Genomic DNA, 119,484 nt, shown 5'->3' on the forward strand with positions numbered 1-119,484 from the left:
TGATGCTGCCGCCAACTCCAGACTCTGTCATTGTGCCACTCTGTAGCCTCCTGATGCTGCCGCCAACTCCAGACTCTGTCATTGTGCCACTCTGTGGTCTCCGTCTGATGCTGCTGCTGACGCCAACTCCACACTCTGTCATTGTGCCACTCTGTTGCCTCCTGATGCTGCTGCCACCTCCACACTCTGTCATTGTGCCATTCTGTGGCCTCCTGATGCTGCCGCCACCTTCAGACTCTGTCATTGGGCCACTCTGTGGTTTCCTCATGCTGCTTCCACCTCACCACTATGTCATTGTGCCACTCTGCTGACTTCTCAAGCTGTTCTCCCACCCTCCCCACTCCATGACTGGGCCACTATTTTGCCTTTTTGGCCTGGATGACATCACTATTTATTTGACCCTTCTTCTGATCTGTCAGAAGAAAGGAAAAAATAGACGCACAACAGATCCTGTCTGTGTAGCAGCTGTAAGGCCTGTATTGTCCCATCAAAATTGGCTTATGATTTGGTAGCCAAAAGCAGGAGTGGGTACAAAACACAGAAGACATGCAAATATTCCATTCACGTGTCATCTCCGTTTTGGATCCACTCCTGTTTTTTTTTTTTGGTGTTAGCAATACTGATGGATTGTTGAGCAAATGCTGACCGAGTGAAGGCAGATGGACCTGTAAGGCTGAGTTCATACTAGAGTTATTTGGTCAGTTTTGGCCCCGTGACTGCCCAAAAAAGTGAAGTGTGCAGTGATTCTAATAGTGACGCCTGTCATCTGCATGTCATACTGACTCACAGTATTATTTCAATACCACAGCAGACTCCCTATGCATGTTACTGCACGGCACAGTGTTCTACACCACTATCAAGGTTCTCTGCAGGCAGGTTCGCCGCAAATAAATTCAGAAGCAAATCTTTTTGGAAAATTCGACAAACGGGCCGAATCGAATTTTTGAGAAAATCGCTCATTTCTAATTATCACTACCAGATCGCCATTTTAATGATTCATTATGCTCAGTCAGTAATTAAGTTTTTACCACTTTGTTGAGATAAAATATAATGGTTTGTTAAACAGCATTTAAAAAGAAGATAATGCCTAGCCTTCTCCTATTCTAGTAATTGAAGTAAACTCTCAGCTTCATAATCTTACAATTTATGGGATATGACTCACCTTTTATGGTTGCAGAGGCTGAAAGTATTTTGTATTGTTATGTACAATTGTTTCTAGGACAACTAGTGTTATGTTGCCGGAAATATATTTGGCAGATTGAATACAAACTCTGCGGTGCCTCTTAAATGTAGGCCAATGTTAAATGTTTAATGTGCTAAATGGGCATGACAAGGCACCAAGTATTTGTTCTGAGAATGTAATGGGAAAATTAATGATCACAGACTTGTCTGTATTATGTAATATTCCTGCTTAATTGTAATAACAAGCATGTACATGATAACCACAGGGTGAGATATTACATGAGTCCTATGGAATCTTACGGTGTATTATCCAACTTTTAGTTGTCACGTGACAGCTTTAGACGTATTAACCCTATTGTATAAACCTATCATGTCTGACAGGTAATAAAGATGACATACAAAGTTAAATATGGGCATAAGAAGTGCCTACACTTATCTGTCTTTATCTCCTTATATCCAGAGCACAAATATACTAATACCAGCTTCCATATCTGCCATTACAGGCATGTGTTACCTGCTTTCTACAAAAGAAAACAGTGGTAACAGCTAACCATGGAGTGCAACTGGAAAACAGGGACAAGGACTCTTACAATATAAGTAGAAGTGAACAAGGACCTTTTGCTGTGCGTCTTGGACCTGCAAGCTGCACCACGGAAACCAGATTGCATGAGACTATGGTGCAAATTTTTAAACAAAATCATGCAGGCAAAATAATTGGTCACTTTTGGGAAACATGCCGTGATCTGCTGCAGGTCTGATATGATCTGAAAAATGTTAAAAAAGACTTCTGAAATTATATTAACCAAGTTTATACAAAATTTTATTTGTTGGGTTTTCATACGCTTTAAATAAATGTTTTGTGATCCAAACTAATGGTATCTAATATACGATGGGGGTGGACTTTTCCTTTAAAGAGCATTGGACTAAAGGTGTCCACACACTGGTCAATGGGTACACAAGCAAGTAAATCTCCCTAATATTTGTTATTTATCCATCATAACAGCCGGAAACCCATCCAGCAGCCCATTTGAGCCCCTTTGGTCAAACCCTTTTCTGATTGTTAAGTAGTGTTTGTCATAGATTTTAATTAAGCACTTGGAGAAGGTGGCATGGTTTGTAACACTAAAACAAAGCAGGGAATCCCCAATTAATGTTCAATATATTGTTCAAACATCAATAAGGACTACCCTAAGTTTACATTAGATAGTTTTTATCAAATCTAATATCTTAACTACCTTTGTAAAAGATATGAAATTGTTGCATAGGTTATGATTGCCATTATTTGATAATCCTGTACAATACAAAGAAGAGAAGTGATAGAAAAAATACAGGGAACCAAAGAAACCAATTAGAAAGTTTAATTTACTGGTATTGCTATAATGGGCTGATTCTGATTTATAGACATCAAGCTTCTAGGAATCTGCAATCGTGCTGTAAATATTTTCTTTCTCTGGCCCCAGAAATGGTAACAGTTATCAGCTTTATGATTCTTAGGCTGCTAATATTAACCACAATAATAATTTTTTATAAATATATTTTTAGCCACAAAGACCAGACACTTCTAGACTAGTACACGGCTTACACTAATAGTCTACTTCAGTCTGAAAATTTGTATCCTGTGCATGGAAGAGATGTCTGATTCCCACCTCGTCCTAGTCTGGAAGCCTGTATACAGAGCCGCCCTCCAGATAAATGTTTGCCTGCTTTGTTAGTTTTGGCTCATGTGCAGCTACTTGCTATAGTTGGCAGCAGCTGAGTCCAGTACTTATGACCATGAGTAAAGATATGTACAGATGCTTGATTTTCATCTCCCAAGACAAACTTTTGTGGTCAGCTCAGGTGAAACCTGGCGTCTGTACAGCTCTCCCCGGTTGTCATTTAGTAATCTGTCCTGCTGGATCACTAAATGACCAACAAGAACAGCTGTTGTATTTTTATAATGGGTAGGATACAGGGGGAGCCCTTTTTCTTCCTCCCCCTTCCCTCTTTGCAGAACAGCACTGTCAATGGATCTAATCACTTACATAAAAAAAATTTGTACTTGGCTTATGGCAAATCATGCAAACTCAGAATGTGTACATGATTTAGGGTAACAGATTTTCTTGGTCATTTTTTAGTTTATAGTGATTAAGCATTTATCAATAGGTTCTCTTTATTTATTTAGTTTTTAAGTAAACCTATCATGAGAGAAGTATGGGAGCGGCCATTGCAGAACCTCTTTTGGATGTAGTGGAGAAAAGGTAGGTCACCAGCCTGGCTCAGCTGTCTGGTAGGGCTCTGTATATCATGAAGAGAAAAAGAACCCTTTTTGGTAGTTAAAACTGATCACATATATATAGTATAAGAGTGAATTTAGATTTTTGCGTGTAAAAACTATTTTAGGTCTCTAAACGAATGAAAGGGCCAACACAATGCCTGCTACTTTCAGGCTTCATCAGTATCAGCAGCATTTATCTGACATTACTAGGAGTGTTGGGTCTCTATGTACTGGTTCCTCTTTTTCGACCTATATGTCACTACAGGGTATATTCATGTAGGAGGTACTGAGATCATAAGGTAGTTTGCTTTTTACTTTGCAGTGACTTTTGATTTTTGCTAAATGGTCACTTTAATATCTTGCATTTTAAGGTGAAGTTTATGATCCTTACACATTTTAGGCTCTAAGTATATGAATCTCAATAACTCATGCAGGAATTTACAAATACAAGTATATAGGTTAGATTATCAATTTCTATTATTATATTGCTGATTTTCCACTTGTCTGACTGACCCAGGACGGCATGTCATAGCAGCAAAGGAAACAACTTCATTTGATTTCACTGCACATTATGAGCTTCTGTGCATTAGAAGCTGTAGCAAGTTTTATAGCACCTGCCTTAGGTGGGGAGCACTCTGCATCATCCTTACTTTTCTTCCCCAGGTTGAGAGTCCACGGCTTACCCCTTTTGGATCTTTCAATCATGAAGGCATCACGTGTGTTACCCAGAGCTGTCTTAAGTACCTCCGCTCTACTATGAACCCACCAAGGAATTTTGATACTTGCATAACTATTCCTGCCACTCTTTGTTTGCATCAGGATTGTGGATTCTTGGGAGAACTGCATTCTGTCAGCCCCTCCCAATAGTCATGATCAGTCTGCACAGCATAAAGAAGCACAGAGAACCTGTGATGACATTGCTGAATCTAAAACAAAGTATATTAGTAGGAAAGTCAAAATATGACCAGTTTTGACCATGTGCTGTCCTCCATAGTCGTGAACAGCAGTCATTGCCTTGTCTGATTGATGAACAAGGTCAGGGAACCACACAAGACAGATTTTTGAGACACAACTGACAGTTTGTCTTGGGCGATGGTTATCTGACATTTGTACAAAGCATAGAAGTAGTTTACCAGTCCATTCAAATATAAATTAAGTCATACTTTATTTAGCTGGTGATGATTTAGGGGGAGTGTTCTTTTTTAATTGTCCAGATCGCCAGGTCTGGAAACTTGATTTTCACCGTCTAACCTGATCAATCAAAAGTCTGGTAAAAAAATACACACAATGTATATGATTCCACCAATCAAATCTTTGGATATAAATATTGGAAATTCTATTATGAACTAAAAATGGATGTACCCAATCATTCATACACACAGTACAACCTGAATGCTTTAACTCAGTATGTTTCAACATATTCAGTCTATTTAAAACTGAGCAGAATCCAAAAAACTGATCCCCTATGATTGCTGAATTATCTTCAGATTCCCTTTAGATCCATTCGGAAAATCTGCTCATGTATTCTAGTCCTAAACAGGGATTTTTCCTACAATGTAAAGATATTCTGCACAAATATTGCATACACTGACCTATTGATGTATTATTTTGCAACAGTGCTATATCATCAGTGGGGTTTATAAACTGTGATCTTATATTTTAGTCTGTTTTATCCTAAGTATTCTGTATTTTACCATGTTTATGTAATACTTGTACCCCACTTACAGAGAGAGAAAAAGGGGAGTGCTAACTTCTTCTAAAATTCCTATTCAGCTGGCTATCATGCTTATTCATTTCATTATTTTCTGAGTTGCTGATCAGCAGTTTTGACTCTCTCATTCAAACCCAAATTCTTGCACACTAACCGGTAATCCAGAGACAGCAGGGCAATGATCATTGTGATCTGCAGTTTATAATAATAAAATTAATAATAATAATAGGCAATATGAACGCACACAAATTACAGTTTCCCATAGAAAAAGCCTCCACAAAATCTGTATTGGTGTATCACCTGCCTATTAAACCTCCTCAGTTACCTAATCCAATAAACATTCATTTGGAAGCTTCCAGATAGTGGGAAAAGTTTTACCCAGGTTCCATGTAACGTGCAATCTGTGAACTGGTCATGTAAAAGAATCTCTGCCACCATACTAAAGAAGAATTGGAGCTTGGATATTTCAGGTAGATGTATAATGAAAGAAGTGAATCATCTGACAATGTTTTATTATTAGGACACTTAGAAAATAAAGGATGCATAACTGTTGTGAAGAAATTGGGGTTTAATTAAAAAATGCTTGTTATTCTGTACACAACTTCTATAGAGAACGTCAGCAGGGTTTAATTAGCGCAGCCCATGAAATGTGCAGAAAGACAAATAGATTCCTCCTAGCTGGGAGTCTCATTTTCCCTGTGTCAGGTTACCTGGCCGTCCCACCCCCTCTGACTCACTTCCCCCTCCACCCAGGTGAGTCTCCTGGACTGTTCCCGGCAGCTGTTATCTACACAGGTGAGATCTTCTTTTCTGGGGACCCCCTAACTGTCCACCAATAGCAGCCGTGTGTGCAGTGGTCAGTACTTACCCACCACAGGGGAGACTGGGAAGCCTCTGCACTTGCCTTTGTTATATGTATAAAGGTAACAGCTCAGGTGTCACTGGAGCCATGACTGTTTACTGAACAGCCCAGGGCTGAGCTCTGCTCTTATTTCCCTATTGTTTCTGTAGCCTTAACCCCCATAGGGGGGTTGCTGCCGGACGTGCTGCGACTTGTAGTCCCATGGCATATAAAGAGATGAATAAATTATTATTATCTATTTTTACCTATTGGGAGTGCCTAATTGTGAGGATTTCGTTTTGTAGTGTTCAGACACTATACTTTTTATTTCTAAATACAAGTTATGATTTATTATTTTATACATATTTTCATATGGATAATTTACATATTAGTATTTTGGAGGACTTTTTAGGGAAATATTTTGCTAGGCTAATATTGCTGTGTAAATGCTACACTGTTTTTTTGTTTTTTACATTTTGCATCATTTTGTATCAGAGTTTGTCATTGCTGATTTCTGTGGATGCTAGCTGTCTGCTTGTCTACTAGCTTCATTCAGTATTTTGACTTGGTTTTGCAACACAAGTATGTATTTAATGAATTTTGACTTCAGTCTCCAACTGGATCATAACAGCCAGGCACCTAGTTTTCCCAAAGGGGCTGGTAATTGTGGCATGTCTGTGTGTTTAGTGGGTTTTTCATATTATGAGTTTTTCGAATGCAGTGCTATTGTTTTTGTGCTGTAATGTTTACAAACCTGGACATTTTTTTATAATATACAAGTTTGTGCATTATCTGGTAATGCCACCACCACCCATTTCTACCCATCCCCAGAGATGGGGGGGGGGGGCTAGAGTGAATAGTGAGACATAAGGATCAACTGGGAAAATGCAAATCAGCTCATCTGTTCTCATCCAAACAAAAGCTCCTTTTATAGAATGTATAGTGTCTGGAAATAGGTGCTAACTAAAAGTGGAAGGCTCAAGGAAACTTATTAGACCGTCATCAATTTCTTACCAGCCTGTCCTCCAGCTTTGTTTCTTTGGGAGGTCAACCATGAACAAGCTAGATGAAGACAGAAGTCTGATCAGCACTTTCAGATGGCATCAGTAATGGCAGACATATTTCACACACAGGCTCCTTAAATAGTAATAGTGCTGATTGCCCTAATTATTGTCAACATTTTAGCAAGTTCTTAAGTATCTAATTCCTACAAATGATTACTGTATGGGAAGTAAGTATAAGGTAAGGCATAGTTCATGAATGCAGAAAACCAGTGTAGGTTCACCTTTATTCTTCATCCTTTTGTCAGCAGTTGCTTTTCACATTGTGACTTGGGACCACTGACCTGGAATGAGCATGTAGTTAGTGAAGCCAGACATACTGATCATCCTACATGTTTGGAGTCAAAGAAAATGTATTAAAGCCAGAAATAGCCAGGCATAAAGCATTTTGAGAAGGTTGACATTGGCAGCATATGTATTGTTTTCTCCATCTGTTCCATTAAAAAATGTTCCTCTATTTCTTGTCTTGGATCATAACAAATACATTTATCTAAAGCCAAGGAGGAATATCTTTCCAGGTAAACAATGGTGCACATTTTGGCTTTCCCATCACTTTATACCAGTTGACAATGGTCACCATACCATAGATAAAGAAGGCAAATTTACATAGGACACAGACACCAATGAAAACACCACAGTTTCCAACTGTTCCCTACTCTAAAACAAAATTTAAAAAGGTTGGGTACCCATTCAGCTCTGTGAGATCTGCCACTCATCTATGGATTGCACTTCCATGTGCTGTATAAGCAACCTACAGTGTATGGCCAGTTTCAGTCTGTCCATTGGTTTATATTGGTGTACATGTACCATTATGTCTAAATGTTTGAGCAGTCATGGCATTGGTAATCTGTACATCAGATTCCTGATGAGAAGGTGCATGTATGTTACGGTTTTCTACAGAACTGTTATTAGAAATGTAGTGTACATCTCTGCAATATATTCATTTTAAAATCCCAAGCAGTGTTGATAGCCATGTCTAAATTCACCTTTTTGAATTACAAAATATATTCTCCTGATAAGATTATGGGAGTGAAAGGTGATCTATAGTCATGCATATGGCAACTTGGTAGGACAGATATTTCCTAAAGTGGAACTAAATCAAAAAATACCAAAAGAGGTTTTTGCCCAAAGAGACATGCAAAGTGTCTTTTGTAAAAAAAAAATTATAAATAAAAAATCCCTGGATTCTAGTTTTATTTTTTTGTTTGTTTTTTTTTTTTTGTCTGCACTGAAAAGCCCTATATGCAGCACTACAATTAAAAGACCCAGATGCCAGAGACGACGTAACACCTGCAGATTCCATGCTTGAAACAGATTGCCATTAACCCAGAAGAAATGGCAGCTTCGGGGCTTGCAGCAATGATAGGCTCTTAGTCCTGTCCTCCCTGCAGGCCACCTACAAAAATTAATTGCTTTACCAATTCTAGATTATACCCAAGTCATTCAAAAACAATCATTCTTTGCTACTAAAAATGTAGTGTCTCTGTGCAACTAAAGTAAGGAATGGCAGATCAGATATTTTTCTGTGTATGCAGTATTTTAGGTCAGGGCCCCGCTCCAGCAACATACTACCATTCCATTCACTCCCCTTCTGCTCTGTTCAGCCAATGGCAACAAAAACAAGAGGCCCTGTGTAAATTCCAAGTCAGTGAAGTTTTCAGTGAGCTTCTATAAGGGTGAAGACTTTCTTCCACCGGTGTGTGACAGCTGGCCAATAACAAGTACTGTAACATATGAAAAAGAGGAGCAAGTCACATACTTTGCTATACCCAGAAGAACACAGTAGGATTCCTGAACGTGAACACGGAACCAACCTTTTAAAAAATGTTTTTTGTTGCAATAAATATACCTGTACTGTTGCAGTTTTTTTTATTAATACTAGTCTGTCCCCACATTGTAGCGGGCGCTGGCATCTTCACCCAATCTTTTTCCGGGGTGTGAGATCTTTGACCATCTTGATTGGGAAGGAGAGAATGACAAAACTCCTGGACTTAGGAGTTTACTTGTCCCCAGCATCTGACAGTGAGCTGCGTATGTACAGCACAGTGTATTTCAGGAAAAGGACTATGAACAGACTGATAAGTATGGTTTATTGCAGAAAGGATATCATCTGTCCAGTCTGCAAAAAGTATCCTGCATGCTTGTAATTTAAAGTGTGGAACAATAGTTACACTTTGTGTTAGTATGCAACTTGTGGCAGGGAGCCTGGCATTAAAGCTTACCTGTTGCTTTGCCCTGCAAAAGGAAATGTTGGCATATTTAGGCATATTATTGACTTGTTTATTGGTGTTAAATATTCAGGTATTCTCATGCTTCTAAGATGAACATTTTATTGTTTTATGAAAAGTTTTTCCTGGTACCACATACTGCTGTAAAACAGACGCTAGTCTAGCATGGGTCCACTCGCATTTTTCTATGCCTAATGATTAAATCAGTAAATAAATGAAAAGGGTTTGTAGAAGATTTCTGTCCACATGTTCAGTACTCAGTTCTCCATCACACATTAATTTATTCCTTATGTCTTTAAACACTACAGTGTGTGTGCTTATTACCTGGAGTGGGTGTGCCATCCTGATCTATTTTTAATTCTCATTCTGTCCAAGAATGAATGTGTTTGGTGTGTTCAACTACCTGACCATCCCAAGGGAAAACAAATTGTTCTAACTTGCTTTTATCATAAATCAGTCATCTAGTTCTGGGGATTGTTTGGAGCATGATTTTCTAAGAAGCGCTAATACTTAATACTGGGTATAGTAGTATGTGATCATAGGGAAGGGGCTTGCTGTTAGCCTTGCAGACTACACCTGTACTGTACACATAATGCTTAGCTTAATACCAAGAAAATGTAGCTACACAACAGTACATGTCTTATGATTCGTATTTTTGGTCTACAGAGTCATTGATGAACTGATGATCGATTTATATTTATACAGAATAGATTGATGGTTTTATTCATTAACCTGATCCCCACCAATAAGCATTTGTTGTTATAACACTACAGTGAGGGTAACCATACTCATTTTAGGGTTCTAAGAACAGTAATAACTCAATACATATGTTTTGCAGACTTTTTTGTGAAGTGTAAATATATCAGTTCAGGGAATATTTACAGCTAAACTCATAGCAAACAGCTAAATATGCAACTGTAATCCATACATTGGATCTGATTCACCTAACAGATGATGCAATCATTTTGTCTAGCCAGTCTTGCAATTTATCCCAACCCTGCCAGACAATAAAGCCAGGCTGGTGTGTGATTTTTCTCTATTATGATACAACTAATGCCAAGCATGTAGACTAGACAGTAAAGGAGCAGCAGCACACTAATGAGCTTATCTATCTTCTTATTGAGATCTCTTCTCCTTGCATTACCTGTACACTACAGCTCACCTGATTGATTGAATGAATAACAGAACTGCATTACTTCATCACATTAACAAATATTAATGTATAGTGTTAAACAATAACTCTTTGCCCTGTAGTCCTGCAGAGGAAAGATTTTTGCCTAGCATTTCAGTAAGCTGTATGTGAAGTACCCAGTTTTTCTTCAATTTCCTCTTGCCTATAAACACCAAGGTCGATTATTTGTACCAGCCAAGCCATGCAAATAATGCCAGATGGTATCCCAAAACCTGTATAGCAAAGCTATGTTCTATTCATGTTTCAGATTCCTATTTAAAAACTGCATTCCTATAAAACACAAAGGTCATTGTGCTTAAAAACCAATTACCTTTCCAGTGCTATCTTTAGATTTGAGGGTACCCTATGTAAACCTGGTGGGTAATGCCCTGTAACAGCTCAGGCCCTTATGCCATGTTAATTAAAATGCTTGCACTTTCTATTGGAAGCAGCATATAATGTGTTTCATATGAAGATCTAGATTTCAGCTATACAGATCACCAAAACAAGGAAAAAGATTATTATTTTATGCTTTCAGAACAATATAGAGGCTTTGACATACTTGTGCAGCCCTTCCCCTACTGTTGCGTTGAATTTAGGCACCAACATGGTCAGAAGGGCTTCCTGTTGGCCTCTTTAAACCTTGCTATGTATCTTATGGTAAATACAGCCCTGAAGCGACCAATAGAATGCCAGTACATCCCTTCATTTTAATGCTCATTAGAGTACTCTTGAATTTGTTGGCCCATGATGTCTTCTATATCTATAGGTTTGAAATATTAACTCTTGAAATATGAGCTGTCATCAGAGGCTAGAAACAATAGATCAGATCTCCATTTTTTAAACCACTATTTGCATTATTGAGTATTTATTATTTGATTTTAAAGTGCATGTGCAACTCAAAGTACTTACATACACCCACACTTGAAGTTTAGTTCTTTTTCGTCTACAAGCTTATTGTTTACTAGAAGTTTGATTTAAGACCATATAAAATAAGGTTTTGTAGTATATTAAAGTGTATAAAAAAATAAAAAATATAGAAATGGTGCATGGGTATTTAAAAATGTAAAACTTGCCAAGTACACTAAGGCCACACAAGCAGCAGGCTGACAGTGGTAGTTATAGTGTTTGTGTTATTTCATTTGTGAACATCCGCCCAGTATCAACAAAAGATACAAAAGACAAAACATTCTGGCCCATGCTTGAAAACCAGTCATTGTACCACGTGCAGGAAGATTGACTGCATGTAAATTATATGTCTAAAAACCCTCCCTCCAAACCATTGGTCATTGGTCAGAAAACACATATTATGAATGTAACCCTTGATTGGTATTTGTGGGAAAAATTCAGCATGCTGTTATAAATCATATTTCATTTATTTAGGTGTTTAATTTGCAAAGTATTGTCAGTTTTAAGCAGGTATATGGTAGGCAGAAATGAAATAATTTTGAGAAATGCAATACAAGCGGACAAGCTGGTACAGGATAGCAATTGGAAATTGATTGCAGTTCTATGTAGAAAACAAAACCGGAAGTTAAAAGGAGGAAAAAATAAAGCCATTTATCACGTTTTCCATCTTCCTGGTAGTAAAGAAGCAGTTTATTTGCAGACCTAGACACCAATATTGGTACAATCTTTGTGTCTGTATCCAGACATTAGTGACTATAGCACAATGTTCTGGAACTAACATTGACATAGGGGTAGAATAATTAAAACTAGAAAAAAAAATGAGCTGGGTTGTTGGCCATACCAAAAAATCAGAATTCTGTTTCTTCAGTTAATAAAAGGACCCTGACTGTAGTTTTGAGCTCATCTTTTTCCCAGGTAAAGAGCTAATTGGGGCAGAATGTAGAGTAGACTGCCCTCTTTACTTATTGAGTACAAATGAATGTGACACATATATTCTAATTTGCTTTGCTTTTTTTCCAGCAACATCAACTGCAATGTGATATCTATGGCTGAGCAATTACCACTGTCCTCCTAGGAAAGGTATGTAATTCATGCCTTTGAATGAGAACATCTTTTCAGTTGTTAGTATTCAAAGCTGCAAGCATTCTCTTTTTTTAAACTCTGAATTATTATTTTGAATGTGTATAATAATGGAGTAAATATGTTTTTTTTACCATGTGTATGCCCCTTGCCCATCTTATCCAGTGTATATTCTGATCAGCCAAGTATATTTAAAAACAAATTCAGTTTATTTTTAATAACTTAAAAAATCATAGAGAGTCTCCCTACATCCTTTCTGATTTAGGGGTCTAAATAGAAATCCACCCCATCCACCTCCAATTGAGGGAGATAAAACATAGAAAAAAGCTTTTGGGCCTTTGTTGAAAAAAAAAATGATTTTACAACCCGTTAAAACTTGGAGGGAAAATCCCTAATGGGACACATTTAACCCTAATGTCTACAATGGTGCATTAAAGACGTTAGGCTGTTTTCACTTGTGCCTTGCAGTACTAGGATCTTAAATTTCATTGTCCACCAGCACATATATACAAATGCTTTTTCCTATGTTTTTGTAAGGTAGATTAATCAATTTCTCACCTAACTTGTCAAACAGATTGACAACATTTTATGAATGTGAAAGAATGTTGGCTTGTAAGTTCCTCTGCAGCAGTGACAGAGAACAGTGGTTATATTCACTCTCTAAAATTTTGTATTATATAAATGAAGAAAATGAATTGAACCTTTTAAAGCTGATCAAGCTCCTTGAACATATGCCACAATAGTGAGTAAATGTTTTTTTCTGTTCTTTATCGGCCCTTAAATACTTTCTGTATTATGTATTGTCTTTTTTTACTTCAATTTGGAGGCATGGAAAATAAAAGTTTGGTTCATGTGACTGATAAAGCAAGCACTAGAAATATCTATAGGAGGTTGGATTCTTGCAAACATAAAAACTTTGCTGCTGTCCCTTTTCCTGGAAGTGTTTTGGTTTGGGTCATTCCGTACACGTAGCTGGGTAGTGAATAGGAGGCTTTGTGCTGCAGTTTATCCTCCCTCCAGGTTTACATTTCTCTTCAAACTGTGAACTTTGGCTTTTTGTAAGTTTGAATTTCATATGGTTGGAATCCTTGCTGGTACTTTGTTGGTGTCAGCATTTATAATACAAGGAACCCTTTATAAGTGTAACAGCAGCACCACCTTTCATTTAACAAACTGTTTTTGATTAGGTAACCGTTATTTTTCATATTGCACACACAGAGCTGGAACAGAATTTTATGATTTCCTTGCTGTGTACATACTTGTATGTTGCTGCTCACTTGTTTATTTAAAAACTGAGTTCCAGAATCTGCATCTTAGGCATTATTCCAACATAGACCTTATAGGAGTGATGGTATGTTCAATCAATCTGACCACCTAAGGCAATGGTGTTTTACTAGATTTACTGAACAGAACAGTTTTATCGAAAAGTCATTATGTAAACAAATGTGGGGGATAAATTGCTTTGGTGCTGGATTATTGTGGGGAAAACATGAGAATAAAAAATCCGCATGGGGGAAAATTTTATCCAGCAGTGTGTGGAAGAAGCTCATAGACATTTGTTTAGGTTTGGGAGATCCTGGTTTAATGTCCACCAGCTTTCCTGGCTCTGATAGTTTAGTGTTTTGTTGTTTTTTGACAACCTACTACAGATGAACAAGTTGGGGAAGACGCTATCTATGTAATGTATAGGTTTGATGCGATTTAAAAAGCAACTGCACGTAACAATTAAATTAGTCAGTGAATAGCTAAAGCTATCATGAGAACATTGCAACAGAGCTAAAGTTAAGAAGTCTATCCAACTACCTATTACATCATTTTTACAATTATGTTTCTTAAGCTTTTTTCACAGTGCTTCTCATTGATCCTGCAACACTTTATTTTGAAATAAGTGTGACATTAATATTTAAACCATAAAAAGATCTGCAGAAACCCACTGGAAATCTTGTAAAATGGTGACAACACTTCCTTCTTCTACTTTCTAAAGCACCCACCCTACTACACCTTTTATATTCAATAGAAGTGCATAATAATAGTTTGAAAAAATATATATTTGAAAGTCATGAAGGTAAGCATGATTTATACCATCTTATTGAATTACTACGAACAATCCTAAGTTGATGCATATTAGATCTTAAAAAAAAAATCTTTGTTAGGCACTATAAAGAATGAAGCATGGAAGCGAGGAATTTATTTAGGTGCATTTTTACAGGATTACATTCCAGAGTTCTGACAAATCTACCTATCCTGTTGAGATGTCCTACCTTCAGTGCTAAAATCCTGTCCTTCTGCCAAACCTTAACCTTTCTGACCTAGTGCCCAAACTTAACCACCCTTCAAAGTGTGAGACCTTAATCTCTTCCCTTCTAATTACCCCACATGCATATAATTCCTGACTGGTACTTAGGCTTACCCTCCCCCTTTCATGGTGCTAACTCTAACACCCTCCATCCTGGTGCCCAACTTCCTAACTTTACCTTAGGCACATGATAACCTACATAAATCCTAACCTGAAACACTAACCCTAAAAAGAAAATTTTAAGACATCTCACTGGGTAGGCTATTTTGACTTGACTTATTTATATATTATGATACCCGCTACAATTTAAATTTCTCTGATAGAAGTAAATGCCGACGTACGTGACTGTCCAGCCAATGTCATGACTCCCTGCCGATGATGTTTTACCAACCTTTGTACCAAGGAAAGCCATAAAATATACCAGGAGTTTTAATCTTTCCCTACTGTATTCCAAACTAGAAAAATATTTTGCATACACTTTGCCAAGTTCCAAAATAAAAATTAGGCAGTTTAAACGGGAAGCCAATGTCTGTGGTTAGTTTATATGATGATCTTGCTATAACTATGTATTTTTAGTGAAAAGGATAACAAACTTAACAGCAACAATTACCTGCACAGCAAGTTGTAGAAATCTAAAAAACATTCTGGAAAATATATTCAAGCTAGAATAGAGTGGAATAATTGTTTCCATGGAGCATATTCTTTGTTACCACTGCTGCCTGTTGATTGTAGAAAAAATAGCCAGTTCTGATAAGGCTTTCTATGTAAAAAGAAAAAAGGCTGATCTGTCTATTGATTTCATAAAGTATCTTGATCCAGAACACTGAGTGCATTCACTGATCAACCAGTCCTTTAGAGATTGTAATATTTATGCACTGTGCTCCTTGTCAAACATTGACATTGCATAAGAGTAAACTTTGTGCAGAAAAGCTTTTAACATTTTATAGGTGAATGTGTAAGGCATTCCAATGGTAGACTGTACGTGGGTAGTTTAGTCTATAAAATACACAGAATTATCTGTAGGATGATCCTAAATTATAGTTATAATAACACAAGATGACAATTGCAGGTATTGTATACAAGTGGAGCTGTGTCTACATCAGTGCCAATTAGCTCTGGTCAGCAAAGGTTGACTTTTTCACCTCGAATAGACAGAAATCAGCAGCATGAATTGGTGACCTTTTGCAAAGCCCATAATATAATACGGAGGGTCTATAATACGGATGGTCTAAATGGCAGCAACTCACCAGCTGTTGACCACCAAAGTAAAAAGTTGAGGGGATTTCAGTCTGGCAGACCCAGCCATGGGTATCATGGGAATCATTTTATGGTTGCAGATCGTGTCCAATGCGGACCATTTTCTAATGTCCATGATGAACATACTCTCTTTTTACAACTCAGCAGTGCAAATTCCACAGGCTTTAATATCCATGGACATATCAACTAGTACTCATGATGAAAAAATCGGCACAGTTTCAGAAGGCGACAAATCACTTTTGGCCACAGAGTTGCTCTTCCTTCTCTGGAGGAAGAACTGCACAACAGCTGCAACCACATGGGCAATGCTTGCAAACGTGTTAACCTGTAGTGTGGTTTGCAGCTGCTGGGCACATACCAGCACTTTGCTATGTACCTGTGAGCAGCTAACCACATGGTTTTCTACCACATCTGTGAAAGGACTTTGGTGCACAAAACATTGCACATTCCTATTTGCCAGTGAAGGAACAGCAACAAAGTCACAACTCCCTGGTTTGGCTAGAAAAGGTAGGCCAGTGTTCTCTTAATGATCATGTCACTGGGAATTTGATTCCTTCTTCATGAGTACTAGTTGACATGTCCTTGAAAAGAGCAAGTTGCATGAGAGCTCATGTTTGGGACCATGCATTTGAGACAGGACATAATATGCAGACTAGTGGTGGATGTAGCCAATAGTGGGCACCCGTGCAGAACTTTGCAGCTCTCTATGTCCACCAGTGATCCAGACAGTTTGCATGCTGGTAATGTTGTAGGTTGATAACACAAATATATAGCTGTACTATGTCTATAAATGCTAGGGAGTGTTTATCGGAACCAAGGAAACTCGGTTGAATGTAACCAACTACTTCTACTACAGCTTTGACCTAAAATAAAAAAGAACCTTTACATGAAATCACATGTGAACAAATTAATGTTACTTTCATCAAATTTTAAATTTTCTAACTACACCCGAGAAGATGAATTTTCATTTATGGCCAGGACTGCATACTGAACATTTATAAACATAAATGACAATAAAAGAATTTATTCTGACTGAAAAGTAGTCTGATGGTGATTCAACACAGCTGTTCCAGTGGGTGCTTGCCCTTTTCGCTCCTATCCAGCAGACAACTCCAGGTGATGATAAAAGTGGGGATTCCCTATTGTCTGGATTTAGATGCTAGACAGTTCTTGCCGCTGGCAAAACAGCTCATGTTAATTATCCCTTGCACATTCAGCACATTCTGTGGTGTGCCTTCTTAATTTCATCTTTTTTATCTATGTATCCCGTGGTCTTTTAAAAACAACTTGTTAAAACCAACTTTTTAGAACAATGCCAAGAGGTATAAAATCTGTATTAATGGTAAAATAGCATCTCCACAATGATTTTTTGGTGTTTGTGTAAGAACAATAAAATTTATATAAATTGTATTGATGTGTTACATATACACAAAGATATTGGTGAAAAGGTTTATATCTAATTCACCATTGCTGCCATGTTTTAAATGTGTATACTGCAACAAGGGACTGTAATCCTTTACCTGTCTTTCCCGGGATAGTTTAGCCCACCCAAACATGATATTTTAGTTGTTTCTTTCTGTCTTGCAGTAACCTTTCTTTGCCATATTTCTTGCTCCTAATCTCCTGCATTCTTCATCGATTTCTGAGTTCTAGATAATATACGCTGCTCATTTTTACATTTATTCAAGATTCATTCAGAAAAGATTGAAATATAAAATGTATTAGTTTTGTGTTTTTTGTTTTTTTTTGCCAATTGCCAAGTACAGCTCTCTACAACTAGTATCCAAGACTGACCATTGTCATGTTTGCAATGCTAGACCAAGTTGTTTAATCATTATCTTTCCATGCTACATTCCTTGCTGCAGCTGAGATGAAGAGTTGGGTGCTGTGGGTGTTCATGTGCTAGTTTTGAAGAGTTTCTTCTCATGAAACTGAAGAAGACTAGGAGTCTTTCACTCCTTACTCCCCCCTACACAGCTCCTCCCTGCTGGAGGTGCTGGTTAATAAGATGGAAATTCCTGGCATGTCACAGTAGAGAGTTTTTGGCAAGCAAGAGTTTTCTCAGCTGCTTGCTCACCTATTCACAGTGCAATCTAATACACTTCTCCGAGGCTGGAAGCATTGCCTATTGCCATACAGCTGTGTTAGGACAGTCCCTTTCTCCATGGTCTTCTAAAAATTTGTGTAAATACAATTACACCGGACTCTTTACAATCACATTGGACTAAGGAGCAAAGCTTGGGGTATGTGACCTTTGATTGCTGATCCTTTTATTGAGGCATTTTGAGTTGTCATGTATTGTAATCGCAACAAGACCATTTTATATTCTGTTTTACAGCTTTGTGGGTAGGAAATGCATTAATATGATGGGTAAATCCCTAAAAAGTAATGGATCAAATACAACATACCCCTGGTTTTTCTGATATTTTTTTTTACACGTGTGTTGTGTGGTTTAGAAGCTTTTTATTTTGAAGAAATTAAATTTATTAATAGTGTCTATGCCTCCTTTGTTCATTTACACTCTTACTCTAAAAAATGTATGTTTGCAATGTGTGTATAAATACTTATACTGTTCCTGATAAAAGATACTGCACTTAAAAACTAGGAGTTTTCAGCAATGACCATTGTCCAGGTCACCTTTCTGAATAGACCTGACCAGACATTTGTCCATATAACCCAGTTTTGTAGCTTGCGTGCAGAATAGTTTAGCAGCTTGTGATGAAATTGCTTTAGGGCAATATCATTCTCTCTAACTAGTATCTATCAGAAGAACATGAAAAATGTGTTACCTTTATTATAGGTTATTTTTCAGCCAGGGATAATTCTGGCTATACTGGTGCCCCAAGCATAATCCTCGGCACACCTGAGACCCCCCCCTATTTACTTATTTGCAGAATTTATTAAAATTACCCCAGTTGTAATCACCAAAACTACCCCACTACTCGTCTTCTTCATTGTAGATGTTCCTGACCAAACCCTTTGTAATTTATAACAACCCCCCCCATTACCTCTCCACCACTCTAAATATAAATCTCATTTCTGGTGTTTCTAAGAGAATTAAGAAAAACAGCATGTGATTTCAGAAATTGTTACATTAGATGTGTTCTGTTTAGATAAAGTTGACACTTTACATCAGTTAACCTATGCAGTTTTTAAAACAGACCAGTAAATCAATTTCATTCGGTTTGCTTACTTGGAAGCACTGTTTTTCTGCTAAACCAGATTTGTTTATGTGAACTGGTAAAGGGCTTTTCACCAGATAACGCAGCCACTGCAGAGCGAGCAGCATACTAATAACCAAGGAGGAGACATGATGCATCACTCTTACCAGACCCAAACTTTTAATCCTTCCACCCTGAAGCATTTAGAGAGGTCAGGTTACCCTGAACTGAAGTTGCTCTTTGTCTCTTCAGATCAAGACATCCATAAAGTGACATAATGCTGTACCTACTATTCACTTTTAAATGGCTTAGCACCAGATAGGACAGTTGTAGAAAATTCCGCATTCCTATTAACAGCCCTATCCATTTCTCCATCAATACTGTAAAGCTTTCATCCTTAGTTTGCGGATTTCCAGTGTGAAAACGTTTTCTATGATTTATATATATATATATATATATATATATATATATATATATATATATATATATTAGTGGGCTTTTATGTATTAATATTATGAGCCAATAATTATATAGCTCTGACATATTACGCAGCGCTTTACAAGGTCCATAGTCATGTCATTAGCTGTCCCTCAAAGGGATTCACAATCTAATGTCCCTACCATAGTCATATGTCATTAACGTGGTCTAAGGACAATTTCCACTGTCACTACCAGGTAACCAGAGAAATGCCATGCAGCTATTGCTAGAAAATACATTAGCCAATAGCCATTGCTATAACATATAGGCAGGAAGTGACTGCAGGGAATCGGATGCATTAGGATGCTACAAAGTATGAAAGGTAGTGTAGGATTCTATTAAATAATATTAATTTGTGATACACACTGCTGTAGAAAGCAAATTTTGTGATAGCTATTGTACAGGAAACAAACATTTGTCAGACCGGATAGAAAATAGTCAAAGGCCTGCTTTAGCGGTTGCAGATGTAAAATTAACGTTTGTGTATAATGTGTTTGACCACAACTTTTTGGTTGGATTGGGGGTGGGTACATCATTTCTGTAGCTGATTATTTTCAACCACATAAGATCTCTGCCATCTGCTGGGTATAAGGTGATTGCCTAATTTAAAAGGTTATGGAACAACTTTGCTCGCTTAGCCAGATGGTCAAAGGGCCACCTAGTTGCTTTTGATACCTAAATATAAAAGTGTTGAGAGCCATCTGACAGCCCATACTTTGGATGGATTTGTAAACTGTTCCTATAATCAAGGGAGATGGCAGAATGATGTAATCGGCATCTAAAGCAATGATGTTGCCAACACTGGGGAGGAAGAACATGCACGTGTATGGTAATATGCACATCCTATAATTCAACAATTTTTAGGTGCTTTTATAGGGCTAACACTTAAAGCAGTCATTAGTTCCACACTTACCTGAACCTAATCTCCATTCATGTGTAATAGCCTTGCCTCCAGGTAAAGGTAATAGCTTTCTTTTTTTAATTCAGCATAATCGCTCTCCAGCAGTATTGTCCTGTCAGATGACATCAGATGTCAGTCTTTAATTGCAGTAGCTGTACCTATGTTCCTGTACAATGCCAGCTCAGTCTTGTTCACTTTGCTAGTAGTTATACATACACTTTAAATGTTAGGAAGGGTAAATTATGGAGATTATTATGTTTTACAATAACATGTCTTGAATATCTTAACCACTGTGACATATTGAATATTTGTGCATCCAAAGTGTTTATTTCTTGGCAACATCAAGATAAAATACCCCTTACTTATGAGTCCCATTCATAACTATTGCAGGCAAGAAATAGAATTATCAGTATTAAGGCTCCTGCTTGTTAATGTTTTCGACATGCCAATTAATTTTAAAGCTGAACTCCAGCCTCACCTTCAATTCTGCAAATTTGTAACGGCTCCTCCCCTATTGAAATTGCTTACTCTGATTTCACTACACACTGTGAGATTAAATGATGCAGCAAATGAGACAGAACCCACTTTATTTTCTGGCTAGATGAGGTCAAGCATCATCTAGTCCTTTCATCTCCAGCATTATCCTCCCTGGTCCACCATACTTTTTCATTGTATTTTCAATCCTGAAGATTTTATATCACTCTGCATAGGACTCACTCAAAAAAAGGAACCAGTTATCTCAGTATCTGTGTGAGAATATGTAGTGATTAGTCATACAGGCTTGTGTTTTTCTATTTTGTACACAAACCATGGATTGCCTTGTACAGACCACAATATAATGTAGTTAGGTGAGTCACTGTAAAGTCATGGAAATTATGGGGTATCCTAGTCTGCGGTTTAATTTTTCTTCCCTTTTAATCATAGCATAATTACTTTTATTTACCAGGCCAGTGCAAAGAGCAATGATCTCTTGTACACGCTACCATCTACACAGCAGCCAAGTTCAGAACAAAACAAGCATGTTTTTGGTTTGTCTGCAGGTTTGGAAAAACGGACCTTGCATTTTAAGTGCGGTCTTCACAATGATCTGTAATCCTTATGGTCACCCCTGTTCGGGATGAAGATACACATGTTCACTAGGCTGCGGAGAGGAGCTAGCAAAGTATGCATTCAGTGCTCATTAGGATGGACATGTTGCCTTGTCTCTTGTGTTTTGTAATGTAGAGGCACAATTTAGTCTATATATAAAAGTTTTCAAAAGTTGGGGTGATATAACACTTGAAGATTGTACTATAATTTTAGTATTTACATTATTGTGTAAATCTGCAACTAGAACTCAATATTCTGAATTGATAATGATCTGTCTCATGTCTCCCAATTTTCCTCCTACGTGATCACCTTTCCATATGGGTTCTAATTCACGTGACCCCCCCCCCCCCATTTTTTTTTTTAAGCATTAGGAGACCTTGCTGTTGAAAAGCTACACAGCTATTGCATATATGTTAGATAGAATATGGCTTCAAAAAGCCACTGGAAATTTGCAGTGTTAAAATGCAAAAACTGATTTAAAAGGTGTCTTAAAAACTTTAACAAAATCTCTGTAAAGTTTACATCTACTTTATTACAAAGAAGTAATAATGCTCATGTTTCATGTTTACTATAACACATGGGTTCTGGACATCAGGAAACCACTTCTGGTATTCATTGCATAGATGCTATACAAGTTCCCTAACTGAAGAAAAGGCTATGTCATATGCTAAATTTTATGGAGCATTTTTATTCCCATTACCCACTTGCTGGCAGTCACAACACTGGGGTTGAGATGCACAGAAGACTCCTAGTCGCCTAGTTCTGACACAAATCACTAGGCATAGCAAATGATCACTAAAAAAAAATGGAACAAATGACCCCCTATGGAGTATGGTACAGGTAGCATTTTATAGTGTTCTATATCAATGGTGAACTGTGCAATCGCTTAAGAAAGATTCCTACTATAACGGTAAAAAATGTTATGGGGTTTTATACCTTCCACCCTCTATACAAAATAGGAAGTTATATGTAAAATATTTTGTCTTATGTGATGCAGTAAGTAAGTGCTAGGCTGGCCAAAAATTTCGATTCGACACAAATAAAATAGTACCGTATAAAGTCTGATAATTGAAAAATCAAACCAAAAGGTCACTCTGGATTCTTGAACTTTGCACATCCTGTCTTTCTTGAGTGAGCCTGGAAACAATGGAGCTAAACTGAATGGGCTGTAAAGTATTTGGATACACCATGTGCATTTTGTTCCTGCCTTGTATGGAGAATTCACATATGTGTCACAAGTGTTATACATAGTGTAGTCCTTTCTGCTGCTTGCAAGCTGTAATATTGTCAAAAGCCACAGTGTGTGAATTTGTGTTGTTTGCATTACCTTTATTTGTGGGAATGTAAAATATGGCACCTGACTCCCCTGGCAGCCTGTGTACTGTGCTATAAAAAGACATGGTGCTTGTAATAGTAAAGAGAAACCCATGGCTCAGCAATAGGTAATGAGACTGACAGTGTTTTCTAGTAATATTTATATTCAAGTAGCCTGTGATTCTGCACCACCCAGACACCCAGTTCTTCAGATGCAGTGGATTTGTTGTACTTTGTTTTAGGGCTTTTTTTCAGTAAAAAATAAAGGTTTAAGGGTCATCTGTTGTGGGAGAAGTATGGTGAGGCTATTGGTGACAACCTTTCTTAAAAGACTAGTTGCTTGCAGGTTATATTACATCCAGCAACCTCGAACAAGCATACAATGGTATCGGAAGCAATTGTGGGGCCAGGTAACAGTGGGCTCATGTGTAGAACTGACTTTAGGCCTTCCCCTGGACTCCTCCAACTCTACCACCATACCGCGTTTCCCCGAAAATAAGACCTACCCCTAAAGTAAGACCTAGCACTATTTTCTAAACCTGCCCTAATATAAGACCTACCCCGAAAATAAGACCTAGTGTAAATCTGTCCAGTTCAGAAAAAAACCCACCCAAAACTGTAATTCAGCCTAAAAAATCTAAAGCTTAATACCCCCATCTAAGAAGCCAGAACTCGGGCTCGCGTCTTCCGAAAGGTAAGTTTTTATTTTTATTTTTAAGACCTACCCCGAAAATAAGACCTAGTGTGTTTTTGGGAGCCAAAAAAAATATAAGACAGTGTCTTATTTTCGGGGAAACACGATAGTAGAGAGATGAGAATGAGATCCATGCTTGTTTCTTCAGTGGCAACCTGCTTGCAAATAAATGGCTGTTCATTGTTTATATATGGCTATATACATTCAATACTTAAGGGTAAAATGGCTGTGAAAGATTGATCCAAATGATCCAGTGTGCCAGCTCCGTTCCAGATGTTGTTGGTAGAATAAAAGGGTAGGTTTTTATTGTACGGCCAGATTTCAATGTGTCTGTTGTACTTTAGAGGATTTTCTAAAGACTAAAAAATAATGTTCCTAGAGAAATGTACCCGTCTTTATTACAAAGTATGTTGTATTTTTTGTGATTATGTTTTCGCCTTGATGAAGTTGTGAAGAATGTGAAGTTTATAGTGTTCATTTAAATTCTAGCAATTCCAGAAATCTTATAATATACAGTATATACCTTTCACCAGTGAATCATTGCACAGCAACCTTTTTTTTACCAGGTAGTGTGATTTCTATCTCCCTGTGAGCTGTGGGTGAGTCACAGTCTTGTCACATGGATCTGGTTTGCAGGCCTTGCCAGCTTGCAGTGAAAGGGTTCTAGGTGAAGGCACACCCACTGCTGTTTCCGCTGTTCCTACTTAATAAAAAAATCCTACCGCCTTACATTTCTGCAGGAACAAGAAGTACAATACAATGCCGACCTATCTGTTCATCCTGTGATCAGTGTCTTACCCTGAATATCTGGGCCTATTTGCCTATGTGTCACCACATGCCCTGTGCAGGTTCCCAGGAGGAGCAGCATGCTGGGAGGCATAATGTGAGCTCCTGGTAATGTGCAGGTATCTAGCATAATGCAGCTTCTCTGTGATTTACAGTTTGTTACCTCCCACAAAGTGTTGTTGCAGAAATAACAGAGTAATGCAGCAAAAGGTGTAGAGGAGCAGCAAAGTGAGATCTGGTGTGTTAGAGTTTTGCTTTCAATGTTGGAGGAGCATGTGAATTAGTTTTCAGTACCTGGAATATTGATTGACTTTCTGCCAGGGAGGTAGTGACTGAGTGACAGGTAAAACGTGGCATTGCTGAGAATTGTGATCTCCTGTGGTTAAATGATTGTGTACATTTTCTTTATTTGTCATAATGTTTTCATGTATGTTCATACTACTAGAATATGTTCATTTCTTCACCTGACACTGCAAAGAAAAAAATCCTGTTTATTTAAGGATTCATATCAGTTGTTTTTGTTAACAATTTTGTTAGTTGGTAATATTGCAGGATGGCAAAAATTTTGAGTGTTTGCATTTAGGTTGTCTGCAGAGATCTTTTATTTTGCAATTGCTATTTAAATCTGACATTTGATCTGAACTTTGTACAGCCACACCTCTGTTCTTCTTTTAATTGTAATTATACCATGCTGCTATTCCCTGATGTCCTGAAAATAAATGCTGACCCTGTAACAACCCTCTTCATTTGATGAACAGTTGTGTAATAATAATGATGCAACTTTAATAGCAGACAAGACAGTGACCAGAGACAAAAATGGTTCTTGGTGTGGCAGTAAAGTTTTTCTTTCTTTCTTTTTGCATTTAGATCATCATGCTGTGGCCATCCCATCTGTAACCCTGCAAATCATAACTTGGGGAAAATATAAGAAGACAATGGCAGACTTGGCATCGACAGAAGGAACCTCCACAATGCTCGAGTTGTGTCCAGACTGTGGACAGCTTCACCCGATAACCGAAAATCACATCTACAACTTCCAGGATGAGGTGGATGATGAGCTGGTCTGCCACATCTGTCTCCAGCCTCTGCTGCAACCCATGGACACACCTTGTGGTCACACATACTGCTACAGGTGCCTTAAGAACTTTCTGCATGAGAAAGACTTTTGTCCTATGGACCGCAAGAAGTTATGTTTTCAAGACTGTCACAAGTCTAGCCTCCTGGTGAGAAACCTGTTGGATAAGTTGAGTGTCATCTGTCCATTCCTAGCAGAATGCAAACAGGTCATGCAGCGCTGTGAACTGGAGCCCCACCTACGTAACAGGTAAACATTTCATAGCAAAGCGTTGGAAAATGTTAGTACATGGAAAAACTTTCTTCACTATCAAAAAAAAAAAAAACTTCACTATCTGTATGGTACACTGCACACTTCTTTCTCTGCCGCACAAACATGAAATCATTACCCATTGAAGTGCAATGCACTGTGCTTCCCATTGTGTGGTATGCACAAGGACATCATACATTGCCTAGAGAACAATGTCTGATGGTCATACTTATGCACTGAGATGCAGTAAATTTAGTCAATGAACTGCAGCATACATTTCTGTCTGTTTTTTTGCAATGGACAGCTATGCAGGTGGCTGTGCACTGCAGTATAACACCCAGCAATTCACTTTCTTTTAGTGGGAATAAAGCCTTACTTTTCCTGTATTAAGGATTCCATTTCAGGTCAAACGTGCTACAACCAAGTCGCTGGCATAAAATGCTGCACAAAAAGTTGCTACATGACTGAATGTTAGTAGTACAGAACACTTTCCCCAATAAATGGAGGGGAAGGTGCTTTGTTGTTCTAACACAAATTCTGTCCTTTGGTTCCAAGCCTTAGGCTGTTAAGCTGTTATATATTACATTTTCCCTGAAGAAAACCATTTGGGCTAGTAACTATACAATGAAAAGTCTAGCCCTTGCTAGAACCACATATCATACCTAATAGGTAATTTGCCCCTGAGAAAGTGTGGAGGTGGTAATCCTTAACATAGACTGAGCATTTTTTACATATTTTCCCTGGCTAAACTAACTTTGGCTCAGGAGAGTATAGGGGCTGCAAAAAAAATAAAAAATAAAAAAAAATAATCCTTTAGTCTGCCAGAGACTGGAGTACTTTGACTACATGCTGTAAATGGGGTGTTCTGACAGATTTCTGATACTTATCTCCTTTACCTGTTCTGGTTCAGCAACTTGAACTGTTTAAATCTCCAAATATTTTGAATGATAGCTATGGAGTAGGAATTCTCATGCTAATATATCAAACCCTTCCAAATAAGTATTGTATATCTCTCAAAGATCACAGTTCTTCCCCTAAAAAAATAAAGACAACACTACCCTTGTTCCAGCATTACCCAGTGACCAAATATTTTTCAGGACCTAAGATGCCCCCAGATAGTACAGCATACACTGATCAGCCAAGGCATCAAAACCACCCTTGTGGAGGGCTACCTTGTATCACCATAAAAGCTCTGATACACTGAGGCATGCGCTCCACACACTGCACTCTGTCAGGCTCTCCTGCATGGGAGTGCACAACAGTCTTTCTCGATCACCAGCTACTGCAGATTTGTAAACAACTGTACACATCATATTTTTGTGTTCTCATCTCTTTTTGTCTTGGGCAACAATAATCTTATGTGTGTCTTATGCTTGTGTCTCTGGGTCTCTAAAAATATGGAATTAGTTTTGTGTAAGAAAAGAATTTGCATGCTTTTAGCATGAGGAGTTGTGAAAATACTACTAAATATCTTCACCCTAAATTTAATTTCTATCTGTCCTGGGTATACTCTGCTTTGTGCATATGAAATCCTTATATCCTTGACATCCAGGCATTTTATCATTCACTGGTATGTATGGCTGCCTACACCTAGGTGGGTGTATAAAGTCTCTCCCTAATCTGTGCTCTCAAACACTACCAGTCTGATTTATTGGGATGTAGTAAATACTGTAGAAATTAATATTAGACATAACTAAACACATAAATGATACCTATACACTGTACTTATTGTAAATTTGTACAAATTATGTAATGGCAGATGGGCTTTAAACAAATAAGAAATCCTATCAACTAGTCTAATGTTGTGTTATTAAGTTCTTGAATCAAATAGTAGAATACATTACCATCTGCCGCACAACGCAATGGCACAAAAAATAAAAAAATAAAATGATACCGTATATACTCGAGTAAAAGCCGAGATACTTATTTTTTACCTTGGATAAAAGGAAAAATTGATTGACTCGAGTAAAAGCCGAGGGTGGGAAATGCTGCAGCTATTGGCGCTTCCTTGTAAAATGCCTTCTTATGTGATAGTGCAATGTTATAGGGTGAAGATGGGATTTCTCTAGAGTTCTAGATTGTAATGATGAGGGAGGGGAGTATGATTATAATAGACTATATATACATATATTCCATGATGATCTCTGATAATTGGGGTGTTAAGGACAATGATAAGTTTACTTTCATGTGGTCATTGTGGTGTCTTGAGATAATGATTTAGGGCAGTTATTCACATTCACTGCATTAAAACGAATAAAAACAGTGAATGTGGGTGAGCTTTTGTAATGCATGAAAAAGTTTCCGCAGCCTGTTTGCACTATGTGATACTTGCCAAGCACAGTGATCCTCTCTAGCTCTGTGATCCCCACTCTCTCCAGCATAGCAGCTTCAATAGGTCTTCTATCAGGTTTGGAGTCACTGGCCTCCTAACTTCCTTGTGCTGGAGATCGCTGTACACAGGAAAAGGGAGCAGTCACAGCACGCTAATAAAGAGTCAGATAGACAGGTAGAGGTCATGCTGTCAACCCTCATACTAACAGTCATCATCCCGAAAAACAGGGAAAGGTAACCCCCAATATACATTGTTAGCCTTGGCCTTAACACATCAGAGGTGTGTTATGATGTGGAGCCGTGCCCCATCCAGTAACGTTAGGGATTCCCTTTGCAGGCAGAGGGACACCAGTCTCGTTGGTGGTGCCTGCATCTCAATCGGGCTGATACCTGACTGGAGTATAAGTGACTTTTTCAGCACATTTTGAGTGGTGAAAAAGTCGGCTTATACTCGGGTATATAGAGTAACAGTATGACAGGGTTATTCTTGATTCTAAAAGTACATGAGCTGATTTACTACCAAGTTTGCACCTAACCATACAATTGGAAAATAATCAGGTAGAAGATATCAGATAGATTAATAAGATAGAAAGGGGTCAGAATTTCCTTACCAATTCGGTGGTTTGTACACATGATGTCACTTTGACCAATGTTTAGCTATATGTCTAATCCTTATTCATTCAGAAACTTAAAAAACTGTTACTTGCATTGAGTTTCCTGCTTACTTCCCTTTGCATTAGCCTTAGCATTATCATTATCTTTTAGATCTGTTCATTTTGTAAGAATAAAGCCAAGATTGTGCACTGAACTGCACATTCACAGTTTGATGCACATTGAAGAAATGATTGCAAACTACCTGTCCTTTCTGCAATAATGAACCTTGCTGCCCATATTTTTTTTCTTTTAGTTCCACTTTAAGTACACAGTAATATCTCCTTTTAGTTTTCAGCGTCATCAAAACTATAAAAAAAATGTATTTCAAATTCGTTGTCAATGGAGACCTGGCAGACCAATACAAAACTCCAACTACAGTTAAGCGTTTGTTACCTCCCATTTGCTAGTTTTACCTGGGCTGCTAACACTTTTTAAGTAAGCCAAAACTATACTGGTTTGTACCATGCTTTTAGTATAATACAGTGTTCACATGTAAAAAATACAAGAATGTTTCTATCAAGGAACTACCGCTTCATTGTCCAAATCAGAGTGTAGCTCAAGGATTAAGCTGTACTGTAAAAATCCAGTGGAGGTCAGATACCTGGGTTATGCTGTTTGATTAGATGGCAACCCAGGTATGAGTAAATTAATTTGTAGGCAGCTCAGTCTTTTTTTTAAATTTCAAATGTATAGCATCTATTGGTTTGCCTGAATTCCAGATTTAAAAGTAACTATGGATTTAGATGTGCAGTAGCAAGATTCTCCAACAAAACATGTACATCTCTGCTTTTTAATCCTCAAGCACTACCCTGCATCGTTGTTCCTACATAGTTATAGTCTTCTATTTAGTTTGGAGCATGGAGACCGGATAAAACTTATAAATTTTAAAAAAAAGTTTACACATTTGCTCGAAGTTATGTTTGGAAGAGGTATGTAGAGGTAATTGAAGGGCATGTTGTACATTTAACGTCCTTGATTAATGATTTCATAGGCCAGTCCTAGAGACTGCTCTGTAAATATTACACTGTTTCAAAGAATCTCATCGTACTCTTTGTGATGTTTGTGGTTGAACTCAGAACCATTGACCTGGAAACTAAAACAGTCTGTTTTACATGTATACTGTATAAAAGAAATAAAGCAGATCAACTAAATGTGCATTATTTAATACCTGAGATCAAAAATTTCTTACAATTCCAAAATATACTTTAATAATAATTTCTAGCAGATTTAGGGGAACATTGCAAGTGTATACAAATTACTGTATGTAAAAGAAAACTTGTTTTATCTCTGCTTTTATCTGGAATTTTTTTAGTTTGTGATTGGATCCTATAATAAGATCAGGGGGGTTAAAAAGACCCTATTGCACATTGTTACAAATTAAATACAATTTTACAGTGCAAACCCACACATTTTAAGCTTTTTCCTGTATCACAGCTAAAAATTCTTTTCCTTCTACTTAAAAGCAATATTCTTTTTTGTTCAATCCAGATAATCGCCTGTTATTGGTGCTTTGGTTAAATAATTTGCCCCTCACTCTCTTTTAAAGACAAATTTTAGGACAGAAGTTTTCCTGTAATACAGTTCAGAATAATTTTGTATTGTGCAATTCTATAAACTGTGATGGTAATGTGGTAGATTTATCATTTCTGACATCTGTAATTTCTGTAATTGCCAGTTTCATAGTTGCAACACAATCTAATGGCATTTTTGAGACACCAGTTTGTAGATCAGGAGGTTGAACTAAAATTTTGCACTTTTGCTATATATTCTTCAGTGCATGTCATTTTTAGCCTCAGATGGTGGGGAACAATCAGTTATGCTTGTCTCTAGTGGCATATTCTTAAAATCCTAAAATGTCGCCTTTCGGTATTTATACAATCTATTTTAGATGTAGCAACCACTATTCCATTTTTATTTCCATTCGGCTTTGGATAATAATCAACATACTTTATATGCGGCTTGTATTTTTTAAGTTCACAATAAATTGTGTTGACATTAGATTATTTAGTCAACTTCAACTAACCAGAAAAAATTTGTCTCTTATTCACTAGGTGTGCGGGTTTTAGAAAATACAGAGCAGACAAAGAGAAAACCAGTTTCCCAGGAGGGGTGGGCAAGAGTCCCCGTGAGAATGAACGCCCCCAAGCAAGTGGTATTTCCAGTGTTCTGGCAGAGTCCTCCTTGGCTGCAGTGGTGGCTCTGGGCACATCTGAGCCAGGTCTAGTTAATCCGGCATTTGATGAACATGATGATGGTAAGTTGTTTTATTTAGGATTTATGGCATTTTCTTTAACTTTCTACCAATATTATGTGCCAATTTATATCTACTGTAACCTGGTTCCTGTTCTCTCAGATCAACCTCACAGGACAAGTCTTGTAGCAGAGACAAGCACCATAGAGATACATCGTGATGACCCTGAGGAGGAGCTTGGTATGCGTATTGTGGGGGGCAGAAACACTCCTTTGGGCAATATTGTAGTGCAGGATGTGCTAAAAGACTCCTTGATTGCTACTGATGGCAAAATTATGCCGGGAGACCATATCCTTGAGGTAAGTGAGCTGAACAAATACAAAGAGTATTTTAAACAATGTGGTAAGATGCATCCTGAAGTGTATGTAAACCCTAACATTTTACTTCCCTTAGCTGCTTCCTTTTGTTCTGTTAATGAGAGAATTCAAAAAGTTTTGGTATATATGTTAATACAGTATTTGCAAAAAACAAAGTTGATTCAGAAATCCAGTGAGCCCTTCGCTTTATGCAGTGTGCTGACAATGCAGAACTGAACTCTTGCACAATTTGAGCCCTGTCCATTTCATAGTGAACTAAAGAATACTGCGCTAAGTAATGGATTTTAGTAAGGGAGGGGGTTCTGTAGTCTAAATCATAATTGAGCATCTGTATCACCTGTGTTATTTCTGCTCCTCCACAGGTACGGTATAGCAGGTAAATGTTGTCACCCCCACAGGAGGTGCATTTAGAAACTAAACTCCAGAAAAGAAAACAAAATAAGTTGCCATATCTATTATGGCAGGGAGTATTAAATTGCCTTAAAGGGTTAAGATTTTTTTTTTACTTCTTGGATCAACTTGGATTGTGCTGCATAAGTTAACATTATTATGGCTGCCTTAATGTGAGCCAGGTCTGACACACTAGAAGTAACAAAGCTTTTTAGCATAAAACTATAGATTCACTATTTCTTCTAATCCCCCACAAAATATATATCAGTTTTCCTGAGGTTTTAGAACTATATTAGAAATGTGTTTTTACAGCACAACGCCATTGTTACCCCGCCCAAATCTGGATTAAAATTTCCCATTTAAAAATGTACAAACTGAAAAATTGCAAAATCATGCACACTGAGTTTCAATGGTTACATACTTGTGAAAGACTAATTCCAGTCCCAGGCCAGTCTGTCTAGTAGATGTAATGGTCAATTAAAAAATACCAGTCAAGAGCCTTCCTGATTACATTAAACCTCATTTCTCAATCGCTACATAGATATATATTTCACCTACTGCAATACATTTAAAGGCTATATAAAGTCAAACATTCTGTGTCCTTTCCTGCAAAATGTACTAATTAATTTACTAAGCGACACTATGAGAAATAAGAGGAGATTGCTCCAAAAATGAGGGAATTGTTTATTCATTGATTTTACCTCCTGCCTTCCTTTTTGCAACAGTGCAAACATTTTGGATTTTCTGTCACTTTTTTTTCCCCAATAGGGACAATGGCAGCACTAAAAATTTGATGGGTTTGTTTTCCTATGTTCAAAAAAAAATAAAAATATATTAATAATTTTGGCCTTGCTAATCATACTTATTTTTGTTAAAATAGTTATACTTGTTTTAAAAGGTTGTTAAAATCATGATTAGGACCTTCCTGTGGGCAACTAATACTCATTTATGTATTTATAGCAATAGCATTTTGGGCAATGTAGTAATAATTATATTATTGAGATTCAGATCCGCAAAAAAATATACTTGTATATATCCCAAGTAATGTAAAACAATATAAACCAATTGGAACTATGTACAAATACCTTTATCATTTTTCATCACAATATTAATGAGCTAGTGCCTTGGGCATGAAGATGAATTGATGTTTGTGAATGAGAAGACCACTGTTTGTAATAGAACCAATGTCATTTTAAATGTCACATGTTCATTAAACACTGTCGTAGAAAGCATGTGTTTTAATTGTGACAAAGAATAAGTCATTGAAATACCCTCACTAACAGGAGGTAATAAGAAATAAAGGTGACCATAAAAGAACATGTGAAAGGTTATAAGACATCTGCCTGTGTTTATATGGTTTGTAATCCTCTGGAACTAGTTGATGTTGTTTTTTTTTCTTTCAGAATAATTTTCACCATATTTAATAATGTCTTTTTGCAATAGCAATGAAATTAAGCAGGTAAAAGTGAACCTCTACATGGTCCATACAGTTAGGTCCATTAATATTTGGACAGAGACAACTTTTTTCTAATTTTGGTTCTGTACATTACCACAATTAATTTTAAATGAAACAACTCAGATGCAGTTGAACTGCAGACTTGAGGCATTTCATAATACAGATGGACAACGACCCACAACATACAGCCAAAGCAACCCAGGAGTTTATTAAAGAAAAGAAGTGGAATATTCTTGAAAGGCCAAGTCAGTCACCTGATCTGAACCCAATTGAGCATGTATTTCACTTGTTGAAGACTAAACTTTGGACAGAAAGGCCCACAATCAAAAAGCAACCAAAACTTTTCCCCATCTGGGGATGTCCATGAGTTCAAGACTACAGGCTGTCATTGCCAGCAAAGGGTTTTCAACCAAGTATTAGAAATGAACATTTTATTTTCAGCTTTTTAATTTGTCCAGTTACTTTTGAGCCCCTGAAATGAAGTGATTGTGTGAAAAAAAGGCTTTAGTTCCTCCCATTTTTATGCATTCTTTTTGTTCAACCCACTGAATTAAAGCTGAAAGTTCAGCTGCATCTGAGTGGTTTTATTTAAAATAATTGTGGTAATGTACAGTATCAAAATTAGAAAAAAGTTGTCTCTGTCCAAATATTTATGGACCTAACTGTATATTGCAAGCAAAAGTCAATTAGGTACCTTATCTTGCTTTTGCTGGGACAACTCAAAATTCAATTTAAAAACATGTATATGCATTTTTCAAGTTTTATTTTGTGTTCGTAGCCAGATGTTTATTTTTATTGTGATATTTCTAAAATGTTTTCCCATATTTGTTACCTGGATTTCAGGTTAATGGAATGAACATTAGCAGCATATCCCACAGTCAAGCTATTGCCTTGCTTCGCCAGCCTTCTTCTGTCCTGTATCTCACAGTGTTGCAAGAGAAAGGCTTCTCTCAAAGGTCTCAGTGCACAGAAAGCACCAACACATCCAATCTTGGCAAGGAGGTCATTCAAGTTGCATTGATGAAACGGGATCGATCTGAACCTCTAGGAATTAAACTGGTCAGAAAGACCGAAGAACCTGGCGTTTTTGTTCTCGATTTGTTGGATGGAGGACTGGCATCAAAGGATGGGAGGCTGAAATGTAATGATAAGGTGCTGTCTATAAATGGCATTGATCTCAGACAGGGAACCCCTGAGACAGCAGCACAGATTATTCAGGTAAGTTCTAAAAAAAAACAAAAAAACTTGGTTTCTGTTTTTCATGACTGCAAATTTTAGGAGACAACTTTTTGAATGATACTTCTGTTTTGCAAATATAAAAGTACTGGAAATTTAGAGTTTCATTATTCACTCCCTAGTGGAAAGTTGGATATTACTAAATGCAGTGCACATATTGACATTGATTTGAGTGGGTTACTTCAAATATGCCAAAAGACTTAAGTCATCTTGCCTACAGGTATACAGCAGCAGATTTATCAGATTTGACCTAAGCAAAACAATTTGTTTCTCACTACCCATGTTTGGCACACTACTGGTTTGCAACTGGAAGATAGAATGCTTATTAATTAGGCCTGATGCAAAACAGTTCTTGTTTTTCCAAACAGCAGCCTCCACTGGTGTTAAAGAACACACTGATCACAGCAAAGAGTACGTAAATGCAACTCTAAATAATGATTCATAGTTAAAGAGCACTTATTCCATAGGACCGTGATTTAGAGAATTTGTTGTAACCTCATTGGATTATATAAAGGATTGGGAACGACAACTTTAATCATTTGTATTTATTTTAGTTTTTTTTAAATAAAAGTATAAAATTAACATTAACAAAACAGGTTTTCATTTGTAAATTATGATTATTCCTGTTATACAGATGAGCGAGGCACGAGTAAACTTTGTGGTCCTCAGACAAAGCACACCACAGCCCATCGATATAAATGAAGAGGGTACTTCATCAGGAAGCAGCAGTAGCAGCAGCAGCAATGGAGGAAGCCCTGTCCATGCACGCAGGAGGCAAAGTCAGCAGTCAAGCCGAAGAAGATCCACAAACCAGAAGGTAAATAAATCAAACCAAAAATGAGCTTCCCGAGCTTACTGTCATGATGAAAGTGAAGGGTGTGTTAGAATTTCTCCTGCAGCTTGCAGAGGTCACCAGGAACCAGTTAAGATGGGGGTTATTTTTATTAAAGTATATTTTTATTGAGGTTAACAGTATAAAAATAAATTACAGACATTTCTTTTGAATTTTACAACTAGCAAAGATGGGGGTTATTTTTAATCTTTCATTGGAGAGCATGGCCTGTTCATAAAGAAGCTGACTTCTGTCAGAAACTATTTTCTAACCAGATCAACATTCAAATTGAATGTGAAACATTGTGTGGATGCCAATACTTAGTGTTGTTATTCCTTAGATATTCAGTGCAGAACATACACAGATAATGTTCTATATATGACCAATTCATTTCTAAACCCAGGTGACACTGGGTGCCTTTTTGTAAGTATCTTGTAAAAGCACCCAACACGTCATTCATTCTACATTCATCTGACAATAGAACAATGAATGTATTGTACATCTTCTCTGAAAGAGTGCCAGTACGTAATCTGTACTGTGGCCACAATTAGAGTAACTATCAAAGAGCACCCATGTATTATATAAGTGGAAAAGGCACCAGAATGATTTTTGTTTTGTGTAAATAAAAATATTATTAGTGAGTGAAATACTAAGGATGGCTAAGAAGGCTTAAAAAAAGATTTTCCAAAAAGGAAGAGGATACACTTCAGTGCTCAACCTAGAAATTATTTTAAGCCGGGTGGGAAGAAATTGTAGGTGGGTGGCAGCCCCTGTATTTTGACCAAACTCTTAAGTAACCACCCAAAAACAGCCAGGTGGGTGCTGAAAAGTGCCGGGTGGTGCACCCAGCTAAAAGGGCCTGGGGAGAACCCTGCACTTTCATCAGTGAAGCTGGGTGATCCAACAAACTTGGAATGGATCTGGTCCAGGATTCCAAATAATTACAAATGGCAATAAATCCATTACATGTTTGCTTGATCATCCCCTTCACTGATGAACGTGTATCCTCTGCTGGCTTGGAGAGCTTTAATAAATCTGGCTCAATGTGTCAGTTTTGTGGCCTTTACCCATGTTGGTCCAAACAGTTGATAGGTATAGGTGTATTTTCAGGGAGTAGGTTAAATAGACAAATGACTGCCAGTAGCTTCAGAGAATGTAGGATCTGCTGAGAATGGCTTTTACCACTACTGCTTATCATTTATCCACTATCATTTGTTTCATTGATAAGGATGAGTTTGCAGTAGATCTTTAATTGGCAATCTATGCAGCCACTCGTTCAAATGGATGGTTAGCAGGCAGTGACAAAGTCTTTAGGAAATGAAACCTTTTTATTTAGTGCAAAATGATGATAAAATAAAAAAATTTGGTTTGTGCTAAATTTTGGAGATTAAAACTTTCAATTTTGTTTAACCAATTTTGTCTGATAACCTTAGGCTCTAAATAACTTTTAACACTAAATGTTCTGTTCTGACATTCATTTTATAAAATGCGGGTTCTTTATTAAAAATTGACTAGCTGAGACTTATTTTGTTGTCTGCCATGTACAAAAATAAAGGATCAACTGTCATTACTTTCTGGATTGGAGAAGACTGTGACCTTGAAGAAAGAGCCAAGAGAATCTTTGGGAATTACCATTGGAGGAGGTCGTGACCATAAAAATAGACTCCCCATCTATGTCTCCAGTGTTCAACCAGTTGGCTGTCTGTTCAGGGATGGCAGAATAAGAAAAGGTAAAAAAAAAAAAGTTCTCACTTGGTGTTATGTATTAGTGAAAATAACTTTTAAGTACCAGGGTTCCACACAAGATTGCATAGACATGTTTTGCACCTTATTGAACAGTATAAATAGAACTATGACCTTTAAAAACAAAAAAGGGGTGCAGCACATAATTCTAGATGCATTTACACATTTTTTTTTCTTGGCCCCCTTACAATTTTTTTTTTAATACCACTAAGTCCACTTAATGCAGCTTTCTTGTGTTGATGTGGCCATAATGCTGCACTGCTCCTAAATTCTGAGCAGATTTGTCGGTGTCATGTGGGATGCGCCTGCGCGATTTTTTTTATTGAAAATGGGGATTATTTATCACTGACCGCTTTACACAAGTGCAAGTAATATTCATGTCTTTATGTTAGATCTTAGCATACGTAAGCATGTGAAATATCCTGATGGTTGAATATACGTTCTCTGTACAGGTGATGTGCTTCTTAGTATAAATGGGAATGACCTGACTTGTCTAAGCTATATGGATGCAGTTTCTGCTTTGAAGTCAAATGCTGCTTCACACACTGTAGTCCTAAAGGTCTTGGAGCTTGTACCTACAGAGCGACAAGGAGAGTCTGCAGAGGGAGTTGCTGAAGGCCTAAGAGACCCTGGGGGAATCTGGTCTCCACTATGGGTGCACTGGCTTGGCCTTCCCAGGTATGTTATTCATGCCTTTTTTGGCAGCAGAATTATATATTTGTACTTAATACAATGGTAATTGTTAGAAGAACAGATAAATATATTATTATTTTGGGGATGTTTACAGCTGACTTCACCCTACTATATACTTAGTGTAAAAATACAGAACGGAGCTGTGGAGTTTTGCACTGAATCTCTAGAGAATAAATAAAACGTACTGGGGTACATTAAAAGCTGCCATTGCTATTTGGGAAGCAGAGCAGCAGTTCTGACTTCAGATGCTTTCTAGATCAGGAGGAACAACTAGCTAGAGCTAGGCACCTTTTCAGAAAGTCAGCAATTACAACCAGCACTCTTCTCCCTGTACTATAATGTGCTGGTTTAAATTAACATATACTAATAAACCTGTATGGTCCACAAACCATTTTAAAACCACCAAGTGTGCATATTCGAAAATCTGTCAGGACAAAACAGCTCTACCAGAATATGTCAATCATCTGTTGCAGAAAGGAGTAACTCTTGCAAATTGGGATGATGTTGACAGGTAAAAAAATTTTTGCAGAAGCTTATACATTTAATGTAAATTGCTGAGAGTACCAAATGTAGGTATTTTAAATTGGGCATAGAAAGGAGAGAGAGGAAATGAGTTGAGAAGGAGAATCATGCATTCTTCCTAAAGCTTAATGTGTTCAGGGACCGTCCATACTGCTGTCTTAAGTTTATAATATGTAGGATGATGACATTTTTGAAGACTGTATGTGTGTAATCTGTATTTTAATGTGTAACTGGAACAATTTACTGTAAATCTAATAAATCCACAAATGTCTTTCTGACAGTTCCCTGCACTGGTGTCGACACATTTCTTTAAGGAAGAGTACCTTTGAAAGCTGGGGGTTCAGCATTGTTGGTGGTTACGAAGAAAACAAAGGAAATCAGCCATTCTTCATTAAAACCATAGTACCAGCTACTGCAGCATTTTTTGATGGACGTTTAAAGTAGGTGGAATTTTTCCTGCAAATTAGGTTACTATAATAAATATGTGATGAATAAATGTATGGTTAAGGTTACATTTAGAAGCAGTTTCACCCATCTCATTTGCACCTGCATCTCAGTCAATAGAAAGCAATACTTTGGTAGGGGCAGCAGCCTTAGAAATGTTTTTTTTAAAACCCACAAAAGCAATATGCTCTGGAATTGCATAAATAATGGCTACTTTAATTCTAATCCATATCACAGCCTTTTCGTCTTCTTATATCCCCATGGCCAGAACAAAAAAAAAAAAAAAAGACTCCTCCTATCTTTTACCTCTATGCAAGTCCGTGTCCAGCGTGCTCTGTGACTCCTTTGCCATCCATACCTACTCTAGTAAGAAAAAGCATGAACAGGCCACAGTAATCATAATTATTAGCCACACTGTCCAGAGAGGGTTTTCTGGTCCGTGTGCATAAATGTGTGTACCCAATAATGGATAATTTACCATCTACATGTACCCAAGCCATATAGATGTATATTTTTTCTTTCAAGGTTTCAACAAATAAGGCTCGCTAAAAATAATTACAAATTAAAATTTTATAATACAGATCAGGCCAGAAAAGCAAAGTTTCTGAAGGGAAGGGTTACCATTGCTACCATATCTGCTTTTGTAAGGAAATGCATAGAACAGAGAGCCATTTTAGTAGGAAAAAGTTGAATTGGTATGCATTTTGTTAAAAGTATATATATTGTAATTTTGTTTTGTTTGTCCACTAGGTGTGGAGATGAGATTGTTGAAGTCAATGGTGTATCCGCCGTGGGAATGAGTAATGCAGAGCTAATCCCAATGTTAAAAGAGCAGAAAAACAGGGTCACACTCACTGTGGTCTCCTGGCCTGGAAGTCTAGTATAAGTCTAGATCTGTGTAAAACTCTAAATTCTCCTGTACTAGACCTTCTAGAAACCTCAGTGTGCCCATGGTTCCCTATGAAGTTACAAAGTAGATCAATCTACTTTAATGGACAGAATTTAGAATATTTAGTGTAGATATCAGAATCATAGTTTCCCACTAGGTGTAAAAGTGAATAATGTAACTGTTCTTGAAAAATGACAAATAATATATTATAGGGAACTTTATGCACCTTAGATTTAAGGGTTATTACTATCATTCAGACTATCGACTGAACTTGCACTCTCCACCTTCAGTGATCTCCCTAATGATTATGTGTCATTGGTAAATGAAGTTTGCTGTTACACAGCATTATTTTACAATATGTAATGTTGCCTTAATTTTTTTAAATTGCCTGTTTACTATACATGTTATCTTTAATTTATATAAGGGATACTAGCTAGTACTATGAAAGGGGTTTGAGTGAATGACTAGTAATTTATGCTGTCTGCTGCAGCCTGTCATTGAAGAGTTCTTAAATCGTGAACCAGGCCGATGTAGGAGACAGAGGTCTCTGGCTTGGGTCTGGTATAGTCAACTTTCCATCTGATTTCATTTTACCAACCTATTGTAATTTTGGATGAAGCTATTTTATAAGTAGTAAATCTACCCTGTACTTTGTATGTATCTAAATGTGTGTGATACTAAATCTATTGACACCAGCATGTGAATTAGGGACCTTCTGTGAGGGCTATTTTCTAATAGCACTCAGTCTCAGGTGCAGAATATGAATGTGTCTGCAACCTAAGAGCCTTTTCTGAACATACAGTGAGAAGTGTGAATCTGATGGAGGTAAAAATTCGCTATGAATGTTAAAAAGTAGTAAAAAAAAAAATTGCCAGCAATTTTACTGTGCATGTAGTAGCTACAGAGTGGTCCTGATTCACAAGAGAACCATCTCAGGAACAATAAATTGAAACAGATTTTTGTAAATTGTGAAATAAAGTTTAAATTACAAAAAAAAAAAAATTGAGTGCTATAAATTACTATATTTAAAAACTTATTTGAATGGTATATATGGTATGATCTTAAATTTGGATAATGCTTACTATCCAATTTCCCCTAAAACTTGAATAAGGAATTTATCAGACATTTATCACATGGAAAACAAATTGGTGCTGCACCACAGGTTTATCCTTTGGAAACTCAGAACCCACTCATCCTGGAAGCAGAATTGTGGTACCACTGCAACTCTAACAGACTCCTACCCCAAGTTTTTTATTAAAAAAAAGCCAATATTTTACTATACAAAACAGATGTGTAATTAAAGTGCTGCCATCTCTGACTTTTTTAATTGTAAATTCTTCAACATGTCTTTTGCTTCTGTCATATGGATGCTGGGTTTGTTTTTGTGTTGGCTCTCCTCACTATGTGACATGTGTCAGTTCATCATTACGGCCTTCTCATCTCACTTTGATGTAGGAATAGTTTTGGTCTAAGCATAGTACACTAGCATATTCTACTGTCTATAGGCACATACAATCAACATGGATAGACATCTCGGACCACTGTATAAACAGAAAAGAAGTCCAGTGGCACATATATAAAACACCAAGGAGAATTATTGGGAAGAACAGATAACTGCAATATTTGAAAGATCCCCTTGATTTACAAAAAGTTCTTAAGAACTGGAGAAAATAGACAAGAGCTTTAGTTCTCCAGCATCACACACAGCACTTACTTACTCGTTCCAGATACTTACTAATTTTCTTGTCCATTAAATACTAAAACATATGCAGATCATTCAAATTCATTTTGTAAAAAAATAAAAATAAAACTGAGTATTTGACAATAGCAAAGTGTGAGCTGATAATATTGGAAATGCATGAAAGGTTTATTGAAATGGCAGTTGTATGCATATACCTACAGTGTGACCTGTGAAACATTTGCACTGTAGACTTATGCATTTATGTAGAATGGCACATTCTAATGATTTCATTGCCCTGTCAAAATGTGCTCTGAATTTTGCCCTGCCAATAGAAAGGTTGCAAAACTTTGCCAGAAGACTTTTAAATTGGTCAGTTTTTAAATTGACAAAATTTGCAGCCTCCTAGATATACTTACAAGCCTACAGTGCTGTATTTGTTGATTGCTTTTTTTTTTATTACCATGAGTACATTTACACAACTGCATTCCTATTTCACTAGTTTTCCTAACTTTCCATATTACCTGCTCAGTGTTTATCCAGGACTGTAAGCATTTGCCATGTAAGAGATATTTTTATTTTTACATCTATTCTAATTTTGATGATTTACTTACATAGTTCACCTTTGATGACCTATGTTCTTTGGGCTAAGATAAGTTAAGAACCATTTTCAGACAGAAAACTGATAAAATTACCCCTAATTTGTGTTGCTTGCATGCAAATAGTAAAAAAAAGCAAAATCTCAGTATTCGGTGAATGCAGTTTTATTATTCTACACAGTCAATGTTCACATTATAATGAAAATATAAAAGTGCTTAGATATAGTTTACCAATAAATATATATGCACAATTTTTACCCTTCATTAGATACAAAAATGCTCAAAATCGATATAAAAAGTAATTGTTAAATTTCAAAACAGGGCAGCAATTCACCTTTTTATGAGTGAAGTAGCCTACGGCACAGCTGTTCTTGGGTTGGTTAGCCCAAACATATCTGTTACCACAATGTACTTTCTAGACTAAATTGGTAAATACAGTAAATTAAGCGAATAAAGGCATGAAACTCACATACAGTAGTTTACCATTTCCTGTTTACAACAGGTAAATATTCCATGAAATGGTAAACTACTCACTAACAGTAACTGAGGATTTTTCCATATTCTGCAGGTTATTGGATAAAATGAAGTACAAGTTTGCAAGGGACCTTTTCTGGATCAATGCTATCCAGGTTTCAAATCCTGCCTTAAAAAAAAAATCCTAGCTTTACAAGTACAGGATACTGCACTTATATATTAATCACTCTATAAGTACAAAGTTGCCAGAAAAATTCTTTTTCAGGATGTATAGCTCCAAATCCTCATAGAGAATGAGGAAACTTTTCTAATCTCCGATCACAGAAAATGAATATTTACAAAGATTTGTGGCTCACATTTCTCACGTTTGTTTATGCTGTCACCCTGTGCTACTTGTTGGTCTAGCCTTAAATGCTAGATAGGAAATAGAAACCGTAAAATTTACTCCCGGGGATCATGCCGATTTCCACGTGTGGCAACCTCTTCATCTGAACTCTTCCCTTTGCCTCGTTTACTCTTCTTACGCCTATGGCGCCTGTGGGTTTCTTTTTCTTCACTGTCCTGCTTCCTAAGTTGCAGGAATTGACAGTACATTTTAAATATTGCTAGCCATACAGTGAATATGAATGGGCTGTATAGGCAAAACATGCTTTTGAATATGTGTGATAAAAAAAACAAAAATGTTGTAACACCTGTGACCTGAAATTATCTAGTTACCCCCACACCCCATATAAAACTGCTAAACCCTTAGCAGCAGCATATATATATATATATATATATATATATATGCTTTAGCCCATCTACTTTAAGGTTCAACATGTGCATTCAAAGATGCTCTTCTGCAAACCTAAGTTGTAACAAGTTGATTTTATAGTTAATGTTGCCTTTCTAACAGCTCAAAGCAGTCTGGTCATTCTCCTCTGACCTTTGGCATCAACAAGTCATTTTGCTTCTCACTTTAATACTTTGCCATTTTAACTGTTCTCTGAAAACCATAGAGATAGTTTTAGATAACCCCCCACTCCCCCACCCCCCCACAAATTATCAGTTTCTGAAATATTCAGACAAGCCCCCTGACACTATCACCAATGCCACTTTTAAAGTCACTTAACCCCCCTAGTGGTCTAAATATGTCAGTATTTCCATGTAAAAAGCAGTACAACTTTTTGCATTGAAATTTATTTAACATTGTAGGTCTATATTTCTTAGGCATAACTTACTGAAATATGTCCAATAGTTAATAAATTTATTAATAAACTTGAAAAAAAAACACAACAATAGTGAAACGTAATCTAACTGTACAGCAGCAGCATATATATATATATATATATATATATATATATATATATATATATATATATATATATTATATATAAAAGTTTTTTTGGGCCTATGGAATGATTTGCTTTTCCCATTTTCTTTTTAACCAGGTGCATTGCCATATTTTTTCTTGTCAAACTGCTACTGTCACTCTACTATCTAAGATGTAGTTGCATTATTGATGATAGTATCAATGAGGAATACTGGTCCATACCTTCTACCCACACTACCCACAAGGCATTGTATGGGGCAGTATTGGCAGGCAGTAACTTTCGCCCAGGATATACAGGTAACACTGCCAGAGAATGAAAAAGGGCCAACTATACCTGGGGGATTAAGTTCTTAAACTCCAGGAAATGCTACTACCTATGTTTGGGAAATAACCACTTAGGCTCTGAGCCTGAGAAGAGTTTGTGTTTGCTACATTGGCCTGGGTAAGTGTGCCATAAAAAGTGCATAGCCCATGTGAATTTGTAAATTTTAAATGTAAGGGACACCCTAACACTGGCAATCAATGTAAATAATGTTAACACAGTGATCACAAATGTGAGTAGGGATTCTGTACACCATGTAGTGTGGTAAATACTTACTCCAGTTCTGCTTCTACTTCCCCCCTGCAAAAAAAAAAAAAAACTGACTCCCCCATTACTGTTTATCATATTGTTTTTTTGGATCCCAGCAAGACTGGTGTGAGGTAAGCATTTCATACATTTTATACATAAGTTATCATAAATTTATCATGAGTTTTGGCCTTGGAGTTTAATTTTAAAATAGTAACAGAAAACTAAATTTGTCTAGTTGGAAAAATGAATAGTGCTTGAAAAAATAAATGCCAACATACAGAAAGATTGTTGTGCTCTCTGGCACATCTGCAAAGATTAAAAGTGCTCCTTCAATGCTTTGAATGTTTTTTTTTTAATTGGCTCGCAAAATTGCTTAAACATTTAAGGACAAAGTTTCAAGGACAAAGTTTCAAGAACTCAATGGGTCAGCCAAGGATAACAAAGACTAACTAAAACCACAGTCCCATGAATAAAACATTTCCATTATATAGGATAAATTTTAGGCATCCATGATATCAGCGTTTAAATTAACTTACCGCCGTGATGAGGATTTGTGCTTGGAGCTCTCTTCCCTTTGCTTCTGCTCAGCCCAGGTTTTGTCTTCTCTACTCCAGCTTCCCTCACGGCTGTGCCGATTCTTGCGTTCACATTCATAATCTCTTTCCCGATTGTAATTTACATATCGATCACTTTCACTTGGGGATAAATCGCACAAATAGCATAATAAAATTGAAAAATTTTCATAACAGATTAAATGGTGCTGAAGAGACATCATAGAAATGTTACCATATAGGACAAGGATATCAGAATATTTTTGACTTGGATTTGAGCGCTGGTAAAATTAAACTTTATTACACTCGTCTGTGTACTTCAGCACTAGCAACCTACACCAGATCCATGTGAAATAGGAAAGGGGATTCCATTGCACAACTATCAGTTTTCAACAGCATTGACAAAGTATATTAAATTTCTCCACCCTTATTTTTTGACTGGCATCTCAAAAGTAATGGTAATGGGCTGTAATTAATCTCTATGCATGACTACCTAACCCTACTTAGATTTGTTTTTGTAGAGAGGAATGCTACTACAAGGGTAGTCTTTCAAATTACTTCTCTATAACCCTCTTGCAATGGAGGTAAAGCTGCTAGTTAACCTGACACCTATTATAACATTGTGGTTTTGTAGAATGGTCTTTAAAAGGACATGGCCCCAACACTAACGAGTCTGTGGATAACATTTTCCCTCACACTCTTGCTTTCCCAGTGTTGTGACACCAACAGTAGAAGCCAAGCTCCTGGTGCACTTACTCTTGCATAGAACAAAACTGAAGCTAATTTTAAGGAATGGTCTTTGACTTGAGTCAAAATTGTGCCCATCCCTTGGTCAAGGGAACCTCAAGCTGTCCTAACACATTCTAAACATAGTTCTAAAAGCAAGCCCTAAATATAAAATAGTAGCATTTTACTCACCCCTTATATTGGATTGAATTTAGGTTACTTGATCGGTCATGTTCCCGCTCGTTTTGTCTGCGTGACCTCCAGTCATTTCCCCCTAGACTGCAAGTACCTTTGTCTACAGTTGTCACCCAGGAGGTCTGGTCAGTTGGAACAGAATGGTAATTTACCACTCCTTGTCCTGCAGTAATACAACAGCAACATAATATTCCACCAGGCTACAATTAAATGCTGAAAAACACATTGCTGAGATAATCTTTTATTATTGTTTAAGTTTCAATGAACAATCCTCAGTCATCAAAGTAGCCATAAAAACGTTAACATTGCATCTTAAACTTTTAGAGCAGTTCCAAAAAAAGCTGGCGAACTATAAGCAATTATTTAAAAAAAACACAGCACTTACCTGTAGTGTAATAGCCATTGCGAGAAGGTGGTCTGCTGTTGTAAGTATTAGGAGGGCTGTGGATATAAATCCCCAAAATTTTAATTATGTCATGAGAAGACGACATTAAAAAATTACATTTGAGGACTTACCCACTAGGTGGTGGAATATGGACGGACGGAGGGGGTATAAGAGGTGGAGGAAGCAGTGCTGCAATTACAGTAAAAAAAAAAAAGTTATATATTTTACACAAATATGTACTAGAACAATACAATCAAGTATGTATATTAAAACCATTCTATAGCTTCAAGCATCATATTACCTTGAAGTAACTATTTCTGAAAACATGACATGTCTAGAGTACCTAAAACCAAATATTCCCTTATAGATATGTGTTGTGTACAAATACAGAATGATGCTCATGAAACTTTGTAATTTGATTGCCAGATATAAAATTTGGGGTAAGCCACTAAAAAAATGCAGCGGGAATAAACAGATTTACAATGAAACATGGGAATAATTATCTGGAGTCTCAATCTGCTGAGCAGTCTTATAATATTATATAATATTATTCTACTAAAGTCAATGGAGGCCAAAAAACAACTGGTAATAGCTATTGGCTATGCAATTTAGTTCCAAAGTCAGGCTACCCGTCATTTGTAACCCTAGGTCTATTTAATAAAGGTGCTAAAGTATAAGTTGTGGATTATTGATGATGATAGATTTTCAGAGGACTAAATCCATGTGCTAGGGTGGAAAATCATGTTGTGTGACAATTATGCAACTAAAATATAAACAAAGATTTTGAATTTGTAAATAAAATAGAAGGAACCATTTTAAGGTAAGAGATATGAATGCATCCCTGTGAAATATGAATGTAATGCCAAATACTAACTTGTGTGGTGGCAACCAATCAAAATCATGCAGTCACCTTGAGGATGAAGCGATGCAGGAGCCTGGGAAGCAGTCATTGAGCGGTGGTAGAACAGAGGAGGTGGAGGAAGTTCATTGTACACTCGAGGATTTGGAGGAATGTTTGGTGGAGGTAAAAGAGGTGGAGGAGGTTGCCGATGCTGAATTATGTCATGAGACTTATACTCATGATTACCTACAACCTTAAAGAATAAAACAAAAATAGACATAAGATACCATTTAAAAAGCTCTATATTTTATACGCATCTTCATTAATGTCAATACTTTATATACATTTTTTATCACTACCTCAAATAGAGTTTCATCTGGTTCTTGAATGTCCCATCTCCTGCCTTCAACTCGAGATATATTACAGATCTCCCCAACACTTTCTGCGTTTCCAGCCCGATTTCTATAAAGCAATTAGATACTCATTTAAATAGTGAAAATATAGATAAAACAATACTTTCCAGTGGCTTTCTGTGACGGATGCATATAATGATCTTAGGATCACTACAACACCCAACCAACCAGTAAATTATTTTTTATTTCCTAGATAGATTTTAAATGTAAGAACAATAGTGGCAAAACTCAGCAGATTCAGGTATGACAACAGTGAACTCATTTTTGTAATCCTAAAAGAATATAGACAGCTAGCAACTTTTTTTCTAGACTAGCCCTTCAAAAATAAAATGAAGCCATACAAAATATTACATCCTACATTTGTTAAATATTTACCCATTCCGGGAAGCTTCAGGTAATATTTCTTTCTTGCAAGTATTAGGTGTATTAAACTGCATTTCAGGCACTTCAAAGCCATTTTCTCTTCCTCTATCTGCATTACCCATTCTGCCTTGTTGTACCTGTTTTAAAAAATGCAAAGTACAGTTTCAAAAGCAGGCATCAATGAACATCGCAAACTGAATGTGTCAAGTCACATGTATTCATCAAAAAGCCAAATTTGCTAATATTTGTTGATTCAAAGAACTATTTATAAGTACCCTAGCTCTGAGACAGGTTCTTTGGCAGATGGTTTTATATAAAATGTACCCTGAACTAGATCAATCCAGATTCAGTGAATTGTTATCCTTTACATTCACTATGTGATCCAATTGTAGATTTTCTTTAAAAGTATTACATGCATTTTTGTATTTAACAAGTATCAGAACATAAACTTCTGTTGAGTTCAACCTCTTTTCATACCTAGAACAGCAGCAATTAGAATTAGTCAGGAGCAGCACTAGATCGGAGAATGAATAGATGAGTGATCATGGTGTTACTGCTCCTTTAGTATCCAATCAATTAGGGGCAAAGAGGCGTCTGTTCTCTTAATGTCTAAAAATCACAAAATCAGCTGGAAAGAAATACTAAACCTTCCACAGCTAAAACTGTCTCTATAGGTGCATCTCAGCTGTGGATGTAGCCCATTGGCTCCTGAAATCCACGCACATTGTGCAAAAATTACATGTTGCTATTCATACATCAGGTAAAAATGCCATATTTTATTATACAATCTTTTATTGGTGTGCCATAGGTATTGTCTATATAGTGTAATCTGCCATTTATTTTATACTTGAACATTCTGGTTATTGTACCGTTATTTTATTCCCCTTGCTGTTTGTATGATAGGCACTGTCCAGTCCCAGCTGAAGTCTTCTCTGTTTTTCACAATACACTTTCCAGGTTGCTTCATTAAACCCATAGTTGAAGTAATCAGAAATGTCAGCACCTAATAAATACCACAATAGAGTAATTGCAAAACAATCAAGGATAAGATCTTAAGTAGACTTATGTTCACCTGCCATTGCTAAACTCATTCTGTTGAATGCTTGTTTCCTGGATGTCAGAGCACCAACCAGGCAAGCAGTATTATTTTTAGATTCAGGTCAATAATGGCTGCTCACATAGTCCCTCAGTATAGATCCACCTGATGTAAACCTAAAAAAAATAACATCCACTTACCCCAGTGGTATAAAATGTATATTAGTGAGTGAATAGCATTAAACCTCATGTAGAGTTCACACAGGTGTATTCAATACATCAACTAAAATTCAGTTTAATATTTTGGTATGGAAATACTTTGTGTTCTGTATTTCTGGAACAATCATCTTCAATTTGTAGAAAGGGGAGGCAATAATGGTTTTGTTATGAAGTACTGTGGAATTGAAATATAACCTGGAACCACAGACAATATTCCACAAGGTATGTATGCAATTATTACCCTAAATACTGGAGTGTATAAAGTCAGGTTTTTCTTTTCCAATACTGTCTTTTTGGGGAGAATTCCCTTCAATACCTGTCCAGAAGACATACTAGGAAGAGAAAGAAAAACACCCCAAAGTTACAAGAATTATTGCTTTGTTCTATTTGGAAGACATTTGTTCACTTTTTCTGGTTACAAAGCTAACATTTTGGATTTCCATTCACTTTCTTGTTCTGGTGACAATGATCAAGGTTTGTACTACCATACAGTTCATTCACATTTCAATAATAAATTGCTTTTATAGTCACCTTTTAGAGGTACATCTTTTAGACACAAGACAAATGTGTGTACGGTATCTTTTAAAAGTATTTATCCCCCTTGCATTTATCCTGTTTTGTCACATTACATTTTTTTTTTTTTGGGGGGGGGGGGGGGGGGGGGGAGGCTAGTTTACAAAACATGCCTACCAATTTGAAGGTGTAACATATTTACATCTTTCAATCCAGATCAGTTTTCTTTTTCTCAGTCCTTGAAAAACATCCGCAGAGCATAATGGTGCCACTACCTTGTGTCACGGTGGGAGTGGTGTTCTCAGAGTGATAGAACTGTTGGGTTTGCACCATAGATTTTTGATAACTAAAAAAAGCTTAAATTCTTATCTTTATCAAAATTCTTGTGACATGGTTTTAGGGAATCTGCCATAGATTGTTGGACGAACTCCAAAATATACCAAAGTCATTTTTTTTCTTTTTAAAGTAATTACTTTGTCTCGGCCCCCTTTCATAAAGCCCTACCCTTCCGAAAAGTAGTGTATGGCTTGAACAGGTCTTATGTACAAATACTCCTATATTCGCTGTGGATCTTTGCAGCCCCATCAATGTTGTACGTTGAATCTCCCTATTTTGATGAGTGGCCTTCTCTTGTTAGGTTTGTAGTGGTGCCAGAGATTCTTTCCATTTTGTTATAATGGATCTATTGATGCTTCATGGGATATTTAAAGTTTGAGATTAATCCATCTCTGATCTATTCTCCTCCACAGCCTTGTCTTTGGAATGCTCATGGTGTCTACTTTGTGGTGTGGCAGAGTCCACAGCTTTTCAGAACCAGCCTATTTACTGTATGCATACAGACATCACATGACACTAATTACACATGATTGGACCCAGTCAACAAATTAAATGACTTCTGAGGTTAATTGGCTGAACCAGATATTACCTGTGGGTTTAATAACAAAAAGGGTGAATACATATGCTCTCACAAGCTTTCAGTTTTTCAGCAAGGACAAACAGGTGAATGAATACTTTTGCAAGGCACTTCTAATATTTGGTAGAACCATATATCAGCTAAAAATTATTCAGGAAGCATGACACTTCATATATCAGGACAAGAATAATCAGAAATCTTGAGCAATATATTTCATTTACTGAATACCTGGCTTTCTCCAAGGCTTTTCTTCAAAGGAATCCAAATCCACCTCAAGAACAGGAACTCCATTGATAGAACCCGGAGCAGCAAAATCTATCCCCCTTGGTGGCAGTTTACCTACAGTAGAAATTTTTCCAAAACTGAATTTCCTCATTATGAAAAAATGTGTATTATGTGTACAATACATTTGTTCTGTGGTAAGAATGTATGTTCTTGTAGTTGCAGTAAATTACATCTTACCAGCCATCTTCTCCTTGCCCTAGGCATTGTTTGCACAGACTTCAGCTTGTAAAATAGTTTTTATTAGGCTTGTTTCATGCAGCTCTCTGAAGCTTCACTATAGTGCAGATGTGCGTTTCATGCTTTTGGCTAGTTGACAGTTTAATCATAACAAATAGGCTGCCATAACACAGCCTTCCATTAATGCATAAAAATACATCTGTAAATGTGCCCGTAGTATCATAGTTAGGATTTATGTGCAATGTCGCCATAGTGAAGCTGCAGGTTGATTTGAAGACTTTACATAAGCTTTAGGAGGCTCAAAGTTGTGCACATGTTTTGTAAACGCAGACCTCTTAAACAAGCTGTGTTTCAAGGCCTTAGAAAGATCTGGATAGATCAGAGGTCAGCAACCTTTACTATCAAAAGAGCCATTTTGCCTCCTCTTCCACTATAGAAAAATAGTCTGGAGCCGCAAAACATAACACAGTTTATAAACTTTTAAAAGTTTTAATATTTTTTTAATTTTACCTGTTACAACAAGTGTGAATGTGTAGGCTTACTTTGAAATAAATTAAACACTGAACTATGCCCCTAGAAGCCTCCAGCTTCTAACGTATCATCCTGTTACATTAGACCCCCATTGGAACCTACATTTTTGGTTTTGTAAATCTCCCCATTCCAGAGGAATTGGGGTTCAAAGGAGGGGGATGTCATTGTACACACCCATTTGTACACGCCCCGTGGTAGATTTTTTTCATTAGAACACCAGATAGGGAATCCCCCTCCTCCGCAGTGTCTTGGGAGGAAGGGGATCCCCCAGAGATCTCCCCGCGGCAGCCGAAGGGAGCCACAACAAGGAGGCTGAAGAGCCGCAGGTTGCAGACCCCTGGGATAGATCATCATTCTACTGGGGGTGGTCAGAGACTTTGGATATGCTACTGAGGTGTTTACAGTTCAAAGACATGCTGCAACAAATTGCCCGGGGAAAAAAAAAAAAACTACAATTCCCTAATGCCTTCATTTTTTTTTTTTTTTTAAAGAGAAAAAAAAAAACGTTTCAGACATTTTACAACTTCTCAAACTTCAAAATTAATAGTCAAAGGTTCTAAGGGTTTTAGGATTAGTTAATATCTTCCTTTACTCTTTAAAGTGGGATCTATATGTGATCTTGCAATTCAGGAAAAATCATTTCTGAGACTGCCTACTCTGACTGTGCTTGGCCAGGTGCTTGGGAAGGTGTATTCAAACATTTTTTGGGGAGTATAAATCTATATATGTTAATATAGTTTTTATAGTTTTTAATAAGTTAGTTTTCTTCTAAATTACCCTTCCAGCCATGCAGATATTCCCTGGTTGCCCTGAAACCTGCTGCTGACCGATGCTTGGTGGGCCAACCAAAGGATTCTCTCATTGAGAAGTCTCCAGTGAGATGTCCAACTCCTCCTCCCACTGGGAAATGAAAGGGTGGCAAGAAATCTTCAGGTGGGTCATTAAGGTAGAATTATATAACCAAAAGGGAATGTCATTCCAACCCCAATCCTGTGTATATGGATTCATACAGGGTGAGTGAGCCGGGAAAACTGCTACTAGGGGGTAGGGTATGTAGGAAATTAGGCAATTGTCCCGTTCTCCACAAGCCCAATGGCCTTGAAGATTCCAGGGCTGCCAACTCCTGTGTCAAGTCCAAGCAGTCTGTTTAGGAAAATGGGAGGCACCTACAAATCACCATTTGACTACGATGCCTAAAATAGGGCTCTTCCTCTACAAAAGCCAGATTGTTCAGTATTGGGTGGAGTGGGGACATATGTAGAGGTGGGTGAATACTTTCTGGCAAATTTTCCAAGAGGGACCTATGGTAGGATGGTTCTGAAGGGTGCTTACTTGGCAAAGATTCCAATTGCGGTGTCACCTGCAGCTTTGCTTTACATGCTAACTGCTCCAATCTGACCCATTGTTTGGATGTTGACTTACGTGCCCAATCCACTACTCTAACAAGGTGGGAGGTTGCTTAGTACTTGTACAGATCAAGGGACTCCCAGCCCACCCCTCAACAATAAACAATAGCTGCCGATTTAGTCTAAGACTCTGGTCCCCCCAGATGAACTGAAACATACTTGGACTTGGGGATCCAGATGGGTAAAGTCTGAAATAAGTACAGAAAGAAAGGCAGCACATTCATTTTAATCACATGGATCCACCCAAACCATGATAGGGTGGTGGATCTCCATATTTGTATAGCCCACTTGATAGGTAAAACAGTGGAGTGAAGTTCAACTGAAAAATATGGGAGAGGTCCCTCACTGGATAGATTCTTAAGTATTTCAGTCCCTCTGGGGACCATCTAAAGGAGTATGAGTTTGCCAATTGTATGTACTGCGACAGAGAGAGAGACATTCATTGCCTCTGAAGCAGACCATCGTGTTTTATTCCTTATGGGCAGACCTTCGGATTTCTCCAGCACAGGTCGTTCCCTCAACTCCCTTCTGGCCTACTGTTCTACATTTTTTTCTGCATTTGATCCAGTGCCCACATATCAGCAGTTTACACATCCAAGGAAAAATTTTATTGTTTCCCTCTGTGAAACCATCACATTGTTATATTGTGATTAATTTTTTTTAATTGCCTTTTGCAGGTTATTAAATATGAAACAGGAAAGCTATATAAAAATAAAATAAATTCATGTTATTTAAAGAATAACGTCCTGCCTGAACAAACTCATATCCTTAAGCTAAAAGGAAGCCTTAACGTTATACACGAAAGTGTAAAAAGATGTAATCAAATGTTGCCAAGTATGAAGCCATTTAAAAGAATATCCCAATCACAACATCTCTATAAAGCACTAATTTGCAAAGTGGAGACAAGTTTGAAGCAGCTCTATTACACCCAATGTTTCTCAGACTATTTCATGATCCTAGGATTCCATTCACAGCTGAACACATCAAGACTAGGGCCACAGCCAGGCTGCTGTTAAAGTGCCTTTCAAAGCCCCGTAACTTAGGGTATAACAGATTTTTTTAATGAAATGCATAAATAAGGTAAATCAGGCAAATATCTTACCAGCCGCTCCATATCCTCGATTTCCTATGATTCTTTGAAATCCTGCTGGTTCCCTGAAAAAAAAAAAAAAAAAAATAGTTATTTTATGATACAGTGATTCACTGTTTCCCATAATAATAAATGAAACATTTTAGGACTAGCAATTCATTAACCCCTAAAAGTAGAGACTCTGTGAAATAAAGCTGTCTGGCAAAAGTGACATCTACATGTCGCTGTGACTGCTTTAAATTGGTCCATGCTCCGAGAGATTTTAAAATCCGCCATTGTTGAAGTCATTGTAAAGAATACTAGTTGTCTGGATGTAAAGCTGAATTTTTGGCGTTTGTAGTGACAGTCACACTTGAAACAAGCATGCAGTTAACTGTGTGACGATCAGCTGAACATAGAGCAGTATACCCAGTATACTCATTCTGGGTCAATGACTCTGAATGTACTAAAGGACAGAACACAAACCAGGCAAATTTTACTTTTTAGAACCAGGTAAGAAATGACAGCTTATATAAACAGATATTGTAGCCAAATTATATATATATATATATATATATATATATATATATATATATATATATATGCCATGTATATATTACTTTTTATACATGTTGATTGTAACAATAGTACTATTAAGAAAACAAATTGTTGTTATTCCTCTGAGGATTCACATACATGCATGGATGAATGTTACCAATTGTAACCTCCACATCATCACTGTCAGTGTCGCTGTCCTCTTCATCATCACTGAAGCTCTGAGTAAACTGTAAAGAATATGGATTTTGTATGTCAGTATTTTAAGCAAAGCCAACATGGGCAAGCAAACTTTCTGTGCTCCGTTCACTCAACTTTTTTTTGTCTTAAACTGGAAAAACAAATGTAAAAAAAAAAGAAAATGAATTCAATATTTCATAAACTATTAAAAACAGCTAACAGTCTAAATTAATAAACTACCAAGGGAATTGGTTAACTTAAAGCAGACCTAAACTTAAGTTTTCACTTCATATTAAAGAGTAGACAACCCTTTTATATAAAGTAAAAATATTTTTTTACCTCTCCTTTCTGTCTGTCTTTTTGCCGTGGCGATCAAAACTGAACAGGAGCGCAGAGCCTCCCTGGAGGCCCTCAATGCTCCTTCTGCACATGCCCGATCTCAGGCATTCGCAGAAGGGGCATTTTCCTACACACATATGAAGTTCAGAGAAGCTCACCTGAGGCGATTCTTCCTTCTGGTCTAGGCTCCCAGTGGAGATATCCTGCAGAGGGTCAAATGATCGAGTATGTCTACAGGTTTAAAGAGGGACACAACATAGAGGCATAATAAATACATTTTCCTTCCCTTAAAAATGGACAATACATATTTTATATAGACACAAAATGTGCAAAAAGATGACAACAGGTGGGTTCATATACATTATCTGTTCCCAATTGGTGTCAGTGCAGCAAGAGGTCTACACAGACTTTATGCTTTAGGTAACTCAATAGAGGACTTGGACAGTGTTGGTTTTTAAAGGTTTATAAACTAAAAAGCAAAAGCAGGTTTAAAATCTCTATTTTGCACTCATGACTATAAATAAACATGTATTAGACTATTATGCATCATTACTGGTAAGAAACTTACCCAGAAGTTGATCCACTCTCATCTGGAGAACGAGTAGGAGAACCTGCAAAAACCACAAAGCATAATGTATTTTGGTAACAGTCTGCGTGGATAGGATCCAAGAAAATAAAGTGTTACAATATTAAAAAATGTAGTTGAAGAGGAGAATCAAAATATTATTAGCATGAAAACAAGATCTTACGTCATATGTTATGATATTATATAAAAAATTCAAATCAGTTACATATATCAGTAGCTCCAGTTCACCATAAACCCCAATGCATGCCAATGGTCTCAGGACTGTGGGCATATTTAGTTTTTATGTATTTCAGGTAAATGTATAATGAATAAAATTGTAAGACATTGTTCAGTTAAAGATTTAGAATAGCAGAGCTCAGCTGAAAAAAACACAAAACAAAATCTTTGCTCATTCACATCTAGGCCCTATTCTAGTAACAATACACTACAGACACAAACTGTACAGACAGCCCGAGCTATGAGCATGGCCAGTTGGTCACAAAGTTTTCCCATTTCCAAAGTAGGAATGGAGCAATTAGTTTTACATTCATTACAATACACATGACACTCAACTACTTCTGCTAATTTAAACCAGAACAATGGGGTTGTGGCCTGGCACATGAGGGAGTGGGACGCTTGAACCTGGGGCTCCCATCTCTGCTAAGTGGCTTTTTTTTCAGCCTGGAGGCTCTATTCCGGCCACACGCAGCCAGAGGGGACTCAGGATGGTGCTGGCTGCAGAACAGCCGGCTGCCACAGCACCCTCTCCACCTTGGGTGAGTCCAGCTCCACTTATAGCAGCCCTGGGAGCCCACTATCACAGCTCTCCTTACCTACCAGCCCTCTTCCCACCTCAACATCCCAGCAGCCTCATGTGACTTGGGACATAGAAAATTTATCTAAAAGCTCTCCCCACAAAAGATGACCTTGAAAACATTGCATGGAGAATGCAATCTAACTACAAAGCAGAAACTGCTGGGTTAGAGCATGACTTTGGAAGCAGAATGGAGGATATTGAAAGCACTACTGAGGAACTTAGGGGTCATCTGGTCAAGCATACAGAGGCGCCTAATGCACACTCCACCCTTCTACAACAGCTTTTGTACCAAAATGATGATCTGGAAAACAGGAACAGATGCAACAACATCAGATTAAGCAGGATCCCGGAGGCCATCGGCACTGACGAGCCACTACCCACAGTGATAGTCGTTTTGAAATTACCTTCTTTAAAAACCCAAAGATCACTTCATTGACGTGAACAAAATCTATTGGGCACTGGGCCCAAAAAGCCACAACCAGGCCAGACCACGTGATGTCATATGGAGGGTACACTAAAAGCCTTAGGGAGGATATCATGCATATTGCCTGTTTGGCAACTGGCCATCTTGTTCAATGGTCAACCGATCCAACTACTGCAAGATCTTTCCCCACCACACTTTCATGCTATGCAGAGCCCTGAAGCCTGTCCTAGATGTGCTCCATGCCAGCAACATTAGATACCGATGGGGATTCCCCTTTCAATTGATTGCCACCAACAATGGTAAGACCGCCTCCTTTCACCAATTTGAAGACCTACCGACCTTTCAAAGCACTCTAGGTCTACCTGATTTGTCAATACCCAATTGGCTGGTTCAGCTACTGCTCCTGGACCCACCACCACCTTCACCTCGGATCCAATAGAAGTGCAAGACTCCTCGCAAGCAAGCCTCTTCCGCCACGCATGATCGTTGAGTAGACTATTGTCACCAACCTGTTGGGGCATTACACAGATTAATCTTCTTCGTCCCCTCCAGCTGAGCATACCTTACCCCCATGGCTGCCTTAATGCCATTATAAATGTTATTGCTGCTGTTGCTACTTTGCTAGTACTGCAGCGAAGCCTTATCTGAAAATATTTACTGTAAATTTTTGCTGAATTGTTTTTTGAATGTTTATGCTGCATATTGCATAAGTGCTTTATGTTTGTTTGCGCGATCGGATTTTGAGTGCTGGGGTTAACAGAATCCCTTCCACCGCGTCACCCATGTTTCACTCAGGGACACTGATGCAGATTTTTGTGTCACACACTTTAGTTACTAACCCCCTGTTCCCTTTTTGCCCATGTGTATATCTTTTCCTCCCATCCGGTTCTATAACTTAACCACAGTCCTAACCATGCAGCCCAAATTTTCCTCCCCAATGATGGCTAACCCTTGCCTCAAAATGTTAGAGGTTTCAACATTCTAGAAAAGCGCAGACAAGTCCTTTAGCACTTAAAGAATTTTTTACCTACAGGAAATACACTTCTGAAGTGACTTAGTGACCTACCCTCAAAAGCCCTATTACATCAGGTGGTTCCATAGTACCAACCCTACAGCAAAAAAATCAAAGGGGGTCTCCATAGCATTCCACAAATCCATTAATCCCCAAATCTTACAAACCCATATTGACCCCCAAGGGTGTTTCATATTTTAAACCAGAAGAGCCACAAACCAGGTCTACACCATGCTCAACCTTTACACTCCCAACCATGACCATAATTGTTTTTTTCACGACTCTGATCAACACGCTGGAACACTATGGATGCCCAAATCTGATTATTGGGGGGACTTTAACATGCCTCTTGTACCAGGTTGTGACACGTCCTCAGGGAGAACTGGGATCCCCAGAGTTTGTCTTTCTAAGATCAAGTTGCTCTGTCGCAAACTTTGTGATGTTTATAGTTTCTTCTCTTACGCACACAATTCCTACAGCCGCATATACTAGTTCTTAATCACCAAGGCCCTCATTGATGTTCAACCACAGTCCCACATGGGGCTCAGGGTATGGTCTGACTGCACCCCAATACATTTGGAGCTGGCCTATTTTCCTACGCAAGGCTCCAGGAGGCCTAATGACTTCCTTTTTAGCTACATGGTATACACGGCAGAAGTAGAGGAAACTATCAACATTTTTTGTTTGGTCCACGAAAAGGACCCCACACATCCACTCACCCAGAGGGAAGCTCTAAAATGTGTAATAAGAGGCGCACTTATCAAACATGGTGTCTGTCTGAAAAAGGCTAGGTCCACATAAATCAAACATCTCCTCACTCAAATAGCAGACTTTGAATCACTACACAAGTTTGACATGTTTCCTTTGCACTTTGGTTGACCTTTCCAATGCCAGAAGAGAACTGCTACACATATTGGTCACTCAGTGCATCCTAGCTAGAGACAAAGCCAGATGGCATTACTATGAGTTTGCTAACAAATGTGGTAGACACCTGGCACAAAGGATCCATCCTATGCCTCCCAAATACTCCATCCCATACAATATTCCAAAGGGACCCAGGTCCACAGCAACAAAGGCCTCGCTAAAGAGTTTCAAAGGTTTTACTTTATCCTATTCTATTGCCGTTTCTTTTCTCAATGTAAACGTCAAGCTGTATGCCAAAATTCTGGCCAACAGGCTGACGCCCCTCCTCCCCTCCTTAGTACACTATGATCAGATACTATAACCATTTACCTTATTTTATATGCCCCAAAACACCAGATTGTTGTTTTATATCCATAAACACAGAGAAGGCTTTCAAAAGGGCAAGCTAGGTCTTTTGAGATCTCACTCTACAACAGATTGGCTTAGCCTCTGATTTTCACTCCAAATTTATGGCCTTATAAGCTGCTCCATCGGCAAAGGAGTTGCTCAATGGCACCCAATCTGAGGCCCTCTCCATCCACAAAAGCACCCAACAGGGTTGCCAGCACTCTCCACTCCTATTTGTGTTGGTAATGGAACACCTGGCCATTGCTATCTGCTCCAATCCATCCATACATGGCATAGAGACCCCCACTTACCATCATAAATTGGCCCCTATATGTCAATGAAGTGTCCCCTAGGCACACTTTTATCCCCACAAATTGTTCCGTAAATGCAGAGATTTGCCATGTACAGTACCTTTAAAGTTAATCTATCTAAAACCAAAGCAATCAATGTGTTTCTGCCAAACACACTGATCCTTCTGCTCTCCTGAAATGTCCCTTTCAAATGGTGCTCATCCTGCATAACCTACTTGGGTGTATCCATACCCTTTGACCTCACAAAACTTTACCAGCTCAATTACCTCCCTTTTATCCTAAAAATCTGCAAAGGTCTAGATCTTGGTAGGATGCATGTTTTAAAAATGGACTCCTTACCCAAACTGTTGTATGTTTTCTTGACCATTCTCATATCCCCACCTAAAGTGTTCTTCAATGCGCTCCGATCAATGTTCAACAAATTTGTCTGGCACGGCCATGGACCAAGAGTAAGGCACATTTCTTTCTGCAGACACAAACAGGTCAGAAGTATGGGACTACCTCATTTGAGCTTCATCATGGAACTACCACACTCATTGAATGGCAAGTTATACTCATGGACAAACCATGCATCCTGGTTGAGCAAGACTTGATTTCCTCTAGACCTGAAAGCTGCAGTCTGGGTTGCCCAGACTCCCACCCTCAGTGATTTGTTGGTTTACGTCTTACCACAGCTACCTTGAAAATCTGGAGATCAGCCCCTGAACACCTCTCCCTATCCTCAATGCCCTCCCCATTAACACTGCTTTTTGACAACCATTTATTCCCTGCAGGGATCCACACAAACACCATTGCAGGCCACACAAGGGAGTTTTGGCCCCAGATTAAGCATTTCATGGACCCAGTTGAAGGCACATTTATCCTAGCAGATTCCACGTTCAGGGACCCAAAGCGGTGGCTTGTCAACTTTTAGCTACACCTTTCACCCCAAACTCAGACTGCTGACAGGATGTGAACAGTTGTGCAATTTATCTAAACTTCCTAGACATTTAGTATTCATTTTATACAAAATACTTATAGGCTTCCATGACAAAACACACCCAGATATATCGCTGAATAGCACAAAGATCTGGGACGGGCGCTTACAGAAGCATATTGGCAAACTGCCTTTGAATTGACACAAGTCTTCCATGTGTGGTTATACACAGGTAAAAAAAAAAAATATATATATATATATATATATATATATATATATATATATATATATATATATATATATCCTATTCCTGTTGGTATAGAGACCTGGTCTCCTTCACCGTATGTTTCCCTTAGCACCCAACACTTGTTAAAGATGCGGTACAGAGGAAGGTTCCTACATACATATCTAAGTACAAAGTTAAGGATGGCTTGGCATGTGGGGTACACTATAGTACCTCCACCACTTTGAAAAATTGCCTCAGCCACCCCTCTTGCTAAGCCTTCATATGGTTCTTAATAAAAACAGATTGACTCATAAAACAGAACAATGTCCTTCAGTACATGAAAACAACTTGACCCGGGGAGCTCGGACCTTCTAGCCCATCCCTTATAAACGTTTTTAGTATTCTGGCATTTAGGTGCAAGTTCAATTACTGGTCTTCTATCCTATTAATTACATTGTCACCAGGTCAATATACCAAGTAAGGTATGACTTCTGATATGGTTGTGTAACTGATTACTATGTGGATTGTTAATTCTATATACCGATTAATATGTGTTTGTATAAATTGTAGGGTCTCACGTCCCCTGAGGAAGCCCATGAGGGCAAAACGCGTCAGGTGGGACCATTAAAAGGAAAATATCTATACTGACCCTTACTTTGTTTGGTTTGGTATACATTATAACTAGCCCAATGTAATACATCTGGATTCTCACTGCCAGAGTACTAAACTATATATTTGTGTATGTTAAGACATCTATTATATTTTATTGAATACAAATAAAAGATTTTAATTATTTTTATACAAACATTGCCTTAGAGACACTTTTTTCTTCATTCTTTCTTTATCTTAAAATGTTTAGGCTCGGCAATACTACTTAAGTAGTCACAATTTCTATCCCTTAGAACCTGATCACATATTAAACTTCCCAGCATGCTAGTAATAGTAGCCTCTAATTTTTTTTTTTTTATTAATAATATTAGGCATGGTACATTGGAATTTTGTTCCACAAATGGCTATTTTGCTTCTTTTCAACAGTCGATGGACAATGATGAATTAATTTTTTACAGTAAAAAATATATAGGCAAAGCTTTAGCAAGGTGATGCACAGTACAATTACAACAAACTGGTGATGTAACAATTTAAAATTAAAAGAAGCGAATTAGGTTTTACAAAATAAAGGAAAATGGAGTCATGGTATTCATTATGCTCAACCCTAAACACTTAAAAAAGCTGCATTTAAATAGATTTACAATTTTCAACTAGTTGGAAAAGCTCTAGGCTTCTGTGTATATGTGTTTACAAAGATCAGTAGCTTAAGTTTATATAAATATAACTGAGCGAGTCAGAGCAGTAACCCATATAATGTTGCATTCTCATCTGAGTTTTATTTACACAACAGATAACTTGACATTTAAAAAAAAAAAAATCCATAGCTGCAATATGCAACACTTTATTGCTATCTAGTATTTATATATAGTGCTGGCATATGACACAGCGCTTCACAAAGTCCATAGTCTTGTCACTAGCTGTCCCTCAAAAGGGCTCACAATCTATTGTCCCTACCTAAAGGTGCGTACACACTTCCAATTTTTATCGTTCCAATCGAACGACGAACGATCGATTGGGCATAAAATCGTTCGTAAAAAAGTAACCAACGACGCCGACGAACGAGGAAAGTCGCTGGAAACGAACGACCGGACCGACGGATCGGATTGGACGACGATCGTTGAACATCGTTCGTGTGTACGGTCGTTCGGTGATCGTCCATGTTCAGAGCATGCGTGATAAACGAACGTCCGTTCACTTTCCTGTCGTGCACATAGTTCCTCTATCGCTCAAACGATCGTATCTATTGTGTGTACAATATCTATGAACGATCGTGTCGTTACCTCTATGTGCAGGATCGGTGCTATACGATCGTTCGTATATATCGTGCATGAACGTTCGTCGTTCGTTTTCCAACGATAATAATTGGAAGTGTGTATGTAGCTATAGTCATAATCACAATCCAAGGCCAAATTTTTTTTGGGGAGGGAAAGCCAATCAACTAAACCACTTAAACCAGGGTATCAGATCGAAACCCATGCAGACACAGATAACCATACAAACTACATGCAGATAGCGCCCAGGCTGAGATTCGAACCTGGGACTTAGCTGAATTGGCCAGAGTGCTAACCTCTGAGCCAGTGTGGTTCCCAAAGCATGGGCTTTATTTTAGAATGTAATCAGCCATTTTAAACTAGACAAACCCACACTCTTCCTATTCTCTGCAACATGGAGTCCAATTTGTTTGTCCCAATACAACTATAAGGGCTCTTTGGACTTCTTAGAATAGCTCAGAATTTTTAACATGATCAAGAGGTATACTTTTAATAGATATAGCACATTCAGTAGCAGATATAAGAATTAAAAGGGTTGCAAAAAAAAAAAGGCTGTGGGAAGTGTATTGTTACTGTAAGTTTTATATACACTTCAGGTACTGCAGAGCAGTCACAGTTTTATTGCTTCCAAAATCTAAACCAACAATTACACAGCATATCATTTGTAGAAGAGGTGCAGTGTGACCCTGTCTATTGGGGAATCTATTATATTTAATCTGCTGTTCTCAAAAAGTATAGATTTCATATAGCATATTTTCAAATCTCTGATTTCTAGGTCAGCACTAGATAACAAAATATTTATTTTCAGTTTAAAAAAAAACAAAATCAATAGTTTAATAACTACCACAAATTGCTAAAAATATATATATTAATAAAATATAGATGCATTTAGACTACTGAATTCAAAACCTAATAAGGAATATGGGATTAATTATGTTCTGAATCTCATACTTCTAGAGGGAATTTGTGTTTATGTGGAAGCATACACTAAGGGACGTGTGATTATACAAGGCTCAGAATAACACATGGCAAAGAAATAGGTGTAAATTACACAGAAATACAAAACACATTGATATAGAGAATGAATAATGACTGCCCAGGAAGTCATATAGCCTCATTCTAAAAATTATGAGCGCCCCATCTAACCTAGTTAGTAAAAATGTGGATGGCTTTTAAGAAAGTTCAACTGATTAGTAAAAGTTAAATTGCTCTGCCTGTGTTGCAGCTCCAGCCTTGCAGATATACAGGCACCACCAGTGAGTTCATCTGACGCCAATCATTTGAACAAGCTGTCCGGAATTTGGTTTGGTCTATGTGATTTTCCCCTTATGTGACCTAAAACAAATACATGGGATCCAACACGTGCCGAGATCTGTATAGCAGTGCTGTCTTTTCAGAATAGACCTAAGTATTGGACCACCACTGCCAGGTGCAATATGGGGTTCCCACTTTACCCTTTCTTGGAATATTTCCCTAGTATGCAACTTCAATTTATAGTTTGGTCAGAAAACCTAAATATATATATATATATATATATATATATATATATATATATATATATATATATATATATATAAAGTAAACGTGCCTTTTGTCGGGAAAAGCTGGGTGTGCCCCTTCCATTGCTGCTGTGTGATGGGCTCTCCCTGAGCACCGACACTGCTCTGTACAGGGGCACTTACCTCCATACAGCCATAGTTCCTCCTCCAGAGTCTCAGTGCCCAGTGGTGATGTGCTGTCCTGGGTGTTGGGAAGGCTGCTCTCCCCTGCAGTGCTGATCGCTGGAGGCTCCTCCATGGACAGGTGTGCAGGAGACTGACAGGTAGCAGAAACAGATCTGTGCACCAGGTGCAACCATCTCAAGGGGCCCCTTAACTTGGTTCATCCTCCAAGTCCTAGTGCCGCCGGTTCGCACAAGACGATACAACTGCTGCTAATCAACTGAGATTGCATCAGGATTAGCTATACAAGGTCCACACTCGGCAGGCATAAAACCGACATATTACAAGGTGTAAAAAAAAAACAAAACAAAAAAAAATAAAAAAACATCCCTCTATATAAAATTTGGAGAATTGAAATTCTAAAAAAGAATCTAACTGAAAATGTGATTTATATAAATGAATGTAATTACAAACTTAGGGGTTTGTAAATGGTAATGATTGTTCTTTATTTATTTATTTATTTATTTATTTATTTTTGCTTTAAATCGTTTCTCCTTGGAAGATTTTCCCCATTTGCTACATTTCTAGGGAAAGAGTTGAAAAGTTGTCATTGCTCTAAGTGCTAAAGATGGCCATACACCCATAGATATATATCTTATATTCCTTCATAATGAAAATGAAAGAGATCAAATTGAATATTGCAAATCAAAGGTCCTCTATTTGATTGATGACCAGCTGTTGTGGAATGTTGTTGATTGCTTTGATGGATCAAATATCTGTGTGATAGTTTAGGACTACTGATAATTCAGACCATGTGATCATTTATTTTGTTCACATTTACAACTAATCAATCACATTTTCTATCAGTATTTTCAGATGATTTTAAAATGAAAAAAAAATTGTTTCTGAACTGGATAGATTTCCTTCTATGTCTACCCTTACAAAGAGCTAGAGGACATCTTCTCATTACTGACTAATGATTAAACAACCTAAAATAGGCTCTGCATACACATCAGATGATTAAACCTCTCAATTTTTTCAATATATTTAGTGTATTTCAGGTCTGCTGAATCCAGAAATGACATCAGTTTAATTGAATTGGCTCTAGTTCTTGTGATACAGGAATCGGAATAGACAATTTTACCAACTAAAATGTTAACACAGCATATTATCAATCTTTATTTACACTGATGTTTTGCATTTTATATATTAAATGTAGCATTATTTTCATTTGCCTTATTTTTATTCATTCATTTTATTTTATTTTATTACAGAAATATGAGTTCTGTAACGTTTTTTGAAGTTTTGAATTCTGTGTGTTTTTTTTTACAGAATATGAGTAAGAAGTTGTTTAAATGACACTAACGTATTTTGCTACAAGTGTGGTAAATATTCTCAGCAAAAACAGAGAAGAAACATTACATAATTTGTGTAACAAGCACATCTTGCATATTTTGGTATTAAACTGGGGGACCAAGATAAGTATTGGGCTCCCCATATGGTATGCAAAACTTGTGTAGTGTGTCTACGTCAGTGGAAAATGGAAAACTGAAAAGTTTGAAATTTGGTGTACTTATAGTATGGCGAGAGCTCAAAAATCCCCATAATGATTGTTATTTTTGTGCTGTGAATGTAAAAGGTTTCAATCGTTACAGGAAAAACAAGTGGGAGTACCCGGATTTGGAATCAGCAAGACGACCTGTGCCGCATGGTGCTGATGTTCCCATACCAGTGTTCAGTACACTCCCTGATATTCCTGTATCTGACATGGAGGATATACAGGGTTTGGAGTGTAATCCAGGAGTTAGCAGTGCAAGTGAATATTTAGGAAGTGTTTCATCAAACCAGCAGTTCTCCCAAGAAGAGCTCAATGATTAATTATGTGACCTAAGTCTGTCAAAACAAGCATCTGAACTTTTAGCATCCAGGCTAAAAGAAAAGTACTATATGAGAGGTGACCTTCCTACTATATTTCAGTGAAGATGGAGACTTTGTGTACTGTTGTAACATTCCTGGACTACTAGCCCATATGGGAGTAACAGAATACCGAGCAGAAGACCGGCAGCTTTTTATAGACAGTTCCACTCAAAGTTTGAAATGTTTTACTGCATGACTACTGCTATGCATCAATTCCAATTGGTCACTCAACAAAACCTAAGAATATGAAAATAGCAAAATGGTCCTACAAAAGCTTTGCTATCATGAACATCAATGGTCCATATGTGTTGATTTAAAAATGGTGAACTTCCTACTTGGACAGCAAAGTGGATACACAAAGTTCCCATGTTTCATCTGCTTGTGGGATAGTGGAGCAATGCTGGATCACTGGAAAAAAGTGACATGGCTTCCAAGGGAAAACATGAAAAAAGGTCCAGCGAACATCATTAACGAGCCAATGGTTGACAAAGAAAAATTCTCCCACCCCTACATATAAAGTTGGGGTTAATGAAGCAATTTGTTAGAGCTCTGAACAAGGACGGTGATTGCTTCAAATACATTTGTAGATTCTTCACTGGATTGAGTACTGAAAAATTAAAAGCAGGAACCTTTGATGGACCCCAGATTTGGAATGTGATAAATGATTCAAATTTCACAAATTACATGACTGATACTGAAGCTTCTGCCTGGCACAGTTATATCATGGTTGTCAAGAACTTCTTGGGTAACCATAAAGCACAAAATTATGAATAGGTACAAAAGCTCCTAAACTTTAAAAATTTGTGTGCTTCTATGAGCATAAAGGTACCATATTTCCATAACCATTTGCAAGGTATATCTAGTTTAATTTTTTCCTAATTTTCATGTTTCATTAGTTTTCTACGAGGGTATTATTGGGGTCATTGTTTCAAAAACTAGAGCCAATCTAGCAAAACCAATACCATATTTGAAATCTGTGCATCAAACATAACCTAAAATGACTTTAATCTGTTTGGCAAGAAAATGTTTGTTGACCAGTGTTATCATCCTAGACAAATGTGCTTGTCTCATGTAAAAATCTGACATGTATAATGTCCGTCCAATGTTTTTTATGAAACCATAATGAATGATGGATGGAAAATAACCACAAGGGAGAAGAGCACATCAGGGTGCCACTTGCTCACCCTCCTCTCTCCACCCATAAAATGGGTGCTGTATGTACAGAACTCATTTGTTCATCTGTCACTGGAAACTATCATGAAATATTGTTTCCAGCGATAAAAATTGTATGCGTGTACTCAACCTTATCTATGCAAAAACAACCAACGGTATCCAATCTATTACCAATTTTCTGACATTGCAGCAAATATATCTCATCTTAGGACTTACATACCTAAAGCAAACCTAAAAATGAAGTATAGGCAAGAGTTTTTTTTATTACTTTTGGAAAGAGTAGGAAAGGATAAGGACCAGTTTTCATTGCTGTATGTATCCCCACTAGGTAATTTTACCTTCTGTATTTATTTTGCTGACCATTTTCACTGAAAATGCAGATAAACCTTCCTGTGGGCACCTGTTCCTGTGACAGCTGTGTAAGTAGGAAGGATCCTCTTACCTTTTTAGAATGCTTATCATTGCCTGTTATGGATGATCTTAAGGACAGGAGGTGAAGAAAAGTCTCCCTAAAGGGGCATCTGTGGGCAAACACCAAGGGGGGGGGGTCTCAAACATGGGGGGAGCAGAACCACACTATGGCCTCACAGCTCATGTGAACTAGACCTTCCACGCACAGCCAGTAATGAGATCAAAAGCTGACATGTGAACCTTTACTTACCTTATGCAAAGCAAAACATTACCTTTAGCATCATGTCAAGTGTATGTATTATGATCACAATGTAATGAGCAGTAAACAACACATCAACGATTAACATTTTTATTTCATCAGTTGAAATGCGGATTATTTGACCAATGAATCCACAGTGACAATTTCCACATTGCGTTCTACTGGTTAGAACAGTCTGCTTTCTTTATATTTGGCACATTCTTGTTACTTCTTCTATTTGCTTATCTCATGGCTGACAAAGAAGCTCAGTTACCATCAACAAGTAACTTTCAGTAATAGTGGCAATTTCTTTTCCAGATGAGATTTACAGAGAGTTCTTATCTTCCTCCAGAAAGTTCAATATAAAATCTTTCATCTTCATCGTCTTCATTGCTAACACTGATACTTTGTAACAACTGCTGGGTTGTATAGTCCTTGCAATAGCAGTAGGTTCTGCTGGTGCACTATATACAATGCAGATGGAGAATTCTTGACAACAAAACAAAAAAATCCATTCGAAATTGGAAGAGTAATGCATATTCTAAAATTTCCTTACAAGATAAACTACACAGAAAAGTAAACAACTGGTAGTAGATAAATATTGTTTAGTGAATAAAATGTACCAGGCATTTTTATTTCACAACAAATCTTTGGGCCATTAAAAAAGGAGTTCCAGTACTGCATAAACACATTTACTTTAAATATATTCCTACCGTCTCTGTATGTTTCCCACTACAAATTGGAACGGTCTTTATATTGTATGATCTGTATCTAGGAAAGTAAAAACTTCTACCTGCATTTATTACCCTCTTTCTATAAAAGCTGTGAGAACACATCTGTTAACATAGATACAGGGCTACAGTTACTGCTGTGGTATAACTGAGGAGTTCCTAAAAAAAATCCTTGTCGCTATAGCCACATATGCCACACAGACCAGATTCAGGGCTAATTATATCAAGAATTAGGATCATTTTCTCTCTCTATTTACCCAGCCACTAGTAGACCCACATTTATGGCACCAGCTCCATTATATCAGCCTTGTAGCAATAAGTGATAAAACCTGGTTGCATACAAAGCATCTATGTAAATAAATCCTTCATATGGTGCTAATATTAACTGGATTAGTATATTACCCTTTCAGTTGTCTTCATTAGGGCCAGCTTCACATATAAGCATATCAACACACCTACCAGGGTACCATGCTGTTCAAAGGGTGTGGGTGAACTGAAATATGCTAGCAGCATAAAGCAGCTATCACATAAATGCATTACCCCAGACTTCACCAGTGTAAATGTGGCCTTCTGTTATTGTGAAACTTATTTTCAAGGGAATGTGCAGTGTTTACATATTTTAAATTATTGAAAAAGAGACTGAACACTCATTTTATTTGTAATTATATATGTGAGATGTGCAGACATTTGCATCTTCCCGCATTGCAGTACTACAGAACAGCAGCACTTTTCAAATGGAAATCTGTTGGTAGCTCCAAAGTTTTACAAAGGGAGAAGAGGAATTTTTTTTTTTTTTTGTGTGCACACTACAGGGTTTAGATGGTTCACATCCAGTGCTGGAAAGTGACTTGGTGGCTGTATGTTCCCTCTGCATTTGCATGCAGTTTTCCTTCCCACATCTCAATATTTAATTGGCAGTTAAGTAAGTTGCTTACCCCAAACTGGTCTTATGGCTAACCATGAACTAATCTACAGTTCTAATAGATGTATTATAATTATTTGATGAATAATCCCTGACCTGTGCCTACATGATGTAATTCCCCCTGCTGTAAGAATCAGAGAAGGAGCATTTCTCACTCCTGGTGGTCAGAGCAGGATGTGGCATTGATCAGGAAAAAACAGGGCTGGTCAATAGGTGCATGGTGGTAGTTAGGTAAACAATACAGGTGGAAAATAATATGATCTTTGACACTGGTCATGCACCAATCAACCAGTGTTTACCCACCCTGAGCAATAACAATAAGTGAAATGGTTATGGTCTCTGTAAAGCAGAGGAAAAGTTAGGAAATGCTCATTTGTTTCTGTCCACAATTATTAGCTTGAATCACCAAAGGTATTTTAAAAACCTCTTCATAGATTTTAGTCTAATTCATGCGTAGAAGCCCATATGTAAAGAAGATATTTAGCCAAAAAAGGTGTACTAGGTAATTACGCATGTATTCTAAACTCTAGGCTGATACGCATTTCTTTAAAATGATTACATGTGCAATTACAAGTAATACCAAAAAGACTGTCTTGATATCAGCTTTCTGTAATACCCTGCAAAGAATCAATAGCAGGAACTAGGACTGGCTGTATGCATGCCAACAGTAAACATGCTTTTAGGAGGAGATATCAGAGTCAGTGGGGGATTATCCCTATCATGGTGCTGCTGTACTGCCCAATCAACAGGCCAAAGTTGGTCTGGTGGTACGAGCAGAGTTGTCTTGAGAACTGTGGCTGAAGACAACTACAAATTTCTTGGAAGGTAAAACAATTACTGCAATTTAAGAGTGTATTTCACAGATTGCCCGGAGTTCAGCTTTAACTAAAATCAGGAAATCAATTCATCAAAATGTGTGTATACCTGTAATACAAAAAATAATAAACACTGGATGGAAAATTGCTGACCTCCTAATATGGGCTGTGCAAATTACATGGCTGCCATTATTTCAAAGATGGTTTACTAGCCAGTGCAAGTAAAACAGAGCAACATCACTTGTGTCAGGATATATCAGGATTAAATACTAGATATTCAATCCAAGCAATGTAAGAAAGCAAGTGATAGTAAGGAAGCCAACAATTTTCCTTTGAATTTGCGGAATATTGGATTTTTTCATTAAAAAAAAAGGAAACCATAATGTGTGTTTACTTCTATAAACTATTGAGCAGTATACAATTTTCTATATTACTGCAGAACCTTTTTCTCTGATGAATTACCCCACAGAAACATCTTGGTCATATGGTAGCGAAGACTGGTTTAAAATTGAAAAGGATAACACCCTGAGGTATCATGCTCGATGTGGCTACATCTAGTCCATCAAACTGTGGAATAACATAGTAGATACATTGCTTTCCATGTAAAAGGTATTACAAAATTGGAAAATATTTTTATGAAAATAAACAACAAACACAACAAACAATCTTCTGAAGGAATTTTCAAAGCAGAATTTCAGCTAAAACAGAATAGGAGTTGGAACCTTTGTAATGTTTTTTTTTACAGTTGCATATGCCTATAACAAGGGGAGGGATTTCCAGTAGAGTAAATCTCCCAAAAGTGGGCAAACTTTTGCTTTGACGTGTGTTGAACAGATGTTCCTACTGCCCATTCAGTGGCAGCTTTTGCCTCACTTTCAGCTGCCCACCTTGTTTAGTGCAGAGAATAGGATTTTCTTTTCTCCCTAGGTACTAACATTGTAAAGGCAGCAATGTAAAAACCTGAGGTAAGCCTTCCTCTTCCAACCACTTCCAAGTTGAAGTTCATTCAGATTCTGAATCTGAAGTTCAGTTTAAGAGGAATTATTTTTGAGGATCAGTAAATTTTTCAAACTAGTGACTGTAGCTAAACATGTAAAGCCACCACTTATATTGCAAATAATCCCATCAAGTCAGCAGTACATTATTACTATGTACAATACTGGGGGTTGCACTGTGTGTGTTTAAAACATCTGAACAGAAAAAAATTGGCCTGTTCCCAACACAAAAAACACATACCGGTAAGCGTGCAAGTTGGCCATTCGCTTACATGTACAGCTTATGGCTTAGAATGTCTTAATATAAGCCTCTGCTCGTAGGCCAATAGCACAAAGAAATGCTGACTAGTTTCATGTAACTACAAAAGGGCAAAATGGTTCATACAATCAAATGAAGCTTACATGTAAAGTTTATAATTCAACCAGAATTGGCAATATTGTAACAGCTATATTACATTCTGTAAACATAAGTATAACACTTGCAGGTCTGAAAAGGCAATATTTACAGTTTTTGGTTATATAATCTATTTTCGGCTTTCAATATATTTTTACTCTGAGGTGTTGAAATACCACAGATATCTAAATACCACAACATTGATACTTTGTATTTATAGAATGGTCTCAATAAGTGAAATCTCACTTTACAACAGCCCAGGGCAATGTTTGAACTTCAAAGCCCAGCATGCCCTGCCAGAAAAGACGTATACTAACCAAACTGCTTAGCTCTGCTATTAGGGCACAAGCATATAAGCAGATTTCATTTTGTTGTAGTGTTAAAAAAACAAAACAAAAAATGTAGGTACAATAAGGCAATAGGAGTTAAAGCAGCACTGATACACGTCCCCAACTGTAACTATATACATTAATGAGTGTATATAGAATAATCATCCCGTCAGTAGGGAGTGCCTACAGCTAAATGAGCTGCAAATTTTGATTTTTTTGTACATGTAAAAAAAGACAGAAGCCACTAGGATACAGTACTGCTGTAAAAAAAAAAAAAAAAAAAAAAAGGACAAAAGAAAACATCTATTTTGTGTTTTTAAAACACAGTAGTATACCTTTTCTTCCATAAACCATGTAAAAAGGCACTAAGGTTAGGAATGAGCAGTAACAAAATATTACGAAATGAAGAATGGACATGTTATCTTCAGTCTGGTCGAAATATTGGGTACTTTGGTAAGAATTCTATAAGTATAACCTGCAAAACAAAAACACGATATGAATCAAGTGAGAAAAAAAATAGTTCTGGAAACTCATACAAATGCTTTAAAAAAATTTTTTTTACTCTAAAGCTCCCCTCCTCCTTTTAAGCATATGAGCTGTAAATCAACCTATGGAGTTTTGTAAGCCAAATAAAGCTAAAGTGGTCACTGACATTAGATGACAGCCCTATAGCGAGCATTGAACCAAGTTAGCTCTATAATTTCAATCAATGAGTGTGTTTTAAGGTCTCCGCACCATTAAATATCACTATACTATACTCAAATAAGATGGACTGCTTGCAAAATTTGGATAATTTAAAAACTGCAATGTCAGCCCAGCAGATTTACTGAAGTTTACGCCAATATGCGTACATATCAATTTCTCTCTCTATTAACATGATACTCACATATTCCATCATATTGTTTGATTCACATTTCCTTCTGCTCAGTTTCCAGTGCAAGCCAAGCTAAGAAACAATTGTTACAATGTTAAAAAAAATATATTGGTAGTAGCCAGTTAAGCGACACTTTTCGAATAACTATTTACCTTGTGATATAATCTATTATTCTCCCAGTCCAAAAGTTTGTGAATTGATCTACTTGTCTAAAAATACAAGATAATGAAAGGTTATTAATACATATTGTAATACAGAAGAAGAAAACACTAATAATGGATGATCTGGTGGCTCAGTCGCTCAGGTGCCAGATTTCAATCTTAGCCAGGACACCATCTGCAAGAAGTTTTTGTTCTCTCATTGTCTGTGTGAGTTTCCTACCACATGCTGCACATTACCCCCAAATACATGTAGTTTGGATAATTGGCCTGGGACTATGTTAATGACAAAGGACTATTGTAGAGATAGAAGTGCTGCATAATATATCTGTTCTTTAGAAAATAAAAGCTGATAAATATTTTACAGTGAAATCATGACATTTCAAATCCTAATGTTAACTAAACATGTTTTCTAAAGAACGTCAAATATATTAACACATTTCTACATAGACTCTGTAATTCATAACATTAAAGCCTGTTAAACACTCCTGAATTTTCATTCAATGTCATAAAAACAATTAGATAAAGATACAAATATTCCAGCATGTACAAGACTTTAGGCTGAGACTACACGCGGACGTTTTTAAAAACGCATGTAAACATTCCTACTGGGTTCATATGTGGTTTTATGCACTTTTATTAGCGTTTTAAAGCTTGCCTTTAAAACGTTGGAAAATGACTATACCGCTTTTTTAGGAGGTTTATGTTTCAAGTGCTTAAAAACGTGGGAAAACGCCCCATTGAAATCAATGGAAGTGTTTACCCGCATTTTTCAGCATTCACCCAGCCTAATTTTTTTTTTTAAACATTGCAAGCAACATTATAGATAACGCTCATAAACCTGCCTCAAGGAAATAACTTGATGAAGATTAGCCCATTGGAATCCATGAGAATTTCAAACAAGGGCTTTTAAACCCTCAGGTTAAACGCTGGGGGAAATATCTGTGTAGACTAAGCCTTAAGCTGGGTACACACGTGCAATAATTGTCGTTGGAAAGGATCTTTCAGGATCCTTTCCAATGACTAGGACTTCACAATGCAGGACATCACTGAGTGATGTACATGCAGCACCGTTCTGCTCCATGCAGAGGGGAGGGGGAGAACAACAGAGCGGCAACCTGCTGCGCGCTCTCCCCCTTCACTTCAATTACGATCATTCATCGTCCATGGATCTGCCAGGACGGTCGTTCGGACGATGGGCGCTGTAGACAGGCCAGATTCTCGTCCGATGTCGGCCCGGAGCTGATTATTAGACGAGAACCATTGCAAGTGTGTACATAGCTTTGCTTATGTAATCTTGTTTTAAAGATGATTAGATGTACTAATTACCTGATAAGATAGCTGTTTATAACTTGAAAAAAGGGGAGAGCTCACAGCAAACATAAATCTCATATTAAAAGGGTAGTGCAAATGGTGACTACAAACAAAAGTTTTTTACCACAGCTTCTCATTGTAGAGATACTGTCTGACAAAGCAATATTGCTACAATATCCCTAATAGATTTTTCACCTTCCCTAAAAACTAGTATTGAGGATCGCACAGGTAATATGGGAAGAGGGTGCTGTTTTCCCCTTTGAAGTAAAACTATCAAACACTGCAGGTGCTCTCAAGGAGCAATTTCAGGCAACCAACAAAAGGGGTGGAGACATATTAATGCAATGCCTGGAAAACTTGAGTACTTGGCAAGAAGGAGGTGCATCATGTAGGCATAATAAAACATTTTCTATTTGACTGGTATAAGCTTTTACTACATGTAAAGGAAGAAGGAAACCAAAAGATTTTTGTTTAAATCAAAAATGACAAATGAAAGCATAGTAAATTATTATATCATTTCTAAAGTCATGAATTTTCAACGTAAATGCTGCTTTGACTAAGTTTCTCCGTAATTGCTCCAGACACCACTGTTGTGTCCAAACCACCATATTCGACAGAGCCAAGAAGTCAGAAAGCTCTTAGAAGTAGTTAACTCGGACAACAAAATGTACAGTTTAACCTCAATAACACAAACACCAACAAAAAAAGCATACAACATATACAAAAAAAACAAAACAAAAACAAAGCATTAACTACAAATGTGCACATTAGGTTTTTTTCATAAAACAAGTTATTGTAGTACTATATCACCCATTTTTCTTCATGCTATACAGAATGTAGTTACTAACCCTTTTATTCAGGCATATAACAGGCCACAAACTGAAGCCCAACGTACAACAGCAGCAGATACAGCCACAAAGCAGCCATTTCACATTGAGAGGGAGATTCTTTCTCAAACAGGTATTCACACGACCAATACTGATTTTAAACTCCTCTGGTGCAACCTGAAAACAAAGTAGATTTTAAAACACGACCAACACAGAAAAATTAAAAGAAATAATTTACTAAAAAACAAAAAAAAAATTCCACAACATTAAGAATTTGTAAAATGTTTAAAAGGCCCAGCCTAAAAGGTTAACTAAGGGTAGACCTGTGCTTTAGGATTGAGCGACCCCACACATGTCCTTGCAATCGATGTCCTAAAGAACCAGGGCCTGCACATTTCACAACTGGCAGCAGTAAGAAGTACTAATACATGACCCCCAACGACTCTCAATGGGGATGCCACTGGGAGAAAACTACATGTAACTTCTCCCCAGAAGAAGCAGTAAATACACCGCAACCTCAGGACCAGCGTGAACATAGCCCTGCTTACCTACTTAGCTTTATTGAAACAGGACACTAGCACGGTGTCCAACTGTGATCACTTTCCTGACCTAGCTATACTCTACTCGAAGAATCTCTTAAAAACACACTAACATAATGAGGCCCTTCAGAGTACCGAATATAATTTTAATTTTTTTTAACTGTGTAAAGGTTTGTAAAAAATTGCATGGACAATTCTGTGTCAGTCTAAGCAAGCTCTTCCAATCCACTGCTAGAATTAGTCTGACTTCACAAAAAAAAACGCTGCATGTTAAGTCCATGGACCTGTGCACCGACACAAGGTGTGCTCTGCAGTAACAGTCATTTATCAGAAAAATGGCTACAAAATATCAGCTGGACAGATCTCAGATTACATGCATGTAATAGCACTCATTGCAACAAGTTAGAACTCTATATAATACAAAGAAAAATAAACTTCTTAATAGTCTACTTTACGTGTTTAAACAATTCCTTTCTCACTCTTTTCCTTAAAAATAGATAAGACAGTTAATTTGTGTTGTTCTTCATGACAATGTAAAGACTTTTTTTCCTTCAGGCATTTTCTTTCAAACACTAAAAAGGGTCATAATATTTTACGACAGGATGCAATGAAGGAAACAAACTCAAAAAAACGCAAAGCCCGGCAGGCAAGACCTGTTCAAAAGTCAAACAAAACCACAACCGCTCTATCAATCACCTTTCATCTCCACTAACAATACAAGAGAAATTTTATGACTTGCACCACTGAACTGTAGGCTTATCTCACTATAGAAAGTGTTTTGCCGAGTGCAGTTTGCAGCAAGCTATGGTCTCTTCCCTCAAGGTTCATTTATTCACTCGTAGTCATCTAGATCATGTTGGGGCAGTTGAACCATAAATTTTTAAGCAGCCAAATTAATTTGTTGCTGCAAATAAGAAATACTATTGCATACTGTAAAATGGAAGTAAAGATGATAAAATATTTATTTGGGGGGGGGACCAGTAAAAGTAAACATCTGTAATGCTTGTGCATTTTCGGGAAAATATACATTTATTTCAACAGTACTGTTAGAAACCACCCCTTTATGTTTTCAACCAGTATTCTGGAACATTCTTACCTTGCCCATCAAAATAGAAGGGAATTCTGTATCAAACTTGTTGCTTAAACCAAACCTGAATGAAGAAAAAAAATACACAATAAGTTTAAATGGAACATTAAAAACAAACTATTTACCTTCATGAACTCAAAAACAATACTCAAAAACAATGTTGATAAATTTGATTGGTTATGGGAGAGATACTGATTATTCTCAGTTATAGGTTGAAGGAAGTATCATCTATCCTTGGTATCTTAGGTCACCAGCTCCTAATTGCCTGCCCTTGCCCCTCCCCCCTTCTTTTCCAAAGTTGTATTCAAATATTTCTGCTACTGGACACATTTAACATTGCTATATACAAAAGATTGTAAGATTTTATCCCTTATTCTCTTCTTTACTGTGTCATGTTTAACAGAGATTTCAAATACCAGATTTCAGTAGTTCCTGCTTATGGACATGGACATATAACCTGTTACAAGGCAGCGATTTCCTATTTTTATAAACTACACAGTTTTACTTTTCTTCTTTCTTGATTCTCTTTCCTTTCTAATTTCTCTTCCAATATGTTTGTACATGTTTCATGAAGAAAAATTTTAATAAAAATTCAGTTTAAAAAACAAAAAAATATTTACCAATATACTATCTTTACAAGAAAAAAGTTTTATAAACTCCCCCAAAAGTTATGTATGAATATATTAGTCTGAATGACCCAGTGAATGTTTATAATACCCAATGTGAAAGTTGTTTTCCAAAGGTAAATTTACCTACCGCCCTAGGAACATTCAGTCGTAAAGCATACCTAAACAACCCAAAAAAAAAAAAAAAGGGTTCAGCTCTGCCCCCTAATTCTCGACCGCCTAGGCGATCGAGAATGGGAATGCAAGGTCCCCCAGGATACCTACGTCAGGCATCCTGGGAGGCTCCGGGTGCTCCTTATGCACATGCCCGAGCATCTCAGGCATTCGCTGAAGGAGCCTTTTCGCACTAACTGAAAAATTTTCTGATCCCAAGCATGCGCAGTGAGATCAGCAAATATTTTTTTCATCCTACGTCACCCGATCTCACGCCTGGGTTGGGGTGATGTAGGATGAAGAACCAGGAAGAGGATAAGATGGCGGGAAGGATGTCGAGATGACGAGGGACCTGATGCAAGAAACCCCTGGATGGATCGGATGCCTTTAATGCCCTGCGGGATTAAAGGTATTTTATTTTTGCCAGTTTTCAGTTTAGTTTGTTATCTGTGTTCGGGCCAGCGCTTCGCCATCTTTTTCTCTTCTTCCGGGTTCTTGTTCATACACCACCCAGGCGTGGTGTCAAAAGCAGAAGGAGGATTAAAACAAGTAGGATAAATCTAATGACTGTAAACATTTGTGCATTTACAACCTATTTCCGGTTGGTCATAAATACCTAATTTGTAGGTAATCTTTTTTGAAATTACACGTGTGATGTTTATACACAATTACATCCAACCATGATTTCAAACACTTTTTGTCGGGCAAAACCGATTAGAAGAGCAATGTACTGTAGACATGTGTGCAGTGTCATGGACTGAGAAATTCATGATTGCAAGGCAAAACAGTTAACATGTATAAGGTCAACTTAACTTTACAGGTACATTGTGGTGCAGTCACCTAGGCTGAACTTCAAACATGTCTGCTGTTGATCATCTTCTTAACATTATGAATGATGGGAACAGTAGTTTACACAAAACGAGGAGATTGTTTTGCTACCTGTTAAGCTTGATCTCATCTTTATCTATGCTTGCCCCTCCCCAAGTACAGTCTATAAATCATATAGCAATCAGAAAAACTCTAAGCATTTATTGACTCTAACAATCTCCTAGCTGATTTCTTTGGAAAGTCCTGGGGTCAGAAGAAGGGAGATGTAGGGAGTCCTCGGATCTGTTAGCAGTGACAAGACAATTCTCTTCTGTAGCCTAAACGCTTGCTTCTTAAGGCCACTGCCCCCACAGTTAAAGCGTGCCTAAACTCAGAAATTTCACTTGACATAAAAGGCCTAGGCAATCGAGAAACCACATCACACATCCCAAAAGGCTGTTGGGTGCTTTTTGTGAAGAAGCCTTTTCGTGAAAAGGGAAAAAAATTGCCAATCTCAAGCATGTGCAGTGAGATTCGCAAGTTTTTTTTCCAAATTATGTCACCCGATCTTGCGCCTGCATCGGGTGACATAGAAAGAACCCAACTGAAGAGCCGAAGATGGTGGTGCCCCGGCTCAGGGACAGATACTGGGACAACGCATAACCCAATGGAAGATGCCTCCGGACCGATTGACTGCTCTGCGGGATTGAAGGTAAATGTATTTTTTTGTTTTGGGCACTTTTGAGTTTAGTTCCTCATAACTAAAGGTGGTTCTCATAACCTCATCACACGCACGGCTCCAAGACTTCTCTAGAGCTCCCCCGACTCTCTGGAATGGTCTTCCTCATCCTATTCGGCTTGCTCCTACTTTCTGCTCATTTAAAAGATCACACAAAACCCATTTTTTAACTTGCCTACTCATTTTCTTCTGTTTCCTTAAGTGTTATAATTCCCCTCCATTCCCTATCCCCCCTCTTTTGGAGCAGGGTTCTCTCCTCCTGTATTCGTCTGTCATTTGCAACCCCTATTTAATGTACAGCGCTGCGTAATATGTTGGCAATATATAAATCCTGTTTATTAATAATATGACATTAGAAGATTTATCACAACTTTCTGATAGGAAGTGAAATGTTTCCAATAATACAGACTGTAAAAAAAACCTGGGGTGGTTTTAACCCTCTGTTACTAAACAATGAGCAAGTTTTGTCAATAGATACACATCAAGCTTCTTATACAAGCAGCAATTATTGTGTCCTGGCGAGGTGACGGGTCTCTTTACATGCTGCAGAGTGCACAGAGAGCTGAGGTCAGACATGGGGGCAGTGCGGTCACCCTGGTTACAGCACCGGGCACATATAGCGGTAGGTGTGTGATGGGGGGGGGGGGGGGGGGGGGGGGGGGGCAGTGATGGCAAACATTTCCTCAGTAATATATGAACCTGATATAGGAGATGCAATGTCTCACTGGTGTGCCAGCAATAAACACCAGGCAGAGGAGCCCCCCCCCCATACTTTATTTAACACTCCACATAACTTCTGGGGTACAGTAGGAAAAGGTATAGGGGGTTATTAGACACAGGGCAGTCTCACAGTTCAGGCCGGGAGTGAAGCACAAGTTCATCTCCAGGCCAGCACAATGTTTACACACAAACCGAGGCCTGCTCATCCCCGCTGACAGGAACTCCCCTCGCCTCTTACACGGTAATATGGCCGGCTCCCCTCACCACCACCGGGTCTGGCGCGTATCGGAGTAAGTGTTCCCCGGCCACCACTCGACCTGAGCCTGTTTCCCGCTCCTCTCCGTCATCATCTTCCTCCTCATCCAACTCATATATGGTATCAAAGTCCGCCATGTTTGGTAAAAAGACGCTCATGACGTCACCGCAGGACGGAGCCGGGATTGCGGCGGCCTCACGTGACTCTGTGTGGGCGGGGCTTGTGAAGCTCCGTAAGCGGAGGGCGGGAAATGTGGCTCTGGCAGCGCTATGTTCAGTCAGGCAGAGCTGTGTAAAATTAGATGTAAACAAATGTGAAGAATAAATCAATATTCATTTATGATCATAGAAAAAACTATTTTAACCTAAAGCAAATCGGCTTGGGTTTGTGTTTTGTATTGTATATGTTTTACAAAACCGTGAGGGAAAATCTCTATTAGGCTTAGTCTACACATACGTTTTCCCCAGAGTTTAACCTGAGGCCTTAAAAGCCCGTGTTTGAAATTCCCATGCATTCCAATAGGCTAATCTACACCAGGTTATTTCCTTGAGGCACGTTAATGAGCGTTATCTATATTGTTGCTTGCAACAGTTAAATAATTGAAACATGAAGTTAAAGGTGGAAAACACAGGTAAACACTTCCATTGATTTCAATGGAGTGTTTTCCCGTGTTTTCCTACACTTATAAGCACTTGAAACATAAAGGTAGTAAAAACGCAGGCTAGACGTTTTCCAGCGTTTTAAAGGCAAGCTTTAAAACGCTGATAAAAGTGCATATAAACGCAGTAGGAACGTTTACATGTTTTTTTTAAAACGTCTGTGTAGGCCGAACCTACAAGTCTGTTGTAAAAATTTTAAGTTGAGCTGGGTCTAAGTATCAGCAATCACAAACAAACCATTCACTTTTATTTAAATTATTAAAAACACGATGCATGCAGTAACAAAATTATACAACGGTCACCAACCGGTGGTCTGTGCCTCTGTCCGGTGCCAGAGATGGACCCCACTGGGGGGAACGCACAGGGCAGAGCCCCAGACCATGTCCCCCATACAGATCGCAGGCTCAGGGCAGTGGGCGGGTTATGTCTCTGGCTTAGACCTGCGATGGGAAAGTTGGATGGGTTCTGGCATCATGACGTCATTCTGGGGGAAAGTTTCTTCACCTTTGAGTGACACACAGCTCCCCACACATGCACAGTCCGAAGCCGGCAATTTTAGTAATCTACCGGTCCAAAAAGGTTGGTGACCACTGATATAAAATATATAATCTACCAGAAATTGTTAAAAAAATCATTTATCAGACCTAAAGGTGCTAAAACTGAATACAGGTGTCACTGTTGCTGGAAATAATCTTTTGTGATTGTTTCCAGTGGCAGTAAAACAACTGGTGGTTGTACACACAGCAATTCACAGCAATAAGTTCAGTTCTATAGAGAGAGGGGAGGATGAGGCCCTCAGCAGCATTCTCCGTCTTGGACAATAATTGTCTCCGGTCAGTCATTTAGTGACAACATCAGAAAGGCTGATGCCCTTCAAATTCAGCCACCCACAACTTCTGCAGTTTGGCTCAGAGAAAAACAATACAAATGCCCTTTAGATAGCCATTGACAGGGGAAAAAGAGAAAAATAATTGAGTTTGCAAAAAACGGCTGGTAAAGGAATACATCTCTAATTTATAGTCCCATACAGATGTCTGGTAGATGTCAGAGGATTGTCACTGGAAAGGATCTTTCAAGATTGTTTCCAGGGACAGATGAAGGAGTAAGTGCTGCACAAACAGCACAGTTCTGTTCAATGGATGAGTGAGCAGAACTCTTCTGTGATCCCTTGCAAAGGATTGAACAGTGGTTGCTCCTGATCAGTCTTTCAATAAATTGCTGTGGTCTGAGATGAACGGTTGTGCTCATCCTGACATGTAGATAATTGTCACCCAGGATGAACAGAAAATCTGACACGTACAGTGTCCCCCAATCTCATTCATCAGTTTGTTTAGGTGACTATTATCTGACACATAACAAAGCCAAAATGTAGCACCCTGTGATGTATAAGTACCCCTACTGACAATGTTTGCTGTTTTAGTTATATATATGATTTTGTCACTTATTACCGTTTTTGTTTTTGTATAATATATATATATATACATATATTTCCATCAGTTGTATGTCTCATGATTATAATTTCACTTCAGTAATAATTAAATGACAACACAGACTAAAATGTTATTTTTATTACTGAAGTTGTGTTGTTCTTCTTTTATTTTTTAAGGTCCTGAAATCGGAAAAAATTTTGGAATGATGATTAGAATGTGTTGGGAACTCAAGACAAATTGCATGAGGTTGTAATGTTAGGGCTGCAATAGTTTTAGAAAATAAAAATGTATACAAATAGCTACATCTGTCGTACATTACAAGACTATGCAATAATATAGTATCATTTTACAGCAGTACAGCTGTAAGGATGTCTAAGTAGTCCATCCACAATGGCCAGACCAGGGGTTCTTAAATTTTTTAATGTAAAAAAACCAATACAAACGTTATTACTGTACTGGGACACACAAAATACATTTGTACTAAAATGTAAAATAAGCAACACAAGGACCTTTACAATAGCTGTTCAATAAATGAAAACACACACAAGCAGTAGTGATTATAGCTTTGTATTCTTAATACATCATGAAGGTAAAAGAAAAGCATATGAAAACCACTACAGAACCTGCCTTAACTGGTGTTTTAATGCTAGCGGGATAGCCTTTGCAGCACTAGGTCCTAGGTTCAAATCCCAGCAAGGACACTATCTGCATGGAGTTTGCAGGTTCTCCCTGTGTCTGGGTGGGTTTCCTCCCACATCCCAAAAACATGCAGTTAGATTAATTGGCTTCCCCCTAAAAATTGACCTTAGACTACATTATTGACACATGACTATAGTAGGTAGATTGTGAGCTCCTTTGAGGGACAGTTAGTCACATGACTATGGACTTTGTACAGTGTAATATGATGGTGCTATATAAATACTGTGTAATAATAATAATGTTCTAATTTATTTACATAGCCCCATAGCTATGTCACTATTGTGAGTTCACAACCTAATGTCCTAACATCCTCACCAACAGCACAGTTTAATATCCCTAATATAGCCAATTTAGCCCTCACAAAATGTAGTGTCAAAGTAAATAATGACATGCAGAGTTTACAGCTACCATAAATTATCCTAGCTGAAAAGGAATTACTTGTCTTGCTGAATTACTTTCAGTGAACCAGGCTTTTTGGCCTTTTTTGAGATTTAAGGTGTTCAGAGCATATAGGAACAGTGAAGTGAGAACAAAGAGGGTAGATTAAAAAGGATTGCATGGTTCTTCCCCTGTTTTATTGCCAGGAGTTACTTTTTTTTTCAATTGTTGTTTTGTATTAACTGTATTTGATCTCATTATTTACTAAGTACATTGCTGCTTTTTGATTCTACATGTTAGCCAAGCACAAAAATTCTTTCAAAAATGGACATTTACCAGATGAATTTAGCAGATTGAAAATTGGTAACAATTACAAAAACAGTCATAAAAGGTTTTTTTAGGATTATAAATTGATGCAAAAACATTTTGAAACATTTAAAACATTTTTGAAAATGTTCAGTGCTGTTGCAGGTAAAAGAGTCAGTCATGAAATCTTCTTCTATCATGTAATTACTGACTGTCTGTTTTCAGTACTGAATTCTGCCAGGTAATGAATGGAGGAAGAAGGAAGACAATCAAGCATCACCCTGCTGCACTATACCCAATAGTAATGCACAGTAGCCATGGCGGATTATTAAATAGCAAGACTGTTCTTAGGCAAAAATCATCTGATGTGCAATACAGCTTAGGAGCTTGAAAAGTCTGGCAAGGAGGATTCAACTAAATAATAAAATAATATAACCCTTAAAGTAAGGCTTTACTGTTATAACAGTTCAAGAGTGGAGATGCAGATGTTACAAACGAACATCACCTGCAACATAAACATTGTAATTTCAATATTAATTTTAATATTAATTCTCAATATTTTTTATTAACAGCCTTATTTTATTATAACCTGGTGATCCCAACATACATTTTCTGTCTCCCAGTCACATTTGTGTATAGCCAGCTTATGACACACATTACTCAGTTATGGTCTGCAGTTGTTACTTTTCCTGAAAAAACGGCAAGCACCCATCACTGAAGTTCACGCATTTAAACAGGAAGCACTTACTAAAAGGGTGCAAGAGATTAGAATCATGAAACAAAGGATGCAAAAGGTATATAGTTTAAATTAGAAATGCCAAATGTTTGTAAAATAAAGTGTTTTAGCAAACTAAATATCATATAGTTTATGTGTATGCACTTCATGATGTTCCCATACATGATCACAGTAGTTCGGATGTTCTATCCCATCCTCTTACACCACCTGCAGAACCTCCTCCTCCCCCCAACCCCCACCTGCTTACCAACCATTCAGCCACCATTAAAATACACAAACACCAGTTTTGCACTTAAATAGACTGGCAAGCTGCCGTTTATTAACTATAATTAAATAAATTAACCATTCGAGTAAATAACAAGAAAGTATCCAATAATAAATAAATGACAAAATCAATAACTCAATTTTACACTTTTAAATTCAAGCATAAATTGACATAACATAACACCCCAATAAATGTAACCCAATTAACTAAAAACAGAATCCCCCCCTTTTAACCACCTGGGCGTTACACTGAGGTCTAGATTTCTGTACCAAAAGCGGTACACTGTTTTTCATGAAATTTTTTTTTTAAATTGTAGGCCTGTAACTTACAGAAATATGTCCTAACAAGGTTATAGTAGATATCTTGAATATAAAAAAGTAAAAAAAAAAAAAAAAAAATTAAAAAAAATAAAAAACACAAAAATCAGCTTAAACAAGAATACATAAATAAATGAAAAATACTGAAAATGCAATAATTCGGTATACTGTATAGTAATATATTTTTCTAAAACACCTCCCTAGTGTGGTAAATTTTAAAACAGAGTCCAACGTCACATACCTATAGACAAAACCACATAAATATATTTTGTATTATTTTGTATTGGATTGGATACAATACAAAATATTTGAATTTCCCGCTACGACCCCCATCGACAGGCGCACGCGCACGCATGGACATCATCAGGAATCGCCGAGGGACGCATACGTGAATGCCGGGTATTCTAATTCTTTCCAAACTTCCATGCAAAAAGTGTTAAATTTTTTGCATGGAAATTTATTTTAGATTGTAGGCTATAATTCACCGAATTACTCAATATTTACTTATAATTCACCGAATTACAACGAATTACGGCATAACTCACTGAAATATGTCCAAAATTTTATAAATTTAATAATAAATTTTTTTTTTATTAAACATAAAAAAAAAAATCTTTAAAAAAAAAAATAGTGTATAATGTAATGTATATGTACAGTAGCCTATATAATATATTTATAATACAAATATATATATATATTATATAAAGATTTCTTTGTATTGGACTCAATACAGCTTTTTTGTATTGAGTTCAATACAAAAAGTGATTTGAATTTCCCTCCCCGTCTCCCGCCCGCACCGACGCATGCAGCGACGTCACCAGGAAACCCCGGTGATCGTCACTGCACTCACCGGAAGAACACAGAAGAGGAAGGACGTGTCCGGAGGAGCTGCGGGGACCGGGTGAGTATATTCTTACAATTGTAATCCGATTTTCATACAATGTATGACAATCGGATTACAATACAATGTTTATTAACCACCTGAAAAAAGTACCGGTTTAACGCTTTTTGCAAGTGTTATTACCCCGTACCAAGGTCGGGTTTACCGGCCAGGTGGTTAATAATACATAACAATAAACAAAAATATCCCTTATGTTATCAAACTACAACCTCCAAGTTATAAACCCAAACAACCAGGCTGCAAGTCTCAGAAGGCAAAATCCACAACCAACAGGAATTTAACTCCTCCAACATCTCCACCTTGGCCCCTAGTCATCCTGCACTGCCTCAGGAGCTATAATCATCTGTTCACCATAAAGGGGGAGACCCCACCAAAGAGGATCCCCCCTGCCAAAATCCACCACTTTAACAAGAATTGGATCCTTGCCTTCCAAGACCCCAACCTCTAAAACGAACTAAACTTTCCAAATTATAAAGATAACAAAAAGGGGTGGGAAGCTTTTTCCTCCTAAAAGAGGGCATCCCACTTTTGTTTTCCTCCTTTATATTCATCCTATGCCTAATCCCCTCCTACCTCATGCTCCACACTAGCACAGCCCCTCCCAGCATTACTACATTTTGTTAAGCCTTATTACCCCTGGGCTAGGCTTTACACCCTGTCATGTAGGCCCTGACTCTAAAATCTTATGGCTACGGGCCTCTCTTTCCCTGGTTAAAATACCTTGAAAGAAGAACAAACTGACCAGACTGGATTTTACTGAATTTACTAGGCAAATGTGAATGTGGGACAAAACTTTTTGTATGAAAGGACAGTGTTTGGATGCTCCACCAGTGTATACAAGTGCCTTTGCTAAAAGCACTCTTGTCATGTTATGCATGCCAAATACCTGGGTGATTAACAACCACTTTACACATATCCTACTGATAGCTATCCTGTGCTTAGTGTGAAGACAGCTTCCAGGTCTGAGGTCCGTTTCTTCATAGATTGCCTTCCTTTTTATGTGGCCATTATTATTATAATTTATATAGCACTGATATTTTATGCAGAGCTTTACAAAGTCCATTGTCATTTCACTATCCTTCAAAGGGGCTCACAATCTAATGTCCCTACCTTAGTCATATGTCTTTAATACAGTCCAAGGTCAGTTTTTGGGGTTAGCCAATTAACCAAACTTGATGTTTTTGGGATGTGGGAGGAAACCGGAGTACCGGAGGAAATCTACGCAAACACAGGGAGAACCTGCAAACTGCATGCAGCCCAGAGTCCTGGCCAAGATTTGAACCTGGGACCTAGCGCTGCAAAGGCCAGAGTGCTAACTATGTGCTGTTTTTGTTGGTAGCTTTGGTGTCAAGTATTTGAATCAAACTTGAATATTGTAGTATTTAAACGTAATAATTAAAATTTGAACTTTGGATAAATCATTAGGTTGCACTCACATTACCAAATCACATTCCATTCCTGGGGTTTAGCATATCTTATATATATTATATTTATCACAATACAGCGGTTTGAATAGAGCCTTAAGCCCCATACAGATGTCAGATGATTGTCACTGGAAACAATAGTTTGTGATAATTTCCAGTGACAGATGAATGGGTGAGCACTGTACACACAGCAACTTTGTTTTAAAAGGAGAGGAGGACAAGTGAGCAGAACCCCACTATGTTCTCCTCTATAGGAAGTCTAAGTGGTTGCTCCGAATGGTCATTCTTTAATTTGCAACAGCAGATTGATGAAATACATCATGGCTGTAGCACATAGATGTACAGCTGTACACACATAGATTGATGAAAATAATTGTGCGCCACTTCTCCAAACAAACCCGCCTCAGCATATCAGGCATGCAAGCTGCTATCCCTATTGCAAGAGGGCTGAAAGTTTGCACCCCCTCAAGCTATGTTTATACCAGGCCTCATGTCCTTTAGCTTGGAATAGTGCTTAGAATTGGGTTTACACTACAAAAATAGGGGTCCCCACCAAAGCCCCCACAGAAAAATGCTCACCAGCATTGGATTATTTTGCCCCATTCCAAAGAGGGGCATATGTTAGCAAGTGGAGGCTCTTGTTGTCCCCTAGCTGTGCCCTCATAGGGAGCAAGTAACAGGTTGCTTCCTCCCTGGTAAACTGGTTTGAAGTGCCCAATTGATTCCCAACAAACCCACCTGCGTGCTGGTCAAAGAAAATGCAAATGACTACACCACACCAGAAGAAAATAGTTTTCAGGTTCTAGTATTGTCAAAAAAAAATATCTCTTGCAGCTCAGAGTTTGGGATAGTGCCCTCCATATTTCCTGTCTAAACACTGTTTTAATATTAAAAAAGTACCCCCAACTGGCCAAACGTAGGCAAATATGTCATGCCAAGTTTTCCCTTATATCAGTGTCTAGGTTTGAACTAACTGAATGTTTGGAAACTCCTTGTAGATGCTCTTATCGTTCAGCTGGACTACTGTAACATTCTCCTCCCTGGTATTCCACCAACTCTACTCTCTCCTCTGCAATTTTGCCGCTTCCTTTTGTAGTTCTCTTCATTGGTTTCCATTTCACCTTAGAATGAAATTCAAGCTCCTGTGCTTTGCCTTCAAATCCCTCCACAGTTCTTGTCCCACTTACCTTTCTGACCTGGTAAAAAAAAACAAAAAAAAAACAAAAAAAAAAACTCCCCCAGCCGATCTCTCTGCTTCCCGGATGACCTACAACTGACTTCCTCACTTCCTCACTCATAACCTCATCACACGCACAGCTCCAAGACTTTTCTACAGCTGCCCCAACTCTCTGGAATGGTCTTCCTCGTCCTATTCAGCTTGTTCTTACTTTCTGCTCATTTAAAAGATCACTCAAAACCCATTTTTTCAAACCTGCCTACCTGTCTTCTTCTGTCTCTTAAATCCCTCACTACTTACCCACCACTCCATATTGTGTGATACTTTCCCACCTATTAGATTGTAAGCTCTTTGTGGCAATCTCTTCGGGGCAGTGTCCTCTCCTCCTCATGCCACTGTCTATCTGTCTGTCATTTGCAACCCTCATTTATTGTACAGTGCTGCATAATATGTTGCTGCTATATAAATTCTGATTAAAATATTAATATTAAATAACTATAGCAGATAAATTTATTCACCAGAGATTTGAAGAGATTTATATGTTCAATACATTAACTTATATTACCCTTAACCTACATTACACTTCCCATCACAGAAAATTATGGATCTCTCCAACAGGTACAAAAACACATTAGTATAGTAGAGGGATTAAGGTAAAATATATGTAGTTTTTTCTGTTGTCTAATTTTCTATTCTTTTGATGACCACACTCCCCATACCTTGAACAAGCTTTACAGGCACACGAGGTGAAATACATTTTGCCCAGTGAGGTACAGAAAGATATGAAACTTTAGCTCATCATAAAAAAAAAAATTAAAAATGTATTTTATTACCTGCAAAGGATTGAGACATAACCTTATATATTATATCCAGCTCTTTACTTTCATATATATGTTTGAACAGAATAAAAGGTAAATCAATACATATTTATCAGTAATTTATTTAACCTGTCTTTTTAACTTTTATTCTGTTAAAACAATAGTACACTTTTCCTTACCCCCATAATTAAGTATTTGATGGAGTATAAGTCAAAACTGTACAGGATTAGACGAATATACACAGAATTTAAACGGTCCTAAAAGAATAAAAGTTTTACAGCATGAGCAATTTCTCCTTAAGATTTCAGTTCAGTTAAAATGTTTTCTAATATTCTGTGCACACCCGATGAGCAGTAATCATAAGGCGCATAAAAATATTTAATGTAATATTTAAAAGAGCATACAAATAGGTTCTTTGTTCAATAAAGTAAACCAGTCATTTGACCCAGGAACTCCCTTGATTGGTAATAAAATTTACAACCCTTCCTTCTTTGTTCTGTTTATCCTGAGAGTTAAATTTTATCAAGTAACATATTATGTGCATTATGCGTAGTTGCCATTTCTGCCAATATCTTCCTCTGCTAATAAGCAGTTTTTAAAGTCTTGATAACAAAGAAATCCTAATGGTCTTATAATTATCTCAGATTGTTTGGAAATGGCCGTATCTACACTTCCTCTTTAGACGATAACTTGCTGTATGATGTCATTGGGCTGCAAGCCATTGAGTCCATGTTGTGGTTGTTGATATGAAGAGCTTGACATTTCCACTTTTATCATAGAGTCACAGTGTGGGTTGGGACTAGCTGAACTGGAATCACTCTGCAGAGAGCCTGCTCCCTCAAATGGATTCATTTTCTTTTTGTAAAGCTTTCTCTCCTTTGCTCTTCGATTCTGGAACCAAATTTTTACCTGTAGGCAAAGACAGGGAACAAATATTGAATCAGCAGTGCTTAACATTTGGTTCATTGAAGATTTTCAACCTTGTGACACGGCCTCCTCCTAAAATGTTTTACCATGCATGCCATCTTTCCCTCATTTGAAGGTAACTATATCCTTCTTTCTTCATCAATTGTCCCTCATTTTGTTGTAAAGTATAGCCTATTGAAAAAGCTATTTTCTAACTACCAAAACTTTACAAATTCACTAAAGATGTATTCCAACCTTCCTATTTCAAATGAAAGATTGGAAAATCCTCAAATGTTTTTTTTTTTTATAACCTATCATTTTATTGCAATATTTCTTTCTGGTCAGTGTAAAATTGGATGTGGCAGGGGAAAGTTTTGTTTACTTGCATTCTTTTCCCAAAAGGTGTGATTCTTTTTCAATTCAAAAAGTTGGGAGGTGAGACCAGGCAAATTAATTAAGTTAATATTCACATTTTCTGAGGGACGATAAAGCCTGTAAGGCAAGTTCATTGCCAAGACCTAGTGCTTAATGTTCATTCAGTCATTTATAGATACAATTTACTCCAATGATGTTGTTACCCCTCTTAATCTACACAAGGCCTGGTCTGAAGTAGCCAAAACATCAACACTGCCACTTAGATCAGGGCTGGTTTTAGGGTAGAGCAAACCCATGAATCCAATTGACAGAATTTCAGGAGTGAAGGAGGCTGGAATGCTGTCTTTGGAACGCCCACTTCATATTTACCTAGATCCCTACTTTGTCTACAACCATTCCCAACTTTATAACAAAAAAAGTCACAAGTTTTTGTTTGCACAATGCATAATTTTCTACTTTTTTATTTTAAGGAAAAAACAAAACATGTTGATAGGTGATTTAAGTTTGATATTTACAGTTTAGAACTTACCTGTCTCTCAGAAAGGCATAAACTAGCAGCAAGTTCACTTTTTCTTTTTATAGTAATATATCTGCTGTAATGAAATTCTTTCTCAAGCTCCAGTCTTTGATGGTCACTGTAAACCACTCGATATTTTTCCTTTGTTCTTGTTTTACCTAGAAAATCAAATATAGTTGCAAAATTTATTGCAGTAATATCGTATTCATTTTTTTTGAGAATACTTTATTTTAATTCTTTAATTACTAATTACATTTACAATAAATCTAAGGTCTAAAAAGTAGCTTTATTAGCCTGTTGAGACCTGTTTTTCCTATACAACTGGAGGGTTTCAGGCTGCCCAGTTTCATTTATGTCAATAATTTTATATGCTTTATTGTATAATTAGTTGATAACCAAGCCTGTTGGATCACATGCTCTTTTTTGTAGCCAATATACTTGTATTCATGACTTCATAATGTATTAGTTTCTATAAACTACCATAAACTGTAAAGAAGCAGTAACACTTTGTAGTTTGGGGTCATTGGGGTCTTACATCCAGGTATCATGAAGTTCTGTTGAGACAGGATGTGACCAACCCAAAGGGGGAAAAAAGCAAAGAAACAAAGCAAAACACAACTGTGAGGATAACAAACAAACACAACACTACCTAAGTGTGCTGATTCCTTTGATCCTTGTTTTCTCCCTTTGAAGTAAGTTTGAATCATACAGAGGAACAAAGAAGCCCAAATTGGTTCTTTAGGTTCTATTGAGGTGCTAATTTCAAACTGATAGCAGACAAAGGATCCACAAGGTGATCTTATCAATGAACATCTTTTGACAAGTAAAAGATGGAAAGTGTTTCTCAGACCCCCTTTCATGTTAGGGAAAGTAAGGTTGTATTGTCATTAGACATGGGCTAAAAATGTTTTTCATACCAAGGATTGTCTAAATTGTTCAGAAAACTAATTAGCCTCTATTAACTGTGCGACCTACTGGGTACATTGTAATAACATTAGATAATTTATTAATGTTTTATAGGACTTTTTCCATCATGTAATTATTCTTCTGACACTTTGGCGTTTAGAAAGGCTGTCAATAAATAGACTTCAGCCATGAACACAACTATGACAGGCCTCTAATCCTGCCCCAGATTTGCTGGAACTAGCCAATGAGAAGGGTAATAGACCTGTCCTAACTGATGTTTTTAAACAGGATAAGCAGAAGGGTAGAGATCAGGCACATTATCTCACATATATGGGTAACTTAAGCTACCTACACACGTCCAATGGTTCTCGCCCAATAATCGGCTCAGAGCTCATATCAGGCGAGAATCTGGTGTGTGTACAGTGCCAGTCATCCGATGTCTGAATGACCGTCCTTGCGGATCCACAGACGATGGACGACTAACGATACTAATGCAAGGGAAGGGGAGGAGCGCGCAGCAGGGTGACGCGACATCTTTCTCCACCCTCCCCTCTACATAGAGCAGAACAGTGCTATATGTACATCACTCGTTCATGCATAGTCCAGTGCTAGTCTTTGCAAAGGATTGTGAAAGATCCTTTTCAACAACTATTATTGCATGTATGTAGGTAGCTTTAACCTGTACCCTAATTACGGATAACCTGTAGCAAGAGAAATGTTGGATTTCCATTACTGATCTGTTTATTGCAAATGCTAATTGCCTGTGTAAAAAAATACTGAAGTAAGAGACAGCCAGATATTCAGCAATTCCATTGGTTTAACAATGACATCCTTCATATTTCTTTTGCTAGAAATTTTATTTCAATTTAAGACATTCATTCCTGATTGAGAACAGCCATCCTGGAAGTTACATGGGTAATTAGTATCCAATGATTTATACACATCTACATAGCTTGTCTGTACCAAAATATGAATCACATTTAAATACCAAAAAATGTGCTGTCCATGTACTTTCTTACAATATCTGTTGTTGATAAAGGCATGTACAATATGCTAGGTAGGTTTTGTAAATTCATGTAACTGATGTTTCTGAGAATTTTTTTTATTGGATCCTAATTACATTCTTGAACAAACGTGTAGTGTCCTTTAACCTATTGATGCACTTCCTTTTGCTGTTTGCAGAAATGACATCTGCCCTGTGGGAAATATCCTTTTTAGAAAGTTCAATTGCTTAGTGTTTGTTTATTGCACCTTCCTAATAATGTTGGTAGATAGATTCCTTTTGTAAAATTCCAAAAACCTTTTGTGCTTTTGTGATACTTTGTATAATAGTGAGTATTGTAGAGTAGGAACTAATGTGTTTTGGGTCATTTGTTCTCATGCTCATCCCCCAACTTTATGACTTTGCCAGCTGTTTGCCAGTAAATTTGGAAATTGGGATGTGTAAATACAACATATAAGATTATTTTTAATCAATGTTTACTGTAAAATAAATATGACAAACATGCTTTAATAATGTTTCACATTTCAAACTATACGCCCATGATTTACTAGGATTAAACCTATGCACCAATATAGACATGGTTATTATAAAAATCCTGCTATAAAAGCATGTGGTTTCTTTTATATGTTGTGAAAATCAGCACCCTTTCCTGCTGTATTACCTCAAGAGAAAAAAAAAAAAGATTGTGGGGAAAAAAAATCTGCATATCAAAGCAAACAGAAAAGAGGTGTGAGACAAGGCTTGGTGAAATACTTAAAATCATGGAGTCTTTTTACCTGCATTTTAGGGGATACATCTCTGTAATTCTCTATAAATGATTTAGCACTTTTATTGTACTAGATCTAATAAATTAAGGAACAAAATTATCACCAAGAAATGAATACCACTGAAGTAATTTTTTACATTAGCCATGGGGAGATGACTGTTAAGCATATTTATTACTCTCAGGGTTTAGGTTCATATATATTGTACAGGATTGGATACCCTGCCAGGTTTTAGGTTTGAATATAGTCTGTACAAATCAGTAGTAATGGGTATTTGTAAAGAATCATCTACTTATTTACGGGTCTGCAGAGGAATATTGAATTTAAGCTGCAGCTGACTGCAACACCTACTTGAAGACTTTTAGATATCTAAACCCCAGTCAGCATAAGTTATATTGCAATGTAAAAATAATGTACTACAATGCCTTTCAGAGACTACTAGACCGAATTTGCCCAAGGGGTTCCAGAATATTAAACATTTGGGTATATAGTAAACATGGCAGCCATAATGATTTATCTCTAAAAACCCTTTCAGTACAACTGAAGGTCCTTAGATCCCCATGGACCTGTCTACAGCCACTTAGCCACAGGTCAAGATACATAAATTCTAATATGCATGATCACCCTCTTACCACAGCACACTTCTCTGTCTGCTACCTTTACCTTGCAAATGTTATCATCTATAGTAGTTGACAACTCACTATCCCAAAAAAAAAAACCTCGTACCCACGTACCCATGAATTCTATATTTTTCAGTTTTTCCTTGCTTAGAGAGTACTGATAAATAATTGAGATGTGTTAATATGCTAGCAGAAAAGTGATAAGGTTGAGGTCATTCATTTTGAAGAATATATCTTTTCTATAAAGAAAAATATTTTTTTTCTTAGTCCCAGGTGCAAAAGTATATGTTCCTTACATTATTTGCAGTTAATAATTCTGCTAATCCCTAATTGGGAGAATCCTTACTAATCGCACATTAAGTTCACAGCTTTTAAAGATCTATTAAGCTTGTTACACCTACTATAAACAAGAAATTTTACTACATTGTCCAAATGGTGTTAATTAGTTTTTCCACAATAATTGTATAGCACATGTGAACAACATGCTGCTACTGTTTAATGCACATTGCATGATAATTCAGCCTTCCTATGTTCTACAGCTCTGTTCAACTTTTAGATACCTGCATGCTGGTTTATAAATCTCTCATAAGCTGCGTACACACTCGTAAAAATTATCATTGGAAATTAACAACTAACGACTGATCGTGCGATAATCGTTAACAAAAAAAGTGCACAACGACGCCGACAAACAAGGATTGTTACTGGAAATGAACGACCGTCCTGGCAGATCTGATTGAGCGACGATCGTTCACTATCTATTGTGTGTACGGTCATTCAGTGATCATGGATGGTTCTGCAGTACACTTTCTCCTGTACATGTCACTTCCTGCATCATTCAAACAATCATATCTAGCATGTGTACACAATTAGTGGATTATATTTGAACAATCCTATTGTTACAACATGTAGAATTGTGCACAAAATGTTTAAAATAACTGTTCATAATCGTTAGTCGTTTGTTTTCTAACGATAATTATTGCAAGTGTGTACCTAGCTTTAATCTAGGTGCAGTGTAATAAATGGGGAGTTGTGAATATATTTGTGGGGATTTTAAACTATCTGCAAATAACAATGTTGTCAGGTTAAAAAAAAAACAAAAAACAAAAAAAAACACACACACAGGTATGTGCAAATCTAGACCAACTGCAAAAATGTTAGATGTGAAAGCTAGGAAAAAAAATGTCCCAGTTTTATACTAAGACATTTCAATCTAGTAAACCTGTGCCTTGGTAACAACAGATCAAGTAGAACATATCACTAATTTGTGTTATTGATTTTTCAGGCAAATATAATTCAACTGATAGAATCATCATTAAACCTCAAATATATGTACTTTATTAGAAAAGTTAATTTTGGAACACAAAATTAATGAATTCCACCAATTAACTGCAATTTCTATCTACACTAGATACAAGTATTTGGAAATCTGCACTGCAAATAAATGTTATTTTACATACCTATAGATAAGGATTGTGTGGTTTTCCCCATCCATTCATAAGAATTTTGACTTTGACCACTGGGCGAGTGTGCAGCTGAATGAGTTCCTTCTGCTGTATGCATAATCCCAAGTCCAGAAGTATGTGGAGAATTATAAACAGGTGAATTGTAAGGATATTGGTTTGGTGATAAATCAGAGGTCTGTATGGTATTAGTGCTGGATGGTGAAGCAGAATAAGTACTCCAGTCCTCCTGAGGTGACCCATATTGCGATCCCCAGACTCCACAAGACGGCACTTGGTTATCCACGGTTGGTACATGATGATAAGCCACATAATTAAAGTATGGTTGACTAGATACATAATTCTGTCCTACATGGTTGGTATTTGTTGGCCTTACAGAAAGTGGATACATATTAACTTCTTTACGCCCAGGATAGCCAATATTCATAGTTGTAGTGGTTCCACCGTTTGTCATCATTAGCTGGATAGCCCTATTAAATGAGACCTTGCTTTCCTGCCTATCTATGAATAACCCCTGCTAGCTCTGGAGACTCATTGCTGCTCATGACTAAAAATGGTTGTGACCAGGTGCTGGCAATACCAATTTTCTAAGGCCCTATCTGATGTCAGAGATAACTGCCCGCCCACCAAATAAATTTGCATTCAAATGAAAGGCTGGACATCCCAGTATTATCACCTTGTTGCTACTTCCAGTTCTTCCCTTTCAACTTCTATAAAGTTTTCGACATTCCCTGACCCTTATTTGTATGGGTTACTGTGCAGTCCTATCATGCCTAATTTTTTATTCAAAAAACTGCTGCTGTTGTATTTATTTATTTATTTTTGATCTACATACATTTAATAAAAACTAAGTATGTTATGGTAGGTCACCGAGAAGTGCAAAATGAAAAAGAAAAAAATTCTGGCTTTGCCTTTTACCAAGAAAATATTCTGTGTATGTACATGGAGTATGTATGAATAATATATTGGATGAAATGTTAGGCTCCCAATGCAGCTTACAAAGCAAACAATTAGCAGACATTAGGTAGGATTTGTGTGTGTGTGGTTAATGAGGATTAGTTAGAATGCCTGTTAGGAGATATTCAGAGCACACCTGATTTGAAAGTGTGGTAAATAGTTAAAACATAACACCAGAACATCATTATGGCAGAAATGATCACAAGGTAAATTTTTTTTCATCTCTTTTGTCATTGTTTCCTCAGTTGTTTAAAAAGGTACTGTCCATTTTATGCATAACATTTGTAAATTAGCCAAGTGGGTGATAAAAGTATTGAGGAAGCTGAGGTATATATAAACATGGACGGGTGGCTTTCTTACAACTAATTGTTTAAAGTGGGACATCTGCCCATCCATAATCCATACATAGACAGACCAAATTAAACTTTCCTAGCACATTTATAAGGAAAATTTGCTGATTGGTAGAATTGTGTTTGCATTAGTATGTTTTAGGTTAGGTTTATGTTAGGTTTTGTTCATAGATGTATATTGGATTTTTTGAACATTAAGCTATTTATTACAAATATAAAATCTATTGTTTGAACTACTTTCATCTTTAATATATGATTTCTAAAATACAGTTTGCACTGAAATCAATGAAAAATCTATAGCTGAATGGCATTTTATTTGCTAAAGTTTTGTGTATCAAAACAGATTTAATTTTTATGAATAAAAATTTTCTATCCTTTGTATCTCTTTGTATTGGGGTCACATGATCTGTCCACATAAATGCACTCAAATAACAGCTGCAGGACATTTCCCAAGGTGAGTTGTCTGAAGTTACCTCCAGTGTTACCATTTCAAAAATTGAGTGTTGTCATCTTATAACAGGAAGTTTCTGCACAAGGTCCTTCATTGCAGGGTCACCAGGTATTATTTTAATAAAAGTTGTAGATAAAATAATATTGTAAATTACTTTACAAATTACATTGCTATGTTAATGTTTGTATGAGACTTTAGTGATTGGATATACATATATTTTTCTGCTAAACTGAGGTCTCAAAAATGGATATTCGGTAACATAGACAATGTACTAACAACCTTTATTTTTCATACTAGTCCCTTCAAAGTGAGTTTCTAGCAAGGGTGCATAGTGTCTAGCAATGTACAGCAGGGCAGTTTGTAAAATAAATAGTTAAGAAAATGTTTCTCTTCTATTGCTGGATTTTGAAAGACCTAGGGCATACCTGTGTAAGGCAGGGAGAACAATGATCCAGTCTGCATAGTGATGAAGTTACCAAAGAAAAAAATCAGTGTAGCAGTGGGGAGCTTCTTAGTAAAGGTGACAAACTGAGGTACATATAGTATCCATTATCAGGGATTGTGCCAGCCCCGATTATTCAGAAGCAAAAAACAAAATAGACATGTGGGTTTTTTTAGAGGCAATAGTGCTATTTGTATTCAATGATAACACTAATAGAATACTAGAATAATCATAGTGGTGCAAAATGTACATAATAACAATAATTTAGATGGTGCAGAGTGGGTCTATTTGTACTAGACAAAGGTAACCAACGTCGTTCGCCCGAACGAGGGCTTCTTCAGGGGTAGCTGTGCGTCTGATATAGCAGTTGTAAATATGACAACAAGAATAGGTCCTATTGAGAAGCCATTGATCATGATCATTTTTCATGAACCCCCGGGGCTTCTCTCCTCTCCAGATGCAACAGAGTTTGACCTGCCTGGAATACCCTTTATGTTATGTACTCAAGTAACCTACTAGGAGTGTTTCCCGATTGGGAGCTACACATGTTGTCATATTTACAACGTGAAACACGTCGGGTTCAGCTTTCTCTGGCTATGCGTCACCTCGCTACTATACTGTTCATGTGTTTGCAGTTGATGTACTGAACTTTCTACACTCATGATGTAGGTTACCTTTGTCTAGTACAAAAAGGATGGCAAGTTTTCCACTCTGCGCCATCTAAATTCATGTCACTATGTACATTTGATTTTGCACCACTATGCCTATGTATTCTATGAGTATTATCACTGAATACAATTAGCACTATTGCCTATGAAAAAAAAAACATGTGTCCATTTTGTTTTTTGTTCGTGATGAAGTTAAAAAAGCCTGGGCCTACTCTATTCTGGGTAAAGAGTAAACACAAACTGCAGGGGTCACAAGTATGTAACTTACATAGTTCAAGAGTCCGGTGTATGTAAAGTACATAGAGTAAGTGTCAGGAGAATTTACCATACATAGTACAGAAGTCAGAATATGTGAAGTACATTATGTAAAGGTTAAGTGTATGTAAAGTACATAGTGAAAGTGTCAGGGGTATTTACCATACATAGCACAGAGGTCACATTATGTAAAATACACCATCTAAGGGTTAGGTGTATGTAAATTACATAGTAATGGGCATCATGGTGGCTCAGTGGTTAGCGCTCTGGCTTTGAAGCGCTAGGTCCCAGGTTTCTCCGGTTTCATCCCACATTCCAAAAACATGCAGTTAGGGTTATTGTCTTCCCCCTAAAATTGACCTTAGACTGTATTAAAGACATATGACTATGGTGTGGACATTAGATTGTGAGCCCCTTTGGGGGACAGTTAGTGACATGACTATGGACTTTGTACAGCGCTGTGTATTATGTTGACGCTATATAAGTACTGTGTACTGTGAACACATTCACACAAACTGTATACACCTATACTGCATACACATATATAAACTCATACATTGAAGCCAAAAAAATTTTATGGTGATACTAGATGAATTTCACAACTTACCAGGACTTGTCAAACATGTGAAAATCAATAAAAAATGATAACATTTGGCGATACTGGTCTATTAGGAAAAAAGGTTGTGAAATTTTGGTTGGGCTCCAAATTATTCATTACTTAATGTTCATCTAGATGATCTTTTCAACCTATAATAATATCAGTTGCATTATTTCTTTCTTTCTTTTTCTCTTTCTTTTCTTTTTCAATTTTGGATGAATACATTTTTTTGTGAAATTTCTATTTTTATAGATATATTCCTAAAGTGTAGCTGACCTCTACTGGGTCCCTAGAACACTTTTTTTTAATGTTCATGTACAGCATACTTGCCTATAAATGCAAATTTACCTCTAAGTTTGACTTTCTTCAGCAATGGCAGATCTGCTCTTTTCATTGTTTCTCCAACACTGTTGGCATCCCTGTTGCTTCTTCTGCAATTGATGGCTTGTGCATTAAGCTATTGGGTGGTCTGTGATAATGTAACTCATCCGTAATCAACCTGTTAACCATAGGGTAATTCGTGGTCTGAGAAAACCCCTGCAATAATGACTATATCTCACAGTACATTAGTGTAATGGTCAGTAGGAAGTCTCTTACAATGCTGGCTGGTGGGTAGAATCTCACAGATAGCCAAAAAGATCATTGGTGCAATTAAACTGACCCGAGACAAACTGCTCATTGCTCAAGGAAACCCTAGCAATCTCTGGAGGAACCATGGTTGGGAAAAACTAATGTAAATTCTGTACTAGCATGATGGAGCTGCATTGGCACCCAATTCCACTATGGTCTAAACTAGACTGCATTGTAAAAATGCAAATGCAAAGTCTTTTCCACCAGAAAGCAATCTGCTTACTACTATCTTTATTTATTTTCTCAACAAATGCATTATGATAAAAGTAGAGAGCTGGAAACTGGCATTACCAGAAGTGTCAGCTTCCACAGCATCCCCTTTCAGACTTGCAGTGCACAGGCAGTAAAGGGGTGAACATTCAGTTTCTTTTTTGCAGGGAGCACCGTGTTTTTAAAATGTATTGCAAGTCATGTTTAGATTTGGTAATTTTCCCTGCAGCTGATCACAGCTAAGGCTTATCTGATCATTGCAGCTATGCCCCTGATAACCTGGCACCAGAGGTGTCTATAGCAAGCATCTTCCACCATTTTTCACAAGCTTAAACATGAACCATGATCAGAAAGCGGATTCCCATGCATTGTACCTTTGTATTATTCTGTATTTATTATTTTCCAACACACCCAATCAATCCACAACTGATTAAAACCAAAAAAAAAATCTTTCCTTTTTAATGCTGAACCTTCTTTATTTTCACATAAGATCTGGTTGGATTGGAAATTAGATTTTGAGTGTAAGTCGGTCCATGTGTACAATTCTCGGGGTTAGTAGAGGTTAAGTTTAAGGGCTTGCTTTAGGGGTTGGATGATAGGGGATGGTTAATTTGTAAGTGGAATATTGTTTTTTTACTAAAACTGCTTATCTCAAATTCACTACACGGTTGGCTTCCCATTAGAAGCTGCAGCCAGTTAGACAGAGTCTGGCTAATAGACATGAAGAAATATTTAGTCATTTCCACCTTAGTTTTATGGTCCCTAGGCTGCCCCTTTTAATTTATTAGAGTTCAGTGCTTTCAATTATGGAGGCTCAACATCACACATGTGCATTACCTATTGCAGCCTCCATGAGATATTTTTAAGAAGCACCCTGCTGAACCCCTCCACAAATCATGATTTGCCTGCATTTTAAATAGAAGAACAAAAACTCAGCAATGAGGTCACTGGGTCTGAAAAAAAGCTCCTAATGACAAGTTTTAATCACAATTTCAATAGTATATTGATGAGGAATGGCAAAAGATCATCAGATGGAACATCAGCTTTAAATTTTGGGGGATATGTTTAGTGTTAAAGCAGAACTAACTCCAACAATACTCACCTGTCCCCATTCTGTTGCGAGTACTGCCATCTTCTCTTTTTGTTCCTTACACATATTTATCACATAGTCATCTTAATTGGCTAGACCGGGATGACATAACTCTCATGCAGACGCAATACCCAATTCCCTGAATCATGAAAGTGGGAGTTTAATTTCACTTAACATGTTTTTTAGGGAAGGGGTTCAGCTACCTTTTTTTGTCTTACAAGATGCCCCTACCACCTGTTGACCCCCCCCCCCCCCCAGCACGTTTTTAGCTACTTTGTTTCCGGGGATTAATAAAAATCATCTCTCCCCTTTGAGATCATCATAGGGTTGATGAAGCTTTTTAGGAACACAGAAGTCAGGAGTTATAATCCTAGAGGGTGCCCTATGTTACATCTTACTGATGTAGAACTTGCAGTGCTATACTATCTCTAGTCCCTGCCAATATGGACAACACCATGCTACCATTCACAACACCTGGGGTGGAGATTTGAGTATCCCACTACTGACTGGCAGCTAGCCCTGTAGCACTAGTGGATAAAGCACACAGGGTGACAATGCTGTCAAGATTTCACTGTATGTACAATAGCGTTGTCACTACTTGTGGGAAGTAAAACTTACTGGCAGGAAGATAGGTTATTTGTTACATAATAAAGAGTGAAATGTTATAAAATATGCAGGTTGATTAGAATAGAATATTATGCACGGTTACATTCATATGTTTTTTTTTTTTTTTTTTAGCCTATAGTGTTTGTTTTATTCACATTTTTTTGGGACTCTTTTTTTCTACTAAAACTCTGTTTTAGTAAGTACAATTCCTGGTTCTAAAACCACACCTGTTAAGAAGGGCTGCATAAGCCATACATTTCAATTACATGGTTTGCATTTGACGTAATTAGAAGACTGTTCCTTCATCAGAAAAACTTTATCTTAAGGCACTTTTGACTAATGTATGCTCTGGCATGTTTTTATTCTATTTATACACCTGTAGATTGGTAGGCTCAGGATATTTCCTTCCTGCCAATCGATATGTTGATCTTTAAAACATATAGAGCTAGACTTTATGATCTATTATTCTAAAATATATTTAAAAGCCACATAAAAGACACTAAAAGCCACATAAAAGACAAAGCTTTACTTGGGATGGACATCTTTTGGTCACTTTTTGGGTTGATTTTTAAGCCCTAACTAGACATGTTCACTACGCTAGCCATTAATAGCGTAGTGTACATGTGCTAAGGCAGTGATTTTCAACCACTGTGCTAAGAGATCTTCAAGGGTACCGTGGGAAATTATTCAATTTCAGTTAATTGGTCTGAAAATAATTATTTATTTACAACAAATAGTTTGTCTTCATTTGTCTATACTAGCAATGTATAGTGATAGGCAGAACAAAGAAATACTTTTCGACTAGATGGCAGCAGGTAGCTAATTAACCTGTCTATGTGACATGTTTGTTTGGTGGTGTAAAATATGTAATATACATGATACATGACCCAAGACTGCTGCCTACTGGTCAACTTTCAATTCTGTTATTAATGGGTAACAGCTACTGGTCACCTCTCACTTCTGTTACCTAAAACTGCTACCTACTGGTAAACTTTCAATTCTGTAGCTAATGGCTGCCACCTACTGGTCACCTGGCAGTGGATTAGCTATATTAGGATTCAAGTGAACAATCAATTCTTTAAACTGATATTTTATATCATTACCTTTGTCTATTTGTTCTGCTTCTGATGATGGTCAAATTGTAATGGTGAAACAACTGACTAGATCAGAATATTTAAATTATAGCAGGTCTTGTGGAGGGATCCTAATATGCAGAGTTTGATCCCCAACATGCAGTGGTTGGTACTTACCAAAAGTGGGCCAACAAAAGTGAACAATTGTCACAGTCAGGGTCACTCATAGCTCAATGATGTGCAGGGGAAGGGCAGCCCATCTGAAATGGTTCTGCAAAAAAGATTCTTTAGCAAAAATGGGTATAAAAACTGTTAGACATGATAGGAAGTTAAAAGAACACACAGTATGTTGCAGCTTGCGGTGCATGGGAACATGTAGCAACTGCCCCCTCAGATTGCCCTTGACAACCCTTGTCCACTGCCTAATGTGCCTAAAACTGGCATTGGAGATATGCCAGAACTGGACCGTGGAGCAATGGAAGAAGATGGCTTAGTCTGATGGATCATGTTTTCTTTTAGATCCAACTTATTGCACCCCATGTTGTATACCCAACTTTTTGCACCCTATTTTTTCGGGGAAGAAATGGCAGCAGGATGCATCATGTGAAGAAGGCAGGTTGGAGGAGAATGGCTCAATGGATCCCAGCTGATGAGTCAATAGCTGTGCATTTAAAATTAAACCACCATCAAAACTTTTTTTTTTTTTTTACTTCTGGATTTTGTAAGATTTGAGCCTGATAGGTTAGATAGGTTAGATTATCCACTGTACTGAAGACAAAACAGGTGGAATCTCCCCCAAAAGTAATAATAGTAATGAGGGGTCCCAACTTTGATCTTCTTATGGAGTACTGTGTAATACTCCAATACAATTTCACACATTAGGTAGAGAATCCACAGTGCTGTGTATGTCTGACTGGATCAACTTGGAGCATGTACAGGATTTCCGTTTTTGGGCAGACAAAAAGAAGGCAAGAAGTGGGATGTGCATACCATTTAAATAGGCATATTTGGATGCATTTCACCCCTTGGTAACGTTTTATCACGTAGAATAATATTATAGAGGACTGGCCTTCCAAACCTGATCTGCTAGTACTGAACATGCAGACCACTGTGTTTTAGATCATAATTAAGATTTTTAAGCACAACTGGCTGAACATAAAGACCCGTTCTACTTCCAAAATAATCTTTTTGGAAGTGAAAAATTAACCCTGCAAAGAGGGGTTAAATAAAGTGGTTCTTGCTCTGCCAAGTTACTAAGCACATATGCATTCCAGGTTTACAGGCCTATTGAGTAAATTGGACCCTGAGCTTGTATGAGGTTGATTGTCCTAATCTACACAAACATATAGCAGAAATGTCTATTTGGCATTTTCTGAGGAATTATGCCTTCAACCTCAATGGTCATGGACGCTGTGGTATCCATTTCTCTCAATAGAACACCTAAGGCAGAATGTGTCAACACAGCTAATTTGAAAGATAAAAGCCAAGTGCACTATGTATCTAGCACATGCATGTACAAGTTCTAGATTAGAACAAGTGAAGGATGCAGTAGCTGTTCAAAGATTGCACTTCCCCACTAAATAAGGAGAAAAAAACATATGATTCAATATTTGCCTAAAACAGCAAAGAATCATGTTCAGAGTGCAGTAATCTAACCCCATCAATACTCATCTCTGTATGCTTTGATCACTCACAACAGCTGATAGAGAAGCATTGCTTACTATGGTTTATTTACTCTGTATCTCTTCTGCTTTTGACTGACATTCCTTAGACCTTGTAGACTTCACTCTTCATTATGTTATAGTGCCACCTGTTGGAAGTAGGTGAAACAACTGGTTGACTTTGTTTCCTTCTTCCTTTTAAAACCAACATTTTGAATGTATGAAATCTTTACAAAAAGAAAAACTGAAAGTTTACAAAAGTAAATATAATTTCTGTGCAGTACAAATTTTAAATACATGCACATACTGTATATATGTCAATATATAGGTATGAACACATTTATTATACATATATTGGATGAACACTTTCTATTACACTAAATAAATATGTGACTTTATACTTGCAAAACCTTTATTGTTAGTGGCATATTATAATTCATGTGCATTGCAAGTACTTTGACACACGTTATACACCTTAATATTAAAAAGTATTCGAAAAGTATTTAACTAATTACCACTAGGGCCTCACATTAATTCAAATAGAAATGCATGTGTTACTGTAATACTTGCCATCACACATTCCAGAAAATGGTGCACTGGACTTCTGTTCATTCTTAATGGCATATCTAATACAAAATTTAAAGCAGCATAACGCATAAAACAAAAAACCTAAAGCACATCATGCACAACTTTTCTCTGTTTGATCAGTTTGTGATCATACCCTTTACCATATTCAAAGTGCATTCTTGAACACATTTAAAAACACACTTACTGTATATATTGTTTAATCATACGTCATCTTTAATGATGTAGGGAAAGCCATAATAAGAGCTCTGTTCCACGCTTGTAAATTGACAGCACTACGCTGGAAATGACTGATCTTCCACCAGCTGAACATACCAGAAGAAAAATTCTGGAAAAATACATGCAGATGGGGTTCCCATTAGAAATTTGTAAACAGTATAGGAAACATGTCCGGATACCTGAGATTAAGTACATTGTATATTGAGAAAGAACACAGGTCTAAACTGCAGACAGTATAGGTCAGAATCACTGGTCTGAATTAGCAATTGAAGAGTCAGTGTGACACATATTACTTGTTGTATTAAAGGTATTGTTTAAGATTTACAAATGTAACCTTCCTGCAATGTCCTAGCTTGGCTTCATACAATGTAGGATACTTGTAAGATTTTTGTAGGAGCTGTAAATGAACGTTTATTTAAATATTAGGGAGTGAGATACATAAATATTTGTACAGGGTTTAGTTACCCAGTGTAACATCATTCTAGTCAGGAAATATGAAGATATTAGATAATCAGCAATTTGAATATTAACCAATATGCTAAATCATTTTGTTTTACAGTTTGTAGCTCCATACAAAGAGGGTCTACTGGCTCCTGCTATGTTCATAGCACTGTTATAACTGTTTGCCTATAAGTTGTAGTTTTTTAGCGACACCATCCAGGTGGTAATATGCACTGGTGTAAATAATATAGATGGATCAAACTGGCTTTTTATACAAGCATTCTTTATGCATTATGCTGTTCCTTCTGGTTCACCTCATATTCCTACTGGCCAGCTGTACCTTTCATATTTTGAAATAAGCACAATCGGAAGGGCTGTGGTCTTGGTTTCTGTAATTTAATTCCAAGGATTGTATTATAGTAGGCAAACTGTACGGTAGGCGTGCAGGAAGCTGGAATGCTGTGAAGTAGGGGCCCCACTTCATATTTTCCCAGTACAAATCACATGATAATATTTTTCACTGTACTTACCAAACCATTTATTGCTTTAAAATGATAATAGGAAAACTGGAACATATTTCCACTTTTCAGGTGAAGTCCCCCCCAACAGTATGGTTGCTAAAGGTCACCTTGGTAGGGGAGCCCTGCTGCTGGTCTCTGGGGGCATGGTATAGTGCTTAATAAATTCAAGCCACAAATCTAAGGACAGTAAACACACTCTATCTGTGGCTCAGAGGTTTGGTAATCTCTCTAAATGTTTTGTTCATAATTGTGAATTGTGGAATCCACCTAATGGGTATGCTAGTGAGACCCATTTATTAAAAACTTTATATCTTTTATGTATGTCATAAGGAATCTTCTACGTGAAGCCACAGACACAATATGTAAATAAATACTTTTCTTTAAAGAGCAGACATGCAACAGCGTGTGTTCAGGTGTGTCTAGTATTGCAGACAGGAGTGCACTAACACTGTCAAGTTCTGTGTTGGCTGCAAATCTCACACATGGTGGAGGATCTGAATGATACAAATAGATCTGTTTAGGCGCTGTGTCAATATAATGTGTGTGTGTGTGCAATTATGCCAATGATTGCATAATTTTTATTGCAATTAAACACCTGGGGAAGTCAGCTGGTTGGCTAATGGAAACATCTATTGACAAAGCCAGATCTATGGCCAGAATTATGCTCTTGAGTCACAGGCAAAGAGCACTTAGAATCAAGCCACTCCCCAAACGAGGTTGATGCAGTGTTCCCAATGAGAATCTCTTCAGTGAAAAATTGAATTATGAGTTTGCCAGAATTACCAAGGGGAAGTAAAGATTTATTCCCCAAGACAGATTCCTCACGATACAATAAGCCTGTTTAGGAGGTCTTCTTGATAGGGAAAGGATGCATTTAAAGACGCTGTTGTCACAACCTTGTTGCCCATGCTTGGCTTCAGCTCAAATGTTACATCGACCTTTCATCTAATCTGGGGTTTGTTCTCTCTATATGCTTCCTGAGAATGGTCAATGGACCAGCAAGCAACCAGGTGTCACTGGTTTTCTTGTGAGCTTTAGGTATTTTTGAGCTTCCCTCCCTGGGTGTGCTAGTTATTTTCATTTCCCATTTGTATGTTGACATGGAGCAGAAAATAGGAAGCGGAAAATTTAATACTTGCCTACTATAATTTTCCTTTGCGGATAAGCTCCATGGTAGCATACATACTAACCCCTCGTTTAGTTGAGAAGGGCTGGTTACGAACACTAGGTGTATGGATCACCTTGAATTTATCTAGTTAGGTCCCGGGAGCAGGAGGATTAACCCAATCATATGCTGCCATGGAGCTATCAGGAAAGGAAATCTACAGTAGGTAAGTTTTACATTTTCTGTTTACTTAGGTCTTACTGCTGAAGTGAAACCAGCAGTGGTTTGGTTGCAGAGAATCTCTAGCCTTCTCCGCTGTTTTTTTACAATTTGTGTTCTAGGATTGGTTTTGCTGGGAATCTGCAAGTGCAGAGTGGGATGGATTCTCAGTTCTAGACCCTAGATTTTCCTAGAACCCTATTTCGCACACCATTGTGCTAAGCAGCAGGTGGCTGTAGATTACACTGGCTGTGGGTCAGCCTGTGTTTAAAGGTTTCAATTTTTCTTTTTTGATAGATCTTATACAGTACAACTGTAGGTAAAGATGATGAGAGGTACAAATAGATCCCATTTTCATATTATGCAAACAAAGTACAGTACTATGGCAAGGTGGGGGGGAACACACAAAAGGGGGGGGGGGGGGTGTAAATACCAGTTATAGGAAACCAGGGTGCAGAAAATAGGGTTTCTAAGGAGGAACAATCAACCAACAATAGATAACAGATCATAAACAAACAAACAAACAAACAAAAAAAACAGAAGTACCTACAGAAGAATCTACTGCCTGCATTTATTAATAAACAAAAATTGAAAAATTAGCCAACCAGTTACCTAAGTAACAGTATATTTCAGATTATTCAGCCACTATGTTTTGTCATATTTTCAAATGTATACTTTATATTAGGGTTATTCATTATAGCCAATATGTTAGGTGCCTAATTTGCTCTTTTGATGTGAAAATATAGTTTTGCTAGCTCAGGATTGGGCTTGATTTGGGTCTCAAACTGCGTTTTTTTATATAATAGACAAACATTTTATTGGCCAGGGGCTGTTTACGTTTGTTGATGAACTGTTCTTTTTGCAAACACCTACTCCTGGGACAGAGTACTATTGTTTTGTTTGCCATTTACCCTAATAGATATGTGCAGGTGCCCAAAAAAGAAGCTGGTGTGTTGCTTTGCCATCCTACCTTTTGACACCTAACCTTCACACTGTAAAATTCTGTATATATTTGAATTAGGTACCCAATTTTTAGCTGTGAAACAAGAAAAATTATTTGACTTGAGTATAAACCTGGGGAATAAAATGTGGCTGTCACTGCTAGCAACCAAACCCATAATAAGCAGAAATGCCAATGAAATGAATGGGAATAAATAAAATAATAAGTTATTTTTAAAACATTTATTTAAAGGAGCAAAATAAAATTACATACATACATCTATTCATATATATTTCTTTTGTCCCTTTTTAAAGGTTAAATATTTTATACATTTGAGTTATAATGGGTCCTTTGCTTCCAAATGATCTTTTGTGTAAAGCTGTTGGCCACAAGTAGATGGGGCAGTTTCCTAATCTGCCAAATCAGACAAAAATGCAATTCCAGGAAATGCCACAAGGTGTCACCTGAGTATAAACTGAGATTACAGTTCTTTTTTAAAGATTATTTCCTGGATAAGTGGAAATCCCCAGTGTGTTCCACACCCATCCGGATAAGTGACACAAGTGTTTTCTGGGCATAGGGAGATGTGAATTTAGTCTTTCTTGATGCACCTTTTGCCAGTGGGTTTGGCATGATATAATTTCCTTTAAATATAATATTTATGTATTACAACATATCATAGAAATACATGGTACATATTTTGCATTTATACTCTTTTGAACATGAGCATTGTGTGACATCATTGGAGAGTTGCATGCAGGTAGCGTAACGAAATGTGTACATTTACTACTGCCACACAGCACTGGCTCAATATACAGATGTGATGCCAGTCATGGGTACATTGGTTGGTGGAACAGGAGGTGTTCTGTTGAACAGCAAGATGTAATCCTAAAAAGCCATCAAAGTTCTGAATTACAAACTACATTTAAACACTTAGATTGTATATTTATATTTTACCTGCCAAAAAATTTGCATTTATGTCAATTCAGTCCTGAGATTTACATGACCCTGTCAGACAGCACAGCCAAGAGGAATACACCACCATCTCTGTTTCAGATATTTTTCCTAATGAAAATTCTCCCTAATGGCTAAGTCATTAAAGCAGAACTAGAACAAGTTAAAATTAAAAAAAAATGTGAGCTGGCGGGTAATTTATTAGGGAACGGACAGATGTCCTTTCTGCAATAAAACCAATTAACCTACATGATTCTGTGTCCAAGACCTTCATCCATAATACGAGGGGGTGCTGAGAAGTTCCTGGCTTTGCCCCCTTCCAGATGAAATAGAAAAATGAGTGTGGGGGCATATGACAGCCTAATATCTTAGTATGTAACTCTGCAAATATCAGGTCTTTGCGATTCTTAAAACGGTTTTTTCTTTTAGTGAGAAGCTGTGATGGCAGAAGCACAAACAGTTATGGGCTGTCATTAAGTTTTTGTTTCTCCAGGGAAAGTCAGCAAAGGAGATTCACACTGAGATGTCACAAACACTGGGGGAGAAATTTCCTTCCTACAGCAATGTCAAAACCTCATCACACGCATGGATACAAGACTTCTCTAGAGCTGTCCCAACTCTCTGGAATAGTCTTCCTTGTCCTATTCATCTTGCTCCTACTTAAAAAGATTAAAAATTTATTTAAAAGAGAACTCAAAACCCATTTTTGCAAACTTGCCTACCTATCTTCTTCTGTCTTTTGAAACCATCACTACTTCCCACCACTACATATCTCCCCTCCCATTGTGTGTAAATTCCCCCACCTACTAGATTGTAAGCTCTTTGGGGCAGGGTCCTCTCCTCCTGTATCACTGTCTGTATTAGTCTGTCATTTGCAACACCTATTTAATGTACAGCGCTGTGTAAGATGTTGGCGCTATAACAATCCAGTTTATTATTATTATTATTAATAATAATAATAATAATATTAATATCTTGTTTCAAGACTGGCATTTCACCATTGAAGATGAGCCCCACAGTGGGCGCCCCCCAACCTCAACTGATCCGGCAACCTGCGATGCTGTCCATGAGCTGATTATTGAGGACCAGTGAATATCTGCAAAAAAGATAGCCCAGATAATTGAGATCCCACGTGAGCATGTTGGGTTTGTTATCACCACTATCCTAGACATGCGCAAGCTTTCAGCAAAGTGGGTGCCGAAATGTTTGAACAGTGATCAGAAGAAGGAACAAGTTGACGCATCCAAAGCTGTTTTGGCCCATTTTGAAGCTGCACAGGACTTTTTGGCTAGGTTAGTGCCTGAGGATGAAACCTGGCTCCACATCTATGATCCCGACTCCATGGAACAGTCAAGTGAATGGGGCCACAGCGGGTGCCCGCAGCTAAAGAAGTTCTGAACCCAGAAATTGGCCAGAGATCTGGTTTGCGGCCCAACCAAAGGACTTTTATTTGAACAGTCTAGAAAAGCTGCAACTATGCTGCACCAAGTGCATCAGTCTTAGGGGGGAAATTTGTTGAATAAATGTGTTATTTCATAATTCTGGCTCTCTGGCTTCTATCTGGGAAAAGCCAGGAACTTCTCGCCACCCTCTCCTAACTGGCCAGGTGGGAATGCAATTGGGAGTACTGCACTGTAATTTCTGGCAGCCAGCTACAGTATGTGCTCATTATAGCTCAGTGTACATTATAGAGAAGATTGTGAACAGACAGGTATGTTTGTTTTATTACAGAAGAGACATAGCCTGCCATTTCTGCAATAAAAAGAACCTACCTGCTAGGGTTTTTTTTTATTATTTACATTTAGTTTTGCTTGAAGGAGATTGGTTTACACTGTAGTCTGATCAATAAAAAATTATTAATATATATATATATATATATATATATATATATATACTTTTATATTAGTCAGAAAAATAGAAACTTTTTAATTTGTATCTCTGATCAATTTGGTCTCCACTTCTGTTACCACATATACATGTGACATACCTCAGTGTGGCTCCTAGTATTGTCCCTTCCCACCTCATTCTGGGTGATGATGTAAAATCATGATGTACTTGCAAGACTGATAGTAGGTAATTTTAAAAATAAATGTAGTAATTTATTTCCATATACATCACTGCACATATGTCTTTTATATCTACTTAGAATTTGGTATATTTATCCCCATTTTTTGGTTATAAATGTTAAGGTTCACTGGCACAATGAAGTTAAACCCACTCCTATTAAATACCTGATAACTGATAACTGTTTCTTAAAATTAAATGCTATGATTCCTCCTCCCTCTTAACTCTAAAAACTTAGCTTTGTCCTATATATATACATACACACATCAGTCCAGGGGAATACCTATGTCTACCCAATGCTCTATAGACTAATGGAAAAACTGCCAACTTGCAAGTTTGCAAAAAAAAATGACTTTTGCATTAGGACATCTGCCCCTGTTGACTTGTGGCACAAGGGGACTGGTGATGTCCCACCTGCAATAAAACAAACTTACCTTCCTGTTCACAATCTTTTGCTGGATTTAAACTGAGCTGCACATGTACAGATCCTAAAATAGCCACCTGTCTGGAATGAATAAACTCAATTTACCTAAGTTATGCTATTCTGGTCTGGCCAATCAAGATTGCTGAAGACAAACCAGGAAGAGGTCAGAGGAGGAGTGTGCAGATGTTGGAGCCATGGATAGAGCAATGAAAGGTGAGTTCAGTTCCGCTTTAATGTCATTAGTCCAAGCACAGATGCACTTTTTAAGATTTTACTGTAAAAAAAATTCTGTCATTTTAAGTTATCAAACAAAACTGCTAGACCTTTTAGAACCACACAAAAGGACCACATAAAGTTCCACTATTTCCTTCTAAAAATAGGGATGCAACCTGGAGCAGGAAATGCATACTATGAGGCCCCTAAGCAAGAAAGTGATTAATCCAATGAGCAATGTATAAGTGATTATTATGTTTTTCCTCTACTTGGCTATATTTGGCATATATGTAATATTTTCCTAAAATTTGCGCAATATTTATTAAATTTTTTTTTTCTTTCAAGGATTTACAGTAAAATTGGTTCTTGTCATGTATAGTTGTGTTGGAATAATTTTTTTTGCTAACTTCCTTATTGGCATGAGAACTGTTACCTGCTGATCTGCACGTCTCACAGCACAGGTAAATTAACATGAAAAACCAGCTAGACTTGCACTATTCATTGATCACCATCAGAGGCGCCCACATCCCATCTATCTGATCTCTGGTATTACTGTACACTTAAAAACTGCATTAAACTTTTCAGTCTAAATAAGGTTTATTTTTTTCGGTGAGTAATAACTGAATATCTAAAATTGAGTAGTTGCATGTAAGCTAAAGAAAAATGAGTTCTCACAATAAAATCATGCTTTGTTTTGGATCAGCATTATATTTTTTCAAAAGAGTTTATTGGGGGTACCTGGTCATTGAATCTTCCTGTTTTAATATGACAAAGTGTTTGTCATATAGGCTGAATCCATATAAAACTCTCAGAAGATATATCTGGGAGTTTGATTTTATTGCTAACAGATATCAGACAATCTCTGCAAGAAAAAATTAACACAGGGAAAACCTGTTTGTATAAAGGAAATTGCCTTATTTTTTTTTTGATGGTAATCAGTAGTATTTTCATTTGTTATGTATAAATAAATGCTGTAAGTAAAATATTTACAGTACAAGTCAGCAGAAGAAAACACAGTGTGTGGCAGGGGAACATTCTAAATGATACACCTAAAAGTGTCAGCAGCAGTGATGGGATCTCTTAAAGTGAACAAATCCAAAATATTACAATTGTCACTAGGTCAAGAATGGAGGAGGAATCTCATTGCTGAGTATGGATAGAGTAACCTTAGATATATAATGGTAGTAGTTCATTTACTATCATCCACATGGTAAAAAGACATGTTATAGTATTATTTTGTGAATATCAGCCCAGTCAGTATAAAATTACAGCTATATATTGTACAGAAATAGTATTTATAGTGGCCAATACATATCACATACAGAATATTTATTACTGTGTAACCTTCAAAAGTCAATTAAACTACATTTCATAAAGTAAACGTTTGGTCAGAATTAGGTAGGAGAAAGCCCTAGGTGCCTGAATATTGGAGTCACAAGTACTAAGATAACTTACTATGCTGGCATTAAACTCTGATTGCACCTTCTGCTTTTCTCTATTTTGTAGGGATATTTTTTTTGTGCCACAATATAAAAAATAAAATTATTTTACTTTTGGTAAAAATTATTTTTATTGTTTAAAGATAAAATCAAATCAATCAGCTAAAAATAAAGTTAAAATACATACGTGAGAACTGCTTTACCTGCTAAAAGCATTTTACTTCTATGACGTCACTTTGATAATCCAGACACTGCTGACACTCTTTCTTGATTGTTGTTTTTTTGTGGTACAATAGCACAGCTAATTACTCAAGAAACTGGGCCAAACCTGTCCCCTGGCTTGCTTACTGGACAATGAAAGTGTACCAGCACTCTAATTAGGTAATCTCTCTGCTCATTAATTTAAGAAGAGCCCACATGGCTAAGTGCCTCAATCCATCTCTCCATGTGCTGTGATACTGAGGATAATAGGAAACCTGAATTTAAAGTGCTTGTACTAGTTACTCTCTGCTTGCTTTGTTTTCATAGCGTCATAGAGATGTTCAATCAAAAAGAGCCACACAAAGCCATTATGTTGGCTTGTCAGTATGCTACCCTGTTTTCCCTATAATAAGGCACTGTCTTATATTTTTTGAAATGCCAAAATATGTCCTAGGTCTTATTTCAGGGGGATGTCTAATTTTTCCATGAAGAAGACTACAGTACACATTTATTGTTGAAAATCACTCATGTGCCATTCATTGTCCCCTTCTGATCACTCTGTGCCATTCATTGTCCCCTTCTGATCACTCATGCGCCATTGATTTTGAAGTTACTTTCAGTTTCACTCTGCACTGCAGCCAGCATCAAGGAGTCACACAGAGGCACACAGTATCAGGTATCGGAGGATGTCTTATTTGCGGGGTTGCTTTATTTTAATTGTTTGAGCAAAAATCGGGGGGTGGCTTATTTGATGGGGATGCCTTATCATCGGGGAAACACGGTATGTATATTTCTGCTCATTAGGAAAAGCCACACATTGTGCTTACTCAATTAAAGTTCACCAGGACTGAACAGAATAGACTACCACGGGTGAACCTGGATGATCCTGCAAACCTGGAATGGATTTCCAAAAAATCATTTGCTATTAGTGGGCAAATGTTTTCAATCCTGGACCAAATCCATCCCAGGAGTTCTTGATCATCCAGGTTCTCCATTGATAGTCTATCTTCCACTGTCTTGGAGGGCTTTAATAAATCAGTCCCATTAGGTTTAATGGCTATGCAAGGTAAATAATAAAGTACCTGCTGGAATATGCATAGACATGTATAGAAGCACCTAAGTGCATATCTATGAGAAGAAGACATGTTCTTATAATGTCCACTTCCCAATGCACCCCTGAAATTTGAATATGTTTTATTTATTGATGTTCAGTGCTAAAAAATAAGATGTCTTTGTTCAAAAGTTGAATGTTTATTAGGCTTGAAGCCAACAAATTATGGTCCCCATCAGGACAGCTACTTACAGTACAGTTTCAATGTTCAATGATAGCTTATAAAATTGACTTATAAGTATTATTCTTTCACGGTAATATTAAAAAGAATTGTAACTATGGGGCCCATTCAGCAGGGGTAAATGACCATTTGCACTTGTCACAGTTACACTACACTATTGGTGGAGGGAAGTAATAAGAATAAACGAGACAAAAATGTTCGAGCTGTATTTATGTTAAAATTAGATTTTTGTCAGGCTTGATTGGCGAGGGTTCAGTGTTAACTGAAGCATTGTTCTAAGTTGTTTGACTCACTTGTTTCTTGGGTTTAAACTACACTAAACTTTATTTAAGAACTTACTCTGCCTACAAGGGCTTTTCACTGCCTTTCTGTAAAACTATGCTACGTCCTCACTAATTGTTGTATAAAAACCTCTGCAGCATAAACAGTTAAGGTACCAGATTTGTTCCTAGCTTTTGTACTGAAGAGGCATGCTTAGTGATCTTCATTTGAAAAGACACAAAAAAACACATTTAATAAGATATGACACCAAGCTGAAGCACGTCAGGAGCAATTAGAGACGCTTTTGCAGTTTGCATGTAATATGCCTTATATTCAAGCACCATTGACCCCCCAAAATTAAAGTCTACCGACATCAGTAATGTGCTGCAAATGCCACAAAAGTTATGCAAAACTGGGTAATAGCCACAGTTCTGCACTAATTCACTAATCCACCAAAAGTTTAGGGTTTTTCCACAAACTGGCCTAATAAATTTGGTTTAGGTCGAATTCCAAGTATTTCTTCTTTCTATTTCCACTATTACTTGGCAGCTTTTGACAGGTGAAGTGAACATGGCCTGAATATTTTTAAGGTGATGATGACTAAAACTCAACAAAACTGTTTCAGTACCTGTTTTAGTTTTCTAATGGTAAACTCTGTGTTCTAGGACAGCCCCTTGGACACTAGATCTGAGCTGTTTATAGGACATCAACTTTGCTCAATACAAGATTAGGTATGTCCCCTCTTTGCATAAGCCTCCCATCATTCAGTGATCAAATGGCAGACCTTTCATGAAAAGCTCAGAACGTGGGCAAAAAATGATATGGACAAAAGTCATTGCCAGATGTCTGGGGGGTGGCTAGTCTTAGCTTTAAATGTCAAGGCTCCATGTTTCCCTTTTTGAGGTGGTGGTTACATATGGAAGAGTGGCTCTTGCTTTGTAAATAATGATAAAGGCAATACTAGAATATACCAAAATAGTTATTTGTGCTGTTTTCCCCTCTTCTAATCTGAAATCAACTGTACAAAAGGCTAAAAACATCAATTTATTCATGTATTAATGTATAACTACATAGTAGCTTTGATTTATGTCTTTGTAGATCATAATGTGTTTTTAATGTGTGCTCTGGTGTGATATAATGAATGCACAAGTACACAACATTTGTCCTACTCCTGTCCAACCCACAATGAGAAGCTAACACTGTTGCACTTAAAAAACCTACCACTGCTCTGGAGATAGAAAGAGCAAGATATTGCTGCCTGGTGATTAAACTGCATGCATTAATATTAAAAATAGAAATGTTTGAAGGAACAATTTATGTGTAAATTGTTCCTTCAAACATTTCCTGGTGGGCCTTCAAACGGGCCTGGTGCTGGAGGCGGTGCGGGGCCCAACGCGTGCTGCGGCAGGATCTGTGAACCCGGGTCTGCCAGGTAGGACATTGGTGATGATGGGCGGCCAGCAAACAGCTGGGGCGTCGGCCATTAGAAAGAAAGGGCTTTGTTGGCTCTTTAATGAAGGAGGTTGTAAGTTTGGGGGGAGCTGCAGATTTCGGCACGAGTGTTCAGGATGCGGAGGTAATCACGGGCTCTCGCGGTGCTTTAAAGCGGGGGCGAGTAGAGGAGGTGATGCTGTTGGAAAAGGGGCTGACACCGGTGAAGCTGGAAAAGATGCGCCCCTTTTTAGGTAAGTACCCAGATAGGGAGGCGGCTAGGGTGCTGGAGGCGGGGTTTGTGGAAGGGTTTGGATCCCAAGTGAGGTGGGGGGGGTTGCTAAAGAGGCAAGGAATTTACAGTCTGCATTGCGGCATGCAGATGTAGTGGCGGACAAATTAGAAAAGGAAGTGAGGCTGGGGAGGATGAGTGGTCCATTCTGGGAGCCGCCGCTGGAAGGTTTGATTGTGTCACCGCTGGGTTTGGTGCCTAAAAAGGAGCCAGGTAAGTTTCGCCTGATACATCATTTGTCTTTTCCGCCGGGGGAATCAGTAAATGATGGGATTCGGAAGCTTGCTCGGTGGTGTATACTTCCATTGACGCAGCAATTGCATGGGTGCGGAGGTATGGGCAGGGCTCGTTGTTGGCTAAGGCGGATATTTAGGCGGCTTTTCGTTTGTTGCCAGTACACCCGCAGTGCTTGCGTCGGCTGGGATGTAAATGGGAGGGGGCTTATTTTGTTGATAGATGTTTGCCGATGGGATGTTCCATTTCTTGTGCGTTGTTTGAGAAATTTAGCTCTTTTTTGGAATGGGTGGTGCGGTCGGTGGCTGAGGTGGATTCAATCATCCATTATTTGGACGATTTCTTGATGATTGGTCCAGCAGGGAGTTCAGTGTGTCCGGTGTTGCTAGCCATGTTAGAGCATATGGCGGACAAGTTTGGGATTCCGTTGGCAAGGGATAAAACAGAAGGGCCAGGGACGGTGTTAAACTTTTTTGGGGATTGAGTTGGACACGGTGGCCATGGAAAGTCGGTTGCCGCGGGAAAAGTTGGTTGATCTCCTTGGGGAGGTGGAAAAGGCGTGTGGGCGGTGGAAGATGCGGCTGCAGGAGGTGCAATCCCTACTGGGAAAGCTCAATTTTGCGTGCAGGGTGATTCCAATGGGAAGGATTTTTTGCAGGCGCCTAGCGGCAGCTACTGCAGGGGTGAGAGTGCCGTCCCATTTTGTGAGATTATCCAGGGAGGTAAGGGAGGACTTGGGGGTTTGGAAAAGATTTTTGGAAACTTTCAATGGGAGGGCGTTGTGGTTACATGGGCCGGTGGGGGCGGTGGACATGGAGCTGTTCACTGACGCAGCGGGTGCTGTGGGTTTTGGGGCCTATTTTGGGGGTAGATGGTGTGCAGGGGTTTGGCCGGAATCCTGGAAAAAAGGTGGTTTAGTGAAGGATCTTGTGGTACTGGAATTGTTTCCTATAGTGGTGGCGATTGAGTTGTGGGGGGCGGAGTTGGCTAATAAAAAAGTCCAGTTTCATCGCGATAATTTGGGGGTTGTACAAGCGCTGAATAAATTTTCCGTGTATTCGTTGCCTGCGGGGCGTTTGATGAGGCATCTAGTGCTCAGATGTATGCAATTTAACATTTTTGTGTTTGCACGGCACATTCCGGGGGTGTGTAATGTTATTGCTGATGCCTTGTCTCGTTTGCAGTGGGACAAATTTTGGGAATTGGCGCCAGAGGCGGAGCAGTGCGGGTGCCCTTGTCCGGGCCATTTGTGGGGGATTGCGCTGGGATGGTAAGAGGTTGGCTGCAGCGGTCGGTGAGTGAGGGCACTTGGAGGGCTTATTCGGCAGTGTGGGAGGAATGGACAGGTTTGTGTGGGCTCTTGGGGGTCGGTGACAAGGAGGGTGATGCAGTGCATGTGTTGTTATATTGGTTGGTTAGGGAGTTTTCTAAGGGTGTGTCGGTGTCGGTAATTAATCGGTTAATGGCGGGGATGGCCTTTTGGTTTAAATGGCAAGGGTGGCGGGATGTGACCAAGGAATTCATTGTACGGCAAGCGTTAAAGGGGTATAGGAGGGGTTGCAGGGTACAGGATAAGAGGAGGCCGGTTTCCTTTGGTTTGTTGCAAAGGTTGGTGGGTCAGCTGGGGTTAGTGTGTACAAGCGAGTATGAGCGGGTATTGTTTAAAGGGGCGTTTGTGTTGGCATTTTTTGGAGCTATGCGGATCATTGAGTTGGTCAGCCCGTCGAGGATTCGACCGGGTGGGATTTTAATAAATGATGTGGTGTGTTCCAGGGAGGAGGTGAGTATGTGGATCAGACGTTCAAAGATGGACCAGAAGGGTAAGGGTTTGTTGGTGCGGGTGTTCAGGTTGGGGGTTTGCCCAGTGGCGGCGGTGGGTGAGTTGATGAGGGTCCGGGGCTGTCAGGGCGGTCCTTTGTTGATGCATGAGGATGGGACATTCTTGTCCCGGTTTCAGTTTATTGAGGTTTTTAAGAGTTGTTTGCGGTTGCTGGGGGAGGATGGGGAAGTTTTTTCTTCTCATTCTTTCAGGATTGGGGCTGCTATGGAGGCGGCTAGATGGGGTTTGGGGGATGAGGTCAT

At 37.7% G+C, this 119,484-nt stretch overlaps 4 protein-coding genes across 10 annotated transcripts; 1 reads left to right on the top strand and 3 right to left on the bottom strand.

Annotated features, from left to right (window-relative positions):
- Window positions 1-5,839: 5,839 nt before the first annotated feature.
- Window positions 5,840-40,721, top strand: LOC140343317 (ligand of Numb protein X 2-like). 5 transcript variants are annotated; one of them, XM_072429946.1, is made up of 11 exons: window positions 5,840-5,945; window positions 12,381-12,440; window positions 25,283-25,739; window positions 30,776-30,978; window positions 31,078-31,274; window positions 33,982-34,356; window positions 35,009-35,191; window positions 36,762-36,936; window positions 37,402-37,627; window positions 38,446-38,604; window positions 39,359-40,721. In XM_072429946.1, the coding sequence occupies exons 3-11, from the start codon at window positions 25,351-25,353 to the stop codon at window positions 39,492-39,494; spliced, it is 2,043 nt and encodes a 680-aa protein (XP_072286047.1). In that variant the 5' UTR covers window positions 5,840-5,945; window positions 12,381-12,440; window positions 25,283-25,350; the 3' UTR covers window positions 39,495-40,721. The 5 variants fall into 5 exon arrangements, with proteins under 5 accessions (XP_072286047.1, XP_072286048.1, XP_072286049.1 ...); XM_072429947.1 differs by lacking the exon at window positions 5,840-5,945 and adding an exon at window positions 8,834-9,134; XM_072429948.1 differs by lacking the exon at window positions 5,840-5,945 and adding an exon at window positions 8,834-9,083.
- A 1,211-nt stretch (window positions 40,722-41,932) lies between these two features.
- LOC140343544 (uncharacterized) lies at window positions 41,933-64,056 on the bottom strand. Of its 2 annotated transcripts, XM_072430239.1 has the most exons (16): window positions 63,912-64,056; window positions 55,396-55,438; window positions 54,986-55,058; window positions 54,450-54,538; window positions 53,787-53,839; window positions 50,514-50,624; window positions 48,475-48,608; window positions 47,618-47,742; window positions 47,189-47,291; window positions 46,899-47,082; window positions 46,120-46,177; window positions 45,989-46,044; window positions 45,601-45,766; window positions 44,668-44,826; window positions 44,159-44,182; window positions 41,933-42,816 (listed from the first exon to the last, which is right to left on the bottom strand). In XM_072430239.1, exons 1-16 carry the CDS (start codon window positions 64,024-64,026, stop codon window positions 42,690-42,692), a joined length of 1,620 nt encoding a protein of 539 aa, XP_072286340.1. In that variant the 5' UTR covers window positions 64,027-64,056; the 3' UTR covers window positions 41,933-42,689. The 2 variants fall into 2 exon arrangements, with proteins under 2 accessions (XP_072286340.1, XP_072286341.1); XM_072430240.1 differs by lacking the exon at window positions 44,159-44,182.
- Window positions 64,057-67,726: 3,670 nt separating this feature from the next.
- On the bottom strand, window positions 67,727-80,099 carry LOC140342985 (cysteine-rich hydrophobic domain-containing protein 2-like). Of its 2 annotated transcripts, XM_072429398.1 has the most exons (6): window positions 79,898-80,099; window positions 76,624-76,678; window positions 75,010-75,165; window positions 72,842-72,898; window positions 72,702-72,761; window positions 67,727-72,290 (listed from the first exon to the last, which is right to left on the bottom strand). In XM_072429398.1, exons 1-6 carry the CDS (start codon window positions 80,071-80,073, stop codon window positions 72,240-72,242), a joined length of 555 nt encoding a protein of 184 aa, XP_072285499.1. In that variant the 5' UTR covers window positions 80,074-80,099; the 3' UTR covers window positions 67,727-72,239. The 2 variants fall into 2 exon arrangements, with proteins under 2 accessions (XP_072285499.1, XP_072285497.1); XM_072429396.1 differs by lacking the exon at window positions 67,727-72,290 and having other exon boundaries at window positions 72,297-72,761.
- Window positions 80,100-89,569: 9,470 nt separating this feature from the next.
- On the bottom strand, window positions 89,570-96,149 carry LOC140344016 (homeobox protein CDX-4-like). Its single transcript, XM_072430913.1, has 3 exons — window positions 95,574-96,149; window positions 90,836-90,981; window positions 89,570-89,934 (listed from the first exon to the last, which is right to left on the bottom strand). Exons 1-3 carry the CDS (start codon window positions 96,031-96,033, stop codon window positions 89,704-89,706), a joined length of 837 nt encoding a protein of 278 aa, XP_072287014.1. The 5' UTR covers window positions 96,034-96,149; the 3' UTR covers window positions 89,570-89,703.
- Between the last annotated feature and the right edge of the window lie 23,335 nt (window positions 96,150-119,484).

Source organism: Pyxicephalus adspersus, chromosome Z (assembly GCF_032062135.1).
Source record: "Pyxicephalus adspersus chromosome Z, UCB_Pads_2.0, whole genome shotgun sequence".
NCBI classification, from domain to species: Eukaryota; Metazoa; Chordata; class Amphibia; order Anura; family Pyxicephalidae; genus Pyxicephalus; species Pyxicephalus adspersus.

What these genes read in the sequence shown, in the direction of transcription:
- LOC140344016 (XM_072430913.1), bottom strand. Translation starts at nt 96,033, where the DNA reads ATGATGACAAACGGTGGAACCACTACAACTATGAATATTGGCTATCCT. An exon ending in CACACAATCCTTATCTATAG is followed by an intron (nt 90,982 to 95,573) that starts GTATGTAAAATA and finishes TTGATTTTCTAG; the next exon opens with GTAAAACAAGAACAAAGGAA. An exon ending in TATGCCTTTCTGAGAGACAG is followed by an intron (nt 89,935 to 90,835) that starts GTAAGTTCTAAA and finishes CTTTGCCTACAG; the next exon opens with GTAAAAATTTGGTTCCAGAA.
- LOC140343544 (XM_072430239.1), bottom strand. Translation starts at nt 64,026, where the DNA reads ATGGAGGAGCCTCCAGCGATCAGCACTGCAGGGGAGAGCAGCCTTCCC. An exon ending in AGAAGGAAGAATCGCCTCAG is followed by an intron (nt 54,539 to 54,985) that starts GTGAGCTTCTCT and finishes TATTCTTTACAG; the next exon opens with TTTACTCAGAGCTTCAGTGA. An exon ending in GGTAACATTCATCCATGCAT is followed by an intron (nt 53,840 to 54,449) that starts GTATGTGAATCC and finishes TTTTTTTTTCAG; the next exon opens with GGAACCAGCAGGATTTCAAA.
- LOC140342985 (XM_072429396.1), bottom strand. Translation starts at nt 80,073, where the DNA reads ATGAGCGTCTTTTTACCAAACATGGCGGACTTTGATACCATATATGAG. An exon ending in GGAGCCGGCCATATTACCGT is followed by an intron (nt 76,679 to 79,897) that starts GTAAGAGGCGAG and finishes TTCTTCATTCAG; the next exon opens with GTTTGGTTTAAGCAACAAGT. An exon ending in ATAATAGATTATATCACAAG is followed by an intron (nt 72,762 to 72,841) that starts GTAAATAGTTAT and finishes ATTGTTTCTTAG; the next exon opens with CTTGGCTTGCACTGGAAACT.
- LOC140343317 (XM_072429946.1), top strand. Translation starts at nt 25,351, where the DNA reads ATGGCAGACTTGGCATCGACAGAAGGAACCTCCACAATGCTCGAGTTG. An exon ending in GAAGATCCACAAACCAGAAG is followed by an intron (nt 35,192 to 36,761) that starts GTAAATAAATCA and finishes ACAAAAATAAAG; the next exon opens with GATCAACTGTCATTACTTTC. An exon ending in GGATGGCAGAATAAGAAAAG is followed by an intron (nt 36,937 to 37,401) that starts GTAAAAAAAAAA and finishes TTCTCTGTACAG; the next exon opens with GTGATGTGCTTCTTAGTATA.